Genomic DNA, 144,179 nt, shown 5'->3' on the forward strand with positions numbered 1-144,179 from the left:
TCATTTTCATCTCAGTTTCTAAGGTTTTTAAGATACTGTCCTGCCCATGAAAGACTTAAAAATGCATTGCTGCTGATTAATAAGTTCAGAATATTTTCCAGTTTACGGGGATTCATAAAATTTTTGATAGGCCTTCCTTTGATTACAGATATTTTCGCAAAAAATCATCTGTTTTGAGGAGGCTTAAATATATAGTGGGATCAGTTATAATTTGAAAATAATTTAAAACTCCATTTTATTTTAGATTCTATAGGTTTTTTTTTTTAAAGTTCTTGGCTATAGTGTAGTTGCTAAGTACATCTCTTTTAATTTGCATTTCTAAATTCAAGATTCCTGGATAAGAAAGGTACAGGCCATTAATACATCTAGTCACTTTCTTTGCTACTAGTGATTTTCTTAAATTACCCTTAAATAAAGGCCAAAGGAAGTTGTAACTAGATTATAATTTTGATCTGTGCAAAGTTCAGATTTAGGGTTCTATATAAACAATTGACGACAGGCCTCACACCTTCCTTTAACTCCAATGTCCCTAACAGTTCTATTTCTGTCTAGGGAACTCAGCTTCTAAGTTACCCAACCTTTTGAAGACCAGGCTTGGGGAAAAAAGGAAGGAGAATGAATGGAGACACCACCATTTTTATTTTAGGTTGCATATTATAGATAAAAGACTAGAAAGAGGATGTAGGATGTAGTGTAGGCGTTAAGTTGGAATAAACAATGGGATTGCTAGCAAAGATGTTAGTGTGGATCCAGCAAGTACCATTAATTTAAAAAGTATAAATAACTGTCATTATGCTAAGACTCCCCATAATTTTAGGTAAAGAAAAGGATAATAATCATTCTTTAAAAGTTGCTTACAATTAACAAAAATATAATTTTCAGGATATATATTCTGGTGGGAAATATTCTTTTAATCCAATTAAACCTGAAAATTATTTTTTTAAATAAAAATAGAAGAAACTCAGAAATTAAAATCTGTACCTTACATTTAAATTACACTAATTTCTCACATTCAAAACTGTCAGTAAGCAGTTTTGTAGGCTTTTAATTAGATGCTGTCCATGGCATTTTGTGCTCTGGACAAGGTAGCCATGTAAGTATTTGGTGACTGGAAGAACTGAGAGGAAGATATGGACTGTATTTTCCTGAGAATTTGCTACATTGTGGAGGAAACAATCCCCTAACCCTCACCTCCATTGCTGGACCCAATGAGAAAAGAAGGCAATGTGTGCCAGCATTGTCCAGCCCGAGTGGTTAGGCAAAGCCCAGGGAGCAAGGCAACCCAAGGTGAGAGAGCAGGAGGAGGTGAGGAAGATGCAGCATCCCCTTTTCTCAGTCCCCAGAGCAGTCCCTCCTCACCTCTCACCCTCCACTAAATTTAAAGAGCTTCACCGTGATAACCTCTGTTGAACACTGACCAGGTGCTACACAAAGGGTATGCTGCATTTACTCCATCCTTCAGAAATTAACGGTGGTGGATAGGGAAAGTGCTCCACAACATAATCCCAGAATAGGCAAGAATGATGCTTGGTGTTGGAAACTGCCCCATCAGACGACCAGGCACAAACTGATCTGGTGGTTAGAAGGGCAAAGTTGACTGGCAGACTTTCCATAGCAAATTTCCCAAGCTGCAGCAGCAAATTCTTTCCATCATGCCTGACCACCAAAAGGGCAGAATTCAGGGTCTCTCCTCTTTCTTCCTGGGAATGGGCAGACTTGTATGCACGTGATCTTTGTGTTGAAGAAGAAACACAGGCAGCAGAGAATTCTGGTTCCTAAAACATTCTTCCCTCTTTTGTTGAATAGGAAATTCCATTCTGTTCCACACGAGCTTATGCATTGAAAATTTTGTATCTTTAAAAAAAAAGATTTGAGGAACAGAACTGTGTTTTGATGTTAACAAATTGTGTGAACACAAGACTTAAGAAATAAAGAGCAGATGCTGCCATGATGGAGTGGCTACTTGAAGGCTGCAAATTCTCCTGTAGAGGGAGGACAAGAGCTGATTTTAAAAAGTTATCTCAAAAGAACTTCAAGACAGAAAAGCCTCAATCCAATTTCACTGATATTACAGACCTTGTAGCCCAGTCACTAGTTTAAACCCCAAGTCACTGGAGTCCAGAAAAGAATACAAGTGCATGTGCATGGCATGTGAAGAGCCCAACTGTAGCCAGACAGTAACAAGCTGCAGGGGGTTCCACAGCTGGGTGTCATGCTGCAGGACAAGCCTCAAACTCACAGCACAGGCAGACAGGATCTTTCTGCCTCGTCTCTTCAGTACTGGGATTGCAGGTATGTACTTCCTTGCCTGGCTCTAAATAATTATTGCTAGTGACTGGCGGACTAAACCTTATGCTTTACATGTTTAGAAGATTAGCAAGGTGGTCTTGATCTTGCCATCCTCTTCCTCATGCTGGGATTACAGGACCACCATTTTTCTCAGCTCTCTAAACAAGTTTTAATAATTAAGGTTTGATTTCCTACTTTAAATACAACTAACTGGACTATAGACATTCTTTCCATCAAATATTCTTTTTAATGAGTAACTAACCAAGGCACTGTTGAGCCAAAAGGCCAAAGAAGGTCATGCTTGTAATCCCAGCACTTGGCAGGTAGTGGTAAGAAAATTCAGAGTTCCAGGTCAGCCTGGGCTGTACAAGGAATCTGTTTAACAGGTGGACAAGTTGGGGTTCAGAGTGGTCAGGAAACTTGCCCAAAATCACACAACTTAAAAATAAAAATTAAAAAAAGGCCTAGAACAGAATATATAGCACCACTAACAAAAACAAAACAAAACACACAAAGGGAAACTGTTAATTCTAGTGCTTCCTATTCCTGTAGATGTTACCTACACATCTTACCTATCATATTTGATATTCTTCCCTTTTGGCCACTCTGCAGCCAAATGTGGAAGGGGAATCAATGCTTATGTACCCTATGCGGGAATGGCTGGGTGTCTATGGGTAGCATATGAGTTTCTGAGCAGCTTGAGAGAGCTTAGGAATGTCAGTGCTGCTACTAAAGAAAGGAGAAAAGAAGAGGAAAACAGGAAGGGAGGAAAGGGTGGAGTGTGAGCGAGTCAGATGAAGATTAGCAGTGCTGAGGAGAAAGACAGTGGGTGAGGAAAGGAACATACTAGCAAAACAGGTATGCTGGCAGATTATAGAAAGAGATCCATTAAAAAAAAATCCTTCGATATACTGTTTCATATGCTCAAAATGTTTGAGTATTCTATGGACCAACTAAATTTTGTAAAACCTTTTTTTTAGCTATATACAACAATCAAAACCAACTTAATCTGTATTGTACATACCCAAACCCCAAATACCACCTCTGTAAGATTAATAGAGATTTGGCATTTAAAGTGGGTGCACTGACACTTAATAGATTTTTGTATGTTTAATCCATAGCTCTGGTTGACTTGCTTAAAAATGTCTAAAAACTAAGCAATTGAATTCATCTTTATGTCATGATTTAGAAATCATGATTTCGATGGTTTCTAATATATTCCATTGTTTGATCTCTTTTTTTCTCATTTTCTTTTCCCATGATGGTGATTAAACACTGTACAAGCACTTTCACATTCTATAAAGTCATTACCACTGAGCTATATCCCCAGTCCTAGGTTTTCTGACACAGGCCTTTTTATGGAGCCCAGGCCTGCCCTGAAGTTGTGATCCTCCTGATTCCATGCACTGGCTTTTTCTTTTTTTAATATGAGAAATGTTCTCTTTTATATTTAGAATCATGAATCAGTATATAAAATTATGACGGCATTCTCAACTTATCCAAAGGAAGGACAAAAGACGAGTCATAATAATAGGCAGTTTCCTTATATGAAATATAATAATGTAAGTAAGGAAAGCATTTCAGAAGTTTATCTGTGGCACTTACAAACCCAATTATTAAAGCTTTCCCAATTAGCTATTTCACTGTTTTCAAAGGAGGATAATATATGAAATATGATCTGTCTGTAGAATAATTGTTTTTGCTTTGGGTTGTATTTAAGTGTTACCACAAGTATAAACTGAGTAACTGAATATCAACAGGCTTTGGCCGGTAGGGGACTATGAAGGATGGTGGATTTTTAGAAGACCACATGCTTCTTCTACTTTTTTGCTTTTAGATTCTCTCTCCAAATCACCAGAAAATTATTATTCCACCATGGTTACATTATACTCATTTTCTATACATAGAAATGTAAACATTAGAAGAATATCACACTGGAAATCAAGAAGAGAGTATCAGGCATTTATCAAAGGTGGGATCTTGTTGCACAAAGGATAGCAGGAAGGAAGTTATGAGACACAATGCTACATGACTGCTGACTGCTGTAACATACATCAAAAGGTAAGCATAACCTAATATAATAATTTAAAAAACCCATTTCTTGGTTGTTTGGCAACCAATTACCTAAAAACAAGCACCTTAAAGAGTCTCAGAATTTTGTGAAGTTTCTTTTGGGGGAGGGAGTGAGAATAAAGGGCAAGGCATTTGCAAAGAACTTTGACTTTTACACATGTAAGACATTTTTAACATATAGATAGCATCTAAGAAGATCCTTAATTTGTATTCTCTAGTAAAAATCTAAAGTTAAGTCATGTTACCTATGTCAAATGTGCCACTGAGAGATATTTTTGGTCACTCACATCTAAAATTTATTAAAAGACATTGTCTACTGCTTCAAGGAAATAAAGAACTCCCATACTTTTGCACAGCTGGCAGAGGCTAGCGCCTGTGTACTTTCCACCTGTGAACATGAGGGAAGTCTTCCTCTGCATGTTCTATGACAAGTGATAATAACAAAAGCTGCATGACCAAACAGAGGGAGAAACCTAGAGTTTAATAACAGGAATAACCAAGTGAACAAAACAAATTCAGAATAGGAAGTAAAGCCTCTGGAAGAAGCACTGAAAATGTTTAGCAGTGTTTGTATATTTTAACCCATTGTTGTTGAAAAGTCAATGTTCAGTATGATTTTAAGATTTGGAAAACAATTCCTAAGTTTTTAAACACAAACATTCTTTGGCTCACCTGTAAACAACAGAGTATCCTAGTTAATTTAAATATAAGGAAAATTATTCATTTGTTTTTGTTGCTACCTTACTTTAATGTCTCACTCATTTAGTTTGTGTCAGTGGACTGGAAACGCACCATATCCCCCTGCTTGGATGGGTGTTTTAGGAGAAGCACAAGCATACAGACTAAAATCTTCCGTTTGGAAACCAGCCCGATTCAAGGAGGGTTCTGATGCACTGCGGTGAATTTTTGGCAATGAGCGGGCCAGCAGCTCAATAGAGGCGAGAATCTGTAAGAAAGTAGAAAGGGGTAGGGGAGGGAACAAACAGAGGACAAGAAACAAGAAAAAGCAGAATAAAAATTTGAGTAGTATAAATCTTTAAGAGCTTATCATACTTAGGATGAAATTTTTCCTGAGACTTTTTATTGTTTTCAGTATAATCAGTGAACAAAGAGAAACTGGGATTTTCCCATAATCACAAAAGTCAAAAGCTAGCACAGTAACCCAGGTTTTCTATACACATATAACTGAATGAGTAAAGTCACTAACAGTTAGTGTTTGCTTGTATTTTAGATCATTTGCCATCCTTGAAATGCTTAGTAAAAATTTAAAACTAATTACAAACCTTAAACTCTGGCTCTTGGGGGATCCAATACCTTCGTCTGTCCTTGGACTCCCACAGACGTGTCTGTCTGTCTGTCTGTCTGTCTGCTGTCTCTCTCTCTCTCTCTCTCTCTCTCTCTCTCTCTCTCACACACACACACACACACCTTAAAGAAAAAAAAGATCTAAGTTAGGTGTTGTGGTGCACACCTTTTAATCCCAGCACTCCTTGAGGCAGAGGCAGGTGGATATCTGTGAGTTTCAGGCCACCCCAGGCTCCATAGTGAGTACCAGGTCATGATACCCTGGGGTATCATGAAGTAAGAACCCATTAGAGTATATAATTATAATAAGAATATAATATAAAAATAGTAAAATTAATAATATATAATAAACACTATGCAAATCTAAATATATAATATAAACCCAAAATAATAAATACATAAATAAAAAATTTAAAAAAAATCAGAAAAATCTACCAAGAACAGAAAACTTAGAATCTATTTATTTTACCATAAAGCCAAATGTATAAGTAGAATTTTTTTTATCAGTAAATTGTCAGAGGCAGCACAGTATTAGATACTGAAGCACAAAATGAGCACAAAGTACAGACTCCAAGTGTGTTAATTGTACAAAAACAGTTGGGGAAAAAAATGGAACCAATACCACTCTGTTTATAAACTCATAATTGTTATTTTCATAAACAAAAGCCCTTTAAAGGTCTTTAACTATTTTAAAATATGTGAAAGGATTCCAAAATTAAAACATTTGAGGTCTAGGGCTGGAGAGATGGCTCAGTTCTCAGAACCACATGACAGCTCACGGCTGCTGCAGCTCCAGTTCCAGGGGATCTGACTTTCTTCAAGTCTCAGTGGGCAGCAGGCACACAAGTGGTGCACACATACACATGCAAGCAAAACACCCACACACAAAACAAGTCTTAAAAGTCTAAGAACTGCTGAACAAATGCAAAGTCCTGCTAAAGAACTTGTATTGGGATCCCAAACTGCTCAACCTTCATAAAGTCACTGCCCTGTTAGCTCACCTGGATGTGCAGAGTATCAACTCATAATCTAACTCACTTCCCCGCATCTTGCTAAACATCGACTTAGGAAGGTTAGTTGGTACTCTGGGATATCATAAAAATTTTCTTACTTGGGGAAAGAGTGGTCTCTCGTCTCTTTTCTTTTTGAGGCACTCTGCCATTAATCTCTTCATGGCTTTTGGACAGTTACTCCGTACCTTACTGAGATCTGGAGATAGATAGCCTCGTCCCACCATAAAAATTATCTGAAGGGAATAGGCAAATCATACACTCTCATTAATAAACAAATATATCAGCAATGAAAATTTAAAAAAGAAACAAAGTAGGATAACTCCATTCTAAACAGGGCTGAAGAATTTTAGAAATGGGCATATCTGTTATTTATTTCCTGTTTGACTTCCATTTATCAACCTACAGTAAAAAAAATGCTTTAATTTAGTGTAGCCCCTGTGATATAAGTTAGCAGTAGGCAATAGGGGATAACCAAGAGAGTGGAGGAGAAGAGTCTGGACTACTATCCACACAGGACAGCAGTTCAATATGCTTACTGAGCTATTCTTGGAAAGGGAGGAAAGGTATGAAAAGCCTGAAAGGCTGAGAAACTTCAGACTCTTGGACTCTTACCTATTTTTGTACTGAAAGAATTCCACAAGGTGTAGGAATTGATCCCATGTTCTAGATTAAAATACAATGCTTAAAAAACAAATCAAGGGACTTGCCGAGATAATACAGCTAAGACGGTGACAGCAAAGAACTGGGAGAAGACCATCCAAATACAAATCTGCTGTTCACATTTTCATGGTCTCAGTGCCTTTTCTCCTGTAATGCTTTCCTGTTCTCTTCAGCTACCTGAAATCTGAATAAACCAAGGCCTACGTAACTGAACTCTAACTGTGCTCCTCATGTCTTTTTTCTCTAGATTTCGACATCTAGAAATGATAATGTTCTCCTCACTACCAACAACTGTAATGATCATTTAGTACTTTATCTGATTATTAAATGTTGTGAATATGTCTTATCTACATTCTATAATGAGACCTGTGGTCCTTGGTAAAGAGGGGCTGTGTCTATCACAAATGTACTTTTATTTTAGTTTATTTTTTTAAATCTAGGGGCTGGAGAAATGGCTCAGTGGTTAAGAATACTTGCTGCTCTTGCAGAGGACCTAAGTTCAGACCCGAGCACCCATATCCTGTGAGCACACAAATACCTGTGACTCTGGCTCCAGGGAACTCAATGCCCTCCTTCTGGCTTCTATAGGAACTTGCATATGTGTGGGTACACAGCAATAAAATAAATTTTAAAACTGATTTGCCAGAGAACCACTTAGGCATATGTGTAAAGAATTTTTCCTGTTGCATGTAATCTCTATTTTACAGAAGGTCTTTACATTTTATCAATATAGATTCTAGTAAATATCATTCCAGGCTATAAAAATTATGGGACATCAAAAAGACATTCCCAAATGCAATCATCTAACTAGGCTCCAATGAACTATAAGAAATTCCTTTCAATGTTTCTTGGTTTTCAATTCTTTGACTTCAAGAAAGTTAACTAAATTTTCAGATGATCATTAAAATACATTTTAATGACAAATTACAATGTAATTTTTGGTATACCACAGGAATGAGTTCAAGTAACAGAGTGACATAGTATGCTGTAAAGGAATATTCCTGCCCAGAGAGAGAGCTGGAACTTTTTCTTTGGTTCCTAGGAGACCACCTAAGCCTTCACTCAGGATGTTCTGTGTGGTATCTGGGATGACCCCTGGGATATCATCAATATAGCATATAGAGGAGTTTGGGGTTATGTAGCACTAATCTGACTTCTTTAGGAGCTAGAGACTAAGGTCAGCCTTAAAAAGCCAACCATATCTATGAGACTAATCCTTAAAGAAAAGGTACAGAGACCTTTCCTGGTTGGCAGTACTCCATGTTACTGTCACACATTCCTGCTGGGAGAATTTAGCACGTGCATAGCTCCACATGGGAAACTTCCTTGGACTCCGCTCCACGGAGTTCATCCTTTGGTTGATTTTAATCTATCTTCTTTTCATTGTGCCAAATCAGAACTGTGAGTATAAGAGCCCTCAGTGAACTTTGAGTTCAGTCCCTTTTTGTCTTGGGGACCACTAAACTCTGCATATAGCTGTGACAAAACATCTATATGCCCCATCTACTTCTTACTTGAGTAATACTCAGTACTCAAATTTTTAAAGAGAAAACAAGGAAAAGATTAATGCTAAGCCCTAACTCATTCTATCAAAAAAGTTATATTCATCCATGTATACATAAATTGAAGAGAAAAATGAAAAATACCATGGTATTAAGACACATACTTCTGAAGATGGGGAGGCAGCTCAGTTGGCAAAGTGCTTCAGTAGCCACATAAAAAGGCTGAACATGGTGGCATGCACTTTTAATTCCTGTGATGTGAATGTAGAGACAGGTGGATCCATGGGATTCACTGGCCAGTCTAGCTTAATTTGCTGGAAGAGATCCTGTCTCAACGCACACAGTGAACAGAATCTGAAGAATGATACCCAGGATTGCCTTTGGCCCCCACCCTCACGATAGGCATTTCTGTTAAGTAGGTGAGGCATGCTTGTAATCCCACACTGGAGAGCAGAGGCAAGAGGGTCAAGAGTGCAAGATCAGGCTAGGCTACACAGCCAGACCCTATTTCTAAAATGAAACAAATAAAAAGCCAAAACTATATACTTTCAATAAAATTTTTTACCTTTTATACGATAAAATTTATCTGTTATACATTAAAATGACAGCAATGGCAGAACTCAGCATTTAAAAATAACCCACCTGAGAACTTAAAGTCATAAGAAAAATTTTTAGAATTCCAAATTTAAACTTACATTCATATTATTTCTTGCAGATATAACGCACAATAAAAAAGTCTTAAAAGCATAACAGTATGCTAAATAAGGACAGAATTCCATGAGGGAGGGGTTAGAGAATACTACACATAGCTTGAAGAGAAAAAGGAACCATGCCAATGTAGAGGATTAAACAGGGCAAGTTTTTAGATTTTACTGGATACATTTTAAGTGTATTTAAAGTTTTGTTTGTTTGTTTTTTTGAGACAGAGCTTCTCTGTGTAGTCCTGGCTATCCTCCTAATCAGAGATCCTCCTGTCTCTGCCTCCTGAATGTTGGGATTAAAGGCATGCACCATCTCTGCCCAGATGAGTATCTTTAAATTTTAGTCAAGTTATACTGAAATTGACATTCTTTGCTATTACTTTATAACACATTAAAAAAAAAAACCTACCAACCTGCCTGCCTACATATATTTCAACCAAAATCCTTGTTGGGTAAATGTCATACAGAGATTCATTATTCTTGTCTGCTGAGGTGACAATTTATTCCTCAACATGCTCTTGATGTCATAATGTTCCATTTTACTATAGGCCAAGAACCAATTAAGACATAAACAGCAGACTGAAATCTCTGAACCTGTGAGCCCTTAAAAAATCATTACATAAAGTGCAGGATAACTTAGAACACACTTGCATTTGAAAAACAATTTTTAAAATCAACAAATATTTGAGCAGATATATCTTTATATAAAAATACAATAAAATGTATATGTATGTAACGACGAAACATAAAAGGTCATTCAATTTTATTAGTCTCTATGGAAGTGAAAAACTAAAGCCACACTACTGATATATCTACAAAGAAAAATAATAAGTGGTGGCTGATGGGACAACCTAGAACCTCCTGTGGGGTCCAGGAATGCAAAGTAGTACAGTTTTTTTGAAAACCAATAGATAGTTCTCAAAAAGGTAAGTATCCTTTTACCATGAGAACGTATTTCTTTCATACCATATCACAGTTGAAATTTAAAAGTCAGATTATCAACAAAAAGACCAGAAGTTAGCTCTGATATACTGGGCCAGAGACACAGCTTAGTGAGGAAAGCTCTTGGCACATAAGCCTAGTAACCTGCACTTGATCTCTAGACCCTCTCTAAAGGTGGAAGGGAAGAACCAATGCTACAAAGCTGTCTTCCATATGTACACTATATACATGTCATACATACACACAATAACAACATAATTAAAAAATCCCTTCAATGAAGGGATACACACATAAAGTCTATCATTTGATTGGGAATCATGATGTACACAAGTACTCTACATTTGCTTACTTTTCTTTTTAAAGATTTATTTATGTGTACAGTGTTCTGTCTGCATGTCTGCCTGCACGCCAGAAGAGGGCACCAGGTCTCATTTTAGATGGTTGTGGTAGTTGCTGGGAACTGAACTCAGGACCCCTGGAAGAAGAGCCCATGCTCTTAACCTCTGAGCTATCTCTCCAGCCTAACGCCCGACACATTTACTTACTTTTACAATTTGTAGTAATTATCATCTTTTGTATGCATCAGAATTATTCCAGAAGCATAAAAAAGTATATGTGCTTGGACTGTATCCCAATGAAACACAATCTGCCCTAGAATCTCTATTAAAATGTAAAGATTTTTTAAAAAATTTATTTATTTATTAAAGATTTCTGTCTCTTCCCCGCCACCGCCTCCCATTTCCCTCCCCTCCCCCAATCAAGTACCCCTCCCTCATCAGCCCAAAGAGCAATCAGGGTTCCCTGCCCGTGGGAAGTCCAAGGTGAAGATTTTTTTTTTTCAAGACAGAGTTTCTCTGTAGCTTTGGAGCCTGTCCTGGAACTAGTTCTTGTAGTCCAGGCTAGCCTCGAACTCACAGAGATCCACCTGTGTCTGCCTCCAGAGTGCTGGGATTAAAGGTGTGTGCCACCACTGCCCGGCCTTAAAATGTAAAGTTTTTTTTTATGTTAAATTACTGTACAGACAGTGTATCTGTATGGGAGTATGAGCGTGTGTATACAATTGCCCATGAAGGCCAGAAGAGGGTGTCATATCCCCTTGAGTGGGTTGTGAGCCACCATGTTTTTGCTGAGAACGGAACTCAAATTCTCTGCAAGAGCAGTAGGACACTACTAAATCATCTCTTCAGTCCCTAGAATCTCCATTTTAAAGCAGTCTTTTATGTGAGTATGATGCAAACCACAGCATACAGCATAAATACTCTTAATCATTGCTTATATGGGTAACTATCTTCTAATGAACAATTCAACTACCATTACTCTTCTTCACATATACATTCACACATACTTTTTAAAAATGTAGAGATACTTTAATTTTAGTAAAGATAATTCATTTACTTTTTGGAGATGGTAAACTGGAATCAATGGCACAAACTGGAACGCCCAATATTTTAGAGATGGAGGCAAGAAGATTAAGATTTCAAGTCCTGTCAGGATTACAGAATACTATTCTGCTAAAAAGTGAAGAGAGTGGGAGAAGGGACAGAAATAAGAAAGAGAAGCCTAAGGGGATTTATGTGAAAACACAGAGGAGCAAAGCTTTGTAAAGTGATATCGGTTGGCATCTCTTGGAAAGAAGGAACAGAGAATGAGACTTAGGAGAAGAAGAAGTAAAAATTTATCTTTCTGTTAGAAACAACACAACCTGATATAACAGCCCCTTCATACTTCCTGCTTTTGTTGTGGGGGTATATGTGTCTGTGCATGCATGCGTATGCACGAGGATACATTAGCCTGAATAAATGCTGAAGCCAAAGTGGGCATCAGGATATCTTCCTCAATCATTCCTCTCTTTCTTTCTTTCTTTCTTTCTTTCTTTCTTTCACAGAGTGAACATGGAACTAATGTTTCAACTAGAGGCTCGAAATCAGGCTTTTGGGTTCCACTTGTCTCCTCCCTCCAGTGCTGAAGTGATAGGAATGGCCACAGCTAATTTTTTACGTTTCTGGACATCTGAACCCAGTCCCTTCTGCTTATACGGCAAAAACTTCCAATGAGCCATTTTCCAAGTTTCTTGTGCTTTTTTGTGTGTTTTAAACAACATTTTAATAATTATGGAAGAATTGGATATAAATTTATGTTCATAGCTGAGCCCTTGTGATACAATCAAAGGATAAAAGTATACCTGTGATTATAGCAAGTTCATTCTTTATTTCTTTTTAAATTTCTTTTAACTTTCCTTTATATACATTGCCAAATCTCAGGGAACTAGAGTTACAGACAGTTGTGAGCTACCATAGGGTGCTGGGAATTGAACCCAGGTCCTCTGGAAGAGAAACTGTGTTCTCAATCACTGAGCCATCTTTACAGTCCTCTCTCTTTCTTTCTCTCTCTCTCTCTCTCTCTCTTTCTTTCTTTCTTTCTTTCTTTTTTTTTAAGGAAAAAAAAAAAGGCCGGGCTGGTCTGGAACTCTAGACCAGCCTGGCCTCGCAGAGAGATCTGTCCACCTCTGCCACCTGAGTGCTGGGGTTAAAAATGCATATATCACAACAGGCTCCAGAGTTCATTCTTTTAGCTCTGCTATTACCAAGAAACAGGTATTATCTCTATTGTTATACTTCTAATTTCTAGTTGCAAAATTGGGGGTTTCACTCCATTGTTACATTTATGGCCAACATTTCAAGTAAAGCCTTACAACTGTGAAAAGCACATAAACATTTCCTACAGCTGATTACAGAGATCAAGAGCTCTATCATTCATGTTTACGTCCATCTTCAGATTTCCTTCCTACAAAGAACTGAAACCTTAATAGAAACACTAAAATAACCCCCAGAGATGATAAATATTTACCTGATCCCTGTTGTTGATGTTCGAATAAGGTAGCTGGCCAGTCATTAGTTCATACAGAACAATTCCAAATGCATACACATCTGACTGAAAGCTATATGGGTTTTTATCTTGCATTCTGATTACTTCTGGTGCCTGTTAGATAAGGAAGAAAAGTTCTAGTTTATCCTTAAGTTCAGCTGAATAAAGACTGAAATACAAACTATGATAATTCCCAGAGAGCAACACCTTATTTAAAGAAATCATCAACTATGTATTCTCCTATTAATGGTCAAAGGAATAAAATCAACTAAAAAAAAGGGGGGGAAACCCCACTTTATATGTTTTGAAAGGTGGTTTGAGCTGAATTTCCATGATACATTACTGAGATTTTATAATTTTACCAGCAATCCTCTTTCTGAACAAACCGTCACTGCCATCTAAGCACGTCTCATGACTACCCTGTCAGTCTCTACTTCCTGTTCACGAATAGCAAAGAAATACTAGATTTGTACTTATAAAAAAGCTTGGGAGTAGGCACAAGTAATTAATGTCCTTCCAAGTTACATCATAAATGTGTGGAATAAAAAATGCTTTACTGGCTGGGCAGTGGTGGAGCACGCCTTTAATCCCAGAACTTGGGAGGCAAAGGTAGGCAGATCACTGTGAACTGGAGGTCAGTCTGGTCTACAGAGTGAGCTCCAGGACAGTCAGGGCTGTTACACAGAGAAGCCCTGTCCTAAGAAGAACAAAACAAAACAAACCCAAAAACCTCAAAAAACAAAAACTAAACAAACAAAAGCCACCCCTGAAAACACTTTACTAACAGTAACACACAACAGGTTATTAGAAAATTGTATAAAGAAATTTTAGTTGTTGCTTCTAGAACAAATACCAAATCATATTTACCAAATTTTAACATAATTTAGTCACTCTACTGTACGACTCAGTTTTATATTTATATGAAAAACAGTGAATGACAGGTAAAGAACTAGTAGGTTTCTTCCTTCACCTTGCATCTCTTATACTGTTTTGTTAGAAAGGAACTGAAGAAGTGGCAAATGGTACTAATGAAACTGCAAAAACAGCTGGAGGACAAAGTTCCTGGCAGTGGCAGTATCTCCTGAGGAACTGCAGTACTCAACTACAGCAGCAGGTCAGAACTGCCTGTGCAGCCTGCTCAGTGCTGACTACACTTGAGTAAGAGAGAACATCAGAGCCTACAAGTGGGACCCATGCTTTAACTATGCTTCAAATTTCCACCTGAGTATGCTGTCCACCCAATGTTAAGAAACACTGATGAAGATTTATGGGGAGACCCAAAGAGTCAAAGGACAACAGTAGAAGAGAATGTTTTCTCTGTTTGTTTTTGTCATGTATTTTGTTGACAGTTGCTATTTTAGTAATATGGTATAAAACAAACCACACATAAGTGTGATGAACAAATCATTTTTTTGGGAGGGGGGAAATGGACAGAGTTTAGATCAGTTGGAGAACTGTCTCTTAAAATTTAGTGTGCTTTCACTGCCAGTAGATGGCTTGATGACAAGTTGCATGCCATCTGTTTAGAAGAAACGTGTGACATATCTTCAATTTTTTAATTTATAAACATTTTCCTATAAAATTCTCTTTCTTCTAAGATATAAATAAAAGTAGAAAAGACTACTGTAATTAGTTCAAGGTTATATAACAAGGTTTATAACCAAACTATTATTTCAGGCTGTGGATATTCCATACCCCCAAATCATCTATCATTTATCATTTATCATCTATTTATCTATCTATCTATCTATCTATCTATCTATCTATCTATCTATCTATCTGAGACGGGGTTTCACTATGTAGCTCTAGCTATCCTGGAACTCACAGAGATTTACTTGCCTCTGCCTTTGGGATTAAAGGTACATGGCACTACACCCAGCCTATTTATTTTAGTGTTTTGGTATATGGGTGTTTTGCCTGCATATATGTTTGTGCACTATGGAGGTCAGAAGAAGGCATCAAATGCCCTGGAACTGGAGCTTACAGACAGTTGAGCGTTGCCAAGTGGGCTCTGGGAATTAAATCTAGCTAAGTTCTCTGAAAGAACAGCCAGAGCTCATAATGATTGAGCAATCTCTCCAGCTCCCCATATTTTTTCCTGAAGGCAGGCACCAATTGGAAAGGTTAACTTAACAATGAAGTGCATTTTTGGCTATTCTTGTTCTCTTAAAATTTAGCATGGTAGAATAAAAGATGAACTCATTGATTCAGGGTATAAACAAAAAAGTAATCAGTATTAAATATAAACATCTTGTATAATATTCTACTAACTATATAAACTAAGGCTTTTAAAAGGAGCAAACCTAGAGACCAGACCTGGAGCAACTCCTATACTACTGTTGAAATCAACACCCCGCTGAAGCTTTAAACTTCCCTTCTATAGCTTCAGAAAAAAAAATGCCCTCCCCCATCTCCTTGGGGCACACTGCTACCATTGTTACAAGTATGTGCCTTAAAGGTGCCTGAAGGACAGAGCACAACCATCACAGTCTCTTCTAATAAACTAAACAGTTAAACACGTATCAAAGAATTTCAAAATGAAACCTAGCTAACTGTAATATGGAATCTAAGAAAGGGTCTTGCCATGGACTAGTCAGACCTAACATTTCAGATTGAAGAGACACATGGGAGGTTAGGAAACTTCAAAGTTAATGGCCAGAGCACAGCTCTCACGCCTCTTCCACTTTGCCATTTCTGTGATCTATATTACTGATCCAAGAAAGCATACTCAACCTAACCCTAGGCTTACCTTGGCAAACTTAGACCACTACTTTGGAGAATCTGCTTCTTGGAGACTGCTACATACTGTTCTGGGAAATTAGGGAATTATGGCTTTGAAAGTCCTTTGATTTTTCTGTTTCTAATAAGGTGACCCAAAAGTATTGGGGCAGATTAATTTAGATTAATCAACTAAGGACTAAAACCATAAAGACATCTAAAACATCTGTATCCCACTTAGAGTTGATATTTCAAAATTCTTTGGACTCAGGATTGCTTTTATTCAAATATTTATCACAGATCCTACAGAGCATTTGTCTGTACATACTACCTTTATGAATACTTAAGATATTAAAACTCAACTATTACATTATTTCATTTAAATATTAAATATTTAACCATAAATAAATGGCTAGATATTAGCAGAGAATACCTACTTTTAATGAAAACTAACTATGTTTTAAAAAACAAAATTTAGTGACAGTAGAGCTACAAGCCTAGGGTTTGGCTTAACAGCAGCTGGTTGGAACCTTGTATGTGCATCTACATTCCATCAGCTGCAGCATGTCATTCTGACTGAAGGGCAGGAGAAAAACTAGGAAAAGGCCGTATGGGCCTTCTGACAGGTCATGAGGAATCACTGCGGGTTCATAGCAGTACTCCTTGAAAGGACTCTTCAACTGTCTGCTAGCCTGCTGTAGTAACTGTGTTCTCAACATTTAGAACCTCTTTTCTACAAAGCAGGAACAAGAAGAAACAGACCTGTGCAGACAGCACAAAGCTGACTAAAAATATCCCTGGTCTTTTTCTCTTGTCTTTCCTCTTCCAACTGCCCCATAATTATAAAGTTCTTTCTAGTATGAAGAAGGACTATTTCCAATTTAGGCTCAAATAAAAGTGTGAAACAGCCTCTCTGTTAAGAATAGGTCTCTTAAGACATGCCTTAAACTGCAAACCTTTAAAAAAGAGATAAAAAGCAGGCTATACACCTCATTTGAACATAAAAGTTTTCTTTTTTTTTTTAAATTTTTATTTTTAGACAGGGTCTCACCTAACCCTGCCTCTACCTACGGAGTGCTGGGATTAAAGGTATGTACCACCAAACCCAACAAATGAAGCATTTTAAACAAGTTTCAATAACATTTAAACATTTTATAACATATATGTATTTTGATTGACATATATTGAAACTAGTTTTGCAATAATGTTTTTTTTTTAAAGACAAGAAAAAAGTTAGACTATTTACATAAAAAATTATATATATTGGATACAAAGTCTCACTATGTAGCTTTGGTTGTGCTGGAAGTATGTAGACCAGACTGGCCTCAAGCTCACAGATATCTACCTGCCTCTGCCTTCTGAGTGCTGGGATTAGAGGCATGTGCCTTTATGCCTGGTTTACTATATTGATTCTTGTGAATAGTGGGAACTGTAAAAATACTATAGTTAAGACCTTCAGTGACTTTTGAGTAATTAGTCACGGCTTAGCATAAAGAATGTGATCAACTGAGAAACAGCCTTAATTCTTACCATCCACAAAATAGATCCAGACAACTGTTCAAACTGATGGGACCCACTCCATCGAGATTTCACTGTGGCTAGACCAAAATCACCTATTTTTACCGTGAGGTCTTCATGAAGAAATATATCTGAGGTGTAGTTAGTAAAGGAAAAAAATAGATCTCATTTTCCACCTACAGAAAGTGTTCTGAAGATTTCAGGTAAAGTAGCTAGTTTCTATAGCTCTGTAGTAAGATTTTATTTTTAAAATACAGTAATTCATATTTCCCACTAAAGTCAACAAATATGCTTTAAAAAGAATTAGTTCTCTTTAGGTTTTATGACCCGCTTTTAAGATTTCTCAGGCTCGAAACATGTGAGCATAAGGTTAAGTCTATTTTCTAAGTCTATGAGAAACCTGTAAACTTTCTGAGTTGGCCCAGATGTCCTTTAACACTGCTGGTAAAGCTACACAGGTTCTTTATTAGAATAAGGATTATATCAGAAAAGATATGTCTGGACTCAGAAAAAAAAGAAAAATTGTTTTCCTCATGTCACTGATACATATTTTTGAACCTTCAGTTTCATATCTCAGTTACTACTCAGCAAGATTAGAAGAATTAAAGCCACAAAATATTCACTTTATAGGGCACATAAAATGTATGCAAGACAAAAGCCCTACTATAATATAGATTTTCCCTATAGTGCCCAGTCATACAGAAAGGTTATCAACTTGAATCCTGCTCTATTATTTCTCATGTAAATCAATTCATTTTCTTTGTAGCATATTACACTTAGCATGAAACTGTTTTTACATAGCATGAAGACAAAATGCAGAAGAAAAAGTCAGGATGCTTTCAGACTTCGCAGACCAGTTTCAGGAAGGATACTATTACTCTTGAGGTCTCTGTGGATGATTGACTTGGCGTGTAAGTAACTGAAAAACAAAACATCATTTTAACCTGAGTAGGACTCTGACCTCAAAATCTACAGAACATATTTAGGGGTGTAAAGACTCCTCTTTACATAATAATTGATGGTAAACTTAGGATTATAAAAACATATCACTATTATACACAGCCCAAATCTTGTTGCATATGAAGTCTCTGCTTTATCTTTTACTAGTTATAAATACAAACCTTTCACTCAGTCAAGGCTATTTATCCAAGTCCTTGAAATCCCACCTCTTTCAATGTTTCCCTCCTGTATCTGTCTCCAAATTGGCTTCCATTCTACTTCCCAGCTATTCATACTCTAAGATGAACATTCTTATTTTCTAACAAAAAAACCCAATGGAAAGTGATCTCTCGCTGTTCAATTATGTAGTAATTAAGGCAATAGCTTGATCTTTGCTTTGCTTCGTTTTTCATGTGCCTATGTTTCTTTTCATTTAGAATGCAAATTCCACTAGACTATGAAAGTCTGGTGAAGACAATCAATTTTAAAGGCGTCATGACATCTTTGTAAAACATTAATACTAGTGAGGAAGGAATTTTCTCATAATGACATTATATTATTGTTGTTATTGTCTTTTAGAGACAGGGTCTCACTATGTAGCTCTGGCTATGCAGTCCTGGAACTCACTACATAGACCAGGTGACCTTGAACTTACAGAGATATGCTGCCTCTACTTCCTAAGTGCTGGCACTAAAGACATACGTGCCACCAAGCCCACAAACATATTATTTTAAAGTCAATGATAGGTCACACATCCTTTGTTATTCTAAATTATCCATAAAAACTATCTTTGTTTTTGATTTTATTTCTATTTATTTCCAATGCATAGGATAGGGTCTGACAGGTGTGAAACATTGAATACAAGTCTGTCAAATCAACTACAATAGATGCAAGTTATCTGTCTTATTACTGGAGAAAACATATAAAAACACTTTTAAGTTCTGACTTAAAATCAGAATATAGAATCAAAGTCATATCATGAGCACTTTTAAAAACAGATTTATAAATAGTTCAGACTGCACCTTATCGTTGTTAAATATCCTCATTTTCAAGACAAACATCAAGATGTTAATTATATTTTAAACAAAAATTTCATTTTAAATTACTTTATCCAAAGCAATCCCTTTTCATTTATTATACTTTCACTTCATGCTATTTCCTTCACAACATTTATCACAATCTAAAATGATCTTATCATGACTCTGGGCTCCTGCTACATCATCAGCACTACTCTTTTTTTTTTTAAAGATTTATTTATTTATTATGTATGCCTATAGGCCAGAAGAGCGTACCAGATCTCATTAAAAATGGCTGTGAGCCATCATGTGGTTGCTGGGGATTGAACCAGTGTCCTCTGGAAGAGCAGTCAGTGTTCTTAACCTCTGAGCCATCTCCCCAGCCCCATTATCACTACTCTTATAAGCAAAAGAAAAGAGGTCAGTTATAGGTCTCAACTGCTTTAAAACTTTTAAAGGTTTATTCCCTTATCTGTGTGTATGTATGTGTTTCTGTTTGCTTTTAAAGGTTTATTTCCTTATCTGTTTCTGTTTGCCAGCCACACCAGTGCACATGCCTGTGAAGAACAAAGAGGGTGCTGGATTCCCTGGAATTACAGTTACAGGCACTTATGAACTGCCCAATGTAGGTTTTGGGAACTGAATCTGGGTCCTCTGAGGAGCAGTAAAGTATTCTTTACTGCAACCTTGCTAGCCCTGCTTTATAACTTTTGCAACGCTAAAGAAAGATAAGAACATGTGAAGATAAAACTTGTCCCAAGAAAGTTTTTTTTTTTTTTTTTAGGATGGCTTGATCTTGAATAAATGAGAAAAAAAAGGAGGGGTTAATGAGAGTGCTGGTATGAAGTGAACGGCTTAAAAAAAGGAAGCTAATACATTCCCCCTTTAGAGGCTTATTTACTCTTAGCTCAAGCTGACCTGAACTCACAGAGATCTGGCCTCCACCTTCCAAGGGCTGGAATTACACACTCAGGCCACCATGCCTCACAAAAGTATCGGCCTTCTAGTCAGGAGGCTATTACTGTTCTTTTTCTAAATGGACATGATTTGCTCATTAAACTGCTTTCTAAATAACTGCTTATGGCCAAAGAGAAATGTTGCTATCTGCTTTGATCAGAATGTAGTGACCAGTGGTAACTAACTGCAGACTCATAACTGGTCAAAGTGCTAAGAATGACTGTTGGTGTTCAGCCATAAGCGGGACATCTCTATCATCTCTACCAAGGAAGAAAGGGCAAAGCAAATGAAAGATCTGGAGAACTGGAGCGGAGATTGGTGTGAACACTGACTTCAGGGCATGACCTGACTGATTATCTGTACAACATCTGCATGGGACTTGGTCCACAGCAGCATCCTGTCAAGGGGGAGGGGTTGGGGAGATCTGAGGGGTCATAGGTCCCAACCACCCCAATAATAAACAGTAGGTTTATACAAAACTATGGAGACATGATGAAGGGAAGGAAAAGGTGCTCCTGATAGGTAGCATTAATTACTCTAGAAATCTTATAGAAACACAGCAAGAATAAAATACGTACAACTTAACTGCAGGGTTCAAGAGAGAAAGTTTAGGACCAGGAACTCAGTAAATATTGTACAAGATGCATCTGACTGCTAACTAGTGACATGGGGTTACTAAAAGCTAGATAGGGTAAACCTAGCAGAGCCCAAAGTTTCAACAGCTGCTTCAAATTGACTGTGTAATTCTTTATAGTACAAACTGATTTCCTATTTTTTATATATTATTTTCTTTCTGTAAACAAAGTACGAAAGAGTAGCACAGGTCTGTATAATGGAAGGATGGAAGGAAAAGGAACTCTATTTGTCCAGCTAGAAAAATGGGTTAACATACCCAAAGCCTAGACCATACAATAGTTCAAAGCAATTACTACATTAAACAGTTCTATACAAATTATCACTAAAACATAGTTTACTAAGCCTGGACTAATTATAATGGAAGATGTCAGTAAGTATATAGTTGTTTGGGAGTAAGGAAGGGAACAACACTAAATAAACCATACTCTAGCATGATACGGAAGTGTATCCATTATTTAGGATAATTAGAATGGATTTCCTTCCTACCTTCTAAAACATTTATTCAACTTAGTGCTTGTGTATGTGTGCCCACTACTGTGTGTATGTGTGCCCACTACTGTATGTATGGAGGCCAGAGGTCAGCTTATGGGAGTCAATTCTCTTCTTCCACTATGTTAGTACCGAGCATTGAACTTAGGTGGTCAGGTTTGGTGGCAAGTGTCTTTACCCACTGAAGAATCTTGGTGACAATTCCTTTCTACTTTTTTTTAATATGTTAGGAGTACCTTACAGCTGTGTGTGTGTGTTTGTGGCACTGAGAAAGAACAAACATGCTATCAATTAAATAAGTACCACACTCTTTTGAAGATTCTCTTGCCGGTCTTCTTCTTTGGACAAAGTGTGTGTTTACAGAATCTACTCATATAGCTGCAAAAAGCACTTGATAAAAATCTGTCTTTGTTGTACCTCTTCCAAAATCTTACACAAGATTTACCTTTTCAACATTCTTTGAAGAGCATAAGATGCACCAAATTAATATACTTCAGACTTGATCTGACCAACAAAAACTAGGCTGAGATTCTCATCTTTATCTCCTTTGTGGTAGGTGCAAAATTTATAATCAAGAGCCTATTAATACTAGGACTCTTGTAAGATTATATTTATTATAACCCTGCAATAATTTTTCTTGAATTGCTTCTATAAAATACTTCCTTGATCCCATATTTGTATGGGATAGCTAGATAGGACTTTGTTTTGACACATGGTCTAAAATTTTAACTTATTAAATTTATTTTCAGTTGGCATGTGGTTCATGTCTGTAACCTCAGCCCTTGAAAAGCTGAGGCAGTAAGATCACTGCAAGTCAAGGTCAAACTAGGCTATATATATATAACTTCAGTCTGTATATATATATAACTACAGTGTGAAAAGTTTCAAAGCAAACAAATAGCAACAACAAAACATCTAAAACAAATCCTACTCCCAAACCCCAACCAAAAAAATTTCACTTAAGAGTTTTCATTTATATTTTGAGGCATGAATTTGCTTCCTAAACTGGCCTTGAATTTAAACTAATTCTACTGCCTCATTCATTTCTTCAGTGCTGGGATTACAGATATGCACTACCATGCTAGGTGGTAAAAGTAAAGCTTTAAAGATTAGAATTCTAATAACTTCCTATGTCAGCGCCCCATCCATCCATCCATCCATCTATCTATCTATCTATCTTGGTTCTCATCCAGTAGCTCAAGCTGGCCAGGAACTTATTGTGTAATTCAGGCTGGTCTCAAACCTGTGGTGATTCTCCTGTCTCAATATTCTTAGTGCTGAAAATACAGGTATGGGTTGCCAGACTTGGTTATCAGTTACTTTTAAGAAGGCTCATCATAGGAGCTGAAGGAGGGCTCAGCGGTTAAAAAGGATATGCAACCATCATAGCAAATTAGAGCTTTAGATAAAGTTTGAGAGATTTAAGAAGAAAATGAAGGCCATGTTGGATTGAAGGGAGGTTGGAACTTCTTCCAGGGTATTTGGATTTGATTCTCAGCACCCACATGGGTAGCTCTAAGCATCTGTGGCTCCCGTTTCAGAGGATCCAACACCTTTTTTTGGCCTCTATTGGCACTGTACACATGTATTGCACTTAACATTTATACACACAAAATAAAAATAAACGTAAGAAGGCTCATAATTTCCAAAGAAACGAAGTCAGAAATCTCCTAGCTTGCTACCCTCAGGCACACAATCATCCATCTAGTTTTGAAGCCAATTAAATTTAGCCGCTTGTGTTTCATTTCTTTAAGAATACCATGAAAGACACCAAACACTTTCTAGAAGTTAAAATACTAAGATCACCTGGCTGACAAACCAGTTTAATCAATTAGTCTATTTGGCAAAGTTCCTAGAGGCTCATTTAAGTTTTTTTTTCTTGTATTTTCTACCTATTTCTAAAACTTTGAACCTGGCAAACTAAGATACCTGTACTTAAAGCCCTCTTTTTCCTAACTGTGCATAATTCCACAAATGTTCATCAGACTTCAAAGTGAGAATCTCTCCTCTGACATCTTAGCTTTCTATGGAGAGTTTGGCAGGCATCTGAACTAACAGATGTGACAGTGGTGATGTCAGGTTAGTTTTGTTCCATCATGTCAATGTAGAAAGAAAGCAAGATTGAAGGGAATGATATTCCGTTACCTCTCTGCAGTTAGCAATATTTCCTAAGTTGAAAATAATTTAAATCTCTAATGAGTAGTTTGTATATTTTTTAGTTGTACTTTATAGTGGCCTAAATTCTATTTTTTACTTTGATTTAATAAATAGTTGCTTTTACTTTTAAGGAATTTATTGAGGGGGCTGGAGAGATGGCTCAGCAGTTAAGAGCACTATCTGCACTTAGAGAACCTGACATCAATTCCCAGCACTCACGGTGGTTCACAATTATCTGTAACTCCAGTTCCAGGGTCACTTTTGCCCCTTTCTGGCCTCTGCAGGCATGGAGGTACCAATATGGTACACAGAAATACATACATGCATAACACTCATACATATTCAGAATTCATTGAGTTACTGATACATAAAACATAACGTACAAACTTTAAGTGTGCAATGACTAGCCAAATCGAGATAAAGAACACCCTCAAAAGGTTTTTTAATAGGCAGATAAGATGGTTTAGTAGGTAAAGGAGCCTGCTGCTGAGCCTGACACCTTGAATTCATTCTTCCAGACCTACACGGTGAAAGGACAGAACCATCTGGTACTTCTCTGATTCCTACATAGCGATGAAGTATATACACCTACCAAACATAAATAAATCTTACCAGTATGTATTATGAGGTTCAAGTGATCTTTATCCTTGCTGAGACTTCTGTACTACAGGTTCTGAAAAGGGGCATTCTGGTGGGGATGTGGTGCTGGCTCACTTTATACTGTAAATGTACCTTTTCTTGATGGCTAGCTGTTAAATGTCTGCATGTACTTACTGGTCATTCATATAACATCTTTAATAAGGTACTTTGCACCCCTATCTCCCCCAACCCCTTTCTGAGACAGGATCTTACTATAATGCTAAGATGGACCTTGAACTCTTAATCCTCTTTCCTTGGCCTTTGAAGGTCAGAAATTACAAAAGGTGCCACCATATCTGGTTTCTCTGACTCTTTGAGAGGTATGGTATTATTATTTTATGTGTGTTTTAACTGCATATATGTTTATATACCACATGTATGCCTGGTGTCTGAGAAGCCAGAAGGGGGTTTTAGACACCCTGGACTGGAGTTAACGGCTGGTTGTTGGTGATTAGAACTAAACTTGGGTCCTTAGCAAGAACAGCCAGTACTCTTAGCTGTTGAACCATTTCTCCAGCCCCTATGCTTGATTATTGAATTTAACAGTTCTTAATATACTTTGAAGACTTTTTATCAGATATATTTTCACACATTTTCTCCAAGTCTATAACTTCTCTTTTCATTTTCTTTTGTTCATCTATCTCTTCCTACCACACTAGGGACTGAACAGAGGGTTTCACAAAGGCTAGGCAGTGCTTTACCAATGAGTTATACATCCTCAGACAGAGTTTCATTTTCATAATAGTGTCTCTGGAAGAAAACTAATTTTAAATTTTGATGTACCTCAAGCCCTTTCTTTCCTTTACCTTTTGTGTTCTAAGAAATCACTGCTTATTCTTTTACTACAAGGATTTTCTATGTTATTACTTGAGATATTAGATTTTGTATTTAATCCACTTCAAATAAATGTTTGTTTTGTGCCATCTAACAGTTAATTGTTTAATTTTCCTATATGAATGCCTACTGGTTATAGGAAACATTTGTTAAAGAACTATCTTCATGAATTACATCAATACCTTGGTTAAAAAAATCAAATGAAGAAAATACACATATTGGATATATAACTAAGTTCCTATTCTTCCACAATGATTTATACACACACACACACACACACAAATACCTGTCTTGATTACTATGATCTTATAGTAATATCTGAAATTTCTAACTAAAGTTCAACTTTGTTATCCCCCCAAATTGTTGACTTTCTTCTTTCTCTTTCTCATTTTTCCCCCCAGATCTTCTGTTTTCTCTCTTCCATCTTTTAAAATTCCTTCCTGAAACAGGGAATCAGGTAGCCCGGACTGGCCTTAAACTCTGACCCCAACTTCACTTCTGAAGGGCTGTGATTGTAAGTGTGTACTAACTACCACAACTGGTTTCAAGTATCTGAGCTATAAATATTTAGCCACCACACTTCCATATAACTGGTCAGATTAGTCTGCCAATTTCTAAATTTATGTCTGTTCCTATTGTGACTAGCATCATCAAGAGAACAACTTGGGAAGAATTAAGCACTTAGTGATATGGGGTCTTCTAATATGTCAATATGATACTTTTGTATTCCTTTCACTTCCTAGTTGGAACATACATTAGAGAGGGTAGTAAATGCCCCATGAGAAAATATTTTAATTACTAAGTACATCGCTGGCCTGAACAGAATAGATATGTAAATAAATACAGAATTTCATAATATTGGTGGGAAAGCACAAAGCATACTATTCTTTCATTTTTGTAATCCATATCAAACATCCACAAGCTGAAACATAAAGCCAGAGACATAATATTATTTACAAAAAGGTAACTAACTAAATGGATGGTCTTTTCAACAAACACTGCGGAACAACTGGATATGCACATAGGGAAAAAGAAAAGAGCCCCAACTGCTACCTCAGACACAAGTCATCTAAAGCGGACCAATGACCCAAATGTAAAAGTAAAAATGATACATTTTATAAGAAAATGGAGAATTACTACCACCATTTATAAATGCGAAATATTTTGACATTTTCCAAATATTTTATATAATCTGGTTGCATAACCTTTATACTTCCTTGTGAAGCAGGTGAAGTAATTCTGTCCATGCAGAGAGGAAACCTGAAGAGCAGAAGTGAAATGGCCAAAGAGACATGGGAGAAGGAAAGATTCTGAACACTCAGATTTGGGTCTGACCTCCATCTGTGTTAATTACCCTAGGAGCATCTTATAATTTTTCTTTCTCTTTTTGGTTTTTCAAGACAGGGTTTTTGGGTAGTCCTGGCTGTCATCCAAACTAGCTCTATAGACCAGACTGGTCTTGAACGCAAAGATCTACTTGCCTCTGCCTCCCAAGTGCTGGGCTTAAAGGCATGCGCCATTATCATGTGACTACAATCTAGCTTTCATCCACTAATCTGTAACATGGAGATGATAGTGTTTATTTTGATGTATTCTTAAGAATTACTTTATATATTTAACAAAAACCCAATAAGTGCTAACCAACAACTGTTCTTGTTTAGTCTTAGAGATAAAACAAGGTACTTAACACTGTAGTGCAGAAGATAGAAAATAAAAGATTATGTCAGTAAAATACACAGTGCACCACATACTGTTAACTGTGCCAGGTGTGTGTGGGAATGCTCAACTGTAGGGGGTTTACTTTAGGTGAAAGAGGACCTCTAATGAGGTAAGATAGTATATATTAAGGGATGAGACTATACCAAGGACAAGGAAGAAAGGACAGAGCCCTATGACAGACACAGGGCTTCCATATACAAAGAATAGCAAGAAGGCAAAGTGTGACATTGCCTGGATGAAAAGAACAGATAATCTGAGAAGTAACAGAAAAGCTGGGGGAGGGGGATGAAGAGACGGTGTACTAGGTGCAGCGAGACAGGCCTAGTTGTGAAACTTTACTCTCCCCACACAGAACTTTGGTTTTCATTATGAATGAAATATGGGAGGACTAGCAACACAATCTGTTTTGACAGGGCCAAATAAGCCACTGTGTTGAAACTAAATTGAGGTAGTAAAGTGTGGAAACTGGGAGACAGGAGTTAATTCAGGTATGAGCATGGGAGCTTAAGTAGGAAGATAACCTAAATAACTGACAAGAAGTTATAAGGCTCTGGATATTCTTTTAAAATAGACATATTGAGCCGGGTGGTGGTGGTGCATGCATTTAATCCCAGCAATCGAAAGGTAGAAGCAGGCGGATCTTTGTGAGTTCGGGGCCAGCCTGGTCTACAGAGTGAGTTCCAGGAAGAGGCTCCAAAGCTACAGAGAAACCCTGTCTCGAAAAAAACAAAGGGGGGAAAAAAACCACACACACACACAAAACAAAACGATACACTGAATGCTAGGTGTGGTGCGCACCCTGGTCTACATGGGGAGTTCCAGGACAGCCAGGACTATAGAGAGGAACCCTGTCTCAACGCAGCAACAAAAAACAGATAAAATGAGAGTTGTGTGGCAAGAACGAATGAGAGGACTCGAGGATCACTGTATGATGTTTGAGATGAGCAGCTGCAAGAACAGCAGGCTGAAGAACAGGCTAGAGGAGAAGACAGCAGCTGAGTTCATGATCTAGTAAACACAAGACATTAGACAAGCATACATGTTGAGCAGACAGTCTGACATGAGAGTCTTAAGTACAAGTGAAATGAAGTAGCAGGAAGGGTACTGAACTGATTTTAAAGTAATTTTCTTTCACACCATAAAACTGAATGAGATCCCAGAGGGGTAGAGGATGAATCAGTTGAGAAGCAGCTACTAGTGGGATAATCAGAAAAATATGCTTTGGTATAGATTTCTTCAACCTCATATGCTTGTGAACCATTTGTAGATCATATTAAAATGTATTTACAATTCAGTATTTCTAAATTTCAGGGTTCCCAGGCAGACGCTACTCAGACCATCTTGACTAACAAGAGATTAAGAATACGATTAAGCAGAGAACAAAGAATGTTACCCATGAAGAACTGGATTAACTGTACTCTGTTTATGACAGATCAAATAAACGGAAGACTGAGAATTTAACCACTGGATCTAGCAGCACGGATGCCCAGGGAACTTTCTTTTTTTAAAAAAAGGGTCTCTCATTCTGTGGCCCAGGATGGGACTGTAAGTGCATACTATCACTTCCTGTTCAACACATTTTCTTAATGAAATGATAAACAAGATCATCAGGTGATATTCTTAGGGAAGGGGTTTGGGGTCTGAGGACAGAGGAATGGTCTAGAAGAGAGGCCAAGTACATGAACCATGGACTGCAGGAATATTGTATGGCATTAAGGGCTGAGGTTGGTAAAAGGGTTGTATAATTTGGAAAAGCGACATAGTACAAAGCTCAAAGGGCTTCACTGGGGAGCCCAAGTGTCTGAGGCAAGTTACATGGTCTTTCTATATGCACTGACTCACTGGTTATTGAAGAATAAGTGAGAAATCACAAATAAAATATACAGAACAATGTCTGATACATTGTAAGGGCATATATAATTGTTAATACACAAATACTGTACTGAAGCACTACAAATATATTTGGCACTTAAATAAACGAAGGAGCTAGTGAGTAAATAATATTCAGCAGAACTGGGATCAGAAAACAGTATTTATTAATCAGCGATGATGTGCAAAGAGTAAAAAGGAAGGCAAAGCCTGGTTCTATAATTATAAAATAGTAACAAAACGATTGTGTACAGTATTAACATACACAACTATTAAGACACACAAAACACATTAGATCATCAAAACCAGTTATTTCTGGATAGTAGATTACAGACATATATTTGTGTTTACATTTTTCATATGATTTTTTATTATTTTGAAGTAAGTTTAGTTTGAAATTAAGACAAACAACAACAAAAGATAGTGCAAAGATCACTCATATTCCAACCCTAACAAATACTGTTGAGATTTTTACATTTGCTTTCTATGTTTTCAAAGTTTATACGAACTCTTTTCCTTGCTGGAGACAACCACCACTGAACGTGGTATCTTCTAATCCTATTTTCATATACATATGTACAACACTAAAAAATACAAATACGGGCCAGGTGTGATGCACTGCACACCTTTAATCCCAGCACTAGTGGAACAGAGAGAGACAGGAGTTTTTCCCAGTCTCGTTTACAGTGAGTTCCAGGTCAGCTAGGGCTAAGTAAAATCCAACCTCCAAAAAGCAAAAACAAAACCCCAGATACCCAAATATGATTATCTACTTTAGTGGTTGATGATAGAACAGGGGGAAAGCCGGGCGGTGGTGGCGCACGCCTTTAATCCCAGCACTTGGGAGGCAGAGGCAGGCGGATCTCTGTGAGTTCGAGACCAGCCTGGTCTACAAGAGATAGTTCCAGGACAGGCTCCAAAACCACAGAGAAACCCTGTCTCGAAAAACCAAAAAAAAAAAAAAAAAAAAGAACAGGGGGAAATATTTACTTATACAAATTGGTATGCAACTCACTTTGCTAAAAAACACCCAAAAAAACAAAAACAAAAAACTATCTTAGTTGGGTGGTAGTGGTGCATGCCTATAACCCCTAGCACTTAGGAGGCAGAGGCAGGTGGATCTGTGAATTCAAGGCCAGCCTGGACTACAAAATGAGTTCCAGGACAGCCAGGGCTGTACACTCTGACTTGAAAAACCAAAAACAACCAAAAAAAAAAAAAAAAAAACAAAAAAAAAAACAAAAAAAACCCCAGACAAACAAACAAAAATCTTAAGAGTCCCTTTTTTGAACTATGCAATACAACACAGAAAAACTAATATTAAACCAAATAGCATGCTGTTGTTATTGTTTTGAGGCAAGTTCTTACATATTACAAACTGGTTTGGACTCTGAGCTTCCTGCCTCCAGCTCCCAAGTGCTAGTGGTTACAGTCAGCAAAACTGCATAATAGTTTTAAACTTTTTCTTCTTCTTCTTTTTTTTTTTTTAAAGACAGGGTTTCTCTGTGAAGCCCTGGCTGTCCTAGAACTTACTTTGTAGATCAGGCTTGCCTCGAACTCACAGAGATCTGCCAGGCTCAGCCTCCCAAGTGCTGGGATTAAAGGTATGCAATAGTACTGCCTGGTAGTTTTAAAATTCTTTTGCTGAAGACAATTCAAATGAATCCTAAAACTACAGCATTCCTTGTGAATTTTAACACTTAAAGGTTAAAATAGCTGAAAAGAACACTATTTCCAATAGGCTACAAGTATCAACATTTAAACATTTTGATATTCAATGGCAATGATTTTTAGGCAGAACATTGCTTTAACTGGCCTGGAACATGCTGTGTAGACTAGATGATTCTCCTTCCTGTCTCCCAAGTGTTGGGGTCATGGCACATGCCAGCATGCCTGGCTACAAATGTTTTCTTTTTTTTTTTTTTTAAATTTTATCTTTTTTAATCTCCCCAAGGAAACTAATACATTTTCTCTTGGTGAGAGTGGTAACGTCTCCTTTCGTTGGATCTGTTCTCCCAGCGCATCCCCACCCCCGTGAGTTTTGGCCTTTCATGTCTATCAGACTTCTCCTCTAACGTCTGCAGATTAGACAATTTGTTTTATTCAGACTAAGTGGGGGACTAGAAAATTGTCTGGCTTATTGTTTGTAAATTGTAGAATGATACCCTTTCCTCCTGGTCTGGTAAGGTTCCCTAGAGAAGACTCTTAGGACTTGTAGGGAGTCAGGTTTGGCTGCTAATATCTGGGAACCACAAAGAAGAGGTTGGGATTATTCAATGGCAGAACACATGTTCTAGGGATTAGACTGAGGGCGAATCCCTAACACGCCCCTCCCCATAACACACACCAAAACTGTCTGCAATGGAGGGCACACTTGAACATCATTTGGTAAGTACACACTCGCTTCATCACACTGTTTTGGAAAAATGTTCAAGTCCTAGATATAGCAGAATTTCTCAGCTAGAATCACAATATAGACAAGTCACTTAAAACTTTAATAATTGACCATTTTGCAGCAGAAAAAACAGGCATGTAAAAGAAAATGATTTGAAAGCACAGATAATAGTCACATTAACTAGTAATGGCTTTTTTTAGTGGTGGTGGTTTTTTGGTGGGGGAGGGAGCCAGAGGGGTCCTGCTTTTCTGTACTTCCACTGTTCACATAAATCACCGTGAACTAATTAATCATCATTTGCAATTGTAAAGTTCTTGTCAAATATTACACTCCTTATATACTTTAAAGGCTGAATTAGAGAAATATTTTTAATAAGCTAGTGCTAGCTATTAATACCCCTGCATAAAAACTTAAAACGCAATCCGTAAGAGGTATTATTAGGGCCTTAAAGTATCCTTAAGTGGTTTTCAAAAGTCATATATGAAGATTTAACAGAACTGAACTTACTCCATGCCTTGTGCAGTCTGCCGCGCAATATCTATAAGTTTGATCATCTCAAATTTGGTCTCAATGATGTGGAGATGGTGATACAGGCTGGAGCCCTCACACCACTGGGTCACAATAGCCAGCTGTGGCTTTGTTGAATAGCCCATGAAAAGTAGGATATTCACATGTCGCGTTTTCCTGTGAAGAAGAAACGTGACAATGAGTAACAATTCCTCAAAGAGAGACACATCAGTCCACCAACAATATGCTCCCAGTCAAAAGTACTAGAAACAAAATAAAGTTAACCTGTAATTATCTAGTCTATTTAGAAATATATTATTTAAGTATATTGAGTGAGGAAGTAGAGGTTGTTTTTGCTTAAGTGGTTCTAAACATATTAGGAAGTTTTCTTATGTAAAAGCAAAATCATTTTCCTCTAATCTCTATAACTAGCTTCCTTGTTTTGCTCTCTACAATATAAGAATAACTATGTACCCTCTTGAATACAATACCCTTCTCTGCTTTGAAATCTCAGTTTTGTTGAGCATTTCCCTTACATAAAGTTTTAACTCCAGAATTTTCCCTAAGTCTTCTTATCATGGATTTGCTCTCATTTGTCAATATTCCTCAAGTCCTAGAGCCCAGGGCTAATACAATTTTAAACGTGTTTTGAGACATTTAGAATTTTTAGAGTATTACCTTCCTAAATGGAACTATTATTATACATGATCAGACACTTTTTATTTCCTTCTTTTTTTTTTTTTTTTTTTTTTCGAGACAGGGTTTCTCTGTGGTTTTGGAGCCTGTCCTGGAACTAGCTCTTGTAGATCAGGCTGGCCTCTAACTCCCAGAGTTCCACCTGCCTCTGCCTCCCGAGTGCTGGGATTAAAGGCGTGCGTCACCACCGCCCGGCTGAATATATCTTCTATATACAGTACTAAATGATACTGCAACCAGGAAAACAATATGAATAGAAACTGTAAGTAGATCATTATGTTTTTCTACTTGAAGTAAATCCACTGGAAAACAGTGATCTATTAGCTCACCTGAGTACTCCTACTTCATTTTTGAAGGCCTGTAACTGTTGAGGTGTGGGTGCTGTCACATTCAACATTTTCACTGCCACATCGCCTGAAAAAAAATTGTTATTCCAAAATTTCAAATTATGAAATATGAAATGTTCCTGGGCATTTTTGCTAATTATCTCAGTAAAAGAAATTATAGTACTTTCCTTCTTTTTTTGTTTTTATGGTTTTTCAAGACAAGGTTTGTCTGTACAACAGCTCTGGCTGTATAGGAACTTCCCCTGCAGACCAGGCTGACCTTGAATTCAGAGAGATCCACCTGCCTCCGCCTCCTGCGTGCAAAGCTGGGGCTAAAGTCGCCTAGCCTGTTTTTTTCTTTTTTTAAAAATATATACTATGAGACACACATCTCCCAACCCCCACACAAAGCTACTAACAATGATAATCCTATACTACTATTTCAAGATATAAGCTACAATAATGTCAACTTTTTTTCTCCTGGGAATTTAGTTTAGCCAATTAAGTACTCAGAGAATTTTCATAATTATTTGACAATGTTAAATGAGGTGTTATTTACTAAGTGAGTGCTGAAACTATGGACAACAGGTCCAGTGGAGCTCAGTTTAAAATAAAAACTTGCAAATTGTTACCCAAAAGAGAGACAAATATGACTCACTTATAATGTCAACTGGAAAATTATTAAAATTATGGTATTTTAAATCTAACTTTTTTTGAGGGGGTTATTTTGAGACAGGGTTTCTCTGTATAGCCTTGCCTTCCCTTAAACTCTCTCTGTACACCAGGCTGTCCTCAAGCTCACAGGGATCTGCCTGCCTCTGCCCCCTGCTGGGATTAAAGGCGTGCGCCACCATGGCCAGGCTTAAATTTAACTCTTACACACTGCTGGTAGATGTATAAACTGGTACAATTAATTGGCAGCACTGATGGGAATATCTGTAAAACCACAAGTAAGCATATGGTGTAGGTCTATAATTCTCTGCTAGGCATATAGCCAGTAAAAATATACACATATGTTCTTCAAAGGCATGTAACTAAAAATATACACCGCAGCAGCATCCAGAATAGCACCAAACTGTAAACTACCCAAATGCTTATTATATAGCAGATGGAAATCAAGTTACGGTTACACAATGTATACTACTCAGAGAATGAATGACAGACACACAAACACCCAATAACACTGATGGATCTTACAATATTGAAAAAAGGAATGGCACAAAAACAATCTACACATTATATCCTACTGAAGTCAGGATGTTAGTTATCTTTGCAAGGAGAGCAAATAAAGAGGGCACGCAGCAACCTTCTAAAAGGCTATAAACATGCTTATTAATCACAAATGTATTCACTTGGTGAGTTTCAATTATCTGAACACATAAATAATATATATACACATATATAAAACTACCATTTATCTTTTTCTTAATTATCAAAGTAATATAGTATTCATTCTATCAGTTATACCACCTAATATTGTTGACCACTTAAATGTTTCAGGAAAGCATAGATAAAGATTTCCCCATAATTATGGCACTCAGAAATAACCCTTGTCATGTATGTGTGTGTGTATGTATATATATGCATGTATATATCCTAAGTTTATCTGTATATGCAGTATAAATACTTATTGAATGCATATAAAATAACCTTATGAAAGAATTCAAATAGCATTGTTATACTGTTAATATATTTTATATAGGTTATTTTAAAAGATTTATTCATTATGTATACAGTGTTCTGCCTGCATGTACACCTTCACTATAGGCCAGAAGAGGGCACTGAAACTCATTACAGATGGTTGTGAGCCATTATGTATTTGCTGGAAAATGAACTCGGGACCTCTGGAAGATCAGCCAGTGCTCTTAACCTCTGAGCCATCTCTCCAGCCCTAATATAGATCTTTAACATGAAGGTATTACACATGCAGCTTTAAGCAATTCAATATATTAGACATATTTCCATATCACTGTAGCTCTATTATGTAATTTTGACTCTTATATAACCACCTATGGATATATCAATCAATGCGTTCATCAAACCTTCTACTAGTGAGTGTTCAAGTCTATTTTCACTTTCCATCTTTACCATCCCTCTGGGGAGCAAACTTTCCTAGGTATCAACCTGTTCATTACTGTCAAATTACTTGCTCAGACTAAATGAACAATCTCCCAAATTTTCATATTTTCACATCACCAAGAGGTAAATAAGCACGATCATAATCACAATCTACATGTGATCAATTTAAATTATTTTTTGTTCTTTTGGAAGGAAAGTTGTGATTTCTATCTTTTGAATTTGTAATCTCAGAAAACTGGTGATTGCTGGGAGGTGGTAGCACATGCCTTTAATCCTAGCACTTGGGAGGCAGAGTCAGGTGGATCGCTGTGAGTTTGAGGCCAGCCTGGTCTACAAGAGCTAGTTCCAGGACAGACTACAAAGCTACAGAGAAACCCTGTCTCAAAAAAAAAAAAAAAAAAAAAGGAGAGAAAGAAAACTGGTGATACTGAATATTTTTTGTTTATTTATGATTTATACCCATAAATGTATCAAAAGGAATACTTCTAAAAGGAAAACAAACTGTCTTTGGGACTGGATGGCTCAATGATCTTCATCTTTGTGAATCTCTACTGTAAAGTACTGACAGCAAACTTGGCTACTGTGAAGCCAGTTTTTATGTTCCAACATTTTTGTTAGAACTTCTGGAGGACTCTTGCATCTGATGAAAATCGTTTAATGATGCAAACAGTGAACATTCTGACTTCGTATTTGTTTTTGAGATGGTCTCTTGTAGCACTCAAGTTGGCCTTGAACTTCCTACTTAGCTAAAGATATCCTTGAACTCCTAATGTGTGTCATAATGCCTGGCTTGTCCTCCACCCTTCAACCTCCCAAGACAGGCTTTTCTGTGTAGCTCTGGCTATTTTTTAAAAATATTTATTTATTTATTATGTATACAATGTTCTGTCTGTGTGTATGCCTGCAGGCCAGGAGAGGGCACCAGACCTCATTACAGATGGTTGTGAGCCACCATGTGGTTGCTGGGAATTAAACTCAGGACCTTTGGAAGAGCAGGCAATGCTCTTAACCGCTGAGCCATCTCTCCAGCCCCAAGCTCTGGCTATTTTTGAACTCAGAGATCCACCTGTCTCTGCCTTCATAGTGTTGGAATTAAGGGCATGTGCCACCACACCCAGCTTTGGTTTAAATTTTTAAAACAGAAAATTTTAAGCATATCCTACTTGTGCCAATGGCACCATATTGCATACATACCATGCCACTTTCCCTTGTAGACAGTTCCAAATGATCCAGATCCAATTCTTTGTCCCACTGTTATCTGTCCATCAGGAATCTCCCAATCATCACTTGAATCTCGTCTACCAAGTGTTTTCTCAAAAAATATAGTGCAAAAGTCAAGTCAAGGCAAATAAAAGAAAAACCTTATGTTCCATGCTAAATATATTGCTGCCTGACAGGAGGTTAGGAAGAGATCAAGGTCTTTTTAAGAAAAGAAGAAAACAACAAAATGCCACCATGTTGAGGAAGCAAAAGTAACAATCAAGACTCAAAATAACAAAATTAAAATTAAGATGAGTCAATATTAGGACAGGAAAATACTTAAAAACAGAAATAACTGATGCTGGAGAGATGGTTCACAAGTTAGGAGCAGTGGCTGCTCTTCCATAGGACCTGAGTTTGTGTTCCAGCACCTACAAGGCAGGTCACAACCATTCCTAACTCCAGCCCCAGGGACCCTCTGCACTCTCCTGGCTTCCTTCAGCACTGGGCATGCAAATGTTGCACTTACACATTCAGTCACACACCCATATACATAAAATAATAAAATAGTAACTAAAAAATTAATAAAAATAACTTACTACATGTTGAAATACATATTGTTATTCTTAAAATAAAAATAAAACAGTTTTTTTATTTTAACTATTTGGAGGACTATAGAGGTAAAATAACAACTTTATATCCGTGGCTAGTTTTGGCTTCAAATTCCTAAAAGATTAAGTGAACAAGCTATGATAACTGTTGGTGCTAGATTTCCTTACATATCTTAACTGATTTGATCATCAAAAAAGAAAAAAAATAAATAAAAAGAAATCAACATACCAATTCCCTTGGTAAGGTAAAAGTGGGAGAAAGTTAATTTCCAAACGTGGGAGAATGTCATTTGGTAGATACTTGAATTCTCAGCCAGTTTTTAGAACATATATGCTTAATTATGCTTTCTGAATGCTTGTTTATACTTGTTCTCCTTATTTTAGAAACAGAACAACATTGTTTTCCTTTCAAAATGACCTCTTAATTAGAAATGGGAACAAAAAAAATCAGTTTTGTGCAAATATACTTTATGTAAAAAAAACCTATTAACTCAAATTTATTTGACAGAAACTTTATATCACACAGGCCTATTTTATCTAAATGATAAAATTATATTTGGCAATGATTACAGGAAAATACATCACATATCCTTACCATTCGATTTCTGTCTTCTGAGGATGATGATGATTTCCTTTCCCGCTGAGGTCCTGGAGATTTTTGTAAGGCTTTCACATTAGTGAGTGAGCCAGGTAATGAGGCAGGAGGGGTGGCAGACAAACCTGTAGTTGACCCTAAATTAGAGGAAGGGGAAAATTATCCACATTAAGGAGGAGGAAGCATTACGGAGGAGCAAGCACATTCACTTAACAGGGGAAGAAAGTGGGGGAGATCTAGACTTTAAAATGCAATGCATATTTAAATATTGGCCTTTTACAAAGGGTAGGCCAAAAGAGGCATTATTTGTGATTGGTACTGTAATTTCTTTTGGTTTTCTGGCCAATTTATGACCATTAAGATAGATAATAAACAAATCTAGAAAAACATAATCTTTAAACCAATGCACCATTTCTAAATTTTACTACCAGGTTCTTGTTCCTTTGATAAACAAATTGAAACATCAAAATCAATGCACAGGCATGGTACCCCACACCTTTAAACCTAGCACTTGGGAGGCAGAGGCAGGAGGATCTCTTTGAGTTCCAGGCCAGCCTGATCTACATAGCAAATTCCAGGCCAGCCAGAGATACATAATACAGAGACCCTATCTCAAAAAACGAAGAAAATAATTAACAAAATGAAAACAAAAAGCCAACAGAATCAATGTAAAACTCTACAAAACAAACAATTTTTAAAATTATTTCAACGGCCTCAATATTTCAAAAACATATAGTGTTCTTACTGTTAAAATGTTTCTTTCATATTAGCTCTAAGTTTATATAAGATCTCAAACTGTAGCTCTATTATTTAATAGATGGTGAACAATGTCAGTGGTTCCTGGAATTTTTTCTATTAAATAAAAATTGTTACCTTTATTCCAAAGTTAATATAAACAAAGTTAAGTAGGGTTTCTTTTTTTTTAAATTACTATTTTATTTGATTTTTTTGTTTTATTTTGTTTTGTTTGTGTGTGGGTGCTTTGACTATATGCATACCATTTGTCTGCTTGGTGCTAGTGGAGGACAAAAGAGGGTGTTAGATCCCTTTTGGTTGGGAACTGCCATGTGGGTGCTGGAAACCAAACCTGGGTCCTCTGGAAGAACAGCCAGTGCTCTTAACCTCTGAGCCATCTCTCCAGAGCCTGGTTTTCTTTCCTTTTAAAAATTATTTATTTATGTTTATTTTATGTGTATCGGTATTATCCCCGCATGTGTATCTATGTGGAATTAAAGACAGTGGTGAACTGCCATGTGGGTGCTGGGAACTGAACCTTGGTCCTCTGGAAGGCCAGCCAGTGCTCTTAACTACTGAGCCATCTCTCCAGCCCTGCGAAATAGGTGTTCAAGATTTTCTGAAAAATTTGGTATTATAAAGGTAAGCAAATAAATGCTACAGCATCCTAGTTGTATTTCAGATATATAGCAATATTTCATAAGGCAAGTGAGTTTTATAAGTAGTCTCAGTTAGCAGAAGCACATACGGTACATGGAACAGAGGAGTTTAGAGCAATGACTCCCCAGAGTGTATAGTGAATAGATCTGAGATTTCCAGGCAGAATTTCTACACTCAGTAGCAAAAATCTCTAAGAAATTATAAAATATACTACTCTCAAGGGTAAAAAAGAGTCATGTTCTTTCAAATAGTAAGAATGCCAATGACAGAACTTAAATGCTAAATATGGACAGATATTTTATACCCGTTACATCATATTATAGCACCATAAGAAAGTTCTATGATTGCATAAGCAATTTTCTAATTTGGTGTCTGTAATTTCTCTTAAATAGAGCGCAATACATCTTATACAAACCACTGATAACTTCAAACATTATAAAGCACTAACAACTTGCCCATGCTTCATGCACAGTTCTTATTTATTGTATTACTCAGTTTTATGACATCACCAAGTACTGAATGACTTACATCACTGCATCTATGGAACAACTAAGTTGATGAAAAACTCTAAAGCATCATCATTATATTAAATATAGATCACTAAGTATATCAAGACAGTAAATATAATTGTAAAAAATATTTAAAATAAAATACCCAAATTTTATCTTAAAATTTAAAAAGTTAGTTTAACAATAAATTCAAATATGACGGTTAAAATAGGAGACTACAATTATATTACTAGCTTCTCTCACATGAGGGCATAATTTACCATATATGGATTCAATTTTTCTGAACTCATATTCATCTATTAGTCAATATATACACACACACACACACACACATACACACACACACACACATATATATATATCGCATATAAGGGGAAAAATAAAGAACAAAAAATTACTTATATTATAAAATCTCAAATAACTGTCAGAAGTCTCATAAAAATCTCTTTGGCCTCAAACCTGCCGGGATGCTCCTCCTGCCTGTTTCTCAAGTGCTAAGGTTACAGATATGAGCCAATACGCCCAGCATAAAAACCTTTTCATGGGGGGTTTCCATTTACATTTTTGTCTTCTTAAAATATATTAATATTATGTAATCGACGTTATCATTTAGTAGACTAAAGTAAAAAGAATCCTGCCCATGTCTCCCAGAATTTAAGAAGTTATCAAGACTCAACAGAAATGAGACAACAATAAGCAAGATGGAAATGCCAACTCAGAATGTATAATGGACAGCGTACAGAAAGCTTGCAGTAGTGAGTGTGTGTGAAAGCACATTCAGAGCATTCCAGCCAGGCCAAGCAGAAATTTAGTATTTCAAAACTCTCACACTTACAAACACACGCTGTGAGGGTGAGGCACAAACAGAATCTCTAGTTTATATTTAGTTTGCTTGGGTGAAAACAAGAAAGAAGAGCCCAACTACCTCTGAACACTGGGCCAGGCTCAAAATCAAACACTATTTCACTGGGGACAGAATGTAGGAGGGGGCTGGGAGTCCGGGATTGGTATTTCCGAAGACAGCGCATCAGCTGGTTCAAGGGGGCTGTTAGAAGAGAAAGAGAGGGGCAGGCAAACACAGGAAGACAGACACACAGAAGAAATGAAAGAAGTCATGGGGAATAAATTATATGAACTGAAGCCTGCTTCACAAAATAATTCTGGACTTTTTTTTAAAAATCTGCTTATATTTTCATAAAAACCCCAATGAATTTTTTAAAAGTGACTCATAACAAGGATAAGAAATGCCACTTGATTTTAGGTACTATGCAGGCTGTTTACTAAGTTAACTGTGATGCTAACATGATGGAACATTTAAATGCTGGATGTATTGGGCAAAATTATCGCAGCCACAGCTATTAAGACACATGAAAGTCAAACTGGCAGCAACAATAACTGGCAGGCTCATGGAATAACAAACAACAAAAACTCTTAAATAACTATGTGATACAGTTAATACTAAGTACATAATTCATGCTTGTTATTTGATATCCTCACAGGCGGACAGCACCATAACAATATATGGCTTATATCGTATTTACTCAGTATAAAATATTGAGTCTGGGTTTGGACCTATTTTGAAGATAAGGAAGATCAGAGTGAAGAACCCGGCTCTAGGCATAATGTACAGCTAATATGGTCTTCCTTATAAGACAGAAGACCTCTCACAAGAAAACTTCAAGACAGTCTCAAATGCCATCTCTTAGCAAATATATGGCGTACATTATTACAGAGTTTTCTTGTTTTGTTTTTTTGAGACAGTCTTGCTATGTAGACTTAGGCTAGTGTCAAACTCACATTCCTATAGCCTCAGCTAGAATCACAGGCTTATGCTATCATCACACTTGGCTCAAAAAACCATTTTCTTAAATAGTATTATCTTCACTAGAGGGGAGGCTAGATGGAAATCCCATCTAGAATAACATTAAGAAATCCTAATGAAATTTCTCATGTGTATATTTTTTTTACTATACCAAAAGGATAACTGAATTTTTCCATTATGGTTCATTCCATTAATTAAATGTACATTTTAAATAGTTTTAGAAAGTTGATGAGAAATGTTTGATGAAGTCTGACAAACTGAAATGATGTGCCAGGCAACCCCAAAGAGATTTACAATAATTTCATCTGATTATAAGCATCTCGAAGTATTTGGTGGAGGCCAAAAGAAATTTAGCAACTCCAGATTTGGAGGCAGCAGAAATTAAATAGTGTATTTTAAAATTGTAGATGGTACATTTAAGATTTTCTTTTATGTTGTCTCATTTTCTCTACATGTTATGAATAATTTTAAATTCTGCTAGCAGTAAATGGTAATTGCTACAAAAAAAAAACAAAACAAAAACACATTTGATTTTCTCTACACATTTTTCTCTGTGTCTGTTTCATGAAAAAAAGCAACTATAAAGGAGACAAGCAGCAAAGCAATTGCATTTTTGCCTTTAAAAAAATAGACTAAAATCACTACTTACCTCCATCACCACGAAACCCCTGGTCTCTAATCAAATCCTACAAACAAATAGTAAAATACATTTATTTAAAGCACACAGTAAAAAAGGAATAACAAATGAATTTTTCACTATGCATTAGCAGATGGGTTAATTCAAAACAATACCTGTCTTATAATTATTTCACAAAACAAAGGCTATGAAATTAGCTAGTGTACATGATAAACACTAAAGTTTGAAGCACTTGCCAGCCTAGCCCTATGTGAAAGGATTATTAGTTCCGATCAAATGCTGAAATCCATTTCGGGCCACTCAATGGCTTCATCAATTCTTAAAGAAAATTCTACTGGCACATATTAAGAGCCATAAAAATGTTCATACCCTTTGATCCTGTAATTCCACTTCTGGGAATTTTTCCTAAGGAAATAATTCAGAAGAAAAAATGATATGCACAAAGATGTTTAGTGCAGCATTATCCATCACACCAAAAACCAGAAATAATTATTTTCCTATGATAGGCATTTTGACATATTATGGTTATGATGTATCAATTTAATTAGTATGCAGTTATCAAAACAATTAAAAAACTTAAATATGAAACATGTTACATATAATAAAAAATACAAAATCAAAAGTACATTTAATACTATCATAAAAATGTGCATGTACAACATTAAAAAGGAGGTGGGACTCAAAATAGCTCAAATAAGGATTTTGTTTAAATTGGTCTCTATTATTTAAAACACGACTTTTACAACAATGTTGGTAGTAGGGGAAATTTCATATGTAATGAAATTTGGATCCTATTCCTTGGAACTTGGATTCGTTTACTGAGTTTAACTTAAGTGTGAGGGACTGAATGGGTCCAAATGTCTCTAAAAAGGTTATTTGCAAATAGGCATCATTTGCAATTAGACTTACTGAGTAAAAGTAAATTCTCTACTGGTATATTTCTATCATGTTCGATGTACTACACAAAACTTTCAACACTGTCTACAGAATAATTAATACTCAATTTCAAACAATGACCTAGGTGTTGGGGTTGTCTAGCTACTATTACATAAAAATCTTGGTGTTTTTAAGAGCTTACAAACACACTGTGAGATGCAGACACATGGAAAATAAATGACAGCTTAAGACTAAAAGAAAGATCAGTTTGTTGCCAATTCACTACCATTTAAGTGGTGGTGTTGACAAGACTTTTACTGATAGACATTAAGACTAAGATGATTTGGCAATCCTGATACTGGGCTTCCAGTCTCCATGTCTATAAGAACTGGTGACCATGATGTAAAAGAAATGGCACTAGGATTTTGGCATTGGCGAAGCAGTCGAAGAAATCTGAGGAATAGACTGGCATGAAAAAAAGCAAAGGGCTTCCTAGATAGAAGGACCCACCCCTTCTCTGTTTACCTACACTAGCTCTGAAACTTCGTATACCTACGGTCTCTTAGAAAAACTACCAGGCCCAACCTAAGCTCACACTTTTCAATCTCACTTGTGCTCTTAAAAGCTCCTCGTGAATCTATCTACTTATCTAAGTTAAATAGGGTACTCGAGTATTCTACAACTACTGTTTCAACTGTCCCCCTAATTTCTTCTAGTCCCTTGTCTCACATTCCTCTGATTCAGCATCACAAAAGAAGCAAACTACTCAAGATTCTGGCAATACCTTTGCTATCTATGAACATTTGTACAGTAATATCAGCTATAACTTCTAAAGTTATAGCTCTCTCTTTTCTTCCCTCTCCAAGGTATGATACAGCACAGGCTGGCCTCCAACTCCAGATCCTCTCACCTCTACCTCCCAGTGCCAAGACTTCAGGTGTGCACCACAATGCCTGGATGTCTTTTAAATTCCTTTTATGTACTGTGGAGGTTTGAATAAGAATGGCCCCCACAGGCTCATAGGTTTGAATGCTTAGTCACCAGGGACTGTTAATTGTTTGAAAGGATTAGGCTGGAGTAGGTCTGGCCTTGTTGAAGGAAGTATGTCACTGGAGGTGCACCTTGAGGTTTCAAAAGCCACTGCCAGACCCAGTCAGTCAGTCTGCCTGTATATCAGATGTAAAACTCAACTACTGCTTCAGAATCTGCGTGCATGCCACAATGCTCCCCACAATGAGGATAATGGGCCAAACCTCTGGAACTGTAAGTGAGCTCCCAATAAAGTGCTTTCTTTGGTAAGAGTTGCTCTGGTTACGTGTCTTTGAATAAGACATGTACTGTATCCGCCCTTAAAACCCCCAACATATCAAGTGCTGAACATGGTGGTGCACATCTTAAGCCTAGCACTCAGGAGGCAGAAGCGGAGTTATCTCTGCATTTGAGACCAGACTGATTTACATAGAAGTTCCAGGCCAGCCAGGGCTACTTCTCAAACAAAATGAAGCAAAATAAGAAAAAAAAAATCAAATTAATACCAGCCCCAGGGTTTAAAAAAATGCCCTATTTCATGCAGTGTGTAGAAAGATTATCTACCTTTAATTTATTATAGCCCCTGCAAGACACCATTTTCAAGTTCAAAGAAATTTATCAAAAATTCTCTACTTACTACCTCAACCTCTCTTCATTAGGTTCTTTTTCTCAGTTATAAAATTTGCTGAAATCTTAGTTTCAAAACATCTGTTACTCAAGTATGAGTCAAGCTCCAGCTCTTTTGTCATTCCTATACAGTCAAGTTTCTCAAAACTGACGATCCATTTCCTCTCTTGCCTCCTCCTATTCTATTTATCTTTGAAATCAAAACAACTTAAAATTTTCTATTTAGTTGCTGATTTGTTTGAGTTATGATCTCTCACTGGCCTAGAACCTGTTATGTAGACTAGGCTGGCCACAAACTTAGAAAATCTGCTTCCTTTGAGAACTGGGATTAAGGTGAGCACCACCACACCTGGCCCCAAAGACTTAAAAATTAATGGTTGGTCCTGAGGGACTGAGCCCAAGGCATACATGTTAGAGTGTGTCTGTGTGTGTGTGTGTGTGTGTCTGTGTGTGTGTGTACATGAACATGTGCCACAGTTTGTGTGGAAGTCAGAAGCCAACTTGCTGGAGTTAGGTCTCTCCCTCTACTGTAGGTACTTTTTTCCCTTTTCTTTTAAGACAAGGGTTTGTTTGTATAGCTTGGCCGTCCTGGAACTAGGTCTGTAGACTATGTTGGCTTCTAACTCGCAGAGATTCATATGAGTGCTGGGATTAAAGGCACGTGTCACCACCACCTGGTATGTAGCAGGTATTTTTTATCAGCTGGAACGTCTTATCAGTCACGTAGTTCCATGGTATTTGTTAAAAACAAACTCATTTTAGTCCTTATCTCATTTGAATCTTAAGAGTAAGTGGCATCCTCTCCATCAGCAATTTTTAAAATAAGATTTATTTATTTTATGTATGAGTATACACCTTTATGTCAGAAGCAGTCACCAGATACCACCAGAGATGGTTGTGAGACACAGTGTGGTTGCTGGGAATTGAACTCTGGACCTCTGGAAGAGCAGCCAGTGCTCTTAACTGCCTCCATCAGCATTTTTGAAGCCATTTGCTTGGTATCTGATGTACACTTGGAAAGAGCTCACAAAGGTTAACTGAGAAATGGTCTCTGTTACAATGTTAAGATTCACTAGGATATGTTTTCTTTTTCTCTTCAGGTTTATATTTTCTACTCTTTCCAATTTATATATTCTTTGAGTAACATAATTTATACTCATGGCTCTGATTGACACAGACACACTGATTTTATTCAAGTTGTATCTCCACTGGAGGTCCTAATATTCCCACAGATATCCTAAAGCCTGGATAAAATACAAAACTGTAATTTTTCTATAAACCCTGTCCTGGTTTATAGCCAAGTATCTATATGCCAAAAAGTCAACTGTTATCTTCTGCTTCTCTTTAATCTTTCTCCTCTACTGATATATAGTGGATAAGTTCAAGAAAAGAAAGCCAGGTTTAAATGACTTAAATACATTTCAGTCATTTATTAGCTATATGATCATGGGTTGGTTTCTTAGGCTCTTATAAACTGAATATCCTTCAGAATAAGATAAACACAATGTTTCTCATGAGGCTTGACCAAGAAAACTTATATAAAGCAATTAGCAGAGTACCTCACACACAGTAAGTACTCAGCCATTTCCATGACTTCTAAGACCCCTACCACCATAGTCTCCTCTCCCTCAACTCATTTGCTCCTCTCTCACCACTAATGCTACTACTTGAGTTCAAACATTTATCATATCTTGACTAGAATACAGCAAAAGCCACACTGTTGACAGTTCTGCCCTTAACATATGCTACCCATTTGATCCACCTTCCTGACTACTACTAAAGATTTTTCTGAAATACTGAGATGATTTATCACACTCAAAATGTGTTTTTGGTCAGATGTGGTATTCCACCATACTTATAAACCTACTACTCAAGATGATGAGGGAGGAAGCAAGTTCAAGACCACTTAGGGCTACATAGTGAGTTGTAGTCCCCTCCAAATGTGTTTCAGCACTCCTACCACTACTTAAGAGAAATATAAGATATCAATCAGTGTTGACATTTCCTACTTTCTCCTTCCATTATTTGTCAGCCCTCTCCTGAACCCTGAACTCCTAAGATATCAACTATTAATTCCTTCCAGGTAAAGGTAACTCTACAACCTTGTATGTATTATTTCCTTAACAAATACCTTAAAAAATTTCCCTATATAGTATACTTAATAAATCCCTAGCCATTTACCTTCTGCGGTATAGCTTCAAGGTCATCCCTTTACTGCTAAATATACCTACATCCAATCAGATAGAGTTCATCACACCCCTTCTGTAAACTAGCATATTTTTTATGATTATTTGCATGTTTGATTCATGCAATAAACTGTGACATCATAGAGGGCAAAGATGGTGTGTTAATTCATCTTAAATCCCTAATTGCTGAGTCCAGAGCCAAAAGTCTTTTTTTCTCAGAGAAAAAGTCACTGAGCATGAATAAAAATTTTAAGTTACTAAAAGCTTTCAAACAAGAGAATAGATGATAAAAATGTCATTAAAAAATTATCCTAGGGGCTGGAGAGATGGCTCAGAGGTTAAGAGCACTGCCTGCTCTTCCAGAGGTCCTGAGTTCAATTCCCAGCAACCACATGGTAGCTCACACCATCTATAATGAAATCTGGTGCCCCTTCTGGTCAGCAAGCATATATACAGACAGTACAGTGTATACATAATAAATAAATCTTTAAAAAAAAATTATCCTAGTGAGAGCACCAGGAAGGACATGAAGAAAAATTAATGCTAGGAATAAATGCAGTAAATTGTTCAAATAAAGGATCATGGAGTCAAATGGACACACATAAAGAGGAAAATGGACTATGTTACTTATGGCAGTTATGAAAAGGATGAAAGAGTAAGATGGGAAGTGAGTCTTCAAATAGCCAAGCCCAAGAATCCAGGAGGTCAATCACAATCAGAAAAAAAAGGAAAAAAAGATGTTTGTTTTCAAATACATATGATGATTACAAGCTTGAGCACACCAAGAATACCCCTAATCTACAAATATCCTTTGACATTTTATTTCCCAAGCTCCTTATTCTCTATCTTCCTCTCCTACTTCTCACTTCTTCTGTATTTAGGTCAACATATAGACAAGATGGCCTTAGTTAAGAATGGTACTAGGAAAAAAAACACTTAAGTTAACTTACTCTCCTAAATATATAGGGGGGAAAACATAATAAAAAGTAAGAAGAAAGTCTGATTTTAGAATTCTTTACTCATGATTTATCGTGATAATTAAATTTCTAACAAGGTATTTCATTAATAAAATTTAAGTTATAGTTCCAACTATATGATTTAAAATATGAATGTAGAATTGCTTTTGTTGGTTATAATGCCAAACTCATGACAAAACAAATAAATTCTTAATGTCATTTTTATAACACAATAATAATTGTACAAAAATCTTAAGAGAGGACTTCATAAATTCACAAAAGTGCTTCTAATAATTCTCATATTCAAATCATTTTATTTTAAAACTTTTTTAGAGATTGTGTTAGAAAAAAATGAATATAACTAACTTGGCAATAGTGATGTATTTAATATTGTCATAGAAGATGACAGGGTTTCTGAATCTATAATTCATATATACCTAGCATTTAAATGATAAATGAAAGGTGGCATTTATTTCCAATCTGTATTAAAAATATAACAGAAAAACAAAGAAATACACCTGAATTGTGTAGTTCTAGCAATGCTAGTACTTACATCAATATTGACAGGTTCGATTGTGTTTATATGAACATTGGGAGCTGAAGAGGACCGGTCTCGCTGCCCAAACTGATTTCGATGATCTTCATCTGCTGGTCGAAAGGGCTGTGGAATTGGAATGGATTTTGAAGGAGATGGACTGGTGAGGATTTGGGGCCTGAAAAAATCAAGTCATTGGAAAGTAAGATTTGGAGCAACTGTATAAATAATAACTTACAATAAAAGTTATAAGATCTATATATTTAATATAATCTTTAAATAATTTAAATTCCACTAGTAATGGTTTAAAAAAGCACTAGTTTAAAAAACTAACTACAACTAATACTGCTAAAGCTTTGCTCAAAAAGCAAACTTCCCAGGGACTATCAATGATGTAAGAACAATGATTCTGATCCAGAAAACTTCAGAGGAATCTGTAAATGGTAGCTCTTATCCTTTAAAGTTATACATAGAAGTAAAATGCTCCAAGCAGAGACTAACTGAATAAAATATGCTGTGTTTATATACTATTTCTCATAATCTGAAGTTACTCAAATGAAAAATTTAAGGAAATACTTAAGAAGTTACAAAGTTTCAAGAATATACCTGCATGTTTCAGGACCCCAAAGACATAACTGCTGCTTAATACCAGTGTTGAACGAAATTTCTACAATATCATAATAAAGATCATTTCTAAAATTTCAGAAGGTAATATGAATAGTACCAATTATATTTCATATTCAAAATGGTTTTTCAAGTTTAACTATTAACATCAGAGACAAAAAAGTCATGTAGTATTAAACACTGAAGCAAATATTAAAACAAAAAAATTTGGATGTGTGGTTTGGAGGTGCACAGGGAAGACTGGTGTCAGCTGTCTACCTTTTTTTTTTTTTTTTTGAGACAAAGTCTTTTTTCATTGAATCCAGAACCTACAATTGGTTAGACTGGTTGGTCAACAACCCCCTGCAAATCTTCCTGTCTCTGTCTTCTTAGCACTGGGGTCACAGGTTTAGACAGCCACAGCCTGGCTTTCTATGTGGGCAATAGGAATCCAAACTCAAGTCCTCAAGCTTGCATGGCAGGCATTTTAGCTACTGAGCCCTCTTACCAGCCCTAAAATTATTTTGATTAAAATACTCTAGTAGGTTACAGAGTGACCTATTTTTTTTTCCTCTTTTGGCCATTGATAATAGAATCATGGCTGCTGGCCTAAAAGAGCCTGGCAGGAAGCACATGAGAATTTGAAACTAGAGTATAAATAGTTATAAAGATTCTCAGGAGTACGGAAGTGACTACTACTTGGGAGAGGATACAATGAAGCTCTGACTAAATTTCAACTGGACCATGGATGGTCCAACAAAGACCACACTCTTCACATACTGGTCACCATTTTATGCTCTATTATAAAAACTAACCAGCTTTATTTAAACATTATTAGACTAGAAAGACAATGTTAAAATAACAAAAAGATGGTCAACAAGGGGAATTAGAAAAGAATGATAAGAAAATAGAAAAGGAGGAGCCAGTGAAATCACTCAGTGGATAAAAAGTGCTTGTTACCAAGCCTAATGACACGAATTGATCCCTGGGACCTATAACGTGGAAGGAGACCTAATTCCTCACAGCTGTCTTCTGACTTTCACACATGGCCTCAGCGTGCGCATATACACCCACACATATTAATCTAATACATTTTTAAGAAAAAAGTAGGGCTGGAGAGATGGCTCAGAGGTTAAGAGTAAAGGCTATTCTTCCAGAGGTTCTGAGTTCAGTTCCCAGCAACTACATATTGGCTTACAACCATCTATATGAGATATGATGCCCTTTCTGGCCTAAACACTGTATACCTAACAAATAAATCTGCCACAAACCCTTTTAAAATTAAAAATTAAAATTAAACAGAATTCTACACTCTTTAGAAAACTACTAATAGTTTAGATTTCAGTTTTAGGTTAGACTATGTAAAATTTTTGAAGCAAAGTGACTGTTTCTGTTTACTGATATACAAAAAGGAAGTAATCTGTTACATGTATTCAAAACTGAGCAATATATTAACTTTTCAAAATTCCTTGTTATACCCATACTTGTTTCAGGACTATTATAATTAATTTTTTTCATATGATGTCTACCCTTGATTGTCAACTTGACTGTATCTGTAATTAACTAAAACCCAAGCATCTGGACATACCTGTGTGGAATTGTTTTCTTAATTAAACTATTTGAAGTATGAAGATCCACTTTTAATCTGGATCTTTGAGGTAGGAAGATCCACCTTTAATCTGGGCCACACCTTCTGCTGCCAGCCTATATAACAGGACACAGAAGGAGGAGGCCTGCTTGCTCTTTGACTGCTTGCTTGCTCCTGCCCATTAGTAAGTATATTCCTTCACTGGCATTAGAACCTACTTCTTCAGGATTCAGAAGTCATATATTGAAGACCAGCTGAGACATCTAGACTGAACAACCACTTGATTGTTGGACCTTCCATGAGTAGACAGCCAATGTTGGACTAGCTGGACCACAGCCTGTAAAGGCATTCTAATACACACACACACACACACACACACACACACACACACACGTTAAATTCCATCTATATAAACATATCTACATACACACACACACATACACAGAGTTCATTTTATAAGTTCTGTTCCCCTAGAGAACCCAAATACATTTGGTTTCTACCTTTACAAAAGTAATTTTACACACTAACATAAAAGCATTATGAAATTAACTTGTAGAGAAGTTTGCAGAATCCATTTCACTCTAGTTAAGACAAAAACACATGTGGCAGAGGCAATTTTAAAACAGCATTCCTTTACTGAAAGACAAACTCTTTTGTTACCATTATGACCCATTCAGAGAGGACAAGCTAATATAACGATATTCTACAACTCTGATCACAAAACTGGGATCTGCCATTAGAAAAGCATCACAGATCTATAGACTCTGTTTGGAGAAATTGCCATAGTCAAGAGATTAATCAAAATCCCAAACAACATTATTTTGTTTCAATTGTCTACAAAAACATACAACTAATAATAGACCCAACAGATATAACTGTTACAATCTGATTAAATTACATAGTGGTTGTATTTACAAGTGACATAAAAAGATAATATACTATTTAAATAGAATTCTGTTTTATATTTAAAACTTATAATTATTGCATGTGTATTCGCAGGTGACCACAGGCCATGGTGCACACACACAGGCAAGAGGAATTTTTTTTTGCCAATTCTCTTCCTACTTTTGAGGCAAGATCTCCTGTTATTAGTTCTGTGTTGTGTAGACTTCTGCTGATGTTCTTGCTTCTATCTCCATTCTGCTGTAAGAGCGCTGGGAATACCACCATATTTGGACTTTGTCAATTTTACATTGTCATGCTTTTATGGCAAGTACTTTTACCTATTGAGGAGTCATCTTACCTCACATAAATCCCCAACACTCCTCCCCCCCCCTCTGTGATACTGTATGCATGCCAGAACCCAAAAGAGGCCATTAGGTGGCTTTATTGCTCTCTGCCTTATTTTTTGATTTAGAACTTGAACCCTTTCAACTAGATTGCAAGCCATCCAGTCCCATCAATCCTCCTGTCTCTACCCCCTTTGCTGCTAGCATTGCAGGTGTGCATGGAACCGTGCGTGGGCTGTTATGACGGTAATAGGATCTGAATTCTGGTCTTCATTCTTGCACAGCTTAACTGCTGAGCTAACTCTCCAGCCTCCATCCCTACCTTTTTGAAAGATGGTCTCATATGTCTTAGGCTGACTAACACTTCCTGAAGATGATAATGAACTTCTGATTCTCCTCCTCCTATCCTCAAGTGCTGAGATTTTAGCAACAAGCATGTCTAGTATATGTGGTGCTGAGAATAAAATTCAAGGCTTCATACGTACATGTTAGGCAAAGGCTCTACTGACTGAGCTACATACCTATTCTCTAATTTCTTTTAGAGGCTAGGACTTGCTCTAGCCTAGGCTGACCTCAAATTCATGGTAATCCTCCTGCCTCAGCCTCCCAAGTACTGATATTATAGTAATGAGCCATTACTCTTGGAAATATAATTTATTTTGATATTTTTTTTGACCTGTGAGACCTTAGGAAGGGTAGCTTCAAAAACCTATACTGCAGTATAGTGGGATATTATTTGTGTTTTAATAAATAAAGCTTGCCTGAAGATTAGCCACACTAGTCAGTCATACAAGCCAGGTGGTGGTGGTACATGCCATTAATCCCAGAACTGGGGAAAAATATAAAATGGAGGAGATAGGGCTCACTCTCAGTCTCAATCTGAGAATTTGTGGAGGCAGGATCACCCATTTTTGGTCTGAGGTAGAAGTAAGAGCCAGTGGCTGGCTGCTTTGCTTTTCTCATCTTCAGGTTGAACCTCAATATCTGTCTCTGGGTTTTTATTATTTCATGTTACAATTGGTGCCCAATGTTTGGCGTATGAATTCATAAAAAAGCTTTTTGCCTGTGGCTTTACAGCCATTAGCATAGGCCAGAGCTACACACAACTGGAGTCACTGCCCTACTGACTAGGTTTTTTTTTCCCCCCTCTCTCCTGGCATGTTCTCCATGAACCCCTTTATCGGGCTGTAACCAAATTAGGTAAATGCCTTGAAAACTAGTCAGGCATTTACTGATCTACAAAGTAGCAATAAGCCACACATCTTCAAAAAGATCATAGGCAGATTTGGAAAGATAATTAGAAATTATTAAAGGGAAGAATTAGTTAAAAGGTTTTTTTTTAAAACTACATTAAAAATGGGAAAAACCATTATAATGGGGGGATTTGGGTCTCTGTATAATATGTCTGCTAGACAGTTTGAAAATGAAATGATTAAATGAGGATAACTAATTTAGATGGGATTTATATAATATCAGTTGTAAACATTATCAGCATTATCATTTTTGTTGTATAACTAAAAAAGTTGGTTAATCTGAGGGCTAAGATACAGGCCTTAGAAAAACTTAACAAAACACATCACAGAGATATTCAAGTACAGGCAGGAATTTAATGGGGGAACAAGTTCAGTGTTGCATTATAAGAATAGAGAGGAACAATGGAGTAAAGCTAGGGGTATGGAAATCCCCAAAATCAAATTCTTAGAAAAGGAAATTATGCTACTATAGAAAGACAATCTGTATATGACTACACCCTAGATTTATGCCACACAGCAGCTTTAAATGTTTGGGACAAGAACTGGAGAAATAGGAAAAAAACCTGAGTTATAGTTACTAAAGTTATAAAGGGCCCAAACAAAACCTTCATGGAGTTCTTAGAAAGATTGACATTAGCAGTAAAGAGAATGATACCAAACTCAGAAGCTAAACTAATAATAATTGAATCTCTGGCTTTTGAAAATGCTAATTCTCAAAGCAAATGGATAATTAGGCCATTAATAGCAAGATAGCCCCTTTTAGGAATGGATTCAAGATACAATTAACATTGACTCTCATGACCATGATGATACTTGGATAGGAGAGGCAATTTCCAGAGGTTTGCAGAAAATCTGAACTGGTCAAGTGTTACAATTGTGGCATCCAAGGTCACCTTAAAAAGGATTGTAGACAAGGCATTCCTAGAAACATGTTTTTGGTAAGCATTCATAACGCCCTTCCCTTCTGGATTATGCAGGTGTGGTAAGACAGGCACTGGACTAATGAAAGTAGATCAAGAAGGGAAGAAGGGATATCCAAGGTAATCAGTTCAGGGAAACTCCATGAGGGGCCTCTTGCAGGCCCCTGTGCCAAATCCAGTTTCCTACTATCTAGAGGAAACTCCTTCCAGAGCAATTAAAGACCAGACAAACCTCCAGCTTCTATCTCAGTTCTTTCATCTGAAGTTTCTTTGGTCTTGAGGATCCCCTCTCCAGGAACCTTAGCTGACTTTGTAGGAGCAGGCTCCTGCAGATATTAATGGTCATACAGAGTACTAAGTAATTCTAGAAACAGTTTCATCTACCTTCCTTTACATGATTTCAGGTTTGAGTCTCTAGTTTTCTGCAGTGACCTTTGAAGTCTCCATAGGAGGATAAGGCCCTACAAATTCATCAAAGACTATGATAACATCACTAAGCTAAAAAACATCACATAAAGATCAGCCTTCATCTAAAAACTGCTCAGAACAATTTTGAGGTGACTAGCTAAGATGATCCAGCCAAATTACTGTAGCCAAAACTTGAGATAAGTCCTGCACTTTTCCATTACATAGAAACTGGACAACAAATGATACGGCTACTTCTCCTAAGACTTGACAATTAACTCCAATTTTTCTTTCCAGGAACCCCTAAAGGTTCCAGACAGCAGGAAGTAAATTTAAGGATGACGCCCACATTTCCAAGAGGTGGGGTGGGTGGTTTTTGGTTGTTTAATGGGTTATGTATATTTCTCACTGTTTAGGGGGTTGGTTACAAGTTGTTATTGGTAATGTTCAGGAAAAAACATAAATGTAGATTCAAGGGTCTTGTTTTGAAAAGAGAAAAGGAGGATATAGATATGATAAGATGAAAGGGTAGATTATTGACTCTATTCTGAAAAGAAAAACAGGAGGATATAGATATAAGATAAAAAGGTAGATTGTTGAATCTACCTTTAAAATGCAACTACTAGTTTTAAATGCTTTACATTGGATTGGATTTTGTATATCATATACAAATTTTGTATATTGACACAATTTTGAGATTAATTTTGTTAGAACATACTATATATACATTTCTACAGTTCAAGGTTTCAAGGTATTGTACCTATACAACTCATTTAACAATGTAATGCAAATTTCTAGTCCTTGAAAATTATTAATACCAACTAAGGATAATAAGGAAATACAGGTTACTAATTAATCACCTAGTATAATCAAACTTGTAGGTATGTTTTCAAGGTCAAACAAAGATATATTTTAGGTAACCAGGTCATCTTCAAACACTTCAGAGATCTACAGAATATGGCATTTAAGATGTTCTAATAACATAAGCTTTTTTTTTAAATGACCATGAGACATGTTTGCTCCTGGTAGCACCAATCTACTTCAGAGAAGATAATGGAAATTGAAGAAACTCCACATGCAGTTTTCTTTCTTTGTGGCAAAGTAAGTCACTGGGCAAGAAAATGCCCTTGCCTTTACTGCTGACAGTATGTTGTTGTAATTGGACAAGCAGGAACAAAAAAGACTGACAAACATTGTCTAGACAAGGAGGGACAGCCTTTCAGAATATCCTGCTTCACAGAAAAGTCTGTTGAACATGCTAGGTCTGCAGGCTGAAGATGGATGCCCCACCATTGCAGAGAAACTTTGTGTGACTGTCCAGGCAGTCAGCTGTTTCTGTTATTTCTCACATTTTTTGGAAGTTGCTTGCGTGCACTTCCTGCTTACTCAGCTAATATTATTTCCTTCTTGGGGCTCTGAGGGAGGTGAAGACTAGATAGTTAATAGTTTTCCTTGCTTTCCTTGCTTGATGCAGAAAACAACTTATGATAGAAAATAAACTATGTACAAGACTTTGGACTCACCAAGATAGGATAGATATGGAGTCTTTTCTCTGAATTTGTCAAATGCAAATGGAATAGACATTGCTGATGTATTTACTGCCTGTATATACTGTATATAGTCATTGTACTTATTGTATATAGTTTTTCTTATGTTTTAGCCTTCTTACTTTAGACAAAAAAAGGGAAATTAGTGGTACAGTATTTGTGTGTTAATAAATAAAGCTAACCTGAAGATCAGTGCAAAGCAGCCACAGTAGTCAGCCATATAGGCTGTTTTGGTTTTCAAGGTAATAATTTACTGTGTAGATGAGGCCAGCCTCCAACTCACAGAGATCTGCCTGCTTTTGCCTCATCAGTGCCAAGATTAAAGGCATAACCACCATACTATGTTTTTAATCCCATTCTGAACAAAATGCATGTAAACGCTTGAATATTATGATAAAATACATTATTGGGTGAAAATATCCATTTTTTTAAAGATTTATTTATTTATTATGTACACAGTGTTCAGCCTCCATGCCTGCAGGCCAGAAGAGGGCACCATATCTCATTACAGATAGTTGTGAGCCACCATGTAGTTGCTGGGAATTGAACTCAAGACCTCTGGAAGAGCAGTCAGTGCTCTTAAACTCTGAGCCATCTCTCCAGCCTCAAATATCCATAATTTAACAGTTCTAGTGTTGAAAAGGTTTACAATTACCCAAAAGATCCAAAGGAAGGCAGTTCAAATAGCATGTCATTAAACAGTAGGAAGCAAATCATACCCAGTAGAGTCTGAAGGGGGTGCGGAAGGGGATCCAGATGTAAGAGTAGTCTCTGCTAAGGAGGCCTCCTCCTGTGGTACTGGGTGATGCTCAAAGAACTTGGAGACAAACAGCAAACTGTGAGGCAAAAACAAAACAAAACAAAACAAACCTAACTTGTGCAAAACCCAGAAGCTTCAATACACGAGAACACAGAGGTAATGGAAAAATGTGAGATCAAGTTTTACTTGTGCAAACAACTGTTAAAATTCAATTAATTAAGTATTTTTTCTAAAGATTTTTTTAAAAAAAATTACATTGTACTTTCTAGGGTAGCTCATATCTAAAACTAATTGTTCTTTTCTATAACTGACCAACTGTCAATTTCTATATATTACAGGGGGAAATCATACTGTGTGGTTTAAAGACTAAAAGAAAATATCTAGTGGTAAAATTAGATTACCCTTTTTGGTTTTTTGTATGTTTGTTTTCTGAGATGGATTCATTGTGTAGCCCTGGAACTCACTGTGTAGATCAAACTGGCCTTGAACTTACAGAGATTCATCTGCATCTGCCTACTGAGTAGCTAAGTTGGATACATCATTAAAATTTACTTAAAAGTCAGGTTCTATTTCAGCAGCAACAAAAGGAATTATAGAACAGATTACAATAGACTACATCTAGTCTATTAGACATACTATAAAGTAAAAAGGAATTTTAGAAAGAAACAAATGTACATAATTATTCCTTTAAAGAAAGGGAAAAGGGCTAGACGTGAAACAGACATGGCTGAGGTGAAGAATATTAATGTAACTGTTAAAATGGACCACAGAATCAGACTCATTGTTAAAAAATGCAACAGTCAACTTAACTGAAACACTATTCTATATCCACCCCAAACTATATAAAAGTGATTTCTCCTCCCCCCACCACCTTTTTTTGTTTTTTTCGAGACAGGGTTTCTCTAACATCCCTAGCTATCCTGGAGCTAGCTCTTGTAGACCAGCTTCATCTCTACCTCACAGAGATCTGCCTGCCTCTGCCTCCTGAGTGCTGAGATTAAAGGCGTGCGCCACCACCGCCTGGCTAAAAAGGGTTTCTAAAGACTTAAGAGAGCATGATATGTAGACTTCATGTGCAGCAGATCCAGTATTCTTGTATTTGGGAGAGGAGAGTCACCTGCACTACTTTCTGATCAGACTTTAAACATCCTGTAACAAATGCAATGGGCAAACACCCCTCACTGACTTTCAAGGTATACTAGTTTCACATTATGAAAATTTAACTATAAAGTAGTAGCAAAGAGGTTCTTTGTGGATTACTTACTCAAGTTGGTCATAATTAACACACATCAGTGGAACCTCTGTACTACAACGCTGGTGAAACTTATAGCCACATGTTTGACAGCGGAAACCCTGGAAAAGCAGCTTTCGACAAAAGTCACAAAATGCTAAGGTGAAAAAAGTTTTCCGTACCTGCAAAGTGAAAAATCATAAAAGGTGTTAAATACTTGCAATGCACCCTCTTACTCAAAATAACAATTTTTAAATAATTTATATCATAAAAATTGTATACCAGAATATAATGTTAAAAACCAGGGATCTGAAATACTATTTTATCCTTAGATCCAACTTAAAACTCAGAAATCAAGACAATACAACAAATAAAAGAATTGAGCCTCCTGGTGTGTTATCCCTCTAAGGTCAACAAGCAACATTTAAAGGAACTCATGCATGAAATTCTCAAAAAAATTTAAAAATTGAATTAAAAAGAATAAATGAGCTCAAGCTTAACCACATAAAAAAAAGTAAAAAGAGGAATACAAACCAAAAAGGTATCATTTAATTACCACATAAAGGGGGAAGGTAAAAAAAAATAGCTGCTAGTGTTAATAGTCTAAGAAACAAAGATATACTTATTTAAACTTTCACAGTTAACAAACAGAACAACAACAAAATGGAAGAGAGGAGAAAGAGAGGGTTATAATGCTGCAAATGAGCTAATCCTAATAGAATCAGCAACCAGCATATGGTAAAGTTGACAAAGCAAGAAATCGTGGCTAAAAGATATTTAGTAACATAAAAACAATTGCCCAAGAGCTCAAAACAGAAACTATTAAAAATCATCAGTGGCTCCATGAAATCTACACTGTAATTTTATTAAGGGGATTATTTTATCTGACCTCAGAATTATGAACTGAATTGTTTGTAATAAGGAGATATTATAGTTGAATTCAGCAACTTTTAATTTAAAATTTAGCTCTGAGATTTCAATAGAAAGAAAGGAAACTTCTCCCCTCAACTTGAACATATTTTTTTAAGACACCTCTGGAATAATGTCTGATGTGGACTTATTTTTAGTCTATGCTTTCAGATGAACTTCTTCATGTAGCAAACTAAATAAATGTTCAAAAATCTTGAAAAATAACCAGTGACTTTTAATGTTCACCAGGGATCAAAGAAACTGCACTATATTAAGGGGATTTTTTTCTTCCTAAAGGGAGAAATTATATAAAGTATATATGTGCTATATAGTAAACAGAAAAATATGTAACAAAAAATCTCTTAACAATAGTTATTTCAGAATGTTGATAGTAAGGAAGACTTTATTCTTTGTTGTATAATTTCAATCATCTTGGTTCGTTTTTTAAAGCCACAATCAATAAGTAATAAATTAATTTTATATCACGATCCAGTATATATGAATCTATAACAGTACTTACCTCAAACATAACTCAGGATTTTTATATACTTTATTATATATAATGATACAGTTCATGATACATTTTATTTTAACACCAAATTACTTTTCTTTCTGTTAAATTGGTTTTGGTGACAGAAGTTGGTCTTGAACTTTCAGCCAGCCTCTTGCTTCTGCCTCCCAAGTACCAGGATTCCAGGTATGGAAAATCACATCTGCTATGAAACTTTATTTTCCTTTTTGAGACAGGGACTTACTATGTGGACCAGGCTGTCCCTGAATTCCCAGTGGTCTACCTGTCTTAGCCTCCCAGTGCTAGGATTAAGGGTGTGTGCCACCAGACCCAGCTCAAAACGCTTTTAAAAAATTTATTTAATGAACAGTTAAAAAAAAATATAGACACATAATCCACTCTGGCCTTTCAAAAACCTTTATATAGTGAGGTCTGTTTCCTTGTCACCTGAGAAAGCATGTGAAAAAAGCAAAAGTTTGTTTCTAGTTTTCCTCCTTTTCCATTTGTCTGTGATTATACAGAAGTGAAAAATACCTCCTATGGAAGAATGGATGAAGAAAGTATGGAATGTATACATATTAGAGTACTACTCAGCAATAAAAAACAAGGACTTCTTGAATTTTGCATGCAAATGGATGGAAATAGAAAACACTATCCTGAGTGAGGTAAGCCAGACCCAAAAAGAGGAACATGGGATGTACTCACTCATATTTGGTTTCTAGCCATAAACCAAGGACATTGAGCCTTTAATTAGTGATCCTAGAGAAGCTAAATAAGGAGAACCCAAAGAAAAACATATAGGTATCCTCCTGAATATTAACCTTCAGCAAGCGATGAAAGGAGACAGACAGAGACCCACATTGGAGCACAGGACTGAAATCTCAAGGTCCAAATCAGGAGCAGAAGGAGAGAGAGCACGAGCAAGGAACTCAGGACCGCAAGGGGTGCACCCACACACTGAGACAATGGGGATGTTCTACTGGGAACTCACCAAGGCCAGCTGGCCTGGGGTCTGGAAAAGCCTGGGATAAAACCGGACTCTCTGAACATAGCGGACAATAAGGACTACTGAGAACTCAAGAACAATGGCAATGGGTTTCTGATCCTACTGCACGCACTGGCTTTGTGGGAACCTAGGCAGTTTGGATGCTCAACTTACTAGACCTGGATGGAGGTGGGGGTTCCTTGGACTTCCCACAGGACAGGGAACCCTGATTGCTTTTCGGGCTGAGGTGGGGGGACTTAATTGGGGGAGGGGGAGGGAAATGGGAGGCGGTGGCGGGGAAGAGACAGAAATCTTTAATAAATAAATAAATTAAAAAAATACCTCCTTTGATATTCATTTAGATAGCAAATAATTGCCAAACTAAGCATCTTTAGTACTGCTTACCGTTACTTCACACATACGTACAGGCACAAATCTGACCTTTAGCCAGCCATCTAAATTTTTACTCACTAACAGTCTGCTGTGTCATGAATTTCTAATATCCTTCATTTTTCATTTGCTTACCTAGTGCTTTCTTTCTGCTACTTATACATAGTTGTACTATGCATTATACTATTTATACTATGTTAATCTGGTTGATTTTATATACACATACATACATACTACACATACACACGTGTGTGTGTGTGTGTGTGTGTGTGTGTGTGTGTGTGTGTGTGTAATAAAGAGAGCAGAACATACAAAGGGGTAAAAACTAGTAGGTATGCATTTGAGTATGAATTTAAAGCAAACTACATGTCTGTAAAGATACTTTTGTGAATAAAGGTTGATCGAGAAAGGTCTATTATTCCTTCTGGGCCATTGTTTATGCTCAGTCTAGAATCTAAGCTCTTCTAAAGATGTATGGTAAATGGGAGGTGGTGATTAGGAGGCTGTTGCATGCTGGTAAGAAGCTTAAGCTAGGTTTTACAAAATTTGCAAAAAAAAAACCCCAAAATACAAAAAACCACAAGACAAAGTCTCAAGAAGAATTCAATACCAGTTCAACTACTCTAATTCCCCATCCTTTACCTTATCCTTCTGAAACGTATGTTGAGATACAGTCTAACCTGGTAAAAAGTATTTTATAAATATAAAAAATTATTTTTTATTAATAGAGGAAAGATACCAGATTTGATTTTTATAGGCTACTAGGCAATCATTATAAGAATAAAGCTAGGTGTACTCAAAAAGATTAACATTCAAGGCCTACTGATTAGGAAATTAAAAATGAGGACTATCATACAGCATGGACCCCAGTTTTCTTTTAAGAAAAAGAGAAGAATGGGAAGTAGTGAAGAGAAAAACAAGTAAGCTTTGGGCTGACCACCACGCATTTTTGTACACAGAAAACCATACAATTACCTTCTCATCTATACAAATGCTGACCTCCAGAAATTTTCACTTTACTAGATAGACTTTTACATTAGTGTGTTTTTTAATTACTTATTTTTATTTTATGTACATTGGTATTCTGCCTGCACGTTTATCTGTATGAAGATATCGGTCCCCTAGAAATGGAATTACAGATAGTTGTGAGCCGCATGTGGGTGCTGGGAGTTGAACTTGGGTCTTCTGTAAGAGCAGTCAATGTTCTAACCACTGAGCCATCTCTCCAGCCTCTAATTTTTGTTCAAGAGATATATTACAAATTATTAACTTACAAATAAAGAATAAAGAACAAGATAAAGCTATTTAAACACAAGATTTTCAAGAACAGAACTTAGGTACATTATTAATCTCAAAATTAGTTATCTCTATTTCATATTCCCTAAATTAAAAAAGTCAAAAGAAACTGAGCATTTTTGACAGCTCAAATATGAAAAGGTACATACAAAGTTGTGTGTTGTAAGTGGGACATTCTCCAGTACTTCTACATGCAATTCCTCTCCAGTAAGCCAGGAAATATCAGTGTCCCAGCCAATTGGTTTCTTCTCTCTGAAAAAGATGGAGACAAAACCATTCTTGATTTCTTTTTAAAGATTATTTATTTAATTTCATGTATAGGAGTGCTCTATCTGCACATACACCTTTATGTCAGAAGAGGGCATCAGATCCCACTACAGACAGTTGTGAGCCACCATGTGACTGCTGGGAATAGAATTCAGGACCTTTGGAACTGAATGAGCATGTGATCAGACCAGACTCTCTGAACGTGGCAGACATTGAGGGCTGACTGAGAAGCCAATGATAATGGCACTTGGTTTTGATTCTACTGCATGTACTGGCTTTTGGGAGCCTAGTCTGTTTGGATGAACACCTTCCTAAACCTGGATAGAGCGGGGAGGGCCTTGGACTTCCCACAGGGCAGGGCACCCTGACTTCTCTTAGGACTGGAGAGGGAGAGGGAGTGGGAGGGAAATGGGGAGAGGCGGAAATTTTTAATAAATAAATTTTAAAAAAAAAGATCAGCCAGCGTTATTAACTGCTGAGCCATCTCTCCAGCCTTTTCTTAATTATTGTATCCCAAAATATTTATAAATATCATGCTGAAGATATGAACATGGTTATGGAGGAGCTAATATTAAGGAAGCTAGGATCTCTGGTTTTATATTATTAGAAATTTAAGTGTTAATTTTTTTTTTTTTTTGAGACCGGATTTCTCTGTGGTTTTGAAGCCTGTCCTGGAACTAGTTCTTGTAGACCAGGCTGGTCTCGAACTCACAGAGATCCGCCTGCCTCTGCCTCCCGAATGCTGGGATTAAAGGCCTGAGCCACCACCACCCTTCCGTGTTAATTTTTAAATTTAACTCTAATAAGGTATTACTCTTAGACAAGATCAGTGTAAATATATTCACTCTTTTTTTTAAGTCAGTTCCAGAAAAACCTACAACAGTCAAAACCAGATTGTTCCTGGGGTTTAAAAAACAAACAAATGAAACAAAAAAAACAAACAAAACAAAAAACAACAACAACAAAAAGCCGGGTGGTGGTGGTGGTGCATGCCTTTAATCCCAGCACTTGGGAGGCAGTAACAAGAAGGTCTCTTTGAGTTTGCAGCCAGCCTTGTCTACAGGGCAAGTTCCAGGACAGCTGAGAACAGCTAAGGTTATACAGGAAAAGCCTGTTACAAAAAACCAAAATCAATCAAATGAAAAAGCTCCTATTTTCCCAACACACAGGTATGGTTTTATCTACCAATTCAGAGAAAAAGAGCATTCAAAGAACAACATGCCTCAAAATGTAGGTTCAAAACATAAACATCTTAGAACAATATTACTTTATGAAAAATGCTTCACTACAAAATATTCATTTTGGTAGACTCTAATGGAACTATGAACTGTACAAAGACACGTTATCTAAACTAATCATATTCTAAAGCAGTGCTTCTCAACCTTCCTAATGGTGCAACCCTTTAATACAGTTTCTCATGTTGTGGTGACCCCAATCATAAAATTATTTTCAATTTTACTTCATGACTGTAATTTTGTTACTGTTATGAATTGTAGTGTAAATATCTGTGTTTTCTGATGGTCTTAAGCAACCTCTGTAAAAGGGTCATTACACCTTCTAAAGGGGTTATGACCCATAGGTTGAGAACCACTGTTCTAATAGTTCACAAATTATAAAAATGATAAACTCTAAAAAAGACATTTGTGGTTACCACACAAATGACCAATGACCTTCAAGATTTCAAGACTGGTATTAGTACGATTTTTAAAGTTGATGTTCTAAATCTTTTAGTAAAAAATATTTCCTTCCTTCTTTCTTAACGTATAGGGATGTTTTGCCTGCATATAAGCCTGTGCACCTCATGCATGCCTGAGGAGATCATAAGAGGGTTTTAGATTCCTTGGAACTGGAGTTACAGTTGGCTGTGAGCTGTCAACCATGTGGGTGCTGGAAATTGAACCCAGGTCCTCTGGAAGAACAGCCAGTATTCTCACTGAGCCATCTCTCCAGTCCCTGAGGACTGGTTGATTTTCAATTCCCTGGATTTGGATAAAGACTACAAAACGAACTCAAAGCTCGATGTTTCATTTCTTTACAAAGAAAATCACACAACACATACAAACCATACCCATCCTGAATTCTGTAAACAGCACAGCACTCTGGGATAAGACCTCTCATCATCAGTGCTTTCTTTAGACTGTCACGGACTGTAACGCCACATCTTGCAGGTACCTATAACATAAATATGTGTAAGAGGTAAAGAGAAGGAGGTTTTCTTTCAAATAATATTCTTAAAACTTAGTCATTTACCTTATATCATTAAAATACTTTATGGACTCCTAGAGTGAAATACAGTATCATGCCTATAATCTTACTTATAATTCAAGGAAAATTATATCAAGTTATTATTATTTTACCAAATTAAGGCTGGGCATGGTGGTACATGATTTTAATCCCAACACTTGGGAGGCAGAGACAGCAGGATTTCTGTGAATTCAAGTCCAGCCTGGTTTACATATCGAGCTCCAGGGCACTCAGGACTACACAGACCCTGTCTCAAATAAAAATTAAAAATTAAAAAAAAGACTGGTAAGTATTTTATTAAATTACATGTACATATATATGAACAGAAAATATAATAGTATTTTCTACACTATATACACCAGTACAATGGTCCCGCCCTTGACAACACTTAAAGGTCAACACTCAAAAAAAAAAAAAATTGTTTTTGAGACAGTGACTGTTGTAGCCCAGGTCAGTCTGGAGCTCTAGATCTTCCTATGTCAGCTTCTCAACTGCTGTAAGCACAGGTGTATGCTACCATATCTAGCTGTAAAATCAATTTTAACCCATCGTGAAAGCTGGATAAGCCTTCAGTTGTATTAATGATCATTAAGAGATGCCTTACTACCACTATAAACAAAGCAGAAGATATGTGCCCTAGGATATATGCGGAGGCTGGAGAGGCACCTCAGCAGCTAATGTTTTTGCTGCTCAAACATGAGGACCTGAGTCTGGGTCCTCAGTACCCACTAATAAGCTGAGTGTGGCAGTACATCTGTAACTCCAGTGTGACCCTGGGGAAAGGGGCCTCACTGGTCAGCCAATCTAGTGGCAAGAGTGAGTTCTAGGTTCACAGAGAGATCCTGTCTCAAAAAACAAGATGAAAAGTTATAAGGACACCTCCCATTGATTTCTGGCCTCTACAAGCTCATGCACTAGCAGGCATACATACATGCACAGACACCATCATTGCCCACCCACCCAGAGACAGAAGACAGACAGACAGGCACACACACACACACAGACAGACAGATACTGATCTGATATTTGATGTTTAATTCTTTAGTGTCTCTATCTGGGCACTTGCCCTTCTCTAGAATCTCATATTACTGTTGTGGCTATCACTAACTTTTTCTGGCAACAGATGACATACATGTGTTAATCAGCTGCTAATGATAATAGCAGGTACAAGACTAAATTTATGACTTCCTAAACAATACCTGAGTTCTTTAAACTGAGACATGGACTTTGGTTGAGAGATGCTCCTGTTTTTACTGTAGTTAGGAGTGTGCCAACTGAATACATATTTCCTAGAACACTGAGAGCAGAGGACTAGGCAAAGGAAAACCATAGTTAATCCCACCACACAGCTCTTCCCATGTATCCCCATGTACCATCTACCCAGTCAAATCCGAGAAACTAACAAAAGGCAGCGAGAAAACAACGAGTAGCTCTCATTAGGAAAGTCAGAAGGAAAGGGTGTTTTAGGAGGTCTAAGATTAACTACTACAGTCACTTCAGTCACTTTAACTTACTTAGCAACTCCATAGTTTCTGAAAATTTTAGAATTTTTATGTTTAAGGTGGAGGTGGGGTTAGGGTTGCTAGTGGAATCAAACAGAACAGAAAGCGGCTGATTCAAATAGTATACCAAAGGGGAACGATCTAGAAAGATGAATTAGGTAGGCTCTATGTTTAGAAATAATAAGCACAGTTTAATGGAGTCACTGAAACTATGGCCAGGTGTGGTAGTGTGTACCTTTAACCCAAGTGCTTGGAAGGCAAAAGTAAGAGGGTCTATCTCTGTGAGCTCCAGGCTACCCAGGGTAACAGAATGAGGTCCTATTTTAAGTTTGTACGTCGAGCGCGTTATCATCATTTTAAGTATTCAGGAAGAAGTAACTAGGTTTACATAAGAAATCTTCATTATTTGTGGCAAATATATGTGTGCATTTGTCTACTCATTAGAAAATGTAAAAACCTTTATTGTTTTTATGGATATATGAAGATCACTGAAAAACCTGTCACCCAATTTATGTACTTTCCTAGCTAAGGTTGAACAAAGTGACAGTTTGCCTACACCTTTCTGCTTTCATAATATAAATCTGTGTGCAATTCAGTCTAGTGCTACATTTTCTAAACTTGTGCTTTCAGATAATTTCCCAGAATAATAGTACTGAAATGCTGTTTAAAGCCTAAGTCTAGTGAAGGCCGTAAAGAGTATGGCAGCGAAGGTGTTTGTGTGTGTATGTGTGTGTGTTGTGGGTATTTGTACACTGTGTGAAGAAGTATTTGCTTTGATTGGTGTAATAAAAGATGATAAAAGATGAGCGGCCAATAGCTAGGCAGGAGATATAGGTGGGATTTCCAGGGAAAGAAAGAAGAGGAGAATCTAGGCACACAGGAGACACAGCGAGGAAAAAGGAGGTGCAATATGGAAAAGAGGTAACACCATAGATTAATATAAATGGGTTAATTTAAGTTATAAAAGCTACTTGGGGCTAAGCCTAAGCTATGGGCCAACCTTATTATTTCATTAATAAGAAGTCTCCATGTCATTTTTTGGGAGCTGGCTAGCAGGACAGAGATTCAGTACATATGTGTGTTGGGGAAATTTACTTCAGGCCTCAGTCATAGGGATGTCAGCCATGAGTTCATGTTACTGAGCCAATAAGAATATATGTACTCATCTGAATACTTATTTGTCATAGGAAAATTCACACCTAAACAAAATAGTTCTGTTCAAATTTTATAATAAAAAATGAAATAATTATTAAGGGCCCATGAGACTTTATTACTTTTATGCTTAAACTCTTCTATAATATAAAGTTTTTTACAAAACTTTAAGGAGTCACCTTAAAATTTGGTTGGACATCAAAAATGTTATATGTTGAATTATCTGTGCTGGTACCTTGATAGTCGTAATTCTTTTTTTTTTTTCTTTTTTCTTATCAAGACAGGATTTCATGTAGTCCAGTCTGGCCTCAAACTTATTATGTACCCAAGAATTAGTCTACATTCCTGTCCTTCCTGCTTCCCAGCATTCTGGACTGCAGATGTTCATGGTAGGATCGGTAGGACAAAGGCAAAAATAAACTTGTACAGAATACATATGCAAACCAATATGTAGATTTGAACACAACTTTAAATTTATAGCTTGTGCTGGCTAGTTTTATGCCAACCTAACATAAGCTATAATCGTCCGACAGAAGGGACCCTCAACTGACAAAAAAAGACTTAGACAATAATACTAAACTGTAAGGGCTGCAGAGATGGCTTAGCGGTTTAGAGCACTCGCTGCTCTTGCAGAAGACTCAAGTTCAATTCCCAGCACCCACACAGTGACTCACAGCTGCCTGTAACACCTGGTCTTAGGGGATTTGATGTCCTCTTCTGACCCCACAAGGACCAGGCACACACATGATGAACAGACATACATGCAAAGTACAACATTCATCCACTTAAAGTATAATGCACTGCAGGTATAAGCCTGTAGCACATTTTCCAATTAGTGACTGATAAGGGAGGATGGACGGTGCTATCCCTGGGCTGGTGGTCCTGGGTTCTGTAAGAAAGCTGACTAAGCAAGGTGTGAGGAACAAGCCAGTAAGCAGCACCCCACCATGGCCTCTGCATCAGCTGTCTCCAGGTTCCTGCCCTGTTTGAGTTTCTGTCCTGACTTCCTTCAGTGATAAACAGCGATGTGGAAATTTAAGCCAAATAACTCTTTCCTCTCCAAGTTGTTTTTGGTCATCATGTTTCATCACAGCAATAGTAACCCTAACTAAGACATAGCTTTCTGATTTTATGATAATTAATCTTGATATTGAATCTTTTTCAGCTCTGTTAAACTAATCACAATGTTTTTTAAGGAAAACTGTGATATGCTATGCTTACAACATAGTCTTATTAGAGTAAGAAGAGCACCTCTCAAAAAGCTGGGCGGTAGTGGCGCACACCTTTAATCCCAGCATTCAGGAGGCAGAGGCAGGCAGATTTCTGTGAGTTCGAGGCCAGCCTGGTCCATAGGAGCTAGTTCCAGGACAGGCTCCAAAGCTACAGAGAAACACTGTCTTGTGAGAAAAGAAAGAAAAAGAAAGAGAGAGAGAGAGAGAGAGAGAGAGAAAGAGAGAGAGAGAGAGAAAGAAAGAAGAGCAACTCTCTCTACACCCCAAAATACTTCACAGAGTAAAGACAATGTTAGAATTAAAGTGCTTCCTGGGAAAATTGAATTTAACTTGTAAAGAACCAGGGTCAACAGAACGGATTTATGAAAGTGATATTTTTTCTAATAAATTGTGGTGATAATCAAAACAAAACAGATTAATCAGTTAAAAAAAAAACTTGTTAAGTTAAAACTTAAAACTTTGAGAAACCAATATTATTCTTCCTGCCTACAAAAAATGTACACCTTAGGTTTTTGTTTCACTGTGGTCAACAATACAGAGGGAAGATATTTCCTGGGGCTGTACCATTTATTCTAGTGAATAATATCCTTTAATTCTTAACCTACTACTTTAAGCCTACTTATTTATACTGGTGAGTGTAATGCGAATTCTAATTGGTCTTAATAAAAAGAACCCGGAGTCAGATATTTGGGGGTGGAAGCTGAAAGATCAGAGAAGCAGAGCAGTCAGCCACTAGCTCTTACCTCTATGAAACTCTCAGACTAAATGGGGTATCCTGTGTCTACAACTCCTCAGACTGAATGCCTTCAATTCCTGTTTCCTCCAGACTTATATTTCTCCCTTTGCCCAGCCATATCATTTCCTGTCTCCACCTCCCTAGTACTGGGATTAAAGGCACGTGACTCCCAAGTATTAGATTAAAGGTGTGAGCCACCACTACTTGTCTGTTTGTAATAACAGTAATAATAACAATAATGATGATAATAGATATCTACCAGAGAAAGGACATGCAAAAATGAAATGGCTGATGAAATTTTCTTAAATTAACAAATATAAATGCATATCTTGAAATCCGAATTTTGAATAAAATCCTGGACATACATATGGTACTATCCTACTTACCACTTAAAAAACAAAATACTAGCCGGGCGGTGGTGGCGCATGCCTTTAATCCCAGCACTTGGGAGGCAGAGGCAGGCGGATCTCTGTGAGTTCGAGACCAGCCTGGTCTACAGAGCTAGTTCCAGGACAGGCTCCAAAGCCACAGAGAAACCCTGTCTCGAAAATCAAAAAAAAAAAACAAAAAAACAAAAAACAAAACAAAACAAAAAAAACAAAATACTAACATAGATACATATGTAATAAACTGAGACTGATATTACCACATTTATCATAGGGGTTATTTTTAGTAGGAAATAGGATGTTCAACAGGAGAATGTGATTGATAAGGGAATATAATTTGTGTATGGAGAATATTAAGCAAATATTAATAATTTATTCATCATAGCTGACTAAGAGCTATGCAATATATGGTTCTCAATACTTTCCCAAGTATTTAGAACTTCCCAAATATCTAAAAAAGAAAAACTACACAACTATTGCTTTTCTTTTTTTGAGACAGACTCTCATGTGGTCCAGGATATAAACTTTGTGACTGGTATTCTATAATTCTTTAAATGTTTTATAGGACTTGCCTATAAAATAGATATTTATAATTTTTTTTTGTAAGTGGTTACAGATCAGAATAAGTCATTCCAAAGAATATCATTTTAGCAAGAGGATTGTTTTGAGTTAAAAAATTGAGACTCAACAGTGTGCTGGTTGGTTTCCTATCTGGGAAAGAAAATCTTAAATGAGAAAATGCCTTGAAATGAGGACATTTTCTTGATTAATGTTGGATATTGGGCAAAAGGTTCTGGATGGGATAAGAAAGCAGGCTGAGAAGTCATGGGAAGAAAGCAGGTAAACAGTGCTTCTCCATGGCCCCTGCTTCAGTTCCTACTCCAGATTCTTGCCTTGAGTTCCTACACTAAATTCTATCAACTGTGATGTAGAAGTATAAACCACATAAACTCTTTCCTTCTCTAATTGGCCATGCTCTTTATCATAGTAAAAAAAGGGTAACAAATTTAACAAATTTAAAGGCCAGCTTGGACTACACAGTGAGATTCTGTTTCAAAAACACCCAAAGGGCTGGGGAGAGATGGCTCAGTTAATAAAGTGTGTACCACATAAGCTTGATAACCTGAGCTGAATTTCGGGACTTTATGTAAGTTAGATGTGAGCCAGGAGTAGTGGAATACATCTTTGATTCCAACATTCAGGAAGCAGAGGCAGAAGGATCTCTGTGAGTTTGAGGTCAGTCTGGTCTACATAGCGAGTTCCAGAAAAGCCAAGGCTATGCACAGACCCTGTCTCAACCAAAAAACGTAAGTTGGATGTGGTGACATGTGCATATAATCCCATCACTGGGAAGGCAGGGAACAGTGGATTTTTAGGGCTCGCTGGCCAGCCAGTTTAATCCTACATGGTGAGTTTCAGACCAGTGAGAGATCCTATCTCTAAGTATCCTCAAAAAAACTATATATTCCTCAGTTGGTATGTGTGCGGCCTATCTGTATTAAGTATTGTGCTACTGAGATGGTTCAGAGGTTAAGAGCACTGGCTGCTCGTCCAGAGGCCCTGAGTTGAATTCCCAGCAACCACATGGTGGCTCACAACCATCTGTAATAATGAGATTGAAAGCCCTCTTCTGGTGTGCAGGTGTACATGTAGATAGAACACTCACATACATAAAATAAATTACTTAATTAATCTTAAAAAAAAGTTTTTTTTAAAAAAAGAATGGCTGGGTGTGGTGGCTCATGCCTTTAATCCCAGCACTTGGGAGGCAGTCAGGCAGATTTCTGTAAATTCAAGTATGGTGTATAGAGTGAGTTCCAAGGCAGTCAAGGCAGTTATAGGAAAACCCTTTCTCAAAAAAACAAAAAAAAATGACACAGGGTGGTGGCATACACCTTTACTTCCAGCACTCAGGAGGCAGAGGTGGGCGGATCTTTGTGGAGTTTGAGGCCAGCCTGGTCTACAAGAGCTAGTTCCAGGACAGGAACCAAAGCTACAGAGAAACCCTGTCTCGAAAAACCAAAACCAAACAAAACCAAAACAAAAAACAACCCTCCTAAAACCTAACAAACAAAACAAAAAACAAATAAACAAAAAGCCAAGAAAACATAACCCCCAAAAATGACATCTAGGCTTGGTATGCTGGGATATACTTGTTAGGATATAATCCTGACACTTGAGGAGAGCAGAGGTAGAAAGATATACAGGGTAGAAAGGAATATCATTTTGAGACCCCATGTTAAAAAAAAAAAAAAGAAGAAACTGACAACTATGTTTAAATACAGTACTTATGGCCAAGAGTACATTTAGAATTTTATATAAATGGAATTACAAAGTATGTATCCATTTTTAATCTGTCTTCTTTTCTATAGCACACTTTTCTTGAGATTTATCTATGTTGTATGATGGGAATACCAGCAAATTTTCTTTCTATCAAAATGATATTCTTTACACAGATATATCACAATTTTGTTTTTAAAATTCACATTTGTTTTTAGCTTTTTTTTACTTTTCAGACAGGGTCTCATTTTGTAGACCTAGCTAGCCTAGAACTTCACATATAGATCGGGTTGGTCTTGAGTTACATTGATTTACCTGCTTTTATGTCCCAATTGCTGGGATATAGGTATATACAGGGACTAGTTTAACAGTTTACCTGTTGATGGACATTTGGAATTATGAGAAACAGAACATCAAAGGAATCTAATGCTTTCTCTGCCCTCTGTGGGCAACACACACACACACACACACACACACACACACACACATCTTATTAGAAAAGCAACCATATACATTAAAAAAAATTACTGGCTTAAGTTACAGAAATGTTATTTACTAAGGCTGACAATATTTGCTTTACTTAAAGTCTTCAGATCATCTATAATAACTCAGCAGATTTTACTGCTTTAAATGTTTCTTACTGGTACACAGTTTCTATTGATGATACCTGGTTTTGTGGATTTTTTTGAGACAGGGTTTCTCTGTGTAGCCCTGGACATCCTGAAACTTGCTCTGTAGACCAGGCTGGCCTTGAACTCAGAGATCTGCCTGTTTCTGCCTCTTGAGTGCTGGGATTAAAGGCATGTGCCAGCCCCGCCTGACAATGATACTTGTCATAAATTTTAAAAAGTCATATAAATAAGAGGAGAAATATCAAGCACACTGAAAGTTAACTTCTGATAACTTAGAATGGAGATTACTTAGAGGAAGAAATCTTAGCTGATACAAGCTTAAATCATGAAATTCTCATCACCTTAAAAAAAAAAGGTTTATTCATTTTTATTTTATACTTTTGAGTATTTTGCCTGCCTGTCTAAAAGGGCGCTATATGTGTGCTTGGTTATTCTTGGAGGCCAGAAAAGGGCATTAAGTTCCCCCAAAATGGAATTACAGATGGTTGTGATTCAACATAAAAGTGCAGGGAACTGAACCCAGGTCCTTTGCAAGAGCAGCCAGTGCTCTTAACTACTGAGCCATCTCTCCAGTCTCCTAGCTGAATCTTAACTGCTACTTATATTTAAGTGCCATTGAAGTTGAAGTTTGATGGAATGCCAGGACATATACTTTTAATCCCAACACTTGAGAGGCAGAGACAAGCAGATCTCTGTTAACTGGATGTTGGTCTCATCCACATAGTGTGTTTTAGACCAGTCAAGGCTACATAATAAAACCATGTCTCAAGAGAGAAAGGGGAGAGGAGAGAGAAGAGAAACCAAATAAAATTTGAAAAGAAATTTGGTAACTATATATAGACTTTGGCACAAAACAATCTATGTCTTTTGTATCCTTGTTTGAAATGGATACTTCCATTTTCATGGCTCTAAATATGCAGTGATAGAATGTTCAACACAAAGAAAGAGTAAAAACATTAGAATAAACATCGACTCACCACTGTCCTCTGTTTGTTGGGCAGGAAGACTCTAACAATAGGTTTTTGTGGTGACTTGGGGTTGTTTCTTGATACATCGGTAGGAGTTTGAAAAACTGAAAGAGATGAAGGTAGCACTGAAAGGCTAGAGGAAGAGGAGGATGTAACGGTGTCCATTGACGCTGAGCTAGAAACAGAAAAATCAGTTCCATTCCCCAGGGACTCCAATAGCTGTTGTTCTCTTTGCTGGAGGGCATCTAGCTTGCTGGTGTACTCTTCATAGGCCTATAAAATAAAGGAGACTCACATTAGACCTAGAGTTTGCTCTGTCATTCACAAAAGATATAAAACCAGTCTTTGACTATAACTTCTTTATAATATAAAACAGGGTTTTAAGCTAAGGGCTTAAGTTATTACAAAATAAATACTGAAAATACTATAAATACTCTCACTTTTCAATGGAAAAAATGTTATAGGACATTAGTTTATTACATTTGGAAACTTGACCTACATACGCTGTAATTACATGCTCCTTAAATGTTAATTTTAAAAACAGTATTTCTCAATTTATTTTCCAAAATAAGTTTAGCATAAGATAAAATATGTATAAAACATTATACTGCATCAAGAATAATTTTATTTTCCAGAAAAGTTGCAGGCATATTAAGTTTTATAGACCTTGGCAACAAACAATCATTGCCATACTTATTTGAAATGAATGATTCCATTTGTATGACTCTGAATATGAAGTGATAATTGATAATATACGTGCATGTATGTGAGTGATGCGCGCACACACACACTCAGAGACAGAGAGAGGGAATGTAAAGGAAGCAGTGGCAGGCAGATCTCTGTGAATTCGAGGCCAGCCTGGTCTACAAGAGCTAGTTCCAGGACAGGCCCCAAAGCTACAAGAGAAACCCTCTCTCAAAAAACAAACAAAACAATTCAGGAATGAGTTACACAGCATCAGAATGCCAGATCACACCAATCTCAGTGTCAACAACAAGACTAGGTAGGGCTTAGATGACTTGTAGCTACTATCTTCTTTCTGAAATAACTGTAGTTATCAGTTAAAATAGTTTATTCTTTTTTTTTTTTTTTTTTTTTTTTGGTTTTTCGAGACAGGGTTTCTCTGTAGCTTTGGTGCCTGTCCTGGAACTAGCTCTTGTAGACCAAGAGACCAGGCTGGCCTCAAACTCCCAGAGATCCGCCTGCCTCTGCCTCCCGAGTGCTGGGATTAAAGGCGTGCGCCACCACCGCCCGGCTTATATTGCATTCTTTATATTTATTCTTTTTCTATTTTTCCCTGAATCTCAAAATCTCCTGACATTTAATTCATTTTGAAAATAAATCATGTTCAAATTTATTCTCAAGATCAAAGCTATCAAATGAACACTAGGCTATAGAAAGAGTTCAAAGCTAACCTATGCAACTTAGGTGAGATGCTGTCTCAAAGTTAAACATCAAAAGAGGAACACAGGCCCACCTGGGTTCTCTTGACCAGGTGGTGGGAGGAGGGATGCCCACAGGCCTACCTGGGTCTTCATGGCCCAAGCTGCCAGAAGACATCCCTGCAGCACCAGACAGGTAGGAGCCATTATAATGAACAAATACATAGTGGAGAAATGGGAGAGAAAGAGAAGTGGACTGGTTCATGTGCTATGGAAAGAGGCAGAATTGAAGAAGCTAAGGCAGTGATGAACAAAAGGAAGGAAGGAAGGAAGGAGAAAAAAGGAAGGAAGGAGAAAAAAGGAAGGAAGGAAAAAAGGAAGGAAGAAGACAAAATAGAGTAAAAAATCTGAATAGACATTTCTTAGAAGATACACAAGCAGTACATGAAAGATGTTCAAAACCATTTCTTACTAGTGAGTTATAAACCAAACCAAACAGAGATACTAATCCACACCTACAAGAGTGGTTACAATAAAAACCAAATGAGAAATAACAAGTGTTGATAAGGATGCAAAGAAACTGGAATAACAAACATTACCAATGGGAATGTAAAATAGTGTCAAAGCTTTGGAACACTATCTGGCAGTTCTTCAAACTGTAGGAATTATCACAAGACCTAATAATTCTATTCCTAGGCATACAGCCAAGAGAATTAAAACAAAACAAAATAACCCACAGAAAATCTATGATGTGAATGTCCATGGTGGAATAACTAAAAATATCCAGTAAGTTAAACAGCTGAATATTCATTAGTTGTTGAGCAGGTTAAAAAAACCCACATGGTAATTATTTACTAAAAAAATGAAATGAGGCACTAATTTATGCCACAGCATGGTTAAACTGTGAAAACATTATGTTAAGCAAAAGCATCAAGTCACAAAAAGCTGCTTACAAAATGTCTACAATATAGGTAAATCTGCAAAGACAAAAAGATCAGTTATTTCAAGGACTCGAGGGCACAGATGCTAAGGATAAAGAATTTCTTTTGAGGAATAATGAAAATGTTTTAGAGTTTATGGTAATACTTTACAAATCTATTGCAACTAAGTCATTAAATTTACCCTTTCCCCGTCCCTGTACTGATTATTGAACCCAGGGTGTCATGCATTCTAGGTAAATATCACTTAACTATTATCAATCCTTGATCTTAATTTTCTGATTTTGAAACAGGGTTGCTAGATTACTTGGACTAGCCTTGAAATTGCTTGCCTCAGCCTCTCAGGTACCTGGAATTAGAGGTGTGCAACACCATGACGTTATTAAAATTATTTTTACTGAATTTGATCTCATATTATCTAATAAAACTTTACTAACTGTCTATAGATATATACAATGAACTGATCTACATTCTGGTACTCTTTTCATTGCAGAAACTGATGACATGTGCCTTCAGTGTTTCCAGTTTGACATCTTAAGATGAAAAAGATTGCCACACATTTTAAGAATGTTATATTGATTGACTATTTTTGTTTGGATCTAAAATACCGCCCTCCCCCAAAGGCCACATGTTAAAGGTAGAACCTATAAGAGGCAGCCCTAGTATAAGAAAATATTATTAGGAACATTTCTTTTTTTTCTTTTTTTTGAGACAGGGTTTCAATATATGGTACTGTAGTCCTGTGGTATTGGCTGATCTGAAACTCACAGCTTGCCTCTGCCTACTGAGTATTAGTACTAGGTCCACCTTTGAAGAGAATACTGAATTCTGGCTCCTCCTTGCTTTTCTCTTTGCTTCTCAGCTAACATGAAGCAGTATCTTGTATCTGGCCTCCATACTCAGGTATAGAAATAAGTAGAAAAGTGTCTTAAAGCTAGCAAGATGGCTGAGCAGTTAAAGGCATATGCCACCAAGTCTGACAACCTAAATTCAATCCTTGGGCTCCACATGATGGAAAGAGAGAAAAGACTCCTTCAAATTGTCTTCTGATCTCCATGCACACACATGGCACATATTCATGCACAGACATTTGTGTGTGCACAAAGGCACATATAAAACAAAGAATTGCAAACAATTTTTAAAGCATTTAATACTATCTTTCCACAGAAAAGATATTCAAATTTATTAACTGACTACATTCAGGAAAATTAAAAAAACAGAAGAAATTGTGGAAAGAATTTTTCAAGGGCAAATACATTTGTTTCTTTCTTTAGGATTATGGTGGTTGACAAGTAAACCATATAGATCAACAAAAAAGATAAATTTCAAATTGTGTGAAGCTATGAAAGTGAAACTGAGTTGCATTGGAGATGACAAGATGTTAGAGATGCCAGAGCTGTGAGCTATCTGCCAAAGAGAGTCACATACAGGGAGTAGACTCAGCCCAAGAGAGAGAAATGCATGTTACAGGCAGCAAATCTGGTGGGGCTGAGGCGTTTAAGTCCTTTGAAACTCAAGTACCAGATATCAGACATAAGAGCTACAGAATTTTATACTGTTGGAATTTGGTTTTGCTTTGGTCCTGGATTTTTCTCACCATGCTTACATTCCACCCTTGTGGAATGGTAATCTAAATTTGTGCCATTATATATTGGAAGTATGTCATTTGCTTTTTGATTTTATAGGGGGGTTATAAGTAAGAGATGACCTAGAGTCTTAGAAGAGACTTTGGACTTGAAGTTGGATTAAATGAATTTTGCATTATGATATGGCCATAAGCCTATTTGGGGACTGAACGCAGTAGTTTGAATGAGAATGCCAGCCATACTCTCAGGCATAAAAAAGAATACAGAAAGAGGCCTGGCAAGACGATTCAGTGAATAAAGGTACTTGCTACCAAGCCTGACAATCTAAGTTTGATCCCCAGGACCAACATGGTTGGAAGGAGAGAACAATTCTTAAAAATTGTCTTTTGACTCATACACAGGAATTGATTAATGAAAAAACTAATTAATTACATTTTTAAAAAGAACCGCACTCAGTAACTAAAATACAAACAATCCAATTAAAAATTAGACAAAGGGTTTTCACAGACATTTCTCTAAAAAAGATGTCCAAATCAACAATAAACTATAAAAAGCTCTCAACATAATAATCATTAGGGAATGGTGGCGCATGCCTTTAAGCCTTTAATCCCAGCACTTGGGAGACAGAGGCAGGCGGATCTCTGTGAGTTTGAGGCCAGCCTGGTCTACAAATGGAGTTCCAGGACAGCCTCCAAAGCTGCAGAGAAACCCTGTCTCGAAAAACCAAAAAAAAAAAAAAAAATCATTAGGGAAATGCAAAGCAAAGCCATAACAGAATACTACTTTATATTCATTAGAATGGTTATTATTATCAAATCCGAAATAGAAAATATTCCGTGTTGGTAAGGATGTTGAGAGAGCAGAATCCTTATGCATTTATTGATGGTAAGAATGTCTTGAAAAACAAAAACAAAACAACAACAACAAAAAAGAATGTAAAGTGGTGTCACCTACCTTTAATCCCAGTACTCAAGAGGCAGAGGTGGGTGGGTCTCTGTGAGGCCAGCCTGGTTACAATGAGAGTTCTTTTTTTTTTTAAATTAAAAATTCCCCCCTCCCCCTCTCCCTCCCACTCCAGTCCAAAGAGCAGTCAGGGTTCCCTGCCTTGTGGGAAGTGCAAGGTCCTCCCCCCTCCATCCAGGTCTAGGAAGGTGAGCATCCAAACTGACTAGGCTCCCACAAACCCAGTACATGCAGTAGAATCAAAACCCAGTGCCATTTTCCTTGGCTTCTCAGTCAGCCCTCAAACAATGAGAGTTCTCTAGGACAGTTAGGACTGTCTCAAAAACAAACAAACAAACAAACAAACAAAAAACCCCAATGACAACAAAAGTATGAGAAATTCCTTTAAATAATTAAACAGAATCACTTTATGATCCTGCAATTCTACTTTGAGGTATAAACTCAAAGACATAAGGGCCAGTTAAGCCTAAGGACCTGGTTGGCTCAGGTTCAAGATTCCACTATAATATTAGTCCATGAGAACAATATCTATTTGTCATATACTAATAATATAATCCATTAAATTTTACTCTGATGTATCTTGAACATACAATTCAAATTTGTATGCCTAATTCTAAAAAGAAACCAATAAAATTAAATACATCTAATAAAATGTCCACAATAACACCAGAAAGAATGGAAAAGGAAATTAGAAATGTTTAGCCTAACTAAGAGTTGTCTGGTGGTGGAGAAACGGCAAAGACAACAGGATAGCAACAGAATAAGGCAGTGATCAGTATCACAGACTTATGAGTTAAATGTGCCTGCTTCTCCTTATTAATAGTATCACTTGAAATAAGTTACTTAACTTCTTGGTTTCACCTGTAAAATGAAAATAAAAGTAGGAGCTTGCTAAAAATAATTATAAGTAGTAATAAAAACATTTAAAATAGTACAGGGCACAGAATAAGAATAAACATAAATGTTTTTGCTTTTTACTAATCAATTTTCAAGTATTCAAATGTCTGAGGGGTATTGTGTGGCTGCAATCCATCACGACTGTAAATAGGCATGTTTATGGTTTTAAATGTGAGACAAACTGCTGCTTATGCTTTTAAGTTTAATAAACAAAAATAAACAGTTTCACTAAGGTTATACCTCCTTCTGATTCCCTTGCTCAGCCTCCTATACTATACAAGTAAAAGTACACTAATAGTATTTCAAGATACGAATTCTAGTCCTGGCATAAGCAGCAATGTGATCTGGAATAAGTCATATGAAGAAGTCAAAGAGAACAGTTTAGTTGGTGTTATCAAAGTTCCAAGACATGTTTTATTAACACAAACTTAACTTTCTCCCAAATAATGAAGACTTAAATTTGTTCTTTAAAAAGTAGATAGCTAAATTAGAAATTTTAGTTAGAAGCTGTTTAAAATATGCTTTAAAATCTCTTGTTTTTGAAGCCAAATGTTAACCTGATCTCTTCTGTTGTTAGTTTTGAGACAGAGTTTCACTGTGTAGTCTTGGCTATCCTAGAACTTGCTATATAGCCTAAGTTGGCCACAGATTCAGAGATCCATCTGCTTCTGCCTTCTAAATGCTGGAACTAAAAGGCATGTGGCACCATACCTGGCTCTTGTCTTTTACAATTTAGAGTTACCTATGTATGTGATTATAACTGAGCAAGATTTTATGGAGAAAGACAATGGGAAGTATGGCGAGCAGTGTTGATTGTAGAACCTGACCGCCTAGATTCCACAGTAGCTTGCTTGCTGAGGAAATGGACCGATTTTCAGAAGGAAACTAAGGACAAATCTTATCTGTGATTATATAGCATCTACTGTTTCACAGACTATGAACAATGATAACGACAGATTTATGACCTCACTGAAGGATGACACAAGTCCCAAGACACCATTAAGCAGTAAGACTGAACAATGTTGGGTCATTCCAATATTATAAATTGTATCTATGAAAAAGCAGAAACCAACAATGGGGAACTTATTCTGGAAAACATATTTTATAAAACTGCCCTACTTTCAAATATGATAACTCATTTTGCTGACTATCAAAATAGTGTGCTTTCTCTTTTTAATGATTCTTCTTTTAAATTTAGGCAATATTAAAGTCTATAGGGGACATCCCTCTCAGTTTTGACATTTTCCAAATAAAACTAACCTATGTAGATTGTAACAAGTGAAAGAAAACAAAACTATGAAACCAACAAAAAGAGCAAAGCTAATTCTTCCAATATGTCTCTAATTCTACTTTTTAAAACAACCAAACTACTATTATAAAACATTTTTATAAATTTTCCCTCAAAATTACTATAAAAAGACACTAAAAACTTACCTCCAAGTATATTGATGGTGGATTATGTTCCCCACCAAATTTGTCCAATAGGGCCTCTATATGTTCCTGTGTCAATTTAATCATTTGCTTGATATTCCACACCTAAAAAAGTAAGTAAATAAAGGAATTTAAATATCAATTAGCACACGAGTTAGAAATATTTAATGGAGAAAAATAGAACATAGTAACTGTCACTATTCTCAAGATTTTAGAGAGTTTAGAGTTTTATGATTATTAATGACTATCTTAACCCTTTTTTCTACACTAGTAATATATTCTCACATATGACAGATTCAAACAATACCTGCATAGTTAGAATAAACAATCAAAACTGGCCATTGCTATATTAGGTAAAGAAGTCAGAAACAGAAATACAAACACCATACTTTCTATACTGTGGAACCTATATTTAAAATTCTACACACATATATGTACATATACAAACAGAATAACTCACAAAAATCTATCATCTTCCCCTCAAATTGGGGCTGTCCAGAAAGCAAATGCTTCTTAAGGTTTGTTAGAGAGGTGGTTAATCTTCAGTGTGAGCTTGACTAGATTTTTATTTTTTTTATTTTTATAAAAGAATATATTGTGCACCATCACATTAGGTCTGGAGAATTTAGCCAAAATCAACTGTCTTACAATGTGCAAGCTGACTTGTTTGTTCTAAGATGAGAACAAATGAAAGGTCAGGGTACAAGGGGTCACTGAAATAGGGATTTCAGAATCACCTAGGAGACACACCTCTAGGAGTGTCTGTAAGGGCCTTTACAAAGAACTTTAATGAAGAAAGAAAGACCTACTCTGAATATGGGCTGTGTCATTCCATGAACTGAGGTTGAGGTCCCAAACAGAAAAGAAAAGAGAGAGCAAACTGAGCACTAGCATTCATTTCTCTCTTTGCTTCCTACAGATGCAAGGTTGACTCATGCTCCTGATGCCTTGTCTTCCTGTAACCACATCATCCCAATAATGGAGCCTTCTTTGAAAAACTATAAGCCAGAGAAAACTTACCTTCCTTAAGTTACTTTGATCCAGGATTTTGTCACATCAGTGAGGAAAATAAGGGAACATCAAGAGAATACTTTCATGTTCCCTTTTTACTCAAGGAAAGGACAAATACATAAAACCCAGGCAAATGTCGTCTATGTAGGCAATACTATTTTTTAGATACCTTCCACACCAATACATGCATTTTTATTTCTTCTCAATAGTCGTGCAAATATTCAATTAATGATTTAAAATCTTTTAATTACATTGATGCATGGCAAACTTCTATAAATGAACAAAGATTAAAATTAAAAATACAAATAAACTGGGCTGGTGAGATGGCTCAGTGGTTAAGAGCACTGACTGCTCTCCAGAGGACCCGGGTTCAATTCCCAGCACCCACATGGCAGCTCACAGCTGTCTGTAATTCCAGTTCCAGAGAATCTGACATTATTATACCAATGCACATGAAATAAAATTAAATAAACTTAAAAAAAATACAAATAAATGTTGCCATTGAAGGTTTGGTAGACACAGGTGCAGATGTAACAATAATTTTACCAGAATCTTGTCATCCAAATTGGCCTCTTCAGGAAGTAAATATTTGGCTTTTAGGGATTGGAACTTTATCTTAGGTAAAACAGAGTAAGAGATGGGCTAAATGCATAGGGCCAGAAGGACAGAGAGGAAAATTAAAGCCATATGGAGCTAACTTAGCAATGAAATTTGTTACAGCAATGGAATACTCAGATTAACATCCCCCTATAGTGGTATATTATTTGTGTTTTAATAAATAAAGCTTGGCTGAAGATCAGTGAAAAGCAGCCACACTAGTCAACCATACAGGCCAGGCATTGGAGGCACACACCTTTAATTCCAGGAGCCACACTAGTCAGTCGTACAGGCCAGGTGGTGGTGGTGCACACCTCTAATCCCAGCATTAGAGATGAATATAAAACGGAAGGAGACAGGTCTCACTCTCAGTCTCAAACTGAGAATTCATGGAGGCAAGATTGCCCATTTTCAGTTTGAGGTAGAGGTAAGAGTCAGCAGTTAGCTGCTTTGCTTTTCTGATTTTCAGGTTGAACCCCAATATCTGTCTCTGGATTTTTATTATCTCATGCTACAATTGGCACCCAACATTTAGGGCAAAAATTCACACAAAAAAGCCATTTGCCTGTGTAGCTTTACAGCCACCGTCATAGGCTGGAGTTACACATAGCTGGAGTCACTGCCCTAGTGGCAACATTTTTCTTTTTTCTCTCCTGGCGGGCTCTCCTTGAGCCCCCTTCTTGGGCTGCTGCCAAACTAGGTAGCTGCCTTGGAATCCAGTCAGGCTTTTACTGCTTTTTTGCAACAGCAATAAGCCTTAAATGCTCATCAACATTGTCAGCAGATTTGGTATGACATCTGGGACTTCATAAAGAGAGGAAATAGTTAAAAGAGAGAGTTCTGTTTTTTGTTTCTTTTCTTTTTTACCACATTAAGAAATGGGAAACACCATAACATTGCAGGGATTTGTGTCTCTGTATATGATGGACAGTTTGAAAATGGAATGATTAAATGAGGATAACTAATTTAGATGGGATTTATGTAATACAATTGTAAACATTATCAGCATTATCATTTCTGTTGTATCACTAAAAAAGTTGGTTAATCTGAGGGCTAAGATACAGGCCTTAGAAAAACTTAATAAAACAGATCACAGAGATATTCAAATCCAGACAGAGAAATTTAATGGAGAACCAATTTTAGCATTGCATTATAAGAATATAGAGGAACAGCCTAAGGTTTTCAAAGAACCAACCTCAATATCTCCATACAGGAATCGCCAAATCAGTAAGAGCAGAATGGGCTCCTGTGCCAATGTTAGGTTTAAGGAGATTCAAGGAAGCAATAGCCTCATATGTTTTGTAAAACAAATGTTACTCTCCTGGTTGGTTTGTAAAAGAATTATCCCTAATGACTGGATAGAGTTGGTTAAAGCTGTTTTAGAGCCTGGCCCATAATTAAAACTAGTTCAGAGAAGTGGTTAAAACTATTGAATAATGTGGTAAGGCTAGAGGTATGGAAATCTCACAAGATCAACTTCTTGGAGAATGAGACTATGCTACTGTAGAAATGCACTCTTTATATAATGGTGACATCCTGGCTTTATGCTGTGCATAAAACACCTAATGCCCCTTGTAAGAAACTATACTGCTCTGGATAATAAAACAGTTAGAGAAGAGAGAACAAAAGATTCAGGAGAAAAGATAAAGTGAGCATTTTGGCAAACTTTTATAAATAAAGACCAAAATTAATAATATGAATTTCACCAGAATCTTGGCATCCAAATTGGCCTCTTCAGGATGTAAATGTTCAGGTTTTAGAGATCTGAACTTTATCTTAAGTAAAGCAGAGCACGAGATGGATTGGATGTATAGGGCCAGAAGGACAGAGAGCAATATTAAAACAATATGTGGCTAACATAGCAATGAACTTGGGGCATGATTTGTTACAGCAATGGAATATTCAGCATAACATTCCCCCAATCTTAGAAACAAACCATAAATTAACATATGTTTCTGCTGCGGGACAATGGTCTTTTATCCTGTCACTTGTATTATTTTTAGTAACACTGATTAGACAGTATCCAAGCAGGAAGTATAGGTGGGGCGACCAGACAGGAAATAGAGGCAGAGTGAGGAGAACAGGAGAATGCTGGGAAGAGGAAAGAGTCAGTCTGAAGTCATCACCCAGACACACAGAAAGCAAGATGTGACTGCCTTGCCGAAAAATGTACCAAGCCACGTGGCTAACACAGACAAGAATTATGGGCTAATATAAGTTATAAGAGTTAATAAGAAGCCTACACTAATAGGCCAATTAGTTTATAGTTAATGTAGGCCTCTGTGTATTTATTTGGGACTAAATGGCTGCAGGACCAGGTGGGACAGAATCCTTGGTCAACAGGTTTCAGAGAAAAATATTAAAAGGTTTTATGAAGAAGAGTCACCGACCATTCAGGTTGTACAAGAACAGGCACAACAGGTGCTGATCTTCCAACGGCAGCCAACAGCCCTACCTTTGAAATGTTTGACAAACTTATATGAGTTGTACAATGGTCTTGAACAACAAAGAAACTAAGCTGGGTGGTGGTGGCACGTGCCTTTAATCCTAGCACTCGGGAGGCAGAGGCAGGTGGATCTCTTTAAGTTCAAGGTTCGAGGCTAGCCTGAGCTACAGAGTGAGTTCTAGGACAGTCTCCAAATCTACACAGAGAAACTCTGTATTGAAAAACAAAAATAAACAACAACAAAACAATAGAGAATCTGCAGGCTTTAGAACAGCTGGTACAGGAGGAACTAGATGCACAGCATACTGAAGAATCAACCAGTCCTTGGAATTCTCCTGTATTTGTTGTTAATAAGAAATCTGAAAAATAGAGAATGGTAATAGATCCAAGAGCTGTTAATAAGGTGATTCAGTCAATGGGCTCTCTACTGTCTGGAATTCCTTTGCCTTTCCTATTGCCTAAAGGTTGGCCTCTTATACTTACTGATTTTTTTCTTCAGTATACTTTTACAAGAAAAAGAAAAAATTGCCTTTACAATGCCTACTTATGATTCTCAGCCTATTAAAAGATATCAATGGATGATTCTCCCATAGAAAATGTTAAATATCCCCATCCTGTGCCAATATTTTATAAGTCAGCCATTGAAAATGGTATGTAAGTGATTTCCTCAATGTATAGTTCACCACTACATTTCCTATCAGATTCAAATGTAGATAATTTAGAAAAAAACGTTTGAAGAAAAAAAGAAAATTTTGCCTTGTTGGGGATTACAAAATTCTCCTGAAAAAATACAAAGAGGAGATTCTATTATTCATTTAGGCTATAAAATAGGTCTACAAAAAAAATTAGACCCCAAAAGTTGCAAAATAAAAGAGATCGATTGCAGGCTCTTTTTTTTGTTTTGAGATATATATATATATATATATATATATATATATATATATATATATATATATTGTTTGTTTGGTTTTTTTTGTTGTTGTTGTTTTTCGAGAGAGGGTTTCTCTGTGGCTTTGGAGCCTGTCCTGGAACTAGCTCTGTAGACCAGGCTGGTCTCGAACTCACAGAGATCCACCTGCCTCTGCCTCCTGAGTGCTGGGATTAAAGGCGTGCACCACCATCGCCCGCGTTGTTCTGATATTTATTGAGCTCTACATTTTTCTCTGCTCCCCTCCCTGCCTCTCTCCTCCCCACTTCAACCCTCCCCCAAGGTCCCCATGCTCCCAATTTACTCAGAAGATCTTGTCTTTTTCTACTTCCCATGCAGATTAGATCTATGTAAGTCTCTCTTAGTGTCCTCATTGTTGTCTAAGTTCTCTGGGATTGTAGTTTGTAGGTTGGTTTTCTTTGCTTTATGTTTAAGGACCACCTATGAGTGAGCACATGTGGTAATTTTCTTTCTGTGTCTGGGTTACCTCACTCAAAATAATGTTTTCTAGCTCCATCCATTTTCCTGCAAAATTCAAGATGTCATTACTTTTTCTGCTGCGTAGTACTCCATTGTGTGAATATACTACATTTTTCTTATCCTGTCTTCTGTGGAGGGACATTTAGGTTATTTCCAGGTTCTGACTATGACAAACAAAGCTGCTATGAACATAGTTGAGCAGATGTCCTTGTGGCATGATTGAGCATCCTTTGGATATATACCCAAAAGTGGTTATTACTGGGACTTGAGGAAGGTTGTTTCCTAATTTTCTGAGAAATCACCATACTGACATCCAAAGGTGTTGTACCAGCTTGCATTCCCACCAGCAATGCAGAAGTGTTCCCTCTAGCATAAATTGTCATCAGTGTTTTTGATCTTGGCCATTCTTACAGATGTAAGATAGAATCTCAGAGTTGTTTTGATTTGCATTTCTCTGATGACTAAGGATGTTGAACATGTTCTTAAGTGTCTTTCAGCCATTTTAGATTCTTCTGTTGAGAGTTCTCTGTTTAGGTCTGTACTCCATTTTTTTTTTATTGGATTATGTGATCTTTTGGTGTCCAATCTCTTGAGTTCTTTGTATATTTTGGAGATCAGACCTCTGTCTGATGTGGGGTTAGTGAAGATCTTTTCCCATTCTGTAGGCTATTGTTTTGACTTATTGACCGTGTCCTTTGCTTTACAGAAGCTTTTCAGTTTCAGGAGATCCCATTTATTAATTGTTTCTCTCAGTGTCTGGGATGCTGGGGTTATATTTAGGAAGTGGTTCCCTGTGCCAATGCATTCAAGTGTACTTCCCAGATTGCAGACTCTTAATGACTTCCAAAGATTGCTAGGAGACATTTCCCATCTACAGCACACTGTTGGGATAGGTCTTGATGACCTGATTAAGGTAAGCAAAACCTTAGATGTTGACAAGGACTTAAACAGTCCCAGGGAATTATCAGCTGAAATTGAGAAAGGAATGGCTTTGATTGAAGAAAAATTACAGAAGGCACATGCATGTCGTGTGGATCTGAATCTTAACTGCATTCTGGTCATATTACCTTCCAAACATTCCCCTACAGAAATTTTAATGCAAAGGAAAGATATTATCTTAGAATGGATCTAATCTCAGCAGTAGAGAGGAATATTAGATGGGAGGAGATAGGTCTCAGTCTCAAACTGAGGATTCATAGAGGCAGAATCACCCATTTTTGGTTTGAGGTAGAGGTAAAAGCCAGTGGCTGGCTGCTTTGCTTTTCTGATCTTCAGGTTGAACCCCAATATCGGTCTCTGGGTCTTTATTATTATTATCGGTCTCTGGGTCTTTATTATTCGTGCTACAATCTTCTTGTTCCCCAACTCATAAATTATTAATAACATTGCTAATTTCTACAATCTACAAATTTCAATGGTTTAATGGGCACAGACAATTTCTAAGTTAGGCAGATGCTTGAGACTTGCTGGTCAATCAGCCTAGTGTAATTGCAGAGCAACAAATCCCAGTCACAGACCTTGTCACAAAATACCAAGGCAGGACCAATGATATAGCTCAGTGAGTAAAATCACTTGTGGCTCAAGCCTAACATCTTACTCTCACGAGGAGGGTACAAGGTCCTTGGGCTCACGTATAGCATGAGGGAAACCAGTAACGTTAAATAAACATACAGGCTTTTCTCTTTAATGGAAGGGATTTATACCCATTTCTGCTCAGAAAGCTGGAAATGAATTTAGTTTATAAATAACTCAGTGATCTTTGCTACCTGTAGGGTCAGGCCTCACCTGAATGCCCCAGACTATTATTCTTTCCAGACTCCTGAGCATTGTTTCTGTCATTAGAACCCATTCTTAGGAAAGAGGTCACAGGTACTTTGAAAAGACATGTTCCTTGCAATAGGGTTTCAAAATAGTCACACCCTAAACTTTATTGTGCTAACTGTCACCAGAAAATGTTTTCCAAGTTGTATTGTGTTTAAGTATGTCTAAAATAAGAGTCAAACTCTAGGAGTTTAACCAACACTGACTTACTAAGTTGTGTTGAACTTGATTTCCTTCTTGCCTCACTTGGATTTTATTCTGCAGGGACCGCCAAACTCTCAATCTCTGGATCATACAGTGCAAAAAGTGAAACCACTTCTGAGAGTTGTCCTCTGACCGCCATGCACGAGGACTATGATACACGTTCAACTGTACTTATACACACGTGTCACACACACAAATAATAAAATTATTTTTTAAAAAGAACATGTGAAATGGCTCAACCGGTAAGAGCACTTTCCAACAAGCCTGACAATCTGACTTCAATTCCCAGTACTTTTATGGTGGAAAAAGAAAACTATGTTCTACAAATGTCCTCTGGTGATATTTTGTTTGAGTTTTAACAAATAATGCTTGCCCGAAAATCAGAGTGCAGAGGCCAGGCGGTGGTGGCACACACCTTTAATCCCAGGTTTTGGGAAACCGAATTAAATAGATCTCTGTGAGTTCAAGGCTCACCCTGGGCTATACCAGATTGATCCAGTATCAAAGAGAAACAAAGCCAGGCTGTGTTGGGCCACACCTTTAGTCCTAGCACCAGGGAGGTGGAAACGGGGAAGTGATGTGGCTGGGCAGAGAAGAATATTAAGGCCGAGAGAGATAGGAGCTCAGTCTGAGGCAGTTAGTCTCAGGATGCAGTCCGGCTGAGGATGCAGTTTGAAGAGGCAGCAGAGGACAGGATTGCTCCTTTCGGTCGGAGGATTTGGTATAGTCTCTCTAGTGGCTGACTGCACTGCTTCTCTGATCTCTCAGCTCTCACCCCCTAATATCTGACTCTGGGTTTTTTTTATTAAGAACAATTAGAATTAGTGCTCCATGATTCTTTGACCACCGCACACTCGGCATAACATGCTTATGCCACTCTCCACAACCACCATTATACACAATAGATAAGTGTAAGGTTAAAAAAGATTCTACAACTGGGGTGACGAGAATCATGACTGCGAGTCCATGAATACACAGCACTCACTTCGAAGAGTCTCCAATCAGACTCCCATTTTGAAAAGAGGCCTAGACTTACAGAACTGCAAAGAATTCTACTATATTCAACTTAGTCTTTTACTCACAAATACTACGAGCAACACTCAGAAGATACTGAAAATCCAACAAGTCAAAAAAAATTACAATAACTTTAAGACTCAACAATCTCCAACAAGTGGGGGGATAAGAAAAAGGCTTAAGTGGTGTAGAGTAAAAATGAATGCTTAGGGGTTTAATGTATTTTTTTTTTTTTTTTTTTTTTTAAATATTTATTTATTTGTTTATTATGTATACAATATTCTGTCTGTGTGCATACCTGCAGGCCAGAAGAGGGCACCAGACCCTATTGCAGATGGTTGTGAGCCACCATGTGGTTGCTGGGAATTGAACTCAGGACCTTTGGAAGAGCAGGCAATGCTCTTAACCTCTGAGCCATCTCTCCAGCCCGGTTTAATGTATTTTTAAAATAATATTTTACAGGGAGTACTTCATGGTATATGAATGTTTTACAGCTATAATTTTTTTTGTTTTGTTTTTCGAGACAGGGTTTCTCTGTGGTTTTGGAGCCTGTCCTGGAACTAGCTCTTGTAGACCAGGCTGGTCCTCGAACTCATAGAGATCCGCCTGCCTCTGCCTCCCGAGTGCTGGGATTAAAGGCGTGCGCCACCACCGCCCGGCCTACAGCTATAATTGTTTTATATTCAACAGAAAAATAGTACCTTGGGCTAGAAAGATGGCTCAGTGGTTATGAATACTTGCTATTCTTGCAGAGGACCCAGGTTTAGTTCCCAGCACCCATATGGTAGCTCACAACCATCCACAGACATATACATAGTGCATGTAAATACATGCAAGCAAATTACTCATATATATAAAATAAAATTTAAAGAAAGCCATATCTGGCTTTGTTACAGAAATTCTGTCACTGCTCCACTAGCCAACTGGTTAGGCCCAAAGGGCGGAGTTGTATTGAAGAGTATGTGATCTGAATAAAATGCCTGACAGCAGGACGCACACTTTCTTGGACGGTGGCCAGACTGGCAGCAAGCCATCAGAGCAATCATGGCAGTGGTGGCTTGGTTCAGAGTCCCCATCCCCATGGGGAATGAGGAGGCAGTGATGGCAGTAGCCGAGAACTGGACCCCCAGCAGGAACAGTAGGGCTTCCGGTGATAAAGTCCAGATTCCTCATTCTATCTTGTAATGACTGTGCATGGATTTTGCTATTAATAAAAAGGTAAGGCAATCCCCTAACTTCCTCCTTTATGGCTCATTTACTATATATGGTTTTTCATCTCCCCCCAAATTTTTATTTTAATTTTGTAATTCTAATATTAAAATCTCTCCAGTTATTCATTTAACTTGCTCTGTACACTCTAATAACTAGAAGGTGCTAAGAATATTGTACCATACATAGTATGTCAGCCTTAGACAGAGCTTACCTTGTACCAGGCACTGTTTATATACTTCTCTCTATTAGTTCATTCAACTATTAACAACTCCTCCCAACACCTCAATAAGTGTCTTGGTTTTAGTCCTTGACCTCATGAAATATATATTCTAGCTGTATAAAGTCAAGCATTAAAGAAACATAGTATATGTCAGACTGTGATTTAAAAAACTAACAAAAACAAAACAAAAGGTGAGCTGGAGACCAGGATATAGATGGGTGGCTATTGATCTGAAGGAAGGGGAACAACCTCAGAATGCACATATGAAAGAGATAGCCAGTAAAACAGAGGAGGAACAAATGCAAAGGCATTAGGATAAAGAAAAAAATGATTTGTGTGTGACAGGTTGATTGCATTAATGCCCCCAATAAATGGCTTTCTAATAGGCATACCTCTTAGTCTGTAACTTTGCAAGTCTTCTTTTTACTCTGACCCTGGGCTTCTTCAAGTGGCTTGGCTTTTCTTGTGGTATCTTGCAACATGGTATTAGTAAACATGACCCAAGCAGAGGTTTGAAATGCCAATATGAACTATTTCTTGCTATCTTGCACAACTGAACTTTGCTTGCTCTTTCACCTCTGATCTGCTCAACTCTAAGAACATGCCTCTGCTAGCCTACTAGCAACCTGTTGTGCCACTTAAAGCTATTCTAGAATAGCAAGCTATCTAGAACCGCCAACTGGTCATAGATAACGTGATTTGGACTCAGCCAACATTAGTGTAGTCCACAATAGCATGCTTTCACAATGGAAAATAATGGTTGTTTAAGTACTAAGCTTTAGAATGCTTTATTAACAGAAAATACACTGTACAGAAATATGCAACACAATATACACAAAGTATACATGAATGTTTCTAACAGTAATATTACTAATAGTCAAAAATGTGAAAACAAGATAGACATTATTATGCATGTTTGTAATTCCAACACTTGGGGGATATAGGCAGGAGGATTAGGAGTTTAAGGCCAGCCTTAGCTATATAACAAATTCAAGAATAGACAGGGCTACATAAGACCCAACCTTAGGAAAAGCAGGAGAGGCTGAGGAAGTGGATCAGTTGGCAAAGTGCTTATTATCCAAGCATGAGGACCTGAACTCAGATCCCTAGTGAAAACAACCGATTTGTCTACCAGTTAATAACTAAGTAAAATGTAGGATAGCCATTCAAATAAAATTTTATGTCAAAAGAAGGAGATAAACCATCAACATATAAATATGGACTACAGCATAAACTAATCTTGAAAATGTTGTACTATGGGAAAAGAAGCTATAGGATTTTAAAATGTCCACAAAATAGGGAAATCTAGAGAAAGAAATAGATTAATAGATTAGTTGATCAGGAATGAAAATATAGCGGGATTAAGAGAGGATGGCCAGCCGGGCGGTGGTGGCGCACGCCTTTAATCCCAGCACTCGGGAGGCAGAGGCAGGCGGATCTCTGTGAGTTCGAGACCAGCCTGGTCTACAAGAGATAGTTCCAGGACAGGTTCCAAAGCCAAAGAGAAACCCTGTCTCGAAAAACAAAACAAAACAAAACAAAAAAAAAAGAGAGAGGATGGCTAAGAGTTTTTCAGGGACATCAAAATACTTTACAGCTAATTTTGGTAACAGTGAGAAAGATCAGAGGCCATCCTTCCCTGGAGCATTTAAATAATGTTTAATAATTTAAACATTTAAATAATGTTAAAATAATTATTACTACTAGTATTATGTTCTTTAACTTCATACTATAAGCATTCCTGGTGTTCCCCTTTGGGGGAAATGGGGCAATGACTATATGTATTTGTTTTTCCTGCCCTGGGTGCCTTGAGTGAAAAAAACTATCAGTCAAATAAAGAACCAGCAGGATTATCCTTCTGCTAGTACCAGCCATCTGGAATACTCCATGGACATTTTGAAAAACAAAAACAAACAAACAAAAAAAACCCTACAAAATTATCATAACTGATTGTTCTGATCCCTGAAGGGACAGTCCTAATTAGCTTGAGCTGTGTGACATGGTCTGCACTAGCCATTTGCTTTGGTCAACAGGCTATATCCCAGAAATCATTCTCATCTAGCTGGAGGGGAAACATTTTCCCTGGTGGCCTAGTATGACTGCTATAACTGGTCCAAAGACACAAGGCTGTGACTGGGTTCAAACACAAGCCTCAGTGGCTGTTTTACAATTGGTGTTATAATACAAGTATGTTATTAGTTTAAAACAATTCTTGATAGTTTTGATTGTGGTAGAAGGAAAGTCTGTGATGGTCTAAATACCCCTTTCTGAAGCTATAGAAGCAAGCTATACAGATTTGCTCTATCAGTAACCTGAGGCATTCCCTGAGCTGCCTCTCCATCTCTGGGGAGGAAATGTTAGGCCCAACAAAAAGCTTCTCTAGCCAGGTGGTGGTGGCGCACGCCTTTAATCCCAGCACTTGGGAGGCAGAGGCAGGCGGATCTCTGTGAGTTCGAGACCAGCCTGGTCTACAAGAGCTAGTTCCAGGACAGGCTCCAAAACCACAGAGAAACCCTGTCTCGAAAAAAAAAAAAAAAGCTTCTCTAGTTTTTCCCACCTATTTTTAGCTGTGTAGGCTGAGCTGGTAACAAAAGGATAGGAGCATGGTGGAGTCAGTGGAACAGAAGTAGCAACAACAGGCCAAGCAGTCAAAGTGGAAAGGCAGTCAGGCAGCTGCTAGAACTATAAAACTGAACAGTTTAGGAATGGCTAGGGCAGGAAGAAGGGCAATGGAAGGTGGTGGTAAAGTTAAAGAAAGATAAATGACAGTAAGGAGCCAAAGAAAAGAACTGGATACCAGAGTCACCAGAAATGTTACAGAGATCTATCAAATCTTAAGGATTAATAGTTTCAGATACTGTGGATCAAGAAAGTAACAGTGGTCAAGCTTCAGGGCCAAGAAGTCCCACCCTTCCTAGGTCTACAAAAAAGCTTTAATGCCTTGTGGTGGCCCACGCCTTTAGCCCCAGCAGAACAACAACAACAACAACAACAAAGCTTTAACTTAAAAGGCCCGCAGTAGATAAGAGACAGAAAGGGTTACTACTGGTCCTACCTGTTACTGCCATTGTTTGTGGCTATCAAACACAGAGGGAAACAAAACCTGGTAAAGATCAGCATCTTAGTAATTTCTCTTTGTGTGTTCATGATTCTATGGGGACAGAACAAAGTGAGACTGGCTTGGCTGATTAGCAACAAGGGTTGTTTTCATAGTGCTGTTAACCTACTAAAAGTCTCTGATTTGTACCCTCTTTTCATGTGTGTATATGATGCATGTACATATGTATAGTGTGCATGGTTGTGCCACAGAACATGTGTGGAAGTCAGAAGACAACCTGAGGTGTAAGTATTCACCTTTCACTTGCCTGATCTGTGAGCTTCTGGGAAGTCTCCTACCATCTATTACATTGGGATTACAGATGTGTGCTAGCAAATTTGACTTTATGTGAGATTAATTGCAACTTTAAAACACCTCCAGAAAGAGTCAAATATGATTCAGCATTGAAATAAATTTTAAGTATGGGCAATCTTTGTTAAGCATAAATAAAAGAAATTAAAAGCTTAGCAGATGGTAACTCACATGGAAACATGGCATACTCAATTCATGTCATTTAAACAGATGTGAAAAAAAGAGAAAAACAGTGAGAGAAAAAGAAACGAATAAGACATTGCATGTAAATCCACAAATCTGAGAATGGAGACCAGTGGTGAACCTTAAAGTCAAGGTTAAAAGAGAGACAATCAGGCCTTTTCTTGTCAAGAAAGCATAGGAGAAAATACATATGCTGAGTATTTGAATGACATCGCTTCACAAGAATTACACACACCTGCCACAAAGGAAAGTTATGACATAGACAGCAAAACTGTTCTGCAATTTGCTAAAAGTCTAATTCTATTAAAACTTTTAAGATTAACTTTCTAAGATTAAATAATAATAATAATGAAGCAAAGGCTGCTGAGATGGCTTGTGGCAGGTTCCCGTGTAATACTTGTGAGCAAGCCTGACTAGATGAATTTGAGCCCAGAATCCATATCAAGAAAGGCTCCTGTCTGTAACTCTAGCAATTCTATGGCAAGATGGAAGGCAAGACAGAAGAACTGGCTAGAAGCTTGTATATACAGTGGCAGAAACAAAAGAGCTCTTACCTCAAAAATAAGGTGGCAAGAGTCCCCAAAAGTGGTGGTACTCCAGATCACCACACATGTGTACACACGTACATACACAAAGTATTTTTTAAAAATGGAAGCTAGTGATTTTTAAGTGTAAAATGTGCACACTTTTTAAGATTTATTTTTAAAATAAATTTAAAAGTATAAACAAGACAGACATGATGGTTCATGCCTACAGTCCCAGTTAAGGTGGGAAGAAAGTCTGATTCCAGGACTCAGGGCTAGCTTTAGCAACCCAGGGAAGAGACCTGTCTCAAAAATTAAAATGAGTAGAATAAAATGAAATTAAATAAGGCACTGAAATTATATTGAGCAAAATAGAAACAGACTTTTAAGATACTTTAAAATGTCAAAGAAAAATCTCAATTCCATACTTAACATTTTAGATTGCCCTCATCTTTACACCTAACAGCCTCATTGCAGAGTGATACACAGGTCTCAGGTTCCAGGCAATTTTGTCACCTGAAGTTCTGAGAGGCACTTCTATTTCCAAACCCCACTCTTTGCCTTAAGTAAGTAGGGAGAAAAGTTCTACCCTACTGTACTTTCCAAGTACTCCCCTATCCTGAATACAGCTAAAGCAAAAAAGAGAGACCCATGAAGAGAATTTCTGTGATTCACTGTGAATCTAAATTATTCCCTAGTCAGATTAATCACGTGCAACTTTCTCAAAAAAGTATCCTTTTTTCCCTCTGCCTAACAAGTGACTCTGTAAAAAAAAAAAAAACAACTCTTAATAAATTTGTTGTATATACAAATCAAAATTTTAAGGGCCTCTGAGTTTTTGCCACAAAATATTTCTACTCAAAATCTGCGGAGAAAAGGTAATGTTTCAAGTATTTATGCCTGGAGAGTACAGCCTGAAAAAGAGATGGTAAATTCTACCACCAATATACCTCCTACATTCCTTAGAATGTAGATTGCCTAGGTCTCTTCCACAGAATCAACATCTACTTTCTCCATAAGAAATGAGCTCATTTAGCCGGGCGGTGGTGGCGCACGCCTTTAATCCCAGCACTCGGGAGGCAGAGGCAGGCGGATCTCTGTGAGTTCGAGACCAGCCTGGTTTACAGAGCTAGTTCCAGGACAGGCTCTAAAAACCACAGAGAAACCCTGTCTCGAAAAACCAAAAAAAAAAAAAAAAAAAAAAAAGAAATGAGCTCATTTAAACACCTGGGAAGCCCACACTAGGCTTCTAATGCTGACATTTTTGGAAGGGAGGATATAGTATCTTACTTTGTTTAGCCCAAACTCACCTAGAACCTAAAACTCATGATCTTTAAGATCCTGTCTCTAAAACACTGTATTAAAGACATCAGTCAACCATGTTCAACCACTAACACTGATTTTCCTTATAAGACTTTCCCTTATAAGAGTTGCTGCAGTCATGGTGTCTCTTCACAGCAATAGAAACCATGACTAAGACAAGGGGAAAATGGTCTCAAATCTACCTGAAGAAATTTGAAAAAGTCACATAAACCAGAATTTAAAAAGTATCATTGCAAATGAACAACAAAACTACAACCCAGTTAAACAATGATGTGATTTGAATACAGTTTTCTCCAGATAAACAAAATGGCCAACAAACACATGAAAAAGTGATTTGCCATCATTCGAAAATGCAAACCAAAACTACAATGAGATGTTTATTCATAGCTATTACCATTGTCCTTAAAATTAAGTAGAGAACACATACAGACATACATAACCACTGAGCCATCAGTCAGCTTACTGTTTTTGCTTTGTTTGCCTGAAGCTTGCTGTGGAGACCAGGCTGACCTTGAACTCACAGGATTCACCTGACTCTCCCTCTGAGCTAGTGTGATAGGCTTGTGCCACCACGTCTGGCTCCCAAATCTCTCTCTCTCTTTTTTTTTTTTGTTTTGTTTTGTTTTTTCGAGACAGGGTTTCTCTGTGGCTTTGGAGCCTGTCCTGGAACTAGCTCTGTAGACCAGGCTGGTCTCGAACTCACAGAGATCCGCCTGTCTCTGCCTCCCGAGTGCTGGGATTAAAGGCGTGCACCACCATCGCCCGGCCTCCCAAATCTCTTTTTAAAAAAGATTTTATTATTTTGAGGTTTGTTCAGCAGTTAAGAGCATCAGTTGCTCTTTCAGAGGATGCAGGTTTGAGTCCAATAGCCACATGGTGGCTAACAACCAGCTAGAATTCCAATCCAGGGATCCAACACACTTTTCTGGCCTCTTTGGGCACCAAGTATACAAATGGTACATACATACATGTATGTATAACAGCCGTGCAACTCAATTTTTAAGGATTTTACTATTTTTACTTATGTGTATGTGTCTTCACGTATGTATATAGACATGTATGTGTACAACTGCCTGTGTGGGCCTGAAGTACTAGAGCTAGAGGTACAGGCAGTATAAGCCCTACCTGATGTGCCTGCTGAGAACTGCAAGGACAACAAGTATTTTTAACCACTGAGCCTTCTCTCAAGCACTATTTATTCCAAATTGAGACAATCAGTCACTTCCTGAGTTACACAGCTTAATGTCATTAGTCAAACAAACTATTATCATTTCTCTTTCTAAACTATTTACAAAGGTATCAATCATTTTCCCCATTTCTTTCCACCTAGCTCCATTCCATGCTATCATTCATCCATTCTCCAGTCAGAAAGAAATCCCTAAAACACACCTGACCACTTTACTTCCCTTGCTTTACAAGTTTAGTGGATGTCAGGCAGTGGCGGAGAACATCTTTAACCCCAACACCTTGGAGGCAGTGGCAAGCAGATCTCTGGGTTCGAGACCAGCGTAGTCTACATAGTGAGTCCCAGGACAGCCAGGGCTACAAAAAGAAACCCTGTCCTAAAAAACAAAAGTAAAACAAAACCAAAAATATTCAGTGGATCCCCAATAAAAAGTAAATCCATACTTTAGAAAATCCGTTTTTATTGTGCCTCATTGGGTACTGTTCTTTTTATCTCTTATACCCACAATTCATATATGTTATTCCTTTTCTGAAGCATTCTTTGCACAGTAGTTTTCCAAATCGTAACTGCTTAATTCAACTCTCATTTTTTAATAGTGCCTTTTCTCATCTCAATCTATACTGCATCTACTGGATCTTCATTAAACTCTCACAACACTCCATGCTCTTTCTTTTAGAATGTATCACAATTTAGAATCCGTAACTGTATATGCATTTTCTAAATGTGTTTAATAGCAGTCTTATTGCAGAGACCACATGTAAACACAAGCACATACAATAAAAATTTTAAATGCAGTATTTTACTGTTATAAAGTGGTTTCTAATCTGGTCAGGAGTATATTTTGTAACATTTATTCTGGAAATAATGCTTAGGTTAATCAGTAAGTCAGACAGGTCCAAGAAGGAGGCAATTCCATTAAAAGAATCCTACAACTAGTGGCAATAAAGTAGTAAGAGTCTGACCGTCCGTTGATAAATTAAATATTTTTACAACCCTGTAATGTACCAAAGAAGCAGTGTTGGTTCAGGGAATAAACAAATATTCCAAAAGGGAACTGTAAACACATTTTGTGTAGTAATTCAACTCTGAATTTAGATGACTGAGAAGATTAAGAGAAATTATAATCTCAACTTGAAAATAAATCACCATAAGCCCACCACTGAGGTGGATGCAAAAGAAGCAGTTATGGCTGGTGGCTGATGAACTGAAAAGGTCTGATAAATCAGGTCATGGTAAAAATGCAGACACAGACTGCACACATTAAACATTAAAACTATAAAATGAACATTCTCAATTCTTAGGGTCAAGGATCTTCCTTTAAGTATGACACTTAGCCTAACAGCAAATATTTCTTGAAATGGACAATCAACATAACTTGATGATCTAACTTGGTCAATTTTATGTAAGAGAACAAAAACTACTTTCTTTTTTTAATATTACGGCTGCAATGACACAAAATGAACAGTAGGTTACAATATAATGGTCAAAGTGTGACCTTTATAATGGGCACACAGTTGAAGGCCCTCTTTAGCGGAGATGTTAGCTGGCTAAATTATTTAGTACTATATTCATATAAAACATTATAAAGAATCAACTCTTCATAGTCAATTACACAAATAAATCACAGTTTCTTCAAATAGTTTAAATCTCGCTGGGGTTAGTTTCAGAGAAACATGTACATATGGTCAAAAGGCACACTGAAGACTTCAGGGTTCACACAGTAAAGAACTTGACTGGTGCTCCCCTCTTACACATTGGCCTTAATGTGAGACACTATGACTTAAATATATGAAGTAGATAATTGTATGGATTATGTTATCCAGTTTTAATTAAGCCTTATAGAATGACAAGTGGTTTGATAGAACAAGCAGTATTGAATATAAAACTATAACTTCTAAAGAAAAGTCAAAGTTAATGCTTTTTCTGCTCTTAGCACAAGCTATTAGACCAATAGGAAAGAAAATCACACAACACAAGGAACTAATCCAGTGGTTCTCAACTAGAAATGGCTTGCCCCCCCCACCCCGACATCTTCAAGTGTCAAGAAGCATTCTTGTGTTTCCCTTTGAGAGAATAGTACTGTTGGCACCAGATTTCTACAGTATATAGAACACAATAAAAATTATGTAGCAATTTCTCATTCTGTTCACTGAATTTGAAAATGCTACTTCTCAGAGTTTTACAAATTGAGGTTTTCACTTAGCTATGGTTTAAAAAACACCTGGTTGCTTTTTAAAAACTGTGGAATACAGGGCCTCATACTGGAAATTCAGAATTTCTAGGGACAAGATTCAGATAATTACACTTTTTAAAAGTTTTTTTCAATGTGCACTCAAAATCAAACCGAAAACATTACTCTAAAAATCTACCACACATACCTGCATAAAATGAAGTACATTTTAATTTTGTCTGATTGAAAGGGCTGTCTGTGTGTGAGAGGGGAGGTGTCTGGTGATGCCTAGCATGCATGAGACCTAGGTTCAATCCTTTAAACATGTATGTGATGGTTAAACCTGACTATCAACTTGATGGGACTTAGACTCCCAATGCAAACAAGCCTCTGGGCATGTCTGTGATGGACTTTTTAGATTAGGTTGAGGAAGAAAGATTAAACTTAAATGTGAGTGGTACCACTCCATGGGCTGGCATCTTGGACTGAATAAGAAGTAGAAAAAGCTGAGTCCCAGCATTCCTCTTTGCTTCCTGACTACATAATGCAATGAGACCAGCTGCCTCAAGCTTCTGCCATCAAGTCATTTGCCCAAGGGACTGTAGCACAACTGTGAGCCAACATAAACCCTTCCTTTCTTAAGTGGTTTCTGTTGTTTGCTCTTGTGTGTGTGTGTGTGTGTGTGTTTGAGACAGGATCATCACACAGCCCTGGCTGTCCTGGAATTCACTATGTAGACCAGGCTGTCTTCAAACTCACAGAGATCCACACCTCTATCTGCCTTGAGAGTGCAGGGACAAAAGGCATGAGCCACAACAGTTGCTTCTGTTAGGCATTTTAATAATGGCAATGAGGAAAGTAACTAACACAGTGTATGTGTAAAGTGAGCCTATTATTATTTCCCACAACTATACCCACAAAAGATTATTAAAGGAGTCTAGGAAAGCATGGCTTTTAAAGAGCCCAAAATTACTCTAGTTCTGATCTTCCTTATGTTAAAAAAAATTAGAAAAGACTAAAGTGCAGTGGTGGTGGACAACCATTCAAGTACAGGGAACATAAAATATAAAAATCAGATAATAAAACTGTAGTGGTAAGTTTGCTGGCTATCCTTCTTATTTTAGCAAGAGGTCTATTAAAAACTCTAGGATACTGCTACAAATAGATTTGATTATGAGCATTTGGAAGGAGCAATCTCATATTAAACCAGGTGGTAACTATAGCCCCAGCATAGTCTGGCATGTAACATTCAAATTTTGTTGACTGAAAAGGCGAATTAAATAATTCTTTCCATCTTATTTTTTTTAAAGAATATTCTGGCGGCTCTTGCCCCTTATACTTCCATAAAATTGTTTAATTATGTGTTGGCTAGTTTTATGTCAACCTGACACAAGGGAATCTCAATTGAGAAAATGCCTCTATAAGATCTAGCTGTAGGGCTGGAGAGATGGCTCAGTGGTTAAGAGCATTGCCTGCTCTTCCAAAGGTCCTGAGTTCAATTCCCAGCAACCACATGGTGGCTCACAACCATCGGTAACGGGGTCTGGTGCCCTCTCCTGGCCTGCAGGCAATACACACAGACAGAATATTGTATACATAATAAATAACTAAATAACTAAATAAATATTTTTTAAAAAAGATCTAGCTGTAGAACATTTTCTTAATTAGTGATTGATGGGGGAGGGCCTAGCCCATTGTGGGTGGTGCCAACCCCTAGGCTGGTGGTCCTGGGTTTTATAAGAAATCCAGCTAAGCAAGTCAAAGTTCCTGCCCTGGCTTCCTTCCATGATGGATTACAATGTAGAAAGAAGAGTAAGCCAAACGAACTCTTTCATCCTTTTGGTCATGGTATTTCATCACAGCAATAGTAACCCTAATTAAGATAAACCAGGTTATCAAGTTCCACAGAAAGCTAGCTTTTCATTTGGATTTCAAAAAAATGTATCAAATCGAAAATTTTAATATTTTTACTCTACTAGGGCTTCTAATACATCCTAGTAAATATATCTCATGTTTTAATGTCTCTAACAATATTTAGCAACTCTTCCTTATAAAGACCATATGAACATTTAATATCCACTTAATATGAGTCTCCCTTAGATCAGTGGTTGTCAGAGGCAGATGCTGGAGAAAGAAGGTGCAGCCCTAAAAGAAGAGCATCAAGAGTCTCTTAATGGTGACGGATAGTTTGTATCTTGATTGTAATGGTGGCCACACCAATCTACGCAAGGTATCAAATGCCATAGCATGCATGTACAGCAAAATGGCTCAAAGGGTAAAGGCATTTGCCGCTAAGCTTGAAAACTTGAATTTGATTCCCGGGACCTACATGGTGGAAGGAGAGAACCAATTTCCTTAAGTAGTATTCTGACTTTCCATACCCCTAAAGGTACTGTGGCACAGTGCCCCACCCCAAATAAATAAATAAATAAATAAATAAATAAATAAATAAATAAAGTCAGTACTCACACAAACATTTATGTCCATGTAAAAAGTGGTGAAAACTGAGAAGATCTATAGTGTATTAGCTGTTACTTTTTATTTTAATCTTGCACTACATTTATATAAGATATCTGTTCTGATTTGAATCGGAAATATCCCCAATAGGCTCATGTCTTGAAGTTTGGCAGCACGCCTGTGGAGCCTTTAGGAGGTAGTTAATACCTGGCTGGCAGAAGTTCATCAGTCAAAGTGGACCTCTGAAGGTTAGAGTAGCCCCTGTACAAGTGCTCTCTGCTTCCTGTCTGATACCATGTGAGCTAGTCGTTGCTACAAGCTCACACTACCAGGCTTAGTCACTTCACTATGGCATCCCTATTCTAGGATGGGCTGCAACTGTGAAAGCTTTCCTTCATTAATTTGTTCTGTCAAGGTGATATAAAAGGAACACAGAAAATAGTGAAATCTGAAGAGGTCGATAATCTAATTAGCTATATTATCATTCACTGGTATAATACAGAATCTAGCATACAACCAGTGCAAGGACCTCAATATGTAATTTCTGTACTTTCAAGAAATGAATACATGTAAACAATAATTACATACAGTACAAAAGAAATGCCATTTATAGAGTACCCACTGTGGTTGAGCACACTATGCTAAGTGCTTAGGTATATGTCACCCATTCTTTTGATACACTACTTTATAAAATTCCAAAAATATTGTTATATGGTAAGCTTGGTTTGAGAAATAGTGTAGTGACAGCCCTTACTAACTATGGGCAGTCACAGTCTCACGATGATAAACAAGAATACTAACTTCTGAAGAAGCAATATCAACACCTTACATGCTAAGAATGCTCAAATAAATTCAACTATGTCCCAAATCACTCTACTAGCATATCTAAAAAGATTGTGCAAGCTTTACAGACAGAGAAGAATAGACTACAGAGATAGGAGAAAGAGGAAAGACCTCAGTCTTTCAGGAAACTCAAAATCCACAAAGTAAATAAAGCACAGGAGAGCTCAGTATGTTCAGAACCCTAAAGTTATTATAGGTTTGTCCCAGAATAAAACACAGCAAGAACAAAAGGAGACAGGACTGTGATTATTAGATCAAGAAGGTTTTGGGAATGAAGGTGAATGGATTTTATTTAATTTGTAAAAACAGGGTGTTCCTATGTTACTAATTATCTTAAGCTTTAATAGCTTCAGATTGGACAGAAAGTATGCATAATGAATCAAAAAAAAAGAAGTAAAATAAAGGCGGGACAAAAATAAAGGGGTCTTAGAAATAATCAGGGCTTAAACTAGAGTGATCCAGAGGAATAAAATAGAAACATCATGGCAGATGGCAAACCAGAAGGATTTGGGTGCTTACTATATAGGGACACCAGGAACACAAAACAGAGAAACTACTATGGAAGGATCTAGCATAAATTCTAGTAAGTGAAGAGTTTGCCAGGGCAAAGGGAGATTCAATTTAAAAGTAAAGATAACTAATTCGACTTAGGACTGACCTTCTGACTTTGTGCTATCAGTGAAACATTCATAACAATGACCAAGAGATAACAGAAAATGCAGGCTGACACTCAACTACACTGCACAGGTAACCTGACGGTTAAAAGGAAAAAAGTGATTAAAAATGAAGAGACTGTCAAGAAGTAAGGTTTGAGGGAGTGCTTAGAAAGTGCAGGTAGAAAGTGATCAGAAACAGAAACAAAAAGCAGCAGCAGAGGCCTTTGGTTCCATTTTCATGGTGTAAAAAAAAAAAAGTAGGAGCAAAGTCAAGCAGAGGTATTTTTAGTTTGGAGTTGGGTGACCTGGATACATATACATATGAAGGCAAACCACAAGTGGCCCATATCAAAGAATACCTAAAGATGTCCATGTAAGCCTACCTACTAGATAATGAGGACAGAAATGTGAGATCAGAAAATATTGTTCTGTCATATTCCAGAAGATTAAATTAGAATATTAGCACTAGAGACCTACATTAAAGAAAGCATATTTGGGTTCCACATTTGGAGGTATCTTGTATCAACAGTAACAATACGTAACAAACTGTTTTACTACTAGATATTTCACTTGATATGGATGCTATAGAAAAAAAACCCTGAGACTAGCTTCAATTCTGATCTTTCATTAGGCAGAAACTCCCAAGTCTTCCTCTTCTCTAAGCTGTTATGATCTTCATGTCTTATGATCTCTTTCCTCCCCCATCTTTTCTGATGCTAGGGCTGAACCCTGGACCTCACCCATGCTAGGCAAGTGGTTTGTCACTCTTCCAATTCATATGTTTGTTTTTAATCTATCAGTTTTGTTGTCCTACAAAAAGATAAGATCCTCACTGTACAAAGAAACTTTGACCAGAAGCAGTCACACTGGATAACCTGGTATCCCTCTCCCAAATAAAGGTCTTAGAGCATTGCCTTCATTTGTGTATTTTCTAGTACTTTATGTAATTAACATTTATTTCAGTTCATACTATTTTGCCACTGTTGGGGAATATTGTTTTAAGGAGTGTTGCTTTTGTTTAAGTTGCATTTGTTTAACTCTGTGAAGCTGTGATTCTGTGCCTGTCTAAAACACCTGATGGTCTAATAAAAAGATGAACGGCCAATAGCAAGGCAGGAGCAAGAATAGGTGGGGCTGGCAGGTAGAGATAGGAGGAGCAACACAAGGAGCAAGAGAACAAGGAGAGGAGGACATCAGGGGCCAGTCACCCAGCTACACAGCAAGTCACACAGAAAGTAAAGAAAGGTATACAGAAATAGAGAAAGATAAAAACCCAGAGGCAAAAGGTAGTTGGGATAATTTAAGCCAAGCTAAGGCCAGGCATTTATAACTAAGAATAAGTCTGTGTGTGATCTATTTGGGAGCTGGGTGGTCACACAACAAGCCATTCTCTTTGCTCTTTACTCTACCTTGTACCTCAGACTTTAACTATGTACTTCATAATTTCTTTCCTAAAGGTTGAAAATTTGTTGAACTCCATTTTAATTTGAGACTGTAGAATTTGGCAATTCTAAATCTGCAATTGCTTGGTGATGTGGGATTCTTCTTTGTATGCTGTGATTGCCATTGATTAATAAAGAAGCTGCTTTGGGCCTATAGCAGGGCAGAGCAGAGCTAGGTGGGGAAAATTAAACTGAATTCTGGGATAATGAAGGCAGAGACGCCATGGAGATGCCAGAAGAGAAAGACACAAGTAGGAACCTTGCCAGTAGGCCATGAACCTCATGGTAAAATATAAAATAATAGAAATGGGTTAACTTAAGAGATAAGAGTGAGCTAGAAAGATGCATAACCTAACAGGCTGAGCAGTGTTGTAATTAATAGTTTCTGTGTGATCTAGAATAAACAAGTGGTCTCTTACAACAGCTTGTCCATAGCTATTTCTTTTTAAATTTTTCAACAAGTGGTATTGGCGCACACCTTTAGTCCCAGTACCGTGGAGGCAGAGGCAGGTAGATCTCTGTGAGTTTGAGGCCAACCTGGTCTATAGAGTGAGTTCTAGGACAGTCAGGGCTACACAGAGAAACCCTGTCTTAAAAAAAAAACCAAAAAGAAAACAAATATTTTTTTGCCATTACACTTACGTATTGTATGTGTGTCATGAAGGAGGCACATGCTGCCATGGATTGGATGTGGAGGTTAGAGAACAAAGTGAAGAATCGGTTCTTTTCTCCCACCAAATGCAGGCTTGCTGGAAAGTGCCTTTACTTGCTGAGCCATTGCATTGGCCCCAGGGTTGCTTTTTTGAAGGACAACTTTTTTTTTGTCTGACAGTCTTTAGGATTTTCTCCTTGTTTCACTATGATCTGTCTGGGTACAGGCTTAGTTGTTCTTATACTGTTAAAAATTCAGTGTACTTCTTAAATCTGTCAGATCTAGTAAGAAATTACATCTAGAAAAATCTCATTTAGAAATCTCTCTTCAAATATTAACTTTGCAATACTTGCTCCAGAGCACTGATTAAATATGTTAGCCACTCCCACTCTTGTCTTCTATGCTCTCTTCAGTATTTTCAATCATTTTGACTGTTGGTTGTATTTGATATATTCCTTCAGCTTTATATTCTAGGCAACCAATTATTTTTTAACGAAGAATAATCTGTTGAGCTTTTTATGTTTTGTTTGTTTTATTTTTTGACAAGACAGTGTTTCTCTGAGTAACAGCCCTGGCTGTCCTGAAACTCGATTTGTATGTTTGTGTTGTTTTTTTGTTTTGTTTTGGTTCTGGTTGCTTTTTATTTTTATTTATTTATTTTCAAGACAGGTTTTCTCTGTGTAGCCTGGACCTCACTCTGTAGACCAGACTGGCCTCAAACTCACAGAGATCCGCCTACCTCTGTCTCCTGAGTGCTGAGATTAAAGTCATGACCCACCACCGTCTAATTTTTATGTATTTTATATACACAATAGTTTTCACCTCCAGAATTTCTACTTTTCTAAATCTATTAAGTCATTTTTATAGTCTTCCCTATTTATCTTCATTTAAAAACAAATCAGCAATTGTTTTAAATGTGGTAAGTGCCATATCTTAGATTAGTATGGATCTGTTTGAAGTATTTGTTGCTTTTATTCCTTGGGATTTGAATTCATGCTTAGTTATTAGTTTTTTCTTTTTAAAACTTACTGTAAGGGCCTGGTGCTGCATGCCTTTAACACACACATAAAACAAAAACAAAACAAACAACAACAACAACAACAAAAAACTGCCCTAAAGTTAGTATGAGGCAAAAAAGAAAACAAAAAACTTGTTTTTTTTTTTTTTTAACTTTCCTTATGATTCCTCTGTTCCAGTCAATCATCCCTATGGTCTCCCTTTCTGAGATATGGGACTTAGTAGACAATTTAGCTCTGCTTCAAAGGCAACCTAATGATGAAACCCTCAGGGTCCTTCTAACAGAAACTGCTTTTGATGTCCCTTAATATTAACTTCAGGTAGGTCTTGACTTTTGCACTCTTCAATTTATGAAGTCCACTGACACCAAAGCTTAAACATACATAGTACCTATCTTAGTTTGGTTTCTACTGCAATAGTAACTTGGGAAAGAAAGGATTTTTTTTTTTTAAAAAACACATTACAGCCCATCATCTGGGGAAGCCAAGGTAAGAACTCAAGGCAGAAACCTGGAGGCAGGAACAAAAGCACTGGCCATGGAGAAATGCTGCTTCACTGGCTTGCTCCTTCTGGATTGTTTTAGTTTGCTTTCTTATATACGCCAGGATCATCTGTCCAGGGATAGTACCACCCATAGTGAGTGGGCTTAGACTCCCACATCAAACAAAGACAATGTCCCACAGGTTTACCTATGAGTCAATCTGACAGAAGCATTTTCTCAGTTAAGGTTCCTCTTTTCAGATAACTCTAGCTTGTGTCAAGCTGACAAAAACTAACCAGGACACTGCCCTGGAGACAAAAGCTACCCATCTACTTACTTTTTGGGGTTCTTGCATTTTCCTAGAGTTTGTTTAAGCAATTCCTTGCTATTTTTTCAGATCTTCAAATATTTCCTTATTTTTTTCTTTTCTTTTAAAACAACATTCCTACCAGAGTGGTAGCACACGCTTGTAATCTCAGCAAACAGGAGGAATAAAGTATGTAAGCTTTACAGCTACATAGTAAATTGGAGGATGGCTTGGGCTACGTGAGATAAGGTCTCAAACAAACAAACAAAACATAGTCCATCATTATAAAAAAGAAACAAATTTGTCCCCTGTAAACCCTATTTCAGATAATTTAGCTAGATGCAATTTTAAAAGCTAATAATATCTAATAATGCTAATTCTATTATCAATTATAGGAAAGATAAATTTATAAGAAAATATGTCAAAAATGTACAGGTAACTATGATAAATGAGAGTTGCTTGTAACTATACAAAGAATCGCTTTGATTGTTGACAGTCACAACTTCAGGTTGACATTTCAGTCACAAATATTGTGTAAGTAGTGCTGTCATCAATTCTGCAATTTTCTAAAGTGGAAAGAACTCTTCTGTATATGCATACAAATATACACATACACACAAAGGTCACAGGTCAAAACTCAAGGATCAATCCTCAGGCATCATTAACACTTTTATTTTTCTCTCAGACAAAGTCACTCACTGTTCTGGAGGAAATCCATCTGCCTTTGCCTCCTCAGTGAAGGGGCTGAATGCAAACGACCATACCTAGCTTTTAGAAAAAAACTTTTTTTCTAATTCACTGTGAAGCCCTGGCTGTTCTGGAACTACTCTGTAGACCAGGCTGGCCTCAAACTCAGAGATCTGCCTGCCTCTGCCTCCCAAGTGCTGGGATTAAAGATTTTAATTATGTATATATGTCTGGGTATATAAACATAAATGACGGTACCCTTGGAAGCCAGAAAAGCGTATTAAAACCCCCAAACCTAGTGGTTGTAAGCTGCCTGGACATGACTGCTGGTTAAGTGAACTTGAGTCCTCTGAAAGATGTGTGGTTGTGTGTGCATGTGGGCACATGCACATATGCATGTTTAAACTGGGTTCTGGGGATCAAACTAAGGCAGGTCCTCCATTCCTCAACGGACTAAGCTATTCTTCCAACCTAAGAAATATTTTGTTTTGAGATAAAGAATTGTTGGATAACCGAGGATGGATACGGAACTTACTCTGTATACAGCCTAGATGGCTATGAAATTTAAAATCCTCCTGCATAATTCTTCTCATGTTGCTAAGATTACAGGTATGTGTCATGTGCCAGGCTTAGAATGGTAAAAAACACTTAACGAAAAGTCTGGACCCCTTGCAATACCAAGTTCTCAGTCCTAAAAGAACAGAAAACCCCAACCATTAAAGGAAAAGAACTTAGTGCTACTTAAGTCAACATATTTCTGAAAATGAACTGGAAAACTATGGTTAAAGACAGGATTTTGGAGGAGAAAACTACCACATCTTAGATTGAGTGGTAACTATTTGGACTAAATGCACTGAGATCACTCAGCAATTAAATATTCGGTGTATAGCCTAGCTAGTGTCCTGAGTTAAACCCCTGGGACCCACATAAAAGTATAAGAAATCAACTCCACAAAGTTGTCATCTGACCTCTTCAGCCACAGTGTGGCATGCATGCACATGCATGTGCGCACACACATACACAGTTTAAAAGTCTAAAAATAAAACTGAAATGAAATAAAATGATCTAGTGCAGCTCTAAACAGTTACTCATCACATGAGATAGTTTAATCTGAAAATTAAATAGACTTAGTATCTCAGTGCTGCCAGTCCAACAGAATGAACAATAGCCTACCACCAGGCAACAAAGGACACTTCCAATATCATAAAGTCTGACTGTGACTGATGAGTGCTAGTCTAGAGAATGCTGATAACCGAAAGAAAACCCTGCATGTGGTAAATAAAATGATACAGGATGCTAGCAAAGCACAAAACAAAGGTACCTAATTGGGTTTTAGAAAGAAAGGGATTGGGGTTAAAGAGATGGCTCAGTGGTTAAGAGCACTGGTTGCTCTTCCAGAGAACCAGGGTTCAATTCCCAGCACCCACATGGCAGCTCACAACTGTCTATAACTCCAGTTTCAGGGGATCTGCATTTTCCCACTAATGCACATAAAATAAAGTTAAATTTTAAAGAAGAAAGGGATTAAGGATACTTTCTACAATAAATGGTAGGTCAGTGAAGCATATGAGTTTTGAAGGGCAAAGGGTGAGGAAAGAATTTGTATTTCAGGCAGTAAGAAAAGTGTAACAAAAACAAGTAAAACCTGAAATGTTAAAAAAAAGTACCGAGTGGGAACTGTTTCAGTGTGCAGCACAAAAGTCAAACTACAATGATAAGAATGTCATTCTGTATAAACAAAATACAGTGATCCCAAGTGCTGGCGCCACCTTTCTGTGAGTTCTGTTTTTCTGTTAGACAGATTCTATCTAATCTAAGGCCACTGGAGTCCTGGGATTAAAGGTGTGTGCCATCACTCCCGGCCTCTAGTGGCTTAGCTCTGCACTCTGATCTTCAAGTAAACTTTATTTGTTGAAACAAAAGAAAATATCACTACAGGGTCTTTGTTTGTTTGTTTGTTTAAGTGCTGATTGTCCTGGAACTCACTTTGTAGACCAGGCAGGCTGGCCTGGAACTCAAAGAAATCCACTTGCCTCTGCCTCTTGACTGCTGGAATTAAAGATGTTCACTGCCACACATGGCATAGGAATATTCTTAAAAAGAAAAATCAGTCACTTAGATCTCTCAAAATTTAGCTTCAATACGTGGCAGAAGAGTTATAGATACTTCATGCAGTAATAAATTCATGTTCTAGTTCCCAATAATTATTTGCGTCAAAATGAGAGTGACTCATAGCAAGTGTTTAAACTGCCTTGTCAAGTTACATTTAACTGTGTAGATGTGACACCAAAAGTTAGGAAACCCACAATGCTGTCCCAGCTCCTCACAAGTTAACATTGTCCCCAATCTATTCTTTCCTGTATAGTGCTGAATTTTAAGCACACTCACCTCTCTCCTGAAACCTCCTAATCCCTCTCTGGAATGAAATTTTTTACTACACTAGAGAGAAAAAAACGGAAACAATGAAAACAGATTTCAGCTATCACTCTCACTGCCACATGCTCTAGAGTATGCTTTTATGATAAAGCATCATATTGAAAGCCGTCCTTCCTATTTACACTAAACCTGTTTTCCTTGTCTCTATAGAAACACTGCTTCAGTAATTCTTATCTTTATGAAATCATGGGTGTTTTGCTCTAATGTTTCATTTCTAGCAGATATGACCTTATAAGTTTCTTCTTCTTCTTTTTTTTTTTTTGCTTGAGGCTGGCATGGGAACACATGCCTACAATTCCAACAGGAGGATAAGGAAGGAGACTGTGAGTCTGAAGTTACTTTGAGCTATATCACTAGTCTCTCAAAAACCTTTGAAAATTAATTAAAATTAAAAACATAATTTCTCAATTCTATTTTCCTCACTTGTCATGATCCACTTCTCTGGTCCCCTTTATATGATTAATTCTTTCCTCTTTTAATCTATTTTGTGTTACAACAATATACAAGCCTGGGTGATTTACAAGGTAGAAAGGGTTACTGGCAATTCTGAATAATGGAGGGTTCAAACAGCATAGTACCAGAGTACAGCGTGGCCCTCTAGTTATGTCACAACTGCTGTAATACCCCAAAGGCAAAAGGTATAAGGACTCAAGTGTGATAGAGTCTGTTTCTTAGTTTCCAAATAGCAGTAGTAGTTCAACAGGCTATCTGAATGTTCTACATTTCCACATTCATTCAGGAACTTAGGCTGATAGACAGTTTATCTTTTTTGGTTTTGTTTATGTTTTTCAAGACAGGGTTTCTCTGTTTAACAGTTCTGGCTGTCCTGGAACTCACTCTGTAGAACAGGCTGGCCTCAAACTCATTGAGATCCACCTGCCTCTGCTTCCCAAGTGCTGGGATTAAAGGTGTGCACCACTACCACCTGGTGAACAATTTATCATTAAAACATGGCTTGGAACGAAAGCATCATAGCTATCATTTTAGTTCCAGCCAGCTAGAAAAACCAGATATAGACCTGGCACACATCATTTGTGTCCACATTCTATGAGATGGAACTCAATCCCCTGATCATACCTGCCTAACTACAAAGAAGAAAGGTTACCTTTCTATATATGAAAAGGAAAATAAAATATGGCTATCATGAACAGTACTCTGCCACAGAGCCTCATTTCAACCTCAGCGTCATAAATCCAATTACTTATTCAAAATATTAGACAGCATTAGCTTTCTGCCTCTAACTTGGCATTCCCAACAATGAATTCCTGACTTGGGTCTTTTCCCTTTTCTCTGGCATCTTCAGCACTTCACATTCAGTCTATCAACAAAGCCAAGGGCTTAGGATGTGGGTCACTAGTACAACATCTACTAGACTGTACAAAGCTTTAGGTTTGATCACCAGCATTGCTGTTGGGGGCAGTGTGAGACATATCAGATTTGGTCTACTTTCAAGCCGTCCAAAACTCTGACCCCTTCTCTTCTCTCCTGCTACCATTTCCACGACTGCAGTACTTCCTCATGGTTCTCTAGCTTCAACCTTGTCTCTTAGAGTCCACTCTTTACACTGTGACCAAAGTGTTCCTATTTAGATGTGAGAAGGACTAGGGAAATGCCATGCAAGCATGAAAACCCAAGTTCAGAATGCCAGCACTCATGTAAAAAGCTGGACATGATCGCATGCTCCGAGTAACAGAAACATAGATAGGAGAATCCCTGAAGCTTAATGTTAGACAATCTAAACAAATGAGTAAGTTCCAGGCTCACTAAGAGACCTTGTCTCAAAAAAAAAGGACAGAAAGTAAGGAAGACACCTGACATCAACCTCTAGCCTCTGCATGCATACATGAGCATATGCACACACATACACTTGTGTGTACATACATGAACAAGTAAACACACACAAACCTGTGAGATCAGGTCACAGCTCTGGCTACTGAAATCCTGAATAGGGCTTTCCTTTTCCTTTAGAATGTTAGACTCCTTTACAAAGACCTTTGGCCATGTCCCAAGCCCTCTGGAATTTCATCTACTGACTTTCAATTCTTTTGAGTTACTCCAGCAACTCTGGCCTCTTGCTACTTCTTAAATAAGCAAGGTACATTCCTTACAGAAGTCTGTTAGTTCTACAAGAAATGCATTCTCATTCTGTACTCTTCTGACCTCTGGAGGCTTTTGTTCAAAAGTCACCTCCTAGAACTGAGGTCTACCTGTTCTTGCTGTTTTAAATTTCAGCGTATCTCCCCCAGGCCTACTCTGCGTTCCTTGAAAATTTCCACAGTTCTTGTTTCTCTTCACGCATACTATAAAATTTCCTTTTTGAAGCCCGGTATGATGGTATGACCAGACCCTGCGCTCAAGAGGCTGAGGCAGGGTGCTCTTAAGTTCAAGGCCAGTTTGGGTTGTAAAGCACTTGCTCTGAGATAGACTTAATTACATAGTGAGACTCCATCTAAAAAATCTTTAAAAGAGAATTAGCTCACTGATTAAGAGCTTTTGTTGCTTTTGTAGAGACACGGGTTGAACCACCCCTAATCCTAGTCCCAAGGAATCCAACTCCATCTTCTGATCCTTGCTAGCACCAGGCATATACATGGTGCACATATATATACACATGTAGGCAAAACACTCATACACATAAAATAGATATAAAAAGTTTTTTTTAAGAAATAATTTCTTGGCTGGGCGGTGGTGGCGCACGCCTTTAATCCCAGCACTCGGGAGGCAGAGGCAGGCGGATCTCTGTGAGTTAGAGACCAGCCTGGTCTACAGAGCTAGTTCCAGGACAGGCTCCAAAACCACAGAGAAACCCTGTCTCGAAAAACCAAAAAAAAAAAAAAAAAAAAAAAAAAGAAATAATTTCTTTTGTTTTTTGAGTGGGTTTTTGTTTTGTTTCATTTTGTTTTTGACATGAGGTCTCAATATGGTACCAGCTGGTCTCAAATTGTCTAAAGTTGCCAAGGATAACCTTGAACTCATGATCCTCTTGCTTTTATCTCCTGAGTATAAGAATTCATCACAGGTATGTCCTACCAGAGCCAGACTACAAATTTCCATTTTGTCTATTTATGGTTTATCTGTTCTCCCACAACTCCCAGCATGTACCTCTCTACCAGAACGTAAACTACAAAATGGTACTGATTTTTGTTTTAAAATATGTTCCTAAACTCATAAATTACTACATGCTATAGGCACTCAAGTACTTACTGAATACATGAACACCTATTATTCTGAGAAACAACTCAATGCAAAAGCCAGCACTGTAGTGTTAGGTGTCAGCAAAGCTAATAATGACCATAGTTTTAAAAACACTACAGCAGGGCTGGAGAGATGGCTCAGTGGTTAAGAGCAATGGCTGCTCTTCCAAAGGTCCTGAGTTCAATTCCCAGCAACCACATGGTGGCTCACAACCATCTGTAATGAGATCTGGCGCCCTCTTCTGGCATGCGGGCATACATGGAGGCAGAATGTTGTATACATAAGAAATAAACAAATAAATCTAAAAAAAAAACCCACTACAGCAAAGTCATGTTTATCAACTTCCCCATAAAACCGCGAGACAGTCCTTGGTACTATCACATTAATCCCCTTCCCTTGAATTGACAGTTTACCCAAAAAGTCATCATGTTGCCACTTAATGTTTCTTGGATTTAAAGGTAGTTTCAAGACAATATTAAGAGAATGTGGTCAACATTCAGTTTTAGGGCAACCGTAAGGACTGTCAAAATTTTATAACTAGAACCTATGTTATGTCTGTCACTGGATTTCTTTTAAAACAAACAAATATACAACAAAGATTTCTGGAAGAAGTCTTGCAAATCATCAGAAAAATAATAGTACTATAATTTTGTGACAGTTTTTACATATTCATCACCTCATTTTATTCTCATACCAGTCCTCTAAGCCACTTAACACATCTGGACTAACAGAAGTTCAGTGCACAACATAAGGAGGCGTGGGGGAAGGATCAAGAGATGCCAGCAAAAAGCTTGCAGTGAATGGATTATGTTTTAATATAATGAAACTTGCCGGGCGATGGTGGCGCACGCCTTTAATCCCAGCACTCGGGAGGCAGAGGCAGGCGGATCTCTGTGAGTTCGAGGCCAGCCTGGTCTACAAGAGCTAGTTCCAGGACAGGAACCAAAAGCTACAGAGAAACCCTGCCTCGAAAAATCCAAAAAAAAAAAAATATAATGAAACTTATTTGCAATTGTATAATTTTCTGTAATTGTGTAATATGAGAAGAATCTACAGATATAGGCAATCACACCAAAACTAAAAAACTATACTTCCAACACCTTTAGACTACCCATGTAAGGACTACTGAATTCTCTGAACTGTAATCTGTTCCCTATCTGAAATATAGTAATACGGTGAGGGAATGTGGCTGTGGGTACAGCTCACTGCTAATTGTGCACTTGACACACACACAAAGCCCTAGGTTCCCCTCCACCTCACCCCTGCAGAAAGAAACAAAAGTCAAAAACAATTCATTAAGTTATCTGGAAGCAATTAAAATAGTACTTTTGTTCTGTTTGGATTGAGATGGCTACTAAATAGCCCGGCTATCCTGGAATTTGCTGTGTAGATCAGGATGGTCTCAAACTTACAGAATCTACCTGCCCCTGCCTCATGAGGGTTGAGATTAAAGGTACGCACTACCACACCCAGCAAAATAGTGCTTTTATTCCCCCCACAGGGTTTCTCTGCGTAGTCATGACTGTCCTGGAACTCTCTCTGTAGACCAGGTTGGCCTCAAAATCACAGAGATCCACCTGCCTCTGCTTCCTGTGTCCTGGGATCAAAAGCGTGCGCCATCACTGCACAGTGCAATAGTGCTTTTAACAACAACACCAAAAAAGTTATAAAGAAAACTATTTGGCATTCATAGAAAATAAAATATTTTTAAATGGATATTAATTCTTTTTATACATTATCAGAAGCTATACTATCAAGAACTTCTTAAAGTAACTCTGGGGCTGGGGAGATGGTTCAACAGGTAAAATCTTGTTGTCAAGCATGAGAACCTTAGTTTTCATGCCCAGCCCTGCTAGTGCTGAAGACTGAGACAAGAGGATCCTAGGGGCTCATTGGTCAGAAAGTATAGCTCTGGAGTAATCGGAAAACCATCATCCCCTGGTACATTTTCCCCAAAAGTGCTGTCAATACTATAGCTGCATAGTAGGAATGAAAATGAGCTTTTCTTTGATATTACTGAGCTTCCAGAAGAAATAAACTTAACTGAGTTCAGAGCAATTTTTAGACTCTGTATAAGGGCATTCCAGGGCTCAGGAAGGAATGCTGAAATTACTGGGCATCAATTTCTTGATACTAGACAGTCAATAGTCTTGATATTTGAACTAACAATAATGTTTCTGGCTTTTGATTTTTTAAGAGCAAGAGAAAACATTAGAAAGCAAAAATAACCATAGGAGAAAAAATAACTCTTTAAAGTTAGGTATAGACTGTGTTAGGTATAGACTCCTTAAAATTAGGTATGGAGTCCTGACTATCATGGCTTATTAAGTATGATATTAATTAGGTTAGTAAACACTAAAAACAAACAAAAAAACTGCCTTCCAAAACATGTCAATGTATCCATGAACTATTTAAAGAAAGAATATGCGAATCAATGGGAATGAATTTCTTGTTATATTAACATGAAGTTATCTCTAACACTAAGATAAAGAAAGTACAGCGTGACCTCAAAACCAGAAAAACTCCCAAACAGGCCTGCTTATTTTGAATGCAGAAGTTCTATAATTATTTATAATTGGGGCTTTACTGAAGAATGAACACAGGTGAACCAGGCAAGGAGAAAGAATAAAGGGCTGCAAACAATTTAACTTCTGAGGAAGCCAAAATCTAGTAAAAAGCTGCTGACAAAAAGGCTTATCTTAATACGGATCTGACATAGGAATCTGGGGATAGGAGCAAACAAGACTTTTAAAAAGAGAGGGATTGTGACAACAAGCTCACTAAGTACTCACTTAAATTAATATTAAGTTGTCAGCGGAACAAAATGCACTTCTGCAGCTCTGAAGGAGAAGGCAATTTTATGATTGGAGATAAAGTGGAAAAGAAGAAGCGGTTGCCCCACTGTGTGACTCAGCAGGTAAAGTCTTAGAAAACACCAAAGTACAGCGAGGACAACACTAACTTTCTTCCCTGCCACTCAAAGAATAGATCTTTTAGCTGCTACCAGGCCTATTCTTCCTATCAGTAAAATGGGGGAGAGAAAACTCTCATTATTCTAGTCTGTTGTACTACTACAATCTTTCTGGCCTCCAAACACAATTAAATCAAATCTGCAATTATGTTAAAGACATTCCATAATCCAAGCACCAGCCCAACATTCCTTTTGGTCAACTTACAATGGATTGCCTGCATATATAAGCAACCGATACAAGATAATTTTTTTACATAAAAGGACAAATGCCTAAAGTGAGAGTGTTAAGTCAGGAAATGGGCAAGAGAGCAATACAGAAATACTGAAGACAGTTATTTTATAGCTTCCCCCTCCAAACAAAACCTTTGCAAATATCTAAACAAGTATTAAGAACAATAGCTAAAACTTTCTGCATATACACCTTCCTACTTTGGTGAAAGTATCACTTTTCAGAGGTATGATGCAACCTAACCTGACAAGGATCACAAAGAAGTATTTTAATACAGTGGACCTCATTATAATGCAGATCCCATCCTAGAATATTCCCTAGCCAATACATAATTATAATTACACAGCTTAGCCAAAACTGGCTAAGAGATCCTGAAAACAGAAAGTAATACAATACTAACTGTATTACAGTTTTAAGAAACTCTCTTTCTCCAGAAACACAACATGAAAGAAACAGGTAGTAAATATCACACCTTGGTAGCACACATTTAAATAATAAATGCATTTATTATTAACCATCTGGTAATATTATACCACGTACCATGTCACACCATATGGTCTCGGGAAGAAAGTATCACCAAGGAAATAGAAAGTAAGTAAATGCTTAAAAGCAAAATAATACAACACTTAATAAACATTTATCAGAACATTTTATTTTCAGTACCCATACAGTAATAGAAATACAGGCCATGAAATCTGTTCATTTTCCAACATAATTTTAGATACCATTGTCTACATTCTATGTTGGAGATATATAATAACAGAAATCTTTTTAAAAAGAACTTAATGTCCAAAAAAGTTATCAGTTAAATTATACTTTACCTAGGGAAACATAAGTTTTGCTGGACTATTATATTTTAAAAGTTACATATAAAATATATTACACAAGCATTAAAAAGTCTAGTTGTAATACATGCAAATGTTTATGGCAATTATACACAAAGTTTGTACTTTTTATACTTATTATTTTTACTTTTCAATAATGGATAGGTTTTCCCCTTGTAATTAGTTTTTGGTGCAGCTGAAATTTCTGACAAACTTTTTTAAAACCCAGGTAAGATAAAAATTTAGAACAAAATATGTCATTACACACAGGCACAATTTTTCATCTTTCTATGTACTTATTAAAGATATTCTTTTAAGTTCATATAAAGAAGGCAGTTCAATTAAAAGACCACAAGATATTAAGTTTCCTCTGAATTAATGTCAATTTAAAACTATTTCTTGCTGGGGATAGGGACACACACCTGTAATCCCAGCACTTCAGAGTAACAGCAGAAGGACCAGGAGTTCTACAGCCTTAGTCACATGCTGAGTTCCTCAAAAGCCTGGGCTGCATGATACTATTTCCTGGAAGAAGCTATTTTGCTACATGTAATACTTGTATCTGTAGTCAATAGAGGTCCACTTTTTAATCATAATCTCTGCCAGCCAATTATATTTATCATCTTTTACACAAGGCAACTATTCATCATCAAACATTAAACCCTGGGAGGGGGGCAATAGGGAACATCTGTATTTTAACTAAATAAATGAAGAATACAGTTCCAGAAGATATGACCATGCTTTCAGTTAGTTATTGCTGATTTAATTTAACTTCACTTAGCCTAGAGGTTCTCAAGCACCGGTACATGGGAAATGTCCAGAAAGTGTCAAACAGAAAGTTATAGCCCTAACACACTCACTACTTCAGAGAGAAAGGGGTCCAAGTAATCCAGCTCCCTCAAGTAAATAACAAAGTCTTCCACACAGAAATATAAACTCTGAAACAAAGTTCTCAAATTAGCGTCATATCAGAGAATGATCATCTTTTAACTTTTATCCATTAATTTCCTCATACTATAATAGTCTTCAAGCAGCTTTACAATTCAAGAACCATACATGCACTGCGGAGTCAAGTGAAGCCCAGAGGCACCTGTGCCTTGCAAGACAAAAGGCATATCCGATTCCTGGAGAAAATAGACAGCAGATGTGACCCCTAGCATTTCTCCATTAAAAACAATGTATCCTAAAAATAAATTTCCATGTCAACGGAACAAAGTTGTTTATAAATAAGAAGGAATGTGGAGGTGTGGGGAAGACAAGAGGAAGCTTCAGCAAGTTAAGTACCAAAAGCCAGGAAACAAGACAGAATGAATGGTAACTAGGGATAAGGGAAACAGATTGAACTAGGAAATGGATGAAGGGAAGAGCTTTATCCTTGGAATCTAAGAAGCTACAGGAAATAAAGAAGTCAAGTGGAAACTGACCTGAGCATAAATTCAAAATGGAAGTTGGAGTTATTTCGAATGAAGACATAAGAAAAAGCGAGCGGTGGTGGGACAGGCCTTTAACCCCAGCATTTGGGAGACAGAGGCAGATGGGATCTCTGTGGGTGTGAGGCCAGCCTGGTCTACAAAGTGAGTTCTGGGACAGCCAGGGCTACACAAAGAAACCCTGTCTCAAAAGCAAAATGAGAGGGAGGGGGGAGGAGGGAGGGAGGGAATGTAAAGAAATAAGCTAGCTCAAATGACAATACTGAACACATTTTGGGCAGAGATGGCAAGGCTGGAAAACATCACTGTGAACAGACAGCTAATGATAGGTCAAGAATAGAGGATGAATTTCCAAGTAAACGAAGCAGGATAAAGACTACTGCAGAGATAAGAAAGGAGATAGTATGAGAACTGGGAAGCCTAAGTAACAGGTTTATCCTTAAGCAAAATCAACAAAATTAAGTCACACTCATCAACTATTCGCAAAATATGGCATTGTTTATGTGATACAATGCTCAAACTGTAAATGTAGTCAGTTTTACATCAGAAGAGAAGAAATGAAGTAATCTGACAATGTAATACATCAAATGACGCAAGGACAAGTTAAGAGAAGCAAAAAAGGACAGGTAAACATGAGAGAGAAAAAAAATGGAACGAGAGTGGGAACGACACAGATCAATTAAACCCACTAAAAACAAAACAAAACAAAAAACCACGAAAGATGCCAATAAAGAGGTGTGAATGAACAGTGGAAGGCTAACCCGCACTGCCAGCAGAGCGAGGGAGCAAGGAGGCAAGGGAAACCTGATGGAATCTTGACAGCTTCGGGGTTCAGGGAGTGAGTAGCTTCCAAAGTGTCCAGAAGGATTTGTGAAGATAACAATAGATAACGAGGTGAGGGAGCGGTGGAATGGAGTAGAGAGGGCCTCAAAGGACCAGGGCAAGAGAAGCGCAAACATGCTCTTGAGGGGAGGCGAAGGTTAGAGGCAAGTAGGTACAGCTGGGGAATGAGCGGGTTAGTGGATGAGGATGGGATGGAGGTTACGGGTCAGCATGGGAACACTGGCAAATACTATCATTCGGAGATCAGAGACCGGGATGGGAAAATCTTCGGAACATCACATTTGGTGGCTGAAAAAGTAAAGGCTCCACCAAAATCATCCCCTGGGCAAATCCGGTCGAGAGAAATCCCCCAAACAAGTAGAAAAGTGGGAAAGCGCTAAGGGCCTGCAAAAGGAAGATAGTGAGGAGCGGAGAGAGAGGCGCTCCGTCATGCCCACATCCAGGGAGTATCACACAAGGCAGTTTCTAGGGCTGGGGGGACTCAGGGGTAGTGCCCCGGCCACTATGCTCCATCCTCGACGCCGTCCCTGCCGGTTAGCAAAAAGGAAAACATCTCAGGGATGCCGGGCTGGAAACCCCAGCCAGGCGTGACCTTCTCCACCAGCCCCAGAGTTTCGCCCCCTATGGAAAGGCTCCAGCTCCGTCCCCGCTGCCCCAACCCCATCTGGGTGGGGGCCGGGGAACCCCCCTGGGCCACCGTGTGTGTTTACGTAGCGAGGAGAGCCACAGGACGGTGGGGGACACTCGGTCGCTATCCACATCCCCGCCGGCTGCCAAGCACAGCCGGAGCTCCCTCCGCTGCCTCCGTCCCTCACATAAACACTGGCCCGCCGAGCCCCCGACGCGAGAGCATTGGGGGATGGCGCCGCCACTCACCTCTTCGGGAATGGCCGGGTCCGCAGCCGAAGAGGCCGCGGCGCCAGCGCCGGCCTCGGGCTCCACGTCTCCATTGAACAGAGCCTGGTCCTGCTCGGGGCCGCCGCCGCCACCGCCGCTGCCGCCGCCGCCGCCGCCGCTGCCGCCACCGCCGCTGTTGCTGCCACCGCCGCCACTCAGCGCCGCCATCTTCGAAGCGCAAGCCGGGGCCGAGCGGCAGCCGCGGGGCGGGGAGGGGGAAGGGAGGCGCAGGGCGGGCGGAGGCGGGCGCGGAGGCGCGGGGGGCGTGGGCGGAGCGGCCGGGGCGGAGGCCACCTCAGGAACCCGCCGGCGGCCCCCGGCGCAGCCGAGCCTGAGGGGATTGGGAAGGGGGGGAGGGGGAGGGGGCGGAGACGACGAGGAGTCGCCGCGGCAACGGCGTCACCCGCGTGTCACGGCCGTGACGTCACCGGGGTGCGTGACGTCATCGAGGAGCCCCCTCGCGCCGCCGTCGTCAGGGGAGTGTTCCTTCTCCTCCAACCACCCGCGCGCTCACACGTTTCCCCCGCTCAGTTTCCATGGCTCCGCTTTCCTACTTTTCCTCGGTCCTCAGGCTGTTCTGTCATGTGGGATTTTTACTAGAAGAGCAGGGGTGGTGTTCTAAGAGAACTTAAAATCCTAGAGGGAGGAAGGCGGCCGGGAAGCCTATATTACTTGTCACTGCCGTTACAAAGAGGCTCTAGGTATCGTTAGAAAACAAAAGCCTAAAACCTCAAGGTTGGAACATCAGCCAAGCCAAATGTCATAGAAATACGTCTTGGAGCAGCTAAATTCTAAGTATGTGGTTTGCATACTTAAAGGACTTGATCAGTTGAAGTGCGTATAAATGAAAATCTAAAACCTGGTTTTCAGTGTCTTTATTGACTGGTCTCATTCGCTTAGTGTCAACGGCTTCTTCCATGCACTAGGGTCTGAGAAAAGCATATAGCATTATAGACATTTTAAGCATCAAAACAACAACAACAACAACAACAAAAAACCATTCAAAATATTTTGTAGACTCTGGTTCAAGGTTTCTCCACAAACTATGTATTTTTAAAAATGGGTGAAGAGAGTTAAATTATCTTTGAGAAGTCCAAGTTACAGAATTAAATTAAATCCAATTTATTGTTTAAAATACATTTACCCAAAAGAAGGGAATAATGGAGAGAGGGTGTATGTTAAAGAAAAGAGAAAGCGGTAGAAAAAACATGTTCCTGAGGGTGTGCAGTTAACTGCCAAAGTAACTCAACATGGAGTCACGGGAGCTTGGTGTGTGTGTGTGTGTGTGCGTGTGTGCGTGCGTGCGTGTGTGTGTGTGTGTGCATTTACATTGATGGAAAGGGGGCAGTCACCACTAACCTCTTTATTGTGTTTAGGAAGATTTGAGAGGTAGAAAGTTTCTCAAACAGGATGTCTGTGCATTTGATCTGGTCTCCATCAGCCTGGGAGCTGATGCTGCTGTTTCAAGGTAAGAGGCACACGTGTGACTGCTTGGCAAATCAAAACTTGAAGTTCTTGTATGGTGAAAAAAAAATTGCTACCGATCAAATAACCATCCTGTGTTTGTCAATGTCATTGGAATTCTCTTCCAAGTAGGGAAGTTCCCCTGAGAACTACATTTAAGTCAGAAGTTGGTTTAACAGATACGAGTAAAGGAGATTTAAAAAAAAAAAAAAAAACCAGCTGGGCGGTGGTGGTGCATGCCTTTAGGTGGATTTCTGAGTTTGAGGTCAGCCTGGTCTACAGAGCAAGAGAACAAGTTCCAGGACAGCGGGGCTGCTGCCTAGAGAAACAAACCCTGTCTTGAAGAACAGAGGGGAGAGGAGGACGAACATAGGGACAATGTTATCAAAGCTGCGCTAGTTTAAGGCACCTTTGAGAAATAACCAAAAACATACAATGACTAAGGGCAGTAAAACAGAGCTGCAACCAGGCAAGGGACCCCCCTCTTGATTTGAAACCCAACTGTCAGGATTTGGAGTTTTTGTTTGTTTTTAGTCCCTAACTGTCCTAGTTTGCTTTAAAAATATTATTTCCTAAGAATATATTATTATATCTCTTCTTTATAACACTAAAAGTTCTAAGACATTTTCAGTGGTTGCGTTTTAAACACTAGCCCTTTCAGCATCCATCTGTATACAGTGATCGTGTCTTCCATGATTGTCTCTTCACAAGATGGCTGACCTCATCCATTAATGTGCCTTCTTGTTAGTTTCCATTCGCCCAACTTTGTTACCCCTGGTTAGTTTTGGGTAACAGTGTGCCTGCTGTATGTGTGTGTCTCCTCACCCTCAATAAAAGCCTTTCTTCAGCTGCTGATTCTGTCTGTTCCTCCTTGCTGCCTTCCAGATTTCTCCACTGCTTCCAGGCACAGCCAGGCTCAAGATGTTTCCTGCCTTTTAATGCTTTAGCTGGCAGAGAAAGGAACCCAATCAAGACCCCCAAGTGGGACCATTTTTTGAGACCTTATCCAGGATTCCTTTTGAGGACCACCAACTCATCCAGGTTGTCACTGTCTGGTTGTGACTTCAGCAAATAGAACCAGGATTTCACTCAGGTTGTTGTCCACTTCCACTGGACATTGCCTGTGGTACAGATGGCCCGAGGCATCTTTTGCTGATGCAACATCTCTCCCAGCACACGTCAAGAATATACTGTCACCAAATGGCTGTGGTATGTTCTGGACCGACGTTTTACCGTGAGCCCTTAGATTACCTCTCCTCTGAGTCACCGTTGCTCCTCACTTCTCACCTTTTCTGTCAGCAGGTAAGAACCACCTGTGTCCCAGGCCCCTAAGAGCCCTTAGGGTGTCCTTCGAAGGAGGCGGGGCTAGGAGTTAGATTCCCTGGCAGGCGGACAGATAGGGAGAAGAACCATGCCTAGGTTATAAAGATGTTGAACTTTCAAGATGGCCAGCTTCTTCCTTACCTTCCTGACCTGAGACTAAAGCATAGCAGTTTAAAGGGCCTTGTGGTCTTTTCTCCTGTCAGTGGGCCCCCTAGCTGATGGACTGGTTTGACAAGCTCAAAACCAGATCAGGATAGGTTTACACACCAGCTGCAGGCCATCAGCCACCAAGTTTTTCTTTAAACTGACCAGCCCTAAATTAGGGAAGAAAGACCTTTCAGAGACTGAAGAAGACACTAGATTTTTTCAGCTTTGTGTGGGGTCTTTTTTTTGTGTGTGTGTTCCTGCTCTATGCTTGTTTCCTTGTCACCAATTAAAGCTGTTCTCAACTGTGAAAATAAATAAATACATAAATAAATAACTTAAACAAGCTGAGCAAGCCATGGGGCACAAACCATCAAGCGGCATTTCTTCACAGTCTCTGCTGCAGTTGTATCTCTGGGTTTCTCCCGGGTTCCTCCCTCCAGTCTTAGTTTCCCTAGGTGATGGACTAGAACCTGGAAACTGAAATAAACCCTTTCCTCCCCAAGTTGCTTTTGGTCATGGTATTTATCACAGCAATGAAAAGTAAAATAGGACACTGTCTTCAAATCTAGATATCTGAGACTTCTTTGGGGGCATTTAAAATCCCACAGTTAGAAAAAAAAAAGCTGGGGGTGATAACACTTACCTTTAATTCCAGTTCTTCGGAGGCAAAGGCAGGAGGATCTCTGAGTTCGAGGCCAGTCCAGAGTGAGTTCCAGGACACCCAGGGCTACACAGAGAAACCACTGTCTCAAAAAAACTAAAAGAATAAAAAGGCTGGAAATTCTTTGACACAACTTCCATCAAAAAAAAAAAAGAGGATCCGGATACCCTCTTTCTGAATTTGAGCCAGATTCAGTGACTTCCCTGTATCCAAAAAAACACAGCCTACGTGGTGCTGTGTGACTTTGGGAGCTAGACCACAAAATATGAAACAGCTTTCAACTCGCTTACTGGAACAGAAGGCACTGGAGCCCTGCCTTGTAAGTTTGGTTACCCTGAAGTAGCCATACTAAGAGGAAGCTGGGGTACATGAAGAGTCTGACCTCCTGTGGGTCCTTAGCTGTAGCTCCAGGTTAACTGTCAGCTCTGTGCATAAATGCCTCTGGAGCATTCCAGTCCTCAACTCTGCAGATACCCCCAGGCATGGAGTCTTACTCTGCTGAAGCCCCAGATGTGGAGCAAAGAGATAAGCCACCTTTGTTTTGCTTTGTCTGAATTTTGAGGGTAATTTCACACTTTTCAGAAGGCAAAGCTGTAATATTTGAGCCCCACAATGCTATAATATCGCAAGGAACAAGCTTAGATCCTTGGTTGTGCTTGTTTGCAGTAGCTTATTTATATTGTTTTATTGTTGTTAGATAGGCCATCTTGGGTTGGTATTATTAGCATCATCATCATTATTACTATCATCTTATAGATTGAAAAACAAGACAAAACCAGGTATAGTGGTATGCCATTCTAGAGCTCAGGAAGCTGAGACAGGAGGCTGATCAGTTGGAGGCTCTCAGCCTGGGTTATGTTATAAAGTGACAACCTATCTAAGAAACATTAACAACAAAACAATAAAAAAGACATACCAAAGAAACCCAATAAAGAGGAATTTAAGTTTACCCATTATGGGATTATGTAGTCAAAATGTTGACATACTGACACTAAAATCCTGAACCTTGGGCACCAAAGTTTATGCTTTCTCTTTATTGTTTCTCTTCTGGATACTGTGGAACATTTTTGTTTGTTAGTTTGTTTTGCGTTTTTTCAGAGGGTCTCACTCTGTGAACACTGGCTGCCTGGGAACTCACTCTGTAGACCAGGCTGGCCTCAAACTCTTAGAGAGCTGCTGGGATTAAAGGCATGTGCCACCGTACCATGCCTGGCCTGATTTAGAGTTGTTTTAAAACTACCATCTTCCTTTCCTTTCCTTTCCTTTCTTTTCCTTTCCTTTCCTTTCCTTTCCTTTCCTTCTTTTGAAAATAATGAACTAGATTCTCTATAGAAATGACTGTGCTCTCTCTGTCTCACTCACTTCCAAAAAGATTCCATACAAGTCCAGTCCTCTCTGCTTTGTGGTGGGGAATTACCAAGATGTATCTCAGAATCTTAGTAGTCTGGTGACCAGACCCTCACTTTATCTTGACAACTTTTGAGGCCTTGCTGCATGCAAAGGTAGGTACAAGTCCTTTGTCACTGGACACAGCCTGTCTTCCCACCTCTTCCCACAGCCCTGTGCTGCCATACGTGGGTGGATATGCTGAAAGCCTCTACCCCAAACAGTGTTCCTGGAGTTGGAATAAGCCAAGCCAGGATGGAATCTAAACAGAAACAGAATACTTTCCTTTTGTGTTGTGGTATGCTGTATGAACATCAAAACAGTACTGTCTAGAATCCTACATTCCTACAGACGCTTTAGTCAACAGTTCTTAGAAGTTTGTCTCAACACCCCACCCCACCCGCTCCCCCTGAGCATCCACACATCCACAGAAAATGGGAAGGGCAATGTGGCCGGAAGTGCTGGCGTGATCCCCCCCCACTACCTCAGCTAATGGCCGGAATAGGTAGAGTTCTGTGGTGTGTCACCTTTCTCCCTTGGAGGTGAGCTTACGTCTAGCCGCTTTTCCGATCCTCAATCCTGCATTCTGATGGATGGTGGGGAACCCTACTTGTCAGCCACATCAATATGCTCAACTCTAAAAAAAGAAGTAAGCAGCCTTTTAGAAGCTTCTAGAGTTCCAGCTGGGGTCATTGATACATAGCTGATCACAGTTGGTTTTCCTTATGAAATAATATTAGTATTGTGGATAACGTATTCTTTGTTACCTAATGGTCAGCAACTGGTACAAGCTGGATACATAAGAATGAAAATAGAGTCACAGGACTGGATTCAGGCCAGCTCTCCTCCAGAGGAGTACTTGGAATTCCCTCTGGAATTCCAGATTCAACCCAAATCTTTTAATTATGGGGATCTTGATAATATCTTCAACTGGCACCTCCCTTTTACCAGACTATCTAACTTTTACCCATGAAAACCTTGCTTCTAGATTCATGAAATATATTAGGGTACTGTGTTCTTAACATTTAACAAAAGACATTCATGTCACAATATTATTTTATCATAACATCTTGCTCACACTAGCCTTGGGTATGTTAATGAGATCGAGACTGTCTTAGTCACTGTTCTATTGCTGTGAAGAGACACCATGACCATGGTAACTGTTATGAGAAAACATTTAATTAGGGGCTTGTCTACACTTTCAGAGGCTTAGTCCATTATCTTCACGGCAGGGAACATGGCACGAGGCATGGCAAGTGTGCTGCTGGAGAAATAGTTGAGAGCTCTATCCTGGTCTGCAGTCAGACAGAGCAAGATTGGACCTGACACAGGCTTTTAATGCCTCAAAATCCACCCCCAGTGACATATTTCCTTCAACAAGGCCACACCCCCTAATCCTTCTAATCCTATCAAAAAGTTCCACTCCCTAGTGACTAAACATTCAAATATATGAGCTTACAGGAGCAATTCGTATTCAAGCCACCACATAGAGTTCTTGAAGGTATTCTTTGTGAATTTATTTTTGTGCTAAATTTTTGTTTTTATTTATGTGTGTGTATGCCTGCTTGTCCATATGTACACTGTGTATATACAGATGTCTGAGGAGCCCAGAAGAGAATATCAGACCCCCTGGAATAGGAGTTATAGGCAGTTATGACCCAGCTGATGTAGCTGCTGGCAACCGAACCTGAGTCTTTTGCAAGATCGGTAAGTGCTCTTAACTGCTGAGCCATCTCCCCAGATCCCTGTGCTCTTTTTTCTTTGTTTTTATAGAAGGTGAAGTATGACAGGTTATCTTGTGGCAGCGGGGAAGGAGGACTGTAGTCTTAGAACAGCCTACTCTTGACTGCCTTCTGAAATTTTGCTTCCTATGCTTTCAGCTACTTGTGGTCATCTGTGGTCTTAAATATTAGAGGAAAAATTCCAGAATTTATCAGGCTTGGGGCTTTGTTTTGTCTCTAGCTTTTGGAACTCACTGGGTAGACCTGGCAAACCCTAAACTTGAGCCATCTTCCTGCCTTTTGCCTTCAAAGAAGTGGGATTGCAGGACTCACAAGCTCAAGACTCACAACCCTTGTAAAGCTAGGAGAAAAATTCCAAGATATGTACTCTGCCCTCCATATGAGGATTGCGGCACATGTGTGCTGACACTCAAAACAGCCCATACACATACATAAAACAGTAATAACTATTTTTTAAAGAATACAGTGAAGAGTATAGGGTGAAAATGAGACATTTCTAAATAAATGAAAAAGTAAAATTTCTTAATCAAACTTGATTGTATATTAAATTGATAATTGTACAGGGAAAAATTATTAATTTAAATACCTTTTGAATGTAGGGTTTTTAATTCAGCTAGCTTTTGAATGTAGGGTTTTGCTTCCTTATTAATTATTTTTGGTGTTTTTTAGAGATTGAATTTAGGGCCTTGTGCATGATAGGCAAGTACTCTACTACTGAACACGTGCTTCTATGCCAGCCCTTTGTCACTTTTCATTTTGAGGCAGGGTCTTGCTCAGTTGCCCAGGCTAGCCTTGAACTTGCCATCTTCTAAGATCACGGGTTTGTGCTCCAGGCCAAATTTGAATATAGTTTTCTGGTGTACGTTTTTACTGTGGCAAAGTAGCCAAGCGGCAACAGTTTCTCAGAATTCTTTCCATCGAGTAAGACCTACCTAACCGTGTGTGTGTGTGTGTGTGTGTGTGTGTGTGTGTGTGTGTGTGTGTGGTGAGAGAGAGGGAGGGGGGAGGGAGAGAGGGAGCCATGTGGAATCCTAGCATCACCAACAGGACTAGAACTCAACATTATGTAAATTTCTTGTGGCGCATCAATTATTATTTGAGCCAAAAGAGTGTGAATGCAAGTCCAGGAAACAAATGTAGAATGGGGCGTACTGTGCAGAAAAGATCACGTACCCTAAGAATCCAGCTTGGTGGGGGAGCGGGAGTCAATGGTTGGGACTCCTTAGTTAAAAGACAAAAGAACACCAGGCAGTGAGGGCCCACACCTTTAATCCAGCAATCAGGAGGCAGAGGCAGGTCTCTGTGTGTTCAAGACCAGCGTGGTCTACAGAGTGAGCGCCAGGCCAGCCAGGGCTATATCGGAAAACCTCAAAAAGCGAGAGAGAGAGAGAGAGAGAGAGAGAGAGAGAGAGAGAGAAGAGAGGGGGGGGAGGGGAGAGGAGAGGGAGAGGTTAACATTAGGGAACTAGATGAAAAATATAGCAGTCTTTATAATGCTGTTATTTTACCATTAATGTGCATCCCAAATAGACCCTTACAGAGATGAAATTTGGTGACTTTCTAAGGACTGCTCTGCCAGGCATTTCTGGTGTGTGTGTTACTACTGTTACTGCATTCAATTACCTGCCTAAGGTGTATTTCTTATCAATCTATCTCCATCCCTGTTGATTTGTCTGATTTTTTTTGAACATACATGGTTGGAAGTCAAAGTATTTTCTGATGCTTCGGTACAGATGGTTTTGCATCGTGGTTTATGGGTAATAAGAATCCATGAGAGAAATTCTTTGCTGGTTCTTTCTCAGGTTTTAATAAGATCCTGTATGTATATCCATTTATCACATAAGAATTTTCTTGTATGTTAAATTACCACACACATTTTTGCTATACTTATTTTCAGTTAAAAGCTGTTTTCCTGTCTCCTCAGGATATTTTGTAATGCATCCTATTTCCATTTCTTCATTTCTTAAATCAAAAAATATTGATGGAATGCTTACTTTGGCAAAACGCTTTGCCGGGGTTTTGTGTAATCTGAATGGTAGTGAGAGTGTTGGCTTGTGTTTGTTGTAACACTTAACTATTGCTGTGGATGAGCCCTGTATACAGTTCACTATTAGAAAACAAATCTCTAATGGTACTCTATTTTACAGGCAACAAACCTTCCTGTACTGTTTTTAACTTCTCTTATGCTAATATTCAAATGTATGTTTTACTTTTGTCTTTGATGTTAAGTATTGATACGGTTCAAGGAGGCTTTATCATGTGGATGGCTGCTGGGCATGGTGGCATATGCCTTTAATCCCAGCACTTGGACTAGGAGGCAGGAGCAGGTTAATCTTTGCAAGTTCAAAGCTAGACTGATCTACATAGCACGTTCCTGGTGGCCAGTGGTAGTAGTTTCGCCCCACCCTGCGCCAAGAACAAACTGTGCTGCTCTGTTCATCCATGCCTTCTTTCCTAGCTCATAGGATAAAGCATTACTCGGTTGGTTTGGGAGTTGTTTTGCACTATTGTTGACTGTTTCCATTGTCTCAAAATCTCTGTTACCTTAGATTTCACAACTGTACTTACTCCCGCTTTTCCTCTTAAAGGCCTTGGATTGTTCTTTGGGGTATCAGCTTTCACCATTGGCAGGATAATCTTCCTACAACCCAAATCTTCCCTTATTTCATTTCTCAAAGCACCAGTCATAGTCTATTTAGACCATTTCAGCAAAGTATCATAGACTGGCTCATTTAGAAACTACAGAAGCGTTTTCTCACCAGACTGTAGGCTGGAAATCTAAGATCATAGTGTCCTCATACTGAAATTCTGGCGAGGGTCCTCATGAATGTTACCGACTGTCATTTCCTCATCTTTCAGAAAGCAAGTGTAGCAATTCTCAGAGTTCCCTTTTGATAAGGTCACTATAGTTCCGTGTGTGAGAGCCCTGTACTTAGAACCCCCTCAGAGGTCTCACATCTTCATGTTGCCTTGTACTTAGAACCCCCTCAGAGGTCTCACATCTTCATGTTGCATATTAAGAGTCTGAATTTCAGCATACAAACACAAACAGAACTATTGTGGAATATTAATTTGAGATGTGTTACCTTTGTTTATGCTGTGGAATATTTGTTTAATGGTGCAAAGATGTGTTGCGTTCTTTTGTGTTGCCTTTGCTTAACAGTGTGAAGCTGTGATCCATTGCCTGTCTAAAACACCTGATTGGTCTAATAAAGTCGAATGGCCAATAGCAAGGCAGGAGAAAGGGTTGGCAGGGCTGGCAGGCAGGGAGAATCCATAGTAGGAGAAATCTGTGAGAAAAAAATTGAGGAGCCAGCCACCTAGCAACACAGTCAGTCATGGAGTAAGAAGTAAAGGAAGATACAGAAATAGAAAAAGGTAAAAGCCCAGAGGCAGAAGATAGATGGGATAATTTAAGTTAAGAAAAGCTACGTGGAAACAAGCCAAAGTAAGATCAGGCATTCATAAGAAAGAATAAGAATCATGTGATTTATTTGGGAACTGGGCGGTGGGTCCCAAAGAGCCAAAAGAGTAAAAAGTAAACAAACAAACAAACAAAAACCCAACAACTACACAAACACCTATCCTTTTACAGATTCCATTGACTTCATTTAAAATGATGATTCCCAAACCCGTGTCCTGGTCTAGCCTTTGCTACCTGGCCCTAGCCTCTGTACCCAGCTACCTGGTATAGGCCTCTCCTGAATACCCATCCTATTAACAGCTGTTCCTTTGAACAGTTCTTTAAACTGATCTCATTTTGGGGCACCACTTTGAATTTTCTTATATGAAGATAATATTGACCTCATATTATCTTTGCTGATATAGCAAAAATCCCTGTGGTCTTTTTAGTAATTGAGTTCACCTACTTCAGAAATCTCAGCAGCAGCAGACTGGCCCATATCTGCCTCTTCATTGTCACAACTTTCCTCTGCTGAAAGAAAATATGTGTTTGTCCCTTTAGATGGTTTTTTTTCTCCCCCCCCCCCTTCTTCTTTTTTTTTCTGTTTGTTTTTCAAGATAGGGTTTTTCTATAGCCCTGCCTGTCCTGGAACTCGCTTTGTAGACTAGGCTGGCTTCAAATTCATAGATCCACCTGGCTCTGCTTCCCAAGTGCTGGGATTAAAGACATGAGCCACCACTGCCTGACTTTGATGTTTTTCTTGGACTACACTTCATTACTTCTTTACCAGTCTCCTTTACTTTTGCGCCTGGAATTCTGGTTTCAGCATCTGTCATGTTTATTTCTCCTCATTTTTATTAATAACTATATATTAGATAACTAATATAGTGATATTTGGTTTGTAATCTAACAAATAACGCTTGCCTGAACATCAGAGTGCAGAGCTAAGCCACTAGTTAGCCACAGAGGCTGGGTGATGGTTTGCACATGCCTTTAATCCCAGCACTCTCAGAGACAGAGGCAGATGGAGGGATCTCTGTGAGTTCAAGGCCACCCTGGGCTAGACTAGACTGATCCATTCTCAAAGAGAAACAGCTTTCACATCTTTGATCCCAGCACTTGGGATCATATGCCTTTCATCCCAGCACTAGAGAAGTGGAGGCAGAAGGGATATGACTGAGTAGAGAGAGGAATATAAGATGGGAGGAGACAGGACCTTAGTTGCAGTCTGTAGTCTGTAGATGTGGTCTGAGGATTTCTAGAGACAGTATTGCTCCCTTCGGTCTGAGCATTGGTAGAATTAAGAACTCTAGTAGCTGGTTGCTCTGCTTCTCTGATATTTCAGCATTAACCCCTATAGACTCTGGGTTTTTATTATTAAGACCAATTAGAATTCATGCTACTTGGGATAAAACCAGACTCTCTGAACATGGCGGACAATGAGGGCTGCTGAGAAGCCAAGGACAATGGCACTGGGTTTTGATCCTACTGCATGTATTGGCTTTGTGGGAGCCTAGCCTGTTTGGATGCTCACCTTCCTAGACCTGGATGGGATGGAGGGGGGAGGACCTTGGACTTCCCACAGGGCAGGGAACCCTGACTGCTCTTCGGACTGAGGGGGATGGGGGTGGGGCGTGGGGAGGGGGGAAAGGAGTGGGGGGAGGAGGCAGAAATTTTTAATAAAAAAAGAATTCATGCTACAAACTAAGACAATTGTTAATTTGGTATTTTATGACTATGTTTGGTTTAGATTGCTTGTATTTCTGTGGACTACAGTCAAAATAGTTTGTGTATTAAAGTAACAATGGCTCCAGGAGGCAAATCATCCTAATTATTCAAACTTTTCCTTTTATGTGTATAATCTATCTATTGATAACCCAATCACAGATAGACAGGCATCTTTCTAGAACTAGCATGGTTTTGTATGTGCTACTTTTTATATCAGAGCACCTCTTACATCAATATAAACATGACTTGACTGGTTTTCTACATAACCATTTCCTTTCTATAGTTAAAGTCATTAGTTACTAAAATAGTGAAAGAAGTCAAGAGTGAGAGACTCAGGAGCCAGGCGCACTGTTCCTTTGCTCAGAAGATTGCATATTCTTTCATGTTACTTAATAGATCTCAAATGTAAGGCTAGTGTGTCCTTCCAGATCAGACTTGATCCAGTGGTTTTTGAAATGCTGAAGGAAAGATATAACTAAAACTGCTGTTGAGAACTAAGGATCAGGCAATCATTGGCAGGGCCGTGGTGGTGGCTGACAACTAGGCTGGACTCGACTAGAAACTGAATTTTTTTTCTACTGGATTATAGGATATTGATGCAGACATTGGCCTTGTGTTACTATTCTACCAATAGAAGGATCTGAATATAAAAATTGAAGTTGAAATGTCTGACCCTAAGCAGAAGAATGCTTCGAGAGATCTCCAACTGAAAACAGCACAGTTAAAGGCAAAATGCAGACCATGAAGCAGTATAAAAGCCCTTTGTGTGAAGAATTGAAATAGCCAGGGGAGGATCATCCGACCCCTGTCCTAGCGTATTTTACCAATGGTGATGACACCGGTTCCTTGAATTAGTGTTGGTGTGCTTGCTGCACAGGGTTTCTGATCACTGAGCAATATTCAGACTTCCTTACTAATGTGGAGCTGAAATATGACATCAGAGCCAATACAGTTGTCCTTAAGACGCTTGTAGGATGTCAGATGTGTGAAGTCACGTGAGGTGTCACACGAGTTTTCCTCTCTGAGAAGGAGCACCTACCTGTCATGTCACCCAGATGGTTGTATGTCTATAGGTGGCAGTCATTCAGTCATCTGCTGTGCTGGCTAGTTTCATGTCAACTTGACACAAACTAGAGTCCTCGGAGAGGAGGGAGCCTCAACTGAGAAAATTTCCATAAGATTCGGCTGTAGGCAAACTTGTGTGTAGGGCATTTTCTTAATTAGTGATTGATGGGAGAGAGCGCAATGCATTGTGGGTGGAGCTATCTCTAGGCTGGTGGTCCTGGGTTCTATCAGAAAGCAGGCTGAACAAACCATGTGGTAAAAAGCCAGTAAGCAGCACCCCTCCATGGCCTCTGCATCGGTTCCTGCCTCCAGTTTCCTGCCCTGTTTGAGTTCCTGTCCTGACTTCCTTCAGTGATGAACAGTGATATGGAAGAATAAGCCAAATAAACCTTTTCCTCCCCAACTTGCTTTAGTCATGGTGTTTCATCACAGCAATAGAAACCCTAACTAAAACAGCCTCTTTGAGAGAATTGGTCCTAGAATATCTTTATAAACATGAAATCTACTTAGTAAGCCAAAGAATGAGTCTGTGTGTATGGGTGTGTGTGTGTTTGTATGTGTGTGTGTATAGAGTGTTTGTGTGTGTGCATGTGCATCTCCTACATGCACAATTGGAGATCAGAGGAAGATACTCAGTGTCCTCCTCTATATCTCCCCCCATTATTTCCTTGACGTACGGTCTTCCTCTGAACCCGAGTCTTACCAGTTCTGTAGCCTGAGTGCCCAGCAAGCTCCCTGGATCCACCTGTCACTGCCTCCCAGTGCTGGGGTTACAAGCCTGTATGGCCTGGCTTTTACATGGGTGTTGAGACGTGAACTTTGGACCTCGCCCTTGCACAGAAGATGCTCTTAACCACCAAGGCATCTTTCTAGCCCCAAACTAAAGATTTATGAAGATCAAAAATCATGAAATTTTGTGCCTAGATATAGGCAAACACCCAATTATTTTCCCCTCAAAAATCAAAGTCACTGGTAAAGTTGCCATAGATAGTAAAGTATGTAATTTAGGTAACATGCTTATTTATCTTTTGTTAAATTGAGAGATTGGACACAGCACATGAAGGTGATGGTGTATTGGGCATTGGATCAGTATGCTAAGACCATCACAGACTGGACAGTGAAGAAGAGTGTTAAGAGATGTTGGTAAGAGATGAAGCGTGAACAGAAAGAGGATGCTGACAGGAGATGTTAGCGGGAGACTTTGTGAACAGAGGGCCTGAGAACCTGGGAAGCAGAGTGTCATGGATATTGGGACTGACATTTCCTCAACCCCACAATGTGCATACATGTGCACTCTTTGGATGGCGAGAAGACTGTGAAGAGTACTCTCAGCATCAGCATCAGTATGTCCCTAGGTGGGGTAGACAATCGCTAGGACCAACTGAAATTGATGAGAAAGAGCATGGTGGATCCTATGGGGAACTGCTGTCTGATTACTCCAAATCTTAGTGCCACTGTTAACACCATGGACTGTCACCTTCCACATTCGACACAGCGTGACACTCTTTTGTGCTCTGGAACCGACATTCATCCCCAACACGGTGTCAGTCCTGCCCCCTGGGATTGGGCAATGTGGCTGCCTGGTCTTGGGAATCATCTCTTTTGGAAACTCCCAGACATAATTACAGGCTGCATTTTATGAGCTGCTGAGGTTCAGACTATCAAACTGGAAGAAACTCAAGCTATTAGGATTTCTACTTTTGGGTTACTATGTCCTAATTCATTTCTGTGGTCTGATAACATCTAAGGATCCTGGTTCCTCATTTTTAACTGTTCTTGTTAGGACTTGCTGTATTGTCTTAGAGCAGGGGCCCGGAAGGAGTTGAAGCAGTGTTTCAGATTCAATGTCATTTCAGATTCAACTGGGATGTGCTTGCCAACACCATGAGAGCTGTGGTCCTGGATAAGTGGGTTGAGGACCACAAACTCATGTTGAATGAAGGGGTTTTCAGGATGGTCTTAGATCTTACCATCAAGTAGATCTTACCATCAAATGTTCACCTCTGAGAAAGATCACGTTTCATTTAAATCTTCTAACTATGGTGTTTGTGTCAGCCTCCAGTGGGAAAAGCACAAAATACATCATTCTGGAAAAACTCTGTAACATCTAAAGAAGAGAACTGCATACCACTTCCTGATACAGTCTGAGTCCTGAGAGAGAGAACACTCATCCGTGGGTCTAGAAATGCTTGTTAACACTTTGACGAGACTCGGCAAACCATTGCCCCATTGGGCCCAGCAGCATCCCATTAAAATAGTTTTTTAATACTACATTCCAAATGAAATGATAAGGCCTAAGCCAACTTCAGGGACAACTGGGTCAAATCTCTAGTTCTGTTGGGAACTGGATTAGTGACCTGTCTCATTGTCGTGATAAAATACTTCACTGAAAGAACTCAGAGAAGGGTTCGTTTTGGCTCACAGTTCAAGAATACAGTCCATCATGGTGGAGAGGTCCCCAGTCTTGAATCACACCAATCATGGTATCCATCATGGTATCTATCATGGTGGTGGCCTTGAGGCCACACTGTGTCCACAATCAGGAAGCAGAGAAGGATATGCCTTCACACTCAGCTCACTTTCTCCTTTTTGTTCAGTCCAGGACCACGACTCATAGAATGGTGGCACCTATGGTTAAGGTGGGTCTTCATTTAGCTGAGTCAAGATAATCTCTCACAGGCATGCCCAGAGGTCACCTAATGTGGGTAAGCCCTTGAAGGACACACAGAGGCTTGTCTCCTAGGTGATTCTTGATTCTGTCAAAGTGATCATATTCACCACCACAAGGACATTCTTATAAACTAGATAAAGCGAGAGGAAAAAACCCAAACTTGGTGTCCAATTTGTATCAACAAAATTATCCCTGAACACAGTTGTTCAAGGCCACACACACACACACACACACACACACACACACACACACACACATATAGCAACCACAGCCATATTCAGTTTGTGCTCCACCCATACACATACCAGTCTCAAACCTATGGGTCTTTTTGTTGTTGTTGTTGTTGTTATTTATTTTTTTAACAAAACAAAATATAGTAAGAAAAAATTTAATGCATCAGAATTGGACAAAACAAACAAATGGAAAGAAAAAAGCACAAAGAGAAGGCATAAGAAACAGAGACCTACGTATCGACACATTCAGGAAATCCATCTAAACACTAAACTGAGGCCATAACATATGCATAAAGGGCCTGGTGCAGACCCGAGCAGGCCCTGTGCATGCTGCCTCAGTCTCTGTGAGTTCCCATGAGCTTTGCACTTGTTGATTTAGAGGGCCTTGTCTCCTTGGTGTCCTCCATCCCCTAGGACTCTTACCTTCTTTCTGTCCCCTCTGCTGCCAGGTTCCCTCAGCTCTGGGGGGATTTGATGAAGATATCTCATTTAGGATATTAAGAAACACATGAGTCCAATATCTCTTACCTCTGCATGTGACTGTGGATCTCTCTATGTGTTCCCATGCTGCAGGAGGAAGCTTCTCTGGTGATGGCTGAGCAAGGCCATCATCTATGAGTATATCTATGACTATAACAGAATGTCATTAGGAGTTAATGTTTTTCTTTTTAGAACAGTAGTATTTGGTTTTGCCCTAAGTCCCTGGGCTATCTAGTCTTGGGTTTTTGATCACCCAAGCAGTGTTGCATTTGAGTTCCATCTTGTGGAGCAGATCTTAAGTCAAATTCCATTTTGTTGGTTACCCCACAAGCTTTGTGCCACCATTGCCCTAACATATCTTGCAGGCAGGGCAGCATTGCAGATCAAGGGGTTTGTGGGCTATGTTGGATTTTTATGTGCTCTCCTGTGCCAAAGATGCAAGCATGTGGAGGTGAAGGCTCTGTGTAGGTACCAGCTCGACTTCTCCTTGTCCAATGAGGTATATAGTCTTTGTCTTCAGCAACGGGGTCTTGCTGCCAGTTTGTGGAGAACAATCTATAGTCTTGACAACAACCTGGGTTGTTTGGAGATTCCTATCAGACCCTCTTGGCCAACAGCTCAATTAGATGTAACCCAATGCTGGTACTGGAAGTTTTTATTTTGTGACATGAGGTGGCCAGTTGGGGCCTGTCTCTCACATTATTTGGTTATTTAATTTCATTCATCATTTTCATATGTGTGTATATTTCAGGAAGTTTCTATTATATCATATATGTGTATATTTCAGGAAGTTTCTATTATATTAGGTTTCCATTCTACACCTCAATTGGTCCTTGATTTTAGCTGTCTTTCCCCCTGTTCCCCTCCCCACTTGATCCTCCTGTTTCAGTTTTCCCATCAATTTATAGCTATCTATTCAATTTCTCTTTCCTAACAAGTTCTATCCCCCTAAGTCATGTTAGGTATAAAGATACCTAACCTCCATGATTCTACAGATTGTAGCTTGATTATCATTGATTAATAGCTAATATCTACATATAAGTGGGTACATACCATATTTGTCAGTCTTTCTGGGTCTGGGATAACTCACTCAGGATGATATTCTCTCTCTCTCTCTCTCTCTCTCTCTCTCTTTCATGGTGGCTTGAAAGAAAATGGTCCTCAAAAGGAGTGTCACTATTAGGAGGCCTTGCTTCAGTAGGTGTCATCTTTTGGAGGAAGTGTGTCACTGTAGAGATTGGCTTTGAGGTCTCATATGCTCAAGATACTGCCCAGTGCCACAGACCACTTCCTGTTGCCTGAAAGATGTAGGACTTGGGGGCTGGAGAGATGGCTCAGTGGTTAAGAGCACTGACTGCTCTTCCGGAGGTTGTGAGTTCAATTCCCAGCAACCACATGGTGGCTCACAACCATCTGTAGTGAGATCTGGCGCCCTCTTCTGGCATGTGGGCATGCATGGAGGCAGAATGTTGTATACATAATAAATAAATAAATCTTAAAAAAAAAAAGATGTAGGACTCTCAGCTACTTCTCCAGAACCATGTCTGCCTATTTTCCACCATGTCCCACCATGATCATAATGGATGGAACCTCTGAACTGTAAGTAAGCCACCCTAATCGAATGTTTTCCTTTATAAGAATTTCTGTGGTCGCACTGGATGGTGGTGGCGCACACCTGTAATCTGAGTACTTGGGAGGCAGAGACAGGCAGATCTTTATGAGTTCAAGGCCAGCCTGGTCTACAAAGCAATTTCCAGGACAGCCAAGCTTAGGCAGTGAAGGAAATCATCAAAAAAATGAAAGCTGGTAAAAATTAAACAAGGGGACATATTCCAGCCTAAGCAAGCAGTAGAATCTGGCAGCTTTGGCCACTTGGTTCTGGCTTTGGAGTTAAGGATAGAAGAACTATAGAATTTGCCTCTGTGACTAAGAAAAGTCACTGAGGCCAAGGTATGTGTCAGGGGTGTCTCTGAATCAAGCCCTAGAGAGGCCACTGTGTGAAGCTGTGAAGTTGAAGCTTGGATTGCCGTGGAGACCGCAAGATGTTGGAGATGCCAGAGTCATGGGATACCTGCCCAGGAAAGCTGCTAACAGGGAGTGGAACCACCCAAGAGAAAGAAGTGTGTTGCAGTCAACAAAGCTGAAAGTTGAAGTTCTGAAGAACACTTGGACAGTCTCCAGTCAGTGGTTGGCTATTCCTACATTTTCAGCGACAATTTACCCTAGCACAATTGGCAGGACCAATTGTAGGTCGACGGTTATATGGCTGGCTTGGTGTTCTAATCCCTCCACTGGAAATCTTGCCTGGTTACAGGCATGGGCAGTTCTGGTTCCATATCCCCTATTGCTGGGAGTCTTAGCTGGGGTCACCCTTGTAGATTCCTGGGAGTTTCCATTGCACTAGGTTTCTACCTCACCCTGAAATGCCCCCCCCCCTTACAGTCGTCTCTTCTAGGACTCTCCCTCTCCACCTCCCCACCTGATCCACCTTCTCCCATTCCCATGTCCCCTAATCCACCCATGAAATCTATTCTGCTTTCATTCCCTGGAAGACCCACGTGCCCCCCCCTCCCCCTTGAGAACTGGTTGATACTTAGCTTCTCTCGGTCTGTGGACTGGAGCATGGTTACCCTTTCCTTACAGCTGATATCCACTTAGAAGTGAGTACATGTTTGTCTTTTCATTTCTTTCTTAAATACTGTCCTGACTCATTTTTCATTCAGTAGTGAACCATTCAGTTTCCGTGAGTTTCTAAGTTCTCTGTTATTTCAGTTGTTGATATTCAGCTTTAATCCGTGGTGGCCAGATAGGATGCACGATATTATTTCAATTTTCTTGTATCTGTTGAGATTTGCTTTGCATCTGGGTAGGTGGTCAATTTTGGAGAAAGTTCCATGAAGTGCTGAGAAGAAGGTGTATTCTTTTGTGTTTGGGTGAAATGTTCTGTAACCATCTCTTAGGTCTGCTTGGTTTGTGATTTCCTTTAGCCCCAGCTGGTCTGGATGATCTGCTTATCTTTGAGAGAGGGGCACTGAAGTCTTCCTCTGTCAGCACGTGAGGGTCAAACTGAGATTTAAGCCGTAGCAGTGTTTCTCTTATAAACTTGGGTGCCCCTGGGTGCCCCTGTGTTTGGTGCAGGGATGTTGAGAATTGTAGTGTTCTCTTGTTGGAATTTACCTTTAATGAATACGTAGATTCCTTCCCTATCTCTTCTGATTAGTTTTGAAGTCTGGTTTTGTCAGATATTAAAGTGCTTCACCAGCTTGCTTCTTAGATCCATTTGCTTAGAATATATTTTCCTATTCTTTTAACTGCAGGTGATATCTATCCTTGATGTTACAGTGTCTTGAATGCAGCAGAAAGATGGATCCTGTTTTTTAATCCATTCATTCAGTCTGTGTCTTCTTATTAGAAAATTGAGACCATTGATGTTGAGAGATATCAGTGAGAAATGTTTAATGATTCCTGTTATTTTGTTGTTATTGTGTTTTTGTGTTTCCCTCTTTTGATTTTTCTGTTCTCGGATTATTTATTCCTTGTGTTTTCTTTGGTGTGTTAACCTCATTAGGTTAAGATTTTCCTTCTAGCACTTTCCGTAGGGCTGAATTTGTAGATAGATATTACTTAAATTTGGTTTTATCTAAAATATCTTAATTTTTCCATCTATTTTTGATTGATAGTTTTGCTGGATATATTTGTCGTGCCTGGCATCTGTGGGTTTTTTTTTTAAAGAATCTGTAGAACATTTGTTCAGCCCATCCTTCTTTTAGAGTCTCCATTGAGAAGTCAGATGTTATTCTAGTAAGTCTGTCTTTACATTTTGCTTCATCTTTCCCCTTTGCAGCTTTTAATATTCTTTATTTCCATATGTTTAGTGTTTTGATTATTATGTGTTTCGGGGACTTAATTTTTTGGCTCAGTCTATTTGGTGTTTTATAAGTTTCTTGAAACTTGATAGGCATCTATTTCTTTAGGTTAGGGAAATTTTCTTCTATGATTTTGTCAAATCATAGGCATTTTCTGTACTTTTGACCTGTGTTTCTTCTCCTTCCTCTATTCCTATTATTCTTAGATTTGTTTTTTTTTTTCATGGTGTCCCAGATTTCCTAGATGTTTTGTGCCAGAATTTGTTTTAGATTTAACATTTTCTTTGACTGAGGTATTTTCTTTTATTGTGTCTTCGGTTCCCTGGGATTCTGTCTTTCATCTCTTGTATCGTGTATCCTGTGAGGCCTGCCTCTGAGGTTTCTGTTCAAGTTCCTAAATACTTCATTTCCAATTCCCTCGGTTTGGGTTTCCTTTATTGATCTGTTTATACCTTCAGGTCTCGAATGGTTTTCTTCATTTCCTTCAACTGTTTATATTTTCATAGATTTCTTTAAGGGATTTATGAATTCTTTTTTAAGGACCACTATTATATTCTAAAAGGGTATTTACGGTCTTTTTATTGCTTCATCTATGTTGGAATACTCAGGGCCTGCTGGGGTAGGGTTGTGGGGCTGTAGCGGGAGATATGTTATCCTGGCTATTAACGCTAGTCCTTTTAAGCTGGCATCTAGGCTTCTGACTTTGGGAAGATTGTAATAGTAGGTTCTGGTATCTGGTCTTGTCTTTGTTGGCTGAGTGTTTTGTTCCTTGGTTTCTGTTCTCTCTGGTTCTTAGAGTGAGGTGACTGTGTGTTGTCTGGTAGGAAACTCTTCTGGGGTGCAGATAGGTGTGGCCACTGGGGTTTCCAGTAAAATGTGGTTCCTGGTATTGGGAGCTGACACTTAGGAATGGGGATGGGCCTGGGGTGGGTGGGTTGCTGTTGGGATTAACAGGGGTGAGGACAGTAGCTGTTCCACCGAGATCTGCTTAGTTGCCTGGAGCTTGGCGTAGAGAGTGAGGCGTGTGTGCGTCTGAAGCAGATGATCTGCTGCAGAGCTAGGGATGAGACTAGGGGATTGGACTTGGAGGAATGGGCAGAGAGGTAAAGATCTGTAGTTAATCTCCCTGCTTCACTGACCAGAGTAGCCTGCAGGTTCCCCAGAAGTGTGTGTAAGAGTTGGGGGCTGGGACAAAGCAATGAGGAGGATGAAGAAGTTTGGAAGGGACGATCTGAGTGAGCTCCTGGAGAGGGGAGAGCAGGCTAGGGATGGGACTTGGGCATTGGTGTGAGGAGCTGAAGGGGAGGAGAAGATCTGCAGTTAGCCTATCTGTTTGCCTGGTTGGCGTGGCTTTTGGGTTCTCAGGGAGTGCCTGGTAGAGTTGGGACCTGGAGAAAGCAATGAGTGAGGGGGTGGGAGTTAGGAGGGGAGGGTCTGTGTGATCTACCAGGGATGGGGGCAGAGAGGAAGGGGGAGGCCTGTCTGCCTGTCTGCTCTATATAGTAAGTTACAGGACAGTTAGATCCACAGAGAGGCCTTAGAGAGGCCTTGTCACAGAAATCCCAAATAACAAAGAAAGAAAAAGAGAAGAGGAGAGAGAGAGAGAGAGAGAGAGAGAGAGAGAGAGAGAGAAGGAGTAAGGGGGGAGGGAGCAAACAAGCAAGCAAGTACCATTTGCAAATCAGCATTGGTTAGATCCAGGCATGACTGTTATCTTATCATTGAAGGGCTGAAGCAGACTGGCGACTTCAAGGCTGCCTGGTCTATAGTGAGTTCCAGCTAAAACTCAGCTACGTAGGCAGACCCTGTTCCAAAATGACAACCAAACCTGTGTCCATGCACATATGCTGCCTATTATGACAATAATAGCGTGAAGGAGCTGGGAGAGATCCAAAAATAGACTATTTTGGATTAAGATGATACTGTTCTACATTAGGTCTTTCCTGTCTTCTAGCACTTTCCCCCTCCTCTGTCTACAAACTTGGAAAGATCAGAGACCGTGCCTGGCTGAGTAGAGAGTAAAGGAGAGAACAAAGTGGAGGAAATCAAAGTCGGCACAGGTCATCTTTCCCACTGCAATGTTCCAGGGAAGGGCAAAGAGAATGTTTAATTTAAATAAGCTCTGTTTCAATTCATTTATTTGCTCTGCTACCATATGTACACTGTTGAATGTTATAGTAATATTTTGTTTATTATAAGACTTTATATAAATATTCTCTGAATAAACAGGATTTTGGGAAGGAGAATTGGCACAGCAATAGTTCTTTAAAAATTGTTTATTTAATGTGTATGGGTATTTTGCCTGCATGTTTGTCTTTGTACCATGAGAGTGCTTGGTGCTCACAGAAGCCAGAAGAGGGTGTCTGATACTTTGGAACTGGAGTTATAGATGGTTGTGAGCCTCCATGTAGGAGCTGGGAACTGAACCTGGGTCCTCTGGAAAATCAGTCAGTGTTCTTAATCACTGAGCCATCTCTCTGGTTCCACATCCATAGTTTCTTGTTTACAAAGGAATAGGGTCCTGGACGCTTAGCCCCAAACTGTGCCAGGCACATTGGAAGCTGGAGACAGATGACTCTGTTGGTCAATGCTCAGTTTGCATCACAGTCCCACTGCTTGCCCGCCTGCCACCGGCCTTGGTGTTCCCCTTTGTAAAATAATACTGCTGCTGTCTAGCTTGTGGGACCGCTGTGAAGGTGGACTGAAATCATCCATACGGACCTCTCAGCACAGGGCCGCACATGCTCACTGTGGAGTCAGTGTGAGATAAACGGTATTTGTTGATGAAAGAATTGCCTCTAAGCACGTCCCTCTGGGCATGTTCATGCTTCAAGTACTCTGGGGCATGAATAAAGTTTAGCGTGAAAGGCCTTTATTCTTTCCTCTGATCTATCAAATGCAGAAAGAGACTGGCTTAATGAACTGGAAGGCAGAGAGTGGTTTAGAGTGCTTATAGCATTGAAGCCACGGCATTCGGTGCCTGTGCCGGACATTTTTCTGGCCAATATGTCTTTTTCCCTATCTGACAGCCTGTGTGTTTCCTTTTCTTTTGAAGCTAGCTGGTTCCTGTTCTAGTATCTGCCTTGAATTTCTTTCTTGTTCTTTTTTTTTTTTTTAAACTGAGATACTTCCAGAACAAAAACACAGCCACTGATTTCCAAGGCAAATGCCTCTCAACCATGGCCACTTTACCTATTCTCTTCAAAGTTACGTTTCTACAAAGAAAACAAAAGACACGTTTGAAGCTCCTTTGCTGCTTTTCTCCTCCCTATGTTTATTATTCCCTATGCATGTTTATGTAAACAATTAATGTATGCAAATACCCATAAACAAGATAAAGAATGATTCTGCAAGTTCTAGAAGTATCTATAAATAGTGTATACTACACAGACCACTTTAAAGAAATATAACATTTAATGTTTAATGAGCATGATGACACTTAACTGTTTATCCTTCTTTCATTGTTTTCCTTCTTTCTTAATTCTTTTCTTAAAGAAAGTCATGCAATGACTATGTTTGTCTCCTTGTCCTTGTGCACTGGTGAAAAGGATCTTGGATTCCACAGACTACCACTACTTAAATCCCAGTGCTTGAGTTTGTATCTAAAAACTGAACCTGTATTCCTGTGTTTTACTTCCCTTGTTCCCCAAAGACGGCATCAATTTTTGATAGCATTTTTGAAAACCCTTGTTTCTCGACTTCTTTGCTGTCACTAGCTGTGGACAGACCTCATCTGTTCAGCTGGTGAATAGCAAAGTGTATCTCACTATTCTCTTGTACATGATTGATTATTAGTCATAAAAATCTAGAGTTATAATTATCATTGTGGCTTATGGAGACAGGATTGTGTGATATAGCCCAAGTTGGCCT

General features: G+C 38.4%; 1 protein-coding gene across 5 annotated transcripts; it reads right to left on the reverse strand.

Moving 5' to 3' along the window:
• Positions 1-1,730: 1,730 nt before the first annotated feature.
• On the reverse strand, positions 1,731-120,476 carry LOC121435346 (serine/threonine-protein kinase B-raf). Of its 5 annotated transcripts, XM_041634602.1 has the most exons (21): positions 120,120-120,476; positions 80,049-80,150; positions 72,858-73,121; positions 63,785-63,888; positions 61,599-61,701; positions 57,392-57,540; positions 56,087-56,203; positions 47,841-48,000; positions 41,983-42,018; positions 41,626-41,662; positions 40,080-40,199; positions 37,251-37,387; positions 36,039-36,156; positions 32,769-32,853; positions 31,744-31,920; positions 18,459-18,505; positions 17,599-17,717; positions 13,333-13,464; positions 6,779-6,913; positions 5,155-5,308; positions 1,731-1,982 (listed from the first exon to the last, which is right to left on the reverse strand). In XM_041634602.1, the coding sequence occupies exons 1-21, from the start codon at positions 120,306-120,308 to the stop codon at positions 1,960-1,962; spliced, it is 2,508 nt and encodes an 835-aa protein (XP_041490536.1). In that variant the 5' UTR covers positions 120,309-120,476; the 3' UTR covers positions 1,731-1,959. The 5 variants fall into 5 exon arrangements, with proteins under 5 accessions (XP_041490536.1, XP_041490537.1, XP_041490539.1 ...); XM_041634603.1 differs by lacking the exon at positions 41,983-42,018; XM_041634605.1 differs by lacking the exon at positions 40,080-40,199.
• Between the last annotated feature and the right edge of the window lie 23,703 nt (positions 120,477-144,179).

This window comes from Microtus oregoni, unplaced genomic scaffold (genome assembly GCF_018167655.1).
Source record: "Microtus oregoni isolate MIOR12 unplaced genomic scaffold, Mior012 000046F_ref0000063, whole genome shotgun sequence".
NCBI classification, from domain to species: Eukaryota; Metazoa; Chordata; class Mammalia; order Rodentia; family Cricetidae; genus Microtus; species Microtus oregoni.

Bases quoted from the DNA above. Each gene is read 5' to 3' on its own strand.
- LOC121435346 (XM_041634602.1), bottom strand. From the start codon at position 120,308: ATGGCGGCGCTGAGTGGCGGCGGTGGCAGCAACAGCGGCGGTGGCGGC. The intron at 17,718-18,458 runs GTATCCTTCCTG...ACTACACCTCAG, and splicing joins CAGAGACCTCAAGAGTAATA to ATATATTTCTTCATGAAGAC. The intron at 13,465-17,598 runs GTAAGAATTAAG...CTTATCTAACAG, and splicing joins CTGGATCTATTTTGTGGATG to GCACCAGAAGTAATCAGAAT.